Source organism: Chenopodium album, chromosome 23 (genome assembly GCF_948465745.1).
Source record: "Chenopodium album chromosome 23, dcCheAlbu1.1, whole genome shotgun sequence".
Classification (NCBI taxonomy): Eukaryota; Viridiplantae; Streptophyta; class Magnoliopsida; order Caryophyllales; family Amaranthaceae; genus Chenopodium; species Chenopodium album.
Window position 1 is genome coordinate 30475054 of NC_137856.1, and position 137856 is coordinate 30612909.

General features: G+C 35.1%; 15 protein-coding genes, 1 non-coding gene and 1 pseudogene across 23 annotated transcripts; 11 read left to right on the forward strand and 6 right to left on the reverse strand.

Annotated features, from left to right (window-relative positions):
* The first annotated feature begins 6288 nt into the window (after positions 1–6288).
* On the forward strand, positions 6289–14549 carry LOC145607351 (putative poly(ADP-ribose) glycohydrolase 2). Its single transcript, XM_081663030.1, has 6 exons — positions 6289–6771; positions 7823–7926; positions 8028–8232; positions 8364–8468; positions 12759–12877; positions 13173–14549. The coding sequence occupies exons 1-6, from the start codon at positions 6289–6291 to the stop codon at positions 13342–13344; spliced, it is 1188 nt and encodes a 395-aa protein (XP_081519156.1). The 3' UTR covers positions 13345–14549.
* Positions 14550–16257: 1708 nt separating this feature from the next.
* On the reverse strand, positions 16258–16363 carry LOC145609901 (small nucleolar RNA R71). Its single transcript, XR_014106170.1, has one exon. It is a non-coding gene; the product is annotated as a small nucleolar RNA R71 (small nucleolar RNA).
* An 11940-nt stretch (positions 16364–28303) lies between these two features.
* On the reverse strand, positions 28304–28975 carry LOC145607352 (putative mitochondrial protein AtMg00860 pseudogene; annotated as a pseudogene).
* Positions 28976–34975: 6000 nt separating this feature from the next.
* Positions 34976–36630, forward strand: LOC145607991 (putative poly(ADP-ribose) glycohydrolase 2). Its single transcript, XM_081663590.1, has 3 exons — positions 34976–35145; positions 35733–35795; positions 36083–36630. Exons 1-3 carry the CDS (start codon positions 35050–35052, stop codon positions 36299–36301), a joined length of 378 nt encoding a protein of 125 aa, XP_081519716.1. The 5' UTR covers positions 34976–35049; the 3' UTR covers positions 36302–36630.
* Positions 36631–36964: 334 nt separating this feature from the next.
* On the forward strand, positions 36965–40550 carry LOC145607990 (poly(ADP-ribose) glycohydrolase 1-like). Its single transcript, XM_081663589.1, has 9 exons — positions 36965–37540; positions 38208–38317; positions 38417–38618; positions 38700–38804; positions 38964–39082; positions 39323–39472; positions 39569–39731; positions 39914–39976; positions 40116–40550. The coding sequence occupies exons 1-9, from the start codon at positions 37091–37093 to the stop codon at positions 40281–40283; spliced, it is 1530 nt and encodes a 509-aa protein (XP_081519715.1). The 5' UTR covers positions 36965–37090; the 3' UTR covers positions 40284–40550.
* A 1232-nt stretch (positions 40551–41782) lies between these two features.
* LOC145609558 (wall-associated receptor kinase 1-like) lies at positions 41783–46499 on the forward strand. Its single transcript, XM_081665013.1, has 3 exons — positions 41783–42692; positions 44952–45122; positions 45257–46499. Exons 1-3 carry the CDS (start codon positions 41783–41785, stop codon positions 46462–46464), a joined length of 2289 nt encoding a protein of 762 aa, XP_081521139.1. The 3' UTR covers positions 46465–46499.
* Positions 46500–47395: 896 nt separating this feature from the next.
* Positions 47396–50355, forward strand: LOC145608218 (peptidyl-prolyl cis-trans isomerase FKBP16-3, chloroplastic-like). Its single transcript, XM_081663831.1, has 7 exons — positions 47396–47544; positions 47903–48183; positions 48974–49057; positions 49209–49258; positions 49416–49464; positions 49670–49744; positions 49973–50355. The coding sequence occupies exons 1-7, from the start codon at positions 47514–47516 to the stop codon at positions 50087–50089; spliced, it is 687 nt and encodes a 228-aa protein (XP_081519957.1). The 5' UTR covers positions 47396–47513; the 3' UTR covers positions 50090–50355.
* Positions 50356–50803: 448 nt separating this feature from the next.
* LOC145609352 (uncharacterized) lies at positions 50804–51640 on the reverse strand. The gene has a single exon (XM_081664852.1). The coding sequence runs from the start codon at positions 51507–51509 to the stop codon at positions 51018–51020; it is 492 nt and encodes a 163-aa protein (XP_081520978.1). The 5' UTR covers positions 51510–51640; the 3' UTR covers positions 50804–51017.
* Positions 51641–52936: 1296 nt separating this feature from the next.
* Positions 52937–55304, forward strand: LOC145608613 (uncharacterized). Its single transcript, XM_081664227.1, has 2 exons — positions 52937–53355; positions 54633–55304. The coding sequence occupies exons 1-2, from the start codon at positions 52996–52998 to the stop codon at positions 55035–55037; spliced, it is 765 nt and encodes a 254-aa protein (XP_081520353.1). The 5' UTR covers positions 52937–52995; the 3' UTR covers positions 55038–55304.
* Positions 55305–55737: 433 nt separating this feature from the next.
* On the reverse strand, positions 55738–63477 carry LOC145608473 (uncharacterized). The gene is made up of 10 exons (XM_081664088.1): positions 63283–63477; positions 62178–62334; positions 61901–62084; positions 60639–60709; positions 59133–59270; positions 58960–59051; positions 58418–58689; positions 56513–56598; positions 56222–56323; positions 55738–56089 (listed from the first exon to the last, which is right to left on the reverse strand). The coding sequence occupies exons 1-10, from the start codon at positions 63396–63398 to the stop codon at positions 55928–55930; spliced, it is 1380 nt and encodes a 459-aa protein (XP_081520214.1). The 5' UTR covers positions 63399–63477; the 3' UTR covers positions 55738–55927.
* Positions 63478–66051: 2574 nt separating this feature from the next.
* On the forward strand, positions 66052–72135 carry LOC145607957 (putative GPI-anchored protein At1g61900). Of its 3 annotated transcripts, none has more exons than XM_081663550.1 (8): positions 66052–66496; positions 67011–67143; positions 67660–68514; positions 69501–69746; positions 69844–69864; positions 70204–70344; positions 70857–70904; positions 71866–72135. In XM_081663550.1, exons 2-8 carry the CDS (start codon positions 67095–67097, stop codon positions 71937–71939), a joined length of 1434 nt encoding a protein of 477 aa, XP_081519676.1. In that variant the 5' UTR covers positions 66052–66496; positions 67011–67094; the 3' UTR covers positions 71940–72135. The 3 variants fall into 3 exon arrangements, with proteins under 3 accessions (XP_081519676.1, XP_081519678.1, XP_081519677.1); XM_081663552.1 differs by having other exon boundaries at positions 69850–69864; XM_081663551.1 differs by having other exon boundaries at positions 67663–68514.
* A 1224-nt stretch (positions 72136–73359) lies between these two features.
* On the reverse strand, positions 73360–80409 carry LOC145607977 (peroxisomal membrane protein 13-like). Of its 2 annotated transcripts, none has more exons than XM_081663579.1 (5): positions 80273–80409; positions 79321–79554; positions 78872–79197; positions 74438–74530; positions 73360–73806 (listed from the first exon to the last, which is right to left on the reverse strand). In XM_081663579.1, the coding sequence occupies exons 1-5, from the start codon at positions 80292–80294 to the stop codon at positions 73588–73590; spliced, it is 894 nt and encodes a 297-aa protein (XP_081519705.1). In that variant the 5' UTR covers positions 80295–80409; the 3' UTR covers positions 73360–73587. The 2 variants fall into 2 exon arrangements, with proteins under 2 accessions (XP_081519705.1, XP_081519704.1); XM_081663578.1 differs by having other exon boundaries at positions 79318–79554.
* Positions 80410–89072: 8663 nt separating this feature from the next.
* LOC145606703 (rab GTPase-activating protein 22-like) lies at positions 89073–101323 on the forward strand. 4 transcript variants are annotated; one of them, XM_081662525.1, is made up of 12 exons: positions 89073–89319; positions 90120–90291; positions 91798–91896; positions 93122–93225; positions 93878–94692; positions 94801–94923; positions 95056–95144; positions 95235–95435; positions 97687–98091; positions 98986–99069; positions 100051–100281; positions 101030–101323. In XM_081662525.1, the coding sequence occupies exons 2-11, from the start codon at positions 90151–90153 to the stop codon at positions 100096–100098; spliced, it is 2109 nt and encodes a 702-aa protein (XP_081518651.1). In that variant the 5' UTR covers positions 89073–89319; positions 90120–90150; the 3' UTR covers positions 100099–100281; positions 101030–101323. The 4 variants fall into 4 exon arrangements, with proteins under 4 accessions (XP_081518651.1, XP_081518652.1, XP_081518654.1 ...); XM_081662526.1 differs by having other exon boundaries at positions 90120–90279; XM_081662528.1 differs by having other exon boundaries at positions 90120–90196.
* Positions 101324–102886: 1563 nt separating this feature from the next.
* On the forward strand, positions 102887–108390 carry LOC145607353 (coatomer subunit delta-1-like). Its single transcript, XM_081663031.1, has 13 exons — positions 102887–102890; positions 103181–103250; positions 103334–103373; positions 103744–103783; positions 104056–104279; positions 104490–104732; positions 104902–105096; positions 105475–105768; positions 106574–106766; positions 106842–106995; positions 107287–107349; positions 107427–107523; positions 108169–108390. Exons 1-13 carry the CDS (start codon positions 102887–102889, stop codon positions 108256–108258), a joined length of 1707 nt encoding a protein of 568 aa, XP_081519157.1. The 3' UTR covers positions 108259–108390.
* A 779-nt stretch (positions 108391–109169) lies between these two features.
* On the reverse strand, positions 109170–112043 carry LOC145609540 (putative peroxidase 61). Its single transcript, XM_081664999.1, has 4 exons — positions 111784–112043; positions 110615–110794; positions 110100–110259; positions 109170–109809 (listed from the first exon to the last, which is right to left on the reverse strand). The coding sequence occupies exons 1-4, from the start codon at positions 112036–112038 to the stop codon at positions 109373–109375; spliced, it is 1032 nt and encodes a 343-aa protein (XP_081521125.1). The 5' UTR covers positions 112039–112043; the 3' UTR covers positions 109170–109372.
* An 8921-nt stretch (positions 112044–120964) lies between these two features.
* Positions 120965–127208, forward strand: LOC145608275 (uncharacterized). The gene is made up of 7 exons (XM_081663888.1): positions 120965–121449; positions 122427–122526; positions 123857–123916; positions 125705–125822; positions 126158–126240; positions 126531–126595; positions 126787–127208. Exons 1-7 carry the CDS (start codon positions 121244–121246, stop codon positions 126902–126904), a joined length of 750 nt encoding a protein of 249 aa, XP_081520014.1. The 5' UTR covers positions 120965–121243; the 3' UTR covers positions 126905–127208.
* Positions 127209–134064: 6856 nt separating this feature from the next.
* LOC145609051 (uncharacterized) lies at positions 134065–137548 on the forward strand. Of its 2 annotated transcripts, none has more exons than XM_081664622.1 (11): positions 134065–134224; positions 134318–134468; positions 134780–134916; positions 134992–135194; positions 135275–135595; positions 135676–135734; positions 135862–135898; positions 135993–136064; positions 136173–136323; positions 136500–136643; positions 136728–137548. In XM_081664622.1, exons 2-11 carry the CDS (start codon positions 134345–134347, stop codon positions 137133–137135), a joined length of 1656 nt encoding a protein of 551 aa, XP_081520748.1. In that variant the 5' UTR covers positions 134065–134224; positions 134318–134344; the 3' UTR covers positions 137136–137548. The 2 variants fall into 2 exon arrangements, with proteins under 2 accessions (XP_081520748.1, XP_081520747.1); XM_081664621.1 differs by having other exon boundaries at positions 134323–134468.
* Positions 137549–137856: the final 308 nt, after the last annotated feature.

Sequence of the window (137856 nt, forward strand, 5' to 3'; positions counted from 1 at the left end):
ATTCGGTTTGGTTTTCGGTTCGGTTTGGTTTTAAACCGAATTTGTTTTACCCCTACCCAAAACCAAGCAAAGTCCATTAGCATTTTTTTTCCACAGGAACATTACAGATGAAATTAAACAAGATGAGATTATATGATATTAGCATCAGAAAGCACCAAATAGGTGTATAAACACTACTCTTACTTTGCTATGTCCAAAAAAATAACACAGTAGTTAGCAGACACAGCAGAATGGCAGAACAGCAGCAGCAGAACAGAAGAGCAGCAGCAATCAGGAGCAATCAGCAGCAGAATAGAAGAGCAGCAGAAATCAGAACAACAAAGAACAGTCAGTATAATGGAAGAGCAGCATTCTTCAACACTTTCAGTCAATTTAATTCCTAATTCACTCTAATTTTCAATTCCTAAAACAATTAAACTTATATATCCTTATAAACAAAACCCCATTCTTCAACACTTTCAGTCAATTTATTCATTTATATATATAAAATCAACAACTTGGCCATCTTTTATATACTATTACTATCATCCATTCATCCCCAAATTTACATTTTCAATTGCCATGCATTACAAGAAATACAAATACAAAATACAAAAAATAAAAAAAAAAACCCCAATTCATACCAACAAAAAATATCAATTAAAATCGATGGAAACAAAAAATATCATGTGCCAATGACCATGATATATTATCGATAAGCTACTATACGGCTATACCTAAATAAATTAATGTTTGATTGCTAAGAATTGGAGTGGTTGCATGTGAATTATACAATTCTTCAATTTAATTTGTTGTATATATATATATATATATATATATATATATATATATATATATATATATATATACTTCCTCCATTAAAAATTGGTTAAATCATGTTACTAAGAATTTCAGGTATCAGCAAACAATTCTACATCCTAGCTCAGATTCTACACTACAACATCGCAAGAAGTACGAGAAAGAGAGAGTTCATACCTGAATTTGGAGATTTAGGGCAGCAACAACACCGATGAGAGAGAGGGAGATCAGGACAGCTTCAAGGTTTGGTATTCTGGCAGCTTCAAAGTCCGCCGTGAATGAATGTATGAGGGAGACGGAGAGGGAGATCTGAGAGGCGCCGTGAGCCCATGAGAATAGAGTGAGAGTGAGAGTGAAAGGAACCCGTCTGCACCGAACCGTTTACTACCCGGACTGTTTACAACCCGAACCAAATTAAAACCGTTCAAAAATAAACCGAAACCGAATCGAATCGATAACTATCTAAACCGAACCAAAACCGACCCGTGAGACAAGTAAACCGATTCCAAACCGACCTGATTTAATACCGAACCGATTTCAAACCGAACCGAAACCGAACTGTCAAACCGTTTTGACAGTGCTAGTTCTCGGATGTTTGAATAGTCAAGCTTCGATCCTTTTATTTGCTAAAAAATTATCGTAACGATAAAATTTAGGAAAATTTGTAAATTACCACCCAAAAAGGGGTCCTGTTTTGAAATTACCACCCATTAAAACTTTTATTTTAAATAACTACCCATTAAATTAAAAAACATTTCAGATTACCACCTTTTTTGGAATTTTGGTGGAAAATCCGGTTGAGGGCCCCACATAACGGCTAAAAACGGCGAATTTGACTCTTTTAAATGTTTCCCTCCTTGATTTTTTTTCTTTATAAATTATCCAACATCAATTCACAACTTTTGCCCCAAATTTCATCCAAATTTCCTCAAATTGCAGCTGGTACATGTCTGAATTTTTGGAATTAGGGTTCCTGGGGCAATAAAATTGGGGGTTTTCTGCAATTTTGGAATTAGGGTTCTTGGGGCTTTAAAATTAGGGGGTTTTTTTTACAATTAGGCTACATGTTTGAAATTGTAAAGGGTCCCAATTGCTCACCTCAAGCTCGCCATTGACATCACCATTTAACAGGAGCTTCACCTACGCGCTTTTGATCTCCAGAAAACACACCAAGATGGCGACTTCAACAGCAAATGCAAGTACAAATAGGGTCCCAATTTGCAGAAAAAAAAAATTTAGGGTTCTGATTCAACCCTTAAGGGGTAGTTGCAAAGTTAATAGAGAATTAAAGGAAGAAAAGGGGGAAAGATTGATGCTTTTGGATGAATTAATTAAAGAAATTGATGAGAGAAGATGTTTTTTTGAGTTTAATGTCTCAATCAGAAGGTTAGGTTGAGGGAAATGAAAAAAAAAGAGGGAAGTTGATAAGGTGGGGCCCTCAACCGGATTTTTCACCGGAATTCCAAAAAAGTGGTAATCTGAAATGTTTTTTAATTTAATGGGTGGTTATTTAAAATAAAAGTTTTAATAGGTGGTAATTTCAAAATAGGACCCCTTTATGAGTGGTAATTTACAAATTTTCCTAAAATTTAACAGCATATATTTGTTAGAGCCGACATTTTGTGGTAGCACAAAGGACCTCCAAAGTATTTAAGACGGCCCATCGTGAACTCATCATTTCGGAATACTATGGATCAAAGCTGTGGCCTGACCTAGCAAGTGGCAAATTCATACACAAAAGAATTCAAATTAGTACTATACTAAAAATTGACTTATTCTTGGTCAACAAGAAAAGCCACTGCCTTACGATTTTGTACTCGTCAACAATCAACAAGTCCATTTTCCTTAGCAAAATTTCCAACTACCAACAACCTAACTACACTACAAATTCTACAATTTCTTATCATCTCAACTATATTCTAATATTCTTCTAAACACATCAACCACCTCAAAGTTCTCTATATTTCAACAAATCTTGCACTTTATTTCAAGAAGAAACAATCAATGAAGACGATTATGAACAATAATTACAAGAGTTTAGTTTTGATCATGCTAGTACTCTTGCTAGCGTTTTCAAGCCTTTCTACTACTTCGGTGCATGCCATAAGGATATTGTCCGATGATGCTAATATTAATAATGGAGGAGATATCTATGATTCGGGTTATTCGAAAGCTAAATATGTGGTGGGTTACTGGCTTCAACGGCTGTCTTCAGGCCCTAGTGGTGGTGGTGCAGGACACTGATTGTATGACAACTTAGTTTATTTTGAAAAGTAATTTAAACATACACCAAGATTTTGTATATTGTAGGAAAATTCATTATTTATTTATTCGTTCAATTAATTTTATATAGAAGAGAGTCGATGCATAAAGCATAATTAATTATGGGATGTATCGAAGTATGATGTAGTGGATTTGAGAATGAAGAGAATGTAGTAGTCTGTCTCTTTTATTTTAGATTAATTGATAATGTGTAACATTTCAATGTAATTTTTATTTTTTGTTTAAGAAATTTTCATTTGTTCTTAACTCAAATTTTTTTTGAAATAACGTTATATATGTTGCTTGTATTATGATTCAAGTAACCCAATTCTAAGGATATGAATTTGTGTCATATTAACTAATTAATCAAGCCTTAATAACCCTAAAGTTTCAAAAGAATTAATATTTTGCACAATTGAGGAACATATTATGCAATTTATAAGGAAACAAGTCCTTAATTGACCTGAGCTAGCTCGTATTATGATTAAGTTATAGTGAATGTCATTCATACTTTGGCTTGAATTTTAATAATTCCTTCATACAATAAATAATACTCCGTATAACACTTGTTCTCTTCAATCATTTCAAAATGGTCGATTTCTTTTGTATGGTTCTCTAATTTATATATGGTTTCCATTGGAAATACTTTGAAAAACAAACAGATTTTGTACAACCCCTAAGTAATGTACTTCCTCATTTTTTTTATTTGTAACACAACCGCATGACTATGACACGTACGTAGTTTAGGGTAGAGATTATACAATGTAAATGAACAAAGTAATCAAAATAATTTATTTTGACATGTGAAACTTATTTACTCTTCTTTATTACAGTGTTAAAAAACAAAAGAAACTTTTTTTATTGTTATTTATTAGGAAGGTTATATTAGGTGATTCAAGTGTACTTTAATTTAGTAAACGTATGCCAACATGATATGAAAGTCTTGAATTCAAGTCTCATCCATCCTTACTTTTTGGTTGAGTTGGTCCACTAACATACTCCCTCCGTCCTACACAAAATTATTAACCTTTTTTTTCTTACTGATACACAAATACAAATATTTAATTATGGTCAAATTTATTTTTCATCAGATATGCCAATCAAACTGTTCGTTGCAAAATATAATATATATATATATATATATATATATATATATATATATATATATATATATATATATATATATATATATATATATATATATATATATATATATATATAAGAACAAAAGCATGAGGTTGAAATTTTGACAAAAGAAATACAAAATAGATTAATAAAAGTAAAAATAAAATGATAAAAGAGACTCAATTCACACATTTGCTAGGAATGGTTTAATAACTTAATCCAATAAACTCTTAACCCAAATAAATAAATAAATAAATTTTTTAAAAAAATTATTAAAAAAAAAAAAAACCAAATAAATTGTGGTAGCTAGATTACCCATTCGTCAAAACAAGTCAGCAACCGTGTCATTTCATAGAACGATCCTTGTGCCTCCCTGCTTGAACAACTGACCTCATAGCTTTGATCATACAACTACTAACAAAGTCCAAACCATAGAATATAACATTTGACTTTTTCTTGGTCAACAAGAAAAGCCGCCATCTTATGACTTTAATTAATTTTAAGTCCAATTTTATACTTTGTATCATTCAACGTTATACTATATATACTTGTGTGTTGTATATCAAGATTATCAACTACTCACTACTACTATAAATACTCTCAAGGTAACGTAACATCCATATTTCATTCACCAAACATTAATTCAAACATCCTCTTACATTCAACAACTTTGTTTCCCTACCTAAAGATAGATAGACCATATAGATATTAGTGCACAACAACAAGCCTTTATGAACATGATCATGAACAATTGTAACAAGAGGTTTGTTTTGTTCACTTTGGTTGTCTTGCTAGCGTTTTCAAGTCTTGCTTCTTCAGCACGTGCTATAAGGCTATTGTCCGAAGATAGTGGTGTCGTTGGTGACTATCATAGCCAGTTTTATGTGAGGGCAAGATCTACTATGTCTTATTGGCTTGAACGACTGTCTTCTGGTCCAAGTCTTGGTGGTGGTGGTCATTGACCGCCATGACCGGTGATGATGATACAATGGATTTCAAATTCCTTGATTCTTTAATTTTATAATTACTTTTGTTCGTAGGAGGTTCCTTTATACGTACACTTATACTTCATCCGTTTCGTATTCATCGCAACAATAGGGTTAGTTCAAGTTTTAAGAAAATTGTAATTCGTTTGATTCTTTTGTAATTTACTCATGATGAGATTAGATCAAATCTTAGTTTTAAAAAATTTAGCTATGTCCTTTAATTTGGTAGAGTGAAAATTGAACTCTACCCACAATATAAGGAAGATTGTTCAAATTTAATTATTATACATTAATTTATTATTATACTTCCTTTGTTCTTTTTTACTTGATCCGCTTTGACTTTTACACTGTTTACCACCCATCCTTCGACCATATGTTGCGAATTATGTGTAAGGAAAAACATATTCATGTGTGATCTTGTTAGAATCGTCTTAATAAATACAATCATACTACATATATTTTACTAATGGAGAATTAAAGTTATTGATGATTAAAGCTATGCATCGTCGAGTAAAAAGGAACAGAAGAAGTAGCCTATAATATTAATTTCTATCCTAACATCCCAAAAAGGCTAAAACCAAAAAAAAAAAAAAAAAAAAAACAAACACACACATGTCCTCCACGAAATAAAAATGACAAATTTTGCCATTTGATAATCAAATTTGTTTATTTATCAAATTGATAAACATGTGCTTCCTTAATTTCTAGTTCTTCACTTATAAAACATGACATTATATCATTATCAAACCCTAAACACAAAACCCTAATCATTTTTTTTTACCAATACCGACAATCTATACTTTAGTATTTAAAAACTAGAACCAAAAAACTAAGAAAGACACATGTCCCCATCCATTCTATTACACTTCTCTAACCATAGTGCCACATGTCATCTTACATTATTAATTTTTTATTACACCATTTTTTTTAATTCTTTTATTAAACTTATACTTCATCTTTCATACACACTTCATCTCTCCCCTTTAATTCAACCTTTTCCTATTCTCTCTTTAATTTTAGCCCTTCCACCTTCTATTTAAGCCTCTTTTTTAAAGTTCCAAAATTTTAATTTCTTTAATCATGTTTCCGATTACATATTATACCCTACAATAATTTAATGATATTTTCTCACTTATCTCTCAATAACACATATCTCAAATCAATCCTTCCTTTTCTCCCGCCATTAACACCCCAACAATCTGGCTCAAGCTCAAGCTCAAGCTCGCTCGCATGGCCGAACCACCAAGTCACCGATGCTCTGCAACAACTCGCGCAGGGTCCGACTCAAAGCCGGGTCAACTCAGGCGAACGCCTCTTCGCTGCAATTTCCCGGATCAGAGGTTCTCTCCCTCTTTCTTCCAAGGATCGATTGGCCAATTCTACTGCTGATGGGTTTACCAAATTCTTCAGTGAGATGCTTCCGGAAGAACAATCTCGAAGATGGTTCGAAGATGTTGTGCCCAAAATGGGGGATTTGGTTTTGCGATTGCCGGCGCTTTTGGAAGCGCATTATCGTGAATGTGATAATATTGTTTCTGGGGTTTCTGCTGGGCTTCGATTGTTGGAACCCCAGCAACCTGGAATCGTGTTTTTGGGTCAGGTATATTTGATTTTGTTCATTTCTTGTTGATTTATGGTTTTGATCACTGTATAATGTATGGATTTTGGGTTTTTTATGTGGGTAATTATGAATCTATGTTATATTTTGGAAATTGATTCGAATCTTTTGTCGTTTCATGTTCTTTAATTGGTGATTGTGGCGGATTTTTAGTTGGGTGATTTTAAATTTGGGTTGTATGATTTTAATGATAAACCTAAATATTGGGGTTTTACTGATTTTGTTCATTTCTTGTTGATTTATGGTTTTGATCACTGTATATTGTATGAATTTTGTATTTTTTTTTTTTGGGGTAATTATGGTTATATTTTGGAAATTGATCGAAATTTTTTGGAGCAATTGTTGTTCCATGTTCTATAATTGGTTATTTTGGCGGATTTTTAGTTGGATGATTTTGATTTTTGATTGTAGGATTTTACTGATAAACCTAAGTTATTGGGATTTTACTGATTTTGGTTTTGAATTCTTGTTGCAAATTTCTATCTCAATTCAGTGTTTGATATTATATGCAATGGTCTTTGGGTCGACTTCCATCCTTCGGTGTGAGAGATTAGGCATATATTTATTGTCAGTGGAACTGTGGAAGGAAGAACTTGTATAATTCCAATTGATTGCATACATTTTATAGTTTATTTGTGTCTATAGGAATTCTGATACAGTCTATTGCAACTTTAGGGGAAAATTTGTGAACATATCTGACTACACCCTTCTCTATGGTGTGTTCCTTGAAAAGGCATTAGGCCAATTAGGGTAATGGTAATTTGTGCGACGTTTTGAAATTCTTAATATTTGGAATTACCTATTTTCTTACATGTTATGTTGTCAAGAGATGGATTTTTTATGTGTTATGTCTTAAAGTGTCAAGATTTTCTCAGTAGGATTTATTGTCTTATTGCTTCTGCAGTTCTGCTCCCTCCTTTCGAGGCCATCGTGCCCCTTGCTTGTACTTTCTGCTTTAGTTTCCTCCATCAACCTTGGGCGGAACAATATATGAAATGCATTTCCTAACAATGCTATTTGTGTTTTTATGTAGGAGCTTATTGCTGCTTTGCTGTCATGCTCATTCTTTTGCTTGTTTCCGACTCTTAATAGAAAGGCCAAACGTATGAAAGCGATCAACATGGATCAAATATTTTCGTATGTTAATCACCTTTCCTACACTTTTTTTTTTTTTTTTTTTTTCTCTTTCTTTCTTCAGAAAGTTACTTCAGATGGTTCTTTTCTTTTGGTGTTCTCAGGAGTCTTCATGGTAGCTATCATGCAAAGCAAGAGAACAAATTGAAGTGCATCACACATTATTTTGAGAGGATATGTTCGTCAAGACCTTCAAATTATGTTTCCTATGAAAGGAAGGTTCTCTCTCCGGAGCAGAACCCGTCTGTTGTTCCTCTTCCTTCAACTGATTTTTGGGCGAATTCTGCGGCTCCCCTTTGTGAGTTTAAGGTAAATTTTATGTGGAATAGAATTGCATGATTTTGTTTCTAAATTTTTTTACGAGCCTATGGCTATCTTTAAAGTTCTGGACTTTCATTAAACTATGAAATACATGGCTACATTTACCCTTTTTGTCAAAGATTTTCCCTACAGGCAAGATAGAGCACCATTCTCCAGGGTCTCTGGAAGTCGATTTTGCAGATGAATATATAGGAGGACTTGTTCTGACCAAGGGGTGTGCCCAGGTAGAACCTTCCTACTTTAAATGATTACCTGTCATTAATTACTACAGCACTACAGGGGATATTCTGCATGACATTGCATATTAGATTAAGATTTAAATTTAAATTTGAGTGTTTTTTTGTTGTCTCTTGTTAGGTCTGAAGCTTTAACGTATTATACTTTTTCCTTTCTTCTTTGATTGCAATTTGGGGATTTATGTTTGCTAATGCACATTTTATAACTTTAATATCTTGCTAAGTTGTACTTATATTTTAGTAAAAATTATCAAATTTTGATATATTGAAAGTTTATTTTGATACAAATCTAACATGATCCTAAATTGACTATATTTTTTCTGACGTATAACTCACAAGAGACGATCAGAAGAGTGTGTGAATAGTCATTTATGTAAAATTCTAAACATTTTGATTAAAAAAGAACGGAGGATATATTAGTTATATATTACATGAAGGGGATATGGACAATTGTAGCCCACAAAGATCCTCCTTTGTTTAATCTGCTGAGCTATGTTACATTGACACGGGTACGGGTATCCGATATTGGTACGTATCCGAGTGTCGGATACGCCATTCTCAAAAATTTAGGACACGGGGACACCGTCTTAACATTGGACTCGGGTACGGATACGGCAATAATTTTTCTAAAAAAAAAAATAAATAGATAATTCGTGCAACAAATTTAAAAATTGATTACATAAACTGATAAACGCATAACAAAAGTTCTTCAACTAGATAAAACTGATTACATAACCTCATTAAAACTGATTAAAGCTAAATATCCCAAACAATGCCGACTAAGTAATAAAAGACCACAAGCAGAGTCATACAAAAACAATATAGATATCAAAAGATGTTCTTCAACTGTTCAACTAAATGTCTAAATCATTGGCAGCACTATGATAACTCTAAAAAACACTTCAATTCTTCTCAAATGTCATCAAATGCTATTAGATATTTTCAAATGATAACTCTAAGAACCTTCAGGGAGAGAGATGTAATCCTGCCTCTGTTTGACGCTTAAATTATGAGCCCTTTTCTTTTGTTCAGCTTCATCATTTTCCCTCTTAATCTCGCGATACACGTCATCTGCTATTGTGCAAGGTGCAACACCTTGTTTGGGAAGTTTAAGCAAATGAGCTTTCACTTTAGAATAAGAACCACTGACTTCTTTGTTGCAATACTTGCATCTCCACGTCTTGTTACCACCTCCACCAGCAGATACACGCAAAACCTCGACATGAGTCCATAATGGTGTTTCATCAAACCCTACATTCTTGGTTGGCCGAGGCATGGATGCTGGATACAAATAACAGAGTATAAAACAGAGTATAAAATTAATATTGGATTATTCAAGTAAATAACAGAGTACAAAATTATAAGACAATAACAAATCAATTAAATTATTCAAGTAAATAACAGAGTATAAAAATTTGAAGATTATCATAATAACAAAGTATAAAAATTTGAAGATTATCATAAGAAAAAGATTATCATAAGAAAAACATTATCATAGAAAATAATGCATGCGATATAATTGAAGATTATCATAAGAAAAAGAAAAAAGTTTAGAGGGAATTTGATTTGATTTACTAACATACCTTGTGATATTTGGAGATCTGATAAATTTTCTTGTAAATACTAAATTTTGTGGAGTGTTTTACTAACATCCTCTTTTTATAGGGGTTTTTGAAAACCATTCTATATGGAGAAGCGGAAGAGTTTAATTTGAAGAGTGGTAGACAGTAGTTAATGAGGGAAGAGGAAGGGTCATGGAGAATAGCTAGAGTAGTCACGGAGGAACCGAGGAAGAAGGATTGGAAAGGATATTTTTATATTACTTTATATTTTTTTTTTGAAACATTTATATTACTTTATATAATTATATCCATATCAATAGTAGTATCGATATAAGTAACACGGATACTTCATTGAGATAGCAAATAATCATACACTAATTCAATAATTTAGTTCGTTAAGTTGATTCAATACATAATTATATATTGATCAATCGTTAATACATTGATTCAATAATCTCGTTCTTATATTACGTTAACCAATAGCATTCTAATGTTATTTCAATACATAATTATTAGATATTGATCAATCGATAAATCGATAATACATTGATTCGATAATCTCGTTCTATTGGATTCTTATTATTAGGTTAACCAATAGCTTTCTAATGTTGTTTCAATACATAATAAGATATTGATCAATCGATAAATCGATAATACATTGATTCGGTAATCTGATTCTATTATTAGGTTAGCCAATAGCTTATTATAAACGATTCCTTTGTTGTTTATTGTTGTTCTTGTAATGTTGTATACATAATTAGATATTGATCAATTGATAATTCGATAATATATTGATTCGGTAATATCGTTCTATTGGATTCTTATTAGGTTAGCCAATAGCTTATTACTAATGTTATTTCAATACATAATTAGATATTGATCAATCGGTAAATTGATAATACCTTGATTCGATAATCTCGTTCTATTGGATTCTTATTAGGTTAGCCAATAGCTTATTACTAATGTTATTTCAATACATAATTAGATATTGATCAATCGGTAAATTGATAATACATTGATTCGATAATCTCGTTCTATTGGATTCTTATTAAATTATTAGGTTAACCAATAGCTTTCTAATGTTGTTTCAATACATAATTAGATATTGGTCAATCGATAAATTGATAATACATTGATTTGATAATCTCGTTCTATTGGATTCTTATTAGGTTAACCAATAGCTTTCTAATGTTGTTTCAATACATAATAAGATATTGATCAATCGATAAATTGATAATACATTGATTCGGTAATCTGACTCTATTATTAGGTTAGCCAATAGCTTATTATAAACGATTCCTTTCTTGTTTATTGTTGTTCTTGTAATGTTGTATACATAATTAGATATTGATCAATTGATAATTCGATAATATATTGATTCGGTAATATCATTATATTGGATTCTTATATTATTAGGTTAGCCAATAGCTTACTAATGTTGTTTCAATACATAATTAGATATTGATCAATCGGTAAATTGATAATACATTGATTCGGTAATCTCGTTCTATTGGATTCTTATTAGGTTAGCTAATAGCTTATTATAAACGATTCCTTTGTTGTTTAGTTTTATTTAAAACTACTACGTAAGTATAATGATGTTGATTCGATAAATTGATTCGATCATTGGTAAATATTATGATGTTGATACCGATTAGCTAGTTATAATTATTTTTATTTCACCAATTAATTATAATCTCATTTTCTAGTAAAAAATAAAAATTAGGATGTGCGTGATTTCCCAACCATTGAACTAATCAATCAAGCTTTTAAGCTTTTATATTAAAAATATATAAAAAATTTTGCGGCTACGCCGCAAATAAAAATTAATTTATTTCTTTATACACAATATTTCTTTTGAAAAATGTTTCTTTTTAAAAATGTAGCAAATATCATTTATTATAATTCATTTGTTTTTCAAATATAGACAAACTCCATCTAATTACTATTTCTAGTATCGGTTTTCTTCTTTGAAAAAATATTACAGAGTATTAGACTTCATTTGTGTAAAAATTAAATAAAAGTTATACATATACTCCATTTATTTAATAAAGTGTATCATATTATTTGTATTTAATATACTTCAGTAATTTAGTTGTAAGATTTTTCCAATACTTTTGTCCATAATATATCAAAAATAGTACTGTATATACAAACACTCAAAAGAAAAACACTCGAAACCTTGCTCGGGAAGCCAAAGTAGTGCCAACAAACTAGTAATAATCTAATACTAGTAATTTGTACCACTTTTATTGGGAAACAACAACTGCCCACAAATTAACAGCTGTAAAGTAAATATAATACAATAGCAAAATTTTGCTTCAGAGTCGGTTCATCTTCTTCAACGGTTCATCTTCTTCAACTGTAAAAATTTTACAGTCACAAAACCTCCTTGAACATCACTTTCTTCCTATCCTCATCTAATTCTTCAAACTTTCAAAGCTTCAAGTATTTCAATGGCCGTCGTAAACTCGTAACCGTGTTCATCTTCGAAATTGTTTGAGAACCGTCTTCATCTTCTTCAAAGCTTCAACTCCTTCAATGGCCGCCGTACCCGAGAGCAAAATGGAGTATCCGGAACGGATTTCATACCCGGATCGGTGTCGCGTCGTATCGACCCGGGTATGCCGGCCAAAATGCCGTGTCCAAGTAACATAGCTGCTGAGTATTGCTGTCCTGGCATATCTGTTTTGATTTTTGGTTAATTTCTTTGCAGGAGGAAATTCGTTTCATGATGAATCCTGAATTGATTGTTGCTATGCTTTTTATGCCTTCCATGTCAGAGAATGAAGCAATTGAAATGGTTGGTGCTGAAAGGTTCTCAAATTATAGAGGGTGAGTGCTGGTGGAATCTGATGTTCAATCTTTTGAGCACTGACATGCATGATTATGATGGTTCACAAATTGTATGAGCTTGTTGTTCATTGGTTCTGAGTAACCTTTCTTCCTTGAAAAGATTGACATTGTCTTTATACTTGAAAGACCTTATCAAGGTTGACCGTTACTCTTTTATTAAAGTTATACATGCATTTATTGACATTTTTTTTTGTTTTGGGTGTTGACATTGTATAATTAAATGGTCCCCATACTCATGCTTATTCCCATCTTGCATTTTTGCTATTCAATGTAGGTATAATCCTTCATTTCAATATACTGGTGATTACATAGATAGAAGGGGAGTTGATGCTTTGCGGAGACGTTTGTCAAGAGTTATTGCAATAGATGCACTGCGCAGGGCAGGAACAAAGCAGTATCAGAGTGAATTTCTCTTGAGGTTTCTTTCCTATTTGAATTTTATCTAGTAGTTGTACAAGTAACTATAATATACGAAATGTAATTTGCTGTGTCTTCTGTCATATTTTGAATTGGACACATGGTGCTAACTTATACGATTGTGGTGGCTGATAGTGGCAGTTGTGTTTCTTCTAAGAAAGGATTGAATGGTGGCACTGGATAATTTTCAAGTGTTACTGCTTTCCTAAACTTTTTATTTCTCCTTCCCCACACTTAATTACTTTTCATTCTCAATAGTGTGGTTTGGTGGGGGATTTAAGGACTTGATTTGACGCTACATCAGGTGGAAGTTACACCCAAAGGATTTTGAATGTAAGGTGGGTGTCCTTGTACTCCACTTAGGATTGTTGAAACATAAATTTTCAGTTAGTAGGTCTTTTTTCATTGGTAATTTGATACATATTAGGTGTGGTGCACAGAATGCTATGAGCCCATGACCAACTGTTTTCTCCCCCCTTTTTTTCTTAGGGCATTGGGAAAATACTACTACGTGTTTTAATTTTTTTTTTTGCTGAGGTTGGTGACATAACTCTTAATTTTGGCAGGGAGGTTAACAAGGTGATAAGTGTTTTATTTGTCCACTTACCATGGCTTTTTAAAACACAATTTTGTACTCTTTCCCCTACTTCTATCCCTTTTTCTAACTCTTTTTGTGCATACTTGCATCTTTTGGCTTCCCCGTTTCTTTTTATGTGTGTGCTCGTGTTTGTAGGTGCAATGAGATTATGGTTAAGTAGCATGAGCATGAAAACTTTCTCGAGGGAGCATTATCAGGCAGGAGCGGGCGTGCACCCTTACAGGAGCGGCCGCTCCTCATCCCAGCACCACATTCTGCCTCCCCCTGCACATATAGGAGCGGGCGTGCAGCTTTCAAGGAGCGAGCGCTCCTCCCCGATCCTCTACTTTCTGCCCCAATCTGCTGCAAGAGGAGAGGGCATGCAGAGAGCCCAGGAGCGGGCGCTCCACACCCAGGAGCGGGCGCTCCTCTTTAATGGAGCGGGCGCTCTTTCTGTTCTGAAGCCCGATTTTGACGGATTTTACGATGTAACTTTTGGGCATATAAATACGACCCTTGGCTTCAGTTTTCTGGATCTTCTTCCCCTCTTTAGTTTTCTTAGGCCCTTAGTTCTTCTCAACCCTCATTAATTAGTTTAGTTTCTCAAAAACTCAATCATTTGTAAGCATTATTGGAAGTTTGTTCCATGAATTTCAACAATTTTCCCAACTTTGAAGTTTATTAAGTAATCTCTTTCCTCTATCTCTTGCTCTTAATTTCCAATTTTAATTGCTTTGAATTGATAATTTCTCCCTTAATCTTGTTTATTTATTCTTGCATGTTTAATCCATCCTTGTTTCATCTCTTTCCTAGCTTATTTGAATTCATGAAAACCCTTACTTTAATTGTTAGATTAATTTTCACCATGTTTAGTGAGTAGTTAATTAGCTAGGGGTTGGGTGAAGACCCAACCAAGCCATAGGTTGATTGATGTTTGTGCTTGCATGTTCATTTTGGGTTGATGATTGATTGTTAAAGAGTTGGTTGATTGCATGTGTAATTGGATGGCCACTTATTGCTCATGTATTCACTTCTATGCTTGCATTGAGAGATGAAGTCTAGTTGTGAGCCTTTTCTTATATGGTTATGCTAAATTCCTCTTGATTATGGTTCCTTGTTTGAATGATGTAGTAGTCTTAGTTGCAACAATTAGGTGAGAAATCTCAATTGCTTGTGCTTTAATGCTTTTTTGGACCGATCGAAAGACAAACCCGAGTTAGTAGTCTACTTCTCATCGTTAAGACTTGGTTGGCCTATCTTGTTAGTTGAGTTTGGCTTAGGAATGCTTAGTGTTGTGGCTTCGAAAGAAGGCAACATTGAGTGTCCTCTCTATCACCCAAATTGTGTTCATGCTTGCCTTGTGTTTTGACCCATTGGTTTTGTTGGCGTCGATTCCCATTTTCCCCTGGTGTTTGTCTCCATAGTAGTTACCTAATCAAAACCCCCAATTTGTGACCGAACTAGATTGCAACCGTTTCATACTCTCGGTGTACTTACCCATTCCATGTGGATACGATCCTCTACTTACCCTAGACTTGTCTTAGGTTGGTTTAGGTAGAAATAGTGTTTGGCTTGAGGGTGATTGTCCAACGACCGACCATCCCTCTACCAAAATGGCGCCGTTGCCGGGGAATGGCGTTAAGCATTGAGTTACTTATGAGATATGTGAGACTAGTTCATTTGTATAGCTTTATTTTTCTCTGTTTTCTTTGACTAACCTACTAATCTCCTTTCTAGTCTTCTTTGTTTATGCCCAAACGCAGCAATAGGACACTTCCTCTTGTGCCGTTGAATCTCGAGCTTGAAAAAGTAGTAAGGGCAAATCGAAGAGAAAAGAGGGCGAAAGCTAGTGGTGCCACGTCAAGTGAGCCACAAGTGGTAGTTGAGTCCGATCAATCTAGTTTTAGTGAGACTAGTGGAGACGCCATTCCATTAGAGTCACCAAGGACAAATTCTCCAACTTCTCCACCTCTTCACCAATTTGAGATGGCTCTTCCAAATAAGACTTTGAGAGAATTTGGTGTTCCTCCTCCGTATCAAGAAGCAAGTGGGATTGCTACTCCCGCTATTGAAGCAAACAACTTTGAGATAAGGCCCGCCCTTATCACCTTGATAGAGGGTCATCAATTCTCCGGGGCAAAGCATGAAGATCCCATTGCACATCTCAAGCAATTCACACGGTATTGTAGCACCGTGAAGGCAAATGGGGTTACTCCGGAGTACATTCTCTTAAGCATGTTCAAATTCTCTTTAACGGGCAAGGCAAGTGATTGGCTTGATAGATTGCCTCCGAACTCATTGAACACATGGAATGAGGTGACTTCGGCATTCCTTGGGAGGTTCATTCCTCTTGGGAAAACGGCGGAGTTGAGGTCCAAGATTTCTAACTTCCAACAAGAGCCCGATGAATCCCTCTATGATGCTTGGGAGAGATTCAAGAGTTACCAACAACAATGCCCCCACCATGGAATGGAAGATTGGCTCTTGCTCCATGGGTTTTATAGAGGTCTCTTGAGATCGGACCGCATACTCTTGGATGGAGCATCGGGAGGACCTATCATGAACAAGCCACCCACAGAGGCACTAAAGATCATAGAGGATGTAGTTCAAAACTACACCGATTGGAGCCCCGATGAGAGAAGCACTTCCACGAAAGGAGGAAAGTATGAGGTAAATGCTATAAACATGATTAATTCAAAATTAGATGCTTTATCTTCTAAGTTTGATCAATTGCAATCCTCTTCTCTATCCCCTTCCCCACGCCAAAATTCACATGCATCTAGTTCATTAAATGATAACATGTCAATACAAATGATGTCTTGTGATGCTTGTGGAAGTGATGATCATGTGACTTCGGAATGCTATTTGCTAAATGATTCATGCTCCCCTTCCCCTTCCATGGAACAAGTAAATGCAATCAACAATGGTCAAACCAATCCTAGGTATGACCCTTATTCCAACACCTACAATGAGGGATGGAAACATCACCCAAACTTTGGTTGGAAAGGGGGCCAAACCCAAGGAAATGGTCAAGGTCAATATAGTGGCCAAAGGAATGTTCAAAATAATCAAGGAAACTATAGGAACCAAGGTAATGGTAACTATGTGTCAAACAACCAAGTTAATCAACAAAATGACAATAGGTATCACCAAAGAGGTCAATATTCGTCTAATCATAACCCACCCGGTTTTAATGGAGGAAATAGACCTACCCTTGCTCCTATCCCTCAACCTCCTCTCCAACTTCAAGCTCCCCCTCCTAAGTCAAGTCTAGAAACAACAATGGAAAAATTTGTTAATGCTCAAACCAAGAAAACCAATGACTTAGAGGAGTCTATCAAGCAAGTGCAAGTCCACAATAAGATGCTAGAAACTCAATTAACTCAATTAGTTAATGCACTTAAAAGTAACAATTCTAGCACCTCTTCTCCTAGTCAAGAAGAACATTGTAAGGCAATTATAACTAGATGTGGGACTAGCATAGATGAAACTCCACCCATGAGCTTGCAAAAAGAGAGTGAGAATGAGGAGGTTAGAGAAGAAAAACAATGTGAGGAGTCTAAGTCAAGTGAGGATGAGATGGTTGTCATGAGTGAGTCCACCACGGTGAGCTTAACCGAAAATTGTAGTGCAATTATCGAAAACCACTCTCCCACTAAACTAAAAGATCCCGGAAGTTTCTCTATTCCTTGCTCTATCAAGAACGTTTCCTTTGAAAATGCCCTATGTGATCTAGGAGCTAGTGTGAGTTTGATGCCTTTTTCGGTTTATGAGAAACTTGGTATAGGTGGTTTGGTACCCACTAATGTCACTCTTCAACTTGCCGATGGATCCACCAAATTCCCTAAGGGTAAGATTGAGGATGTCTCTCTCAAGGTAGGTAATTTCACCATTCCGGTTGATTTTATTGTGCTAGGAATGACGGAAGATGCCCTCACCCCTATTATCCTAGGTCGGCCTTTCTTAGCAACGGGTGGTGCAATCATTGATGTTAGGGAAGGAAAACTCACATTAAATGTGGGTGATGATGAATTTTGTCTTACTATTGACCCTAAGAGAGGATGTCCTTCCCCCATGAAAGATTGCATGACCTTAGAGGCTATTAGTGATAATGATTTGCATATGTTGAGAATGCTTTGTGCTACTAATCCTCTTTTCAATGTCCATGAGTCAAAGCAAGGTTTGGATAGGTTTGATGAGGTGATTGCCATGCTTGCTTGCCTCAAGACTATGCTTGAAGATGGTGAGTCCGACGCTCACAAGGATGAAGAAGGTGACATCAAGGCTTCCAAGAAGAAGAGGAAGGGAAAATCAAAGAGAAAAAGGAAGAAGAAGGAGGATTCAAAGAAAAATGATGGAAATGAATTTGTTGTAGGTGTTAGTCAAGTAAACAATTTAGTTTTGCCCAAGATGGCAAGTTGTAAAAATGAAAACAATGGCGACAATTTGGTTTCGAACTTTATCCCACCTTGAGGATACTTTTCGAATTTGCGTCAAGCTAGTGACGTTAAAGAAGCGCTCCCGGGAGGCAACCCGAGTTTTTTTGCTTTTACTCAAGAAAAAGAAAAAGAAAAAAAAAAAGGAGAGAGAGAGATGAAAGACCTTAAACTAACACTTAACATTTTGAATGTTTTGTTTAGTGTTTTGTTTTGATGTAGGTAATTTGCTCGGAAAAAAGAAAGGTAGATTTGGAAACTCCAGTTAGGAGCGGGCGCTCCTACCCGGGTGCACGCCCGCTCCTACTAGCAGCAAACAAGCAGGAACTCCAGCAAATTTAGGAGCGGGCGCTCCTGAAGGAGTGCGCGCTCGCTCCTGTATACACAAAACTGGGCAGGAACTTCAGAAATAGTAGGAGCGGGCGCTCCTACCTCCTTGCACGCCCGCTCCTAAGTTCAGGTTAAAAAAAAAATAAAAAATAAAAAATAAAAATTTAGTTTTGAAAAAAAAACTGGCAGAATCAAAGTGAAAAAGTAGGAGCGGGCGCTCCTAACAACCTGCACGCCCGCTCCTACTATCAAAATCAAGGCAGTAGCAGCTTCAAAGGCAGGAGCGGGCGCTCCTCCCCTGCCGTGTAAAAAAAAAAAGGATTTCCCCTTATCTCCTTTTACCCTCTTTCATCCCTCACCTCTCATTTACCCACATTCATATTCTCTCTCCTCTTTGCCAACCTCTTTCTCACTCTAAAAACCCCATTTTCTCTACCTTCTCTCATCAAAATCATCATCAATCTTTCACTTTCTTCACTCAAAATTCACAAATCCTTACTCTCCTTCAAATTCTCTTTCTAAAAATCACAAAATTTCACAAAATTGGTCAAAAAATCAAAAACCCACAAAATCTCCATTGAAGAACAAGAGCAAAAAGGTGAAAGCTTGAAGAAGGAGTAGCAAATTTGGGTAGTCTTGGAGGATTTTAGAGTATTTTCATACTCTATTTGGTATAATCCACTTCTCTACTCAACTTTCTTTTTCAAATTTTCTTAATTATTGTTTATTTCATACAAATTGTGTAGTTGATTGCATGATTGGTTGGAATTGAACAATTATTGTTGTTTATGGAGAATTGTTAGAGAAAATTGTGAATGATTTTTAGAATAGTTGAAATTGTGATTGAAAATTGCTTAAACATTGTGATTTTGTGAATGTGATTTGTGTGAAATTAGTGAAGTGCATTGTTGATTGGGATTTTGTGTGTTGGAATATATATTGTTGGTTGTGTTGTGGAACAGGTACATTTGGATTTTTAAAGGGGGTTTGAAGTTAAGGGTGTGTGTGGAGTTGTTTGTTGTTGAGTGATTTTCCTAAACAACCTTTTCCAAACTAAAAATGAAGAAATTCATTGGAGGGATTAAGAAAAGAAAAACAAGTGAACCTCAAACATCCTCATCCCTTTCACAACAAGAAAACCCTAACCCGCCACCACTTATAAAAATCGATAAACGATTTAAAAAGCCTTTCGATGACCTTTCCAAACGAAAGATTATTCCAACCCGATTCTATCATCAACAATCAATGCGACTTCTAGGGGTCGATGAGGGAATTAGAAGAGTAGCCGAAAACTTCGGTTGGCTAGATTTCTTGGACCTTGGGGAAGAAACCTTTTCTTCCCTAACTCTTGAATTCCTTTCATCGGTTTCTATGAAACGCATAAACCTTGAGGATGAGCCATTGGAATGTGAAATAAAATTTAGAATGTTCAATGTCGAAAAAACCTTAACTTTGACGAGATTGAACGAAATTTTCGAATGGCCCACCCTCAACCAAGTCTATGACCCCAATGGTACTTACTTCTCAAGCTATGAGGAGCAAGTGTGGTGGAATACCATTGCGGGGTATCCCAATTTCACAACCCGGTCTAGCCATGCTAGCCACATTATCCACCCCGTCCTTCGAATTTTTATGCGAATCATGAGCTATGCTTGTTTTTCTAAACAAGACTTAGGGAAGCTAACTAAAGAGGAGATCAAATGCCTCTTTCTAGCTTCAAGATTCGAAGGAAATGTGGAAGGGTATGTGAACATGGGATACTTGTTCATCAAAAGATGTATTGAAATAAGAGAAAGTGGAGAGATAAGATGCGGGGGGATGATTTCAATTATTGCGAGGAAGTTAGGGTTTGGGTCTTTTCTAGACCAAATGACCCCGATCCAAAGTTCTAACATGCTTGATCTTAAGGCACTTAGTGATATGAAGTTCTTTAGTGAAATTCCGGGCCGAAGACTTCGCTATAGTTGGAAGGTCAATGGGGCGCATTATTGCACTCTCCCAAATCCGGCGGTAAATGACTCGGTGGGGACCACATGACAAGTGCCAAGTGATCAACTCCCACGAGGTATGGCCGGTGGTGGCGAGAATGTACCTATACCCCGTCGTATGAGTACATCCTCCATTCCCCAATCTAGGGTAGATGGTTCCTCTTCCTCCTCTTCTCTCTTTGATGTGGAAAATGCATTCAACCAATTAAATCTAACTAATCAAAGACTTCTTGAACAAAATGAGTACCAAAGTTTTGTAGCAGAGAGAAGCTACCAACATCAAGTTGAGAGGGGAGACTTTCTCCCTTACCTCAACTATCCCAACCGTCCCCTTCAAGAAGGGCCGGTCGCGGGTTGGAATGATGGCCAACCCACCTACCCCTTTTGGCAAGGCCCGCGTAGTTCAATTGAGGAGCTTCGCTCCTTTCCCCCTTATGACTACACACAACCCGGGGGAAGTGATTATAGGGGCGACCCTAGCTATTACTATGTCCCCGAGGTTAGTGGAGATAGTTCATCTTCGGAGGTGCTCGATCCCCCCCTAAGGGGGCATTACGGGTTTCCACTCGGCTATGATGGTGGTTGGGGTGAGCAAGGTGTGCCGGACTTTGGCCATTACCGCACTTGCCCCAACTATGATCTACCTCCTTATGTAGACGCCCCGGCCACTTCTAGTGATGTAGATATTAACTACAATTATCACTATTCGTCGGGACGTCGACATAATTAAATGTTCTAGACATTCTAGTTACCGTTTCATTGCCCCTTTCACTTCTTGGGACACCGAGGACGGTGCCAATCCCAAGCTTGGGGAAGGTTACTTCATTGCCTATTTTGTTTCATTGAAACGGTGACTAAATGTCTAGCTTGGGGGAGTATTTAGGCCTTGCATAGAGTTGGGATTTGATGTTGCTAGTTTTGTGCTTAATTTGATTATGCTCCGTTTGTCTTGATTGGTTAGTTAATGGTTGAATGTTTGCATTTTGATGAGCTTGGTTTGGTTTATGTGCTTCTCTGTTGATGATGATATTTGTTGATGAGCCTCCTCTCCTTCCCAAAAATCCAAAACCCAAAAATCCAAAGCCCTTAATCCAAATTCTTTAGTTAGTTTCTCCTCTCCTCCTCTTCTCCTCCCCTCTCCTAATCTTCTTTAGCTAGTTCCTCTTCCCTTAATCCAAATTCTTTAGCTAGTACCTCTTCCTTCCTCTAAAAGAAAAAGAGAAAAAAAAAAAAGGTGTTTCCTTTAATTAGTTTAGACTTTGTATATATTATCTTTGCTTGTAGTCATTTGGCTTGATGATTCGATTAGTGTCTTTGATGGTAAAATGAATTCAAGTGAGCTTGTGATATAATTGTCTTAGTTCTGCAAATGACGATTTATTTATGAATTGTGGAATGATTGTTTATCTCTTATGTGTATGATCCACTCATAATAGTCCTTGTTTGCTTTGCTACTAATCACTACTCTTTTACCACCTTGTATATAAGAGACACTACTACATCAAGATCAATGGTAACTCCTTCCCCTCTATTCTCGTTTTTATTTTCCTCTTAGTCCCTTTAAACCTTAAAAAAAAAAAAAAAAAAAAAAAAAAAAAAAAAAAAAAAAAAATTGCTTTTAGAATAGTCCTCAATGATGATATTGGATTGCATGTGATGGATATTTGCTTTCTTTTGGTAATAAAATTTCGAGCATGGTTTAGATGCCCTTGGTTGAACATAGAATTGGCTAGTTTAGGCTAGTGTGAGAATAACCTTACCGAATCTACAAAACCAAAAGTCTAGGATTGTGGTAAGAAGGTGTCGCCCATATCAAAGGAATTTGAACCCCAAAAGGTAGTAATTGATCCCACATTGTTCCCAAAAGTGAGGTTGTAATATTTTTTCAAGCCTACTACATTTTGAATGAGTGGCAAAGATCCTCTTTGATTTAGTACCTAGATCGAGAACTTGAGTCTTAACTCCCAAGATCGCGGCCTAAACTACTCTTAGTGATTATGAAGGTTGTTATATACTGTTCATTCGCACAAAGTTAAGACATGTCATTCTTGTTTCCTTAGTTCAATCTTTAAGTTATTATAAATAATAATTTGTGATGTAAATGCCAAGTTTCCCAAAAAAAAAAAAAAAAAAAGAAAAGAAAAAAAAATAGAGAAAGAAAGAAAGAAAAGAAGTGATGAATAGCCACCACCCTAGCAATTAAACAAGCTTGGGGGTGCATTTTTTATTCAAGTTTATTCATAGTTTGTAAATTGGGTCAAAGTTAGAAACCTCTTTAGGTTTGCTCTTAGTGCTATATATCTTAGCTTGACTTTAATTGCAAAGCACTTCTAGTTTTCTCTATGCCTTAACTTTGTGCCGTAATCCTTGAGTCTTGTAATGTTAGTAGAGTAGTTGAAGCCATAGTCGGTGGAGGGAGTTGGTTCACAAGCATATGGAGAGGGTACTTATCATTGAGATGTCGAGTGTTCTAAACCTTCTTTTGTCTATTTTTCTTCCGGCTCCTTCGAGGAGTCATGAGACACTACCATTAGGGGGAATTTGAACTTTGTGTTGGGGACGCGGTAAGATTGGTTGAATGGACCAAAGTTGAGTACATTCGGGAAGGTTAGCTAGGCCTTGGCTAGTCATGACCGTGGTTGATCTTAGGCATATACCTCATGCTCGAGTTTTTATTGCTTAATGATTCTTTTATCTTTACATGTGCTTTTCTTTGAGCGGACTAATCTATTGGTTTCTTTTGCGCCAAGTGAATTGCTTAGGGACAAGCAATTGGCTAGCTTGGGGGAATTTGATAAGTGTTTTATTTGTCCACTTACCATGGCTTTTTAAAACACAATTTTGTACTCTTTCTCCTACTTCAATCCCTTTTTCTAACTCTTTTTGTGCATACTTGCATCTTTTGGCTTCCCCGTTTCTTTTTATGTGTGTGCTCGTGTTTGTAGGTGCAATGAGATTATGGTTAAGTAGCATGAGCATGAAAACTTTCTCGAGGGAGCATTATCAGGCAGGAGCGGGCGTGCACCCTTACAGGAGCGGCCGCTCCTCATCCCAGCACCACATTCTGCCTCCCCCTGCACATATAGGAGCGGGCGTGCAGCCTTCAAGGAGCGAGCGCTCCTCCCCGATCCTCTACTTTCTGCCCCAATCTGCTGCAAGAGGAGAGGGCATGCAGAGAGCCCAGGAGCGGGCGCTCCACACCCAGGAGCGGGCGCTCCTCTTTAATGGAGCGGGCGCTCTTTCTGTTCTGAAGCCCGATTTTGACGGATTTTACGATGTAACTTTTGGGCATATAAATACGACCCTTGGCTTCAGTTTTCTGGATCTTCTTCCCCTCTTTAGTTTTCTTAGGCCCTTAGTTCTTCTCAACCCTCATTAATTAGTTTAGTTTCTCAAAAACTCAATCATTTGTAAGCATTATTGGAAGTTTGTTCCATGAATTTCAACAATTTTCCCAACTTTGAAGTTTATTAAGTAATCTCTTTCCTCTATCTCTTGCTCTTAATTTCCAATTTTAATTGCTTTGAATTGATAATTTCTCCCTTAATCTTGTTTATTTATTCTTGCATGTTTAATCCATCCTTGTTTCATCTCTTTCCTAGCTTATTTGAATTCATGAAAACCCTTACTTTAATTGTTAGATTAATTTTCACCATGTTTAGTGAGTAGTTAATTAGCTAGGGGTTGGGTGAAGACCCAACCAAGCCATGGGTTGATTGATGTTTGTGCTTGCATGTTCATTTTGGGTTGATGATTGATTGTTAAAGAGTTGGTTAATTGCATGTGTAATTGGATGGCCACTTATTGCTCATGTATTCACTTCTATGCTTGCATTGAGAGATGAAGTCTAGTTGTGAGCCTTTTCTTATATGGTTATGCTAAATTCCTCTTGATTATGGTTCCTTGTTTGAATGATGTAGTAGTCTTAGTTGCAACAATTAGGTGAGAAATCTCAATTGCTTGTGCTTTAATGCTTTCTTGGACCGATCGAAAGACAAACCCGAGTTAGTAGTCTACTCCTCATCGTTAAGACTTGGTTGGCCTATCTTGTTAGTTGAGTTTGGCTTAGGAATGCTTAGTGTTGTGGCTTCGAAAGAAGGCAACATTGAGTGTCCTCTCTATCACCCAAATTGTGTTCATGCTTGCCTAGTGTTTTGACCCATTGGTTTTGTTGGCGTCGATTCCCATTTCCCCCTGGTGTTTGTCTCCATAGTAGTTACCTAATCAAAACCCCCAATTTGTGACCGAACTAGATTGCAACCGTTTCATACTCTCGGTGTACTTACCCATTCCCTGTGGATACGATCCTCTACTTACCCTAGACTTGTCTTAGGTTGGTTTAGGTAGAAATAGTGTTTGGCTTGAGGGTGATTGTCCAACGACCGACCATCCCTCTACCACAAGGCATTCTGTGGGTTCCTGGATCATTCTGAGTATCTGCAGCACCAGCAAACGGTGCCTGGATGCAATGGTGGTATTGTCACTGGAAACTGGGGTTGTGGTATTTTTGGTGGAGATCCTCAAATTAAGTCAATGATACAGTGGGTTTCTGCATCTCAGGTGAGCCTTACACCACAACACAACAATTGCTTTATAGTCAATTGAATCTGTATATGACCCAGTGTCTTCTTTCGTTTCATTCTTATTTCCTTGGTGATATGACCTAGTCATTTTCTGAGTAGACGAATAGAAAATGGAGGCTTTTGTCCCAACATAGAATTAATAATGCTTCTAGCAGGTTTTTGTAATAATATGTAACAACCTGCTTAGTGTTAGTTTGTAATAAAATTGATTTAAGCAATAAAGATCAGTTCTTGGGGAAAGTAGGCAGCTCTTTGATTGAATTCAAAAGGAAAATAACAAGCATAAGGGTAGCTTTAGGCTACTAACCTCTGGGTTAGCACCTTTAGGGCACCACTCTCTAATCCTAGGAATTACAATGATCTTGCCTACCTAGCACATCCTACCCTCCCTTTGTTATATACACATAAATTGCCAAAAAGAGAAAACAACAAAAGTTGTTGCAGCTGTCACAACTCCTCACAAATTGGAGGCTGCCCTGCTGCTAGGTGATTGCCCTGCTGTCCTTGTACTGACATTCCATTTTGCAGACCTCCCCTCCTCCTTCTTGCATAAGTAATCAGCCCATTGCCCTTGTTGATTAATGTATCTGTTAGATTCCCTCCCCCTAGAAGACTCACCTTGTCCTCAAGGTGAAAGGAAGGAAAACGTTCCTTGATGAGAGAAGCCTCCTCCCAAGTAGCCTCGAGCCTTGGTAAGCCCTCCCACTTGATCAACACTTCTGACTTCGTGGGGAAGCTGCTGGATTTCCTGACATCAAGCACCAGCTCATGCCTGGAGCTCTAGCTCTTCTGTCAACTGGGTGGGTATGGTGGGGTTCACCAGTTGGCTGCCAATTGCTCTTTTCAGTTGTGAAACGTGGAAGACATGGTGCACTCGACATGAATCAGGCAGGTCCAACTTGTAGGCCACCTTCCTTACGCGTTGCACCACCAAAAATGGACCATAAAAGCGCGGAGCAAGCTTCTCATTAGGCCTCTTAGCAAGAGATTTTTGCCTATAAGGCTGAAGCTTAAGATAGACATTATCCCCTACTTGGAACTCCTCCTCTCTTCTTCTTAAATCAGCGTTAGCTTTCATCCTTTGCTGAGCACGGAGCAAATTCATTTGCAAATCTTCGAGCACCCAACCTCTCTCTTGTAACCACACTTCCAAACTGTCAACTGGAGTTTGCCCTTTACCCACCTTAATTAGTCTTGACGGGTCTCTCCCATAGACTACCCGAAAAGGGGTGAACCCAATGGACTCATGGTGAGCGGTGTTGTAAGCATATTCCGCCCAATGCAACCATTTACCCCATGATTTAGGCTGCCCATTCACAAAGCACCTTAGATATGTCTCCAAAGTTTTATTGACAATTTCGGTTTGACCATCGGTTTGAGGGTGGTATGCGGTGCTTCTCTTCAACTTCGTGCCTTATAGTTTGAACAACTCCCGCCAGAAAATGCTCATAAAAATGTGGTCTCGGTCCGATACTATAGAGCTAGGGAACCCGTGAAGTTTGACTACCTCCTTGACAAACATGGCAGCCACAGTGGCCGCGCTATATGGGTGTTTTAGACCCACAAAGTGTGCATATTTGGAGAGCCTATCCACCACAACCAAGATAGAGTTCATCCCTAATGAGTTGGGAAGTCCTTCGATGAAGTCCATGGAGATATCCTCCCATATGGCTTCGGGGATAGGTAGGGGTTGTAGAAGACCCGCGGGTTGCAATTGTGGATGCTTTGCTTGTTGGCATATGGGGCAACATCGCACATGATCTCCAATGTCTTTTCTCATCCCAATCCAATACCATTCCGAAGCAATCCTCAAGTAAGTTTTAGTCTCTCCTTGAGGCCACTCTTCCCTTGAACAATAGCCTCCCCTCTTCCAATGTATACCCCACAAACTTCTCCTCCTTCCTTGAGGGCTGCTGCTATTTTTCCCAGCAATGAATCCGCCTCAATTTCACTTTCTAACTCATCCCATTTGATTCCTTGAGTGAATGTCATGGCAGCCAACTCATGCTCCGATGCGCCTCTCCTAGAGAGTGCATTCGCCACTCTATTACTAGCCCCCGGTTTGAATTGAATTTCGAAGTCAAACCCCAACAATTTGCGCACCCATTTTTGATAGTCCCCTCCCACTTCGCGTTGCTCCATCAAGTATTTCAAACTTTGTTGATCCGTCCTTACTACAAAGTGACGACCCAACAAATAATGTCGCCACTTGACAATGGCAAGACAAATTGCCATCAATTCTTTCTCATAAGTGGCTTTTGCTTGTGATTTGGGCCCTAACAACTTGCTGAAAAATGCTATGGGTTTCGAGCAATGATGCACGGATTCGTCAGATGGTAGCCGTCTCCCGTATCGGAAACGTTTCGGGGACGGGTACGGTACGGGTACGGCTTGGAAACGTCCCCAAGGCGTCCCCTTCGAAAGTGGTACGGCAAGCCAATTTGGGGACGGCTAGCCTCTTGCTCGGATACGTATCGGGGACGGCGTGGCTCATTTTCTGACGTTTCCTTAGGATTTCAGCCCAAATTTTCAGAAAAAACCCCAAATTAGTGAATTACTAACCTAATTTTCGATTTCCCCCAAATCTCAAAAACCCTAACAATTGCGAACAGGGATTCCCTTAGAGGTGCGACTTAATTCAATCCTCTACGGTGACCGGAACTGGCGAGTGGCGACTACTCCGACAACGGCGAACGAGGCTTCGATTTGTTACTGTTCCTCTTTCTTCTCTCTCTGTTCTGCACTTCTGCTTCTAGCTCTCTTTTTTCTCTTTCTTCGCACCTTCTGTTTTCTTTTTTTCTTATTTCTTTTTTTATTTTTTATTTATTTACGTGAATAATGTGATTAATATTGGTTAGTAGTCTAGTACGGAATATCTTACAAACAGTACAACATCATGTGATTCTTTTTATTTTTTATTTGAAGTCACTATAGATGTCAGTGGTGTAGAAATCAATTACTTGTATTTTTCTTTTTTTTACCTTTTTCCGTTTTAAATGGTACTCCGTACTATAATTTGTGTTTGTATAGATTATTTTTTATTTTATTTTATATTTCATGGATTTATATTTTGCTCATTTTTTGTCGTATCCAAGCCGTACCCGTTTTTCAAAATTTTGATTTTGCCGTATCCCGTCCCCGTATCCGTACCCGTTTTTGTCCCCGTATCCGTTTCCGTGCAACTTAGGTTTCGAGTCTTGCATCAACACCGCACCTAGGCCATAGCCCGAGGCATCGGCCTCAACCACGAAGAGCTTGCTGAAATTGGGCATTACCAACACCGGGGCAGCCACCATGGAAGCCTTGAGCTGCTCCAAGGCTTTAGTAGCTTCGGGTGTCCACCCAAAACTATCTCTCTTCAATTGCTCGGTCAAGGATCTAGCTATTTGGGCATACCCTTTGATGAATTTGCAGTAGTAACCCGTTAGCCCCAAGAATCCTCGCAACTCCTTCAAATTTTTAGGCGTAGGCCATTCAACCATAGCCTTGACTTTCTCCATATCCATGGCTACCCCATTCTTGGACACCGTGTGACCCAAGTAAGCTACTTGCGGTTGCCCGAACTCACACTTCTTGAAGTTGACCACCAAACTATGCTCCTTGAGCACGGCCAATACTATTCTCATGTGCTCTCGGTGACTCTCCAAATTGGGGCTATAAATCAAGATGTCATCGAAGAAGACTAGCACAAACTTCCGTAAATATGGTCTAAAAACCTCATTCATCAAGGAAGGTGGCGGGGGCATTAGTGAGCCCAAAAGGCATCACCAAAAACTCGTAGTGACCCTCATGGGTTCGGAAGGCCGTCTTGTGGGTGTCCTCCTCCCTCACTAGTATTTGGTGATATCCGGATTTGAGGTCGAGTTTAGAGAAAATGGCCGCCCCATGGAGTTCATCTAAGAGCTCATTTATGATAGGAATGGGATATTTATCGGGAATTGTCTCTCGGTTCAAGGCACGATAATCAACACAAAAGCGCCACGACCCGTCCTTCTTCCTCACTAACAAGACCGGGCTAGAAAAAGAGCTAATCGATGGTTTAATTATGCCGGCCGCCAACATCTCCTTTATCATCTTCTCAATTTCATCTTTTTGGAATTGGGGGTATCGGTATGGTCTTACGCTCACCGGATTACTCCCTTCCTTTAAGATGATCGCGTGCTCGTGGCCCCTCTTGGGTGGTAGTCCCTTGGGTTCGGTAAAGACTTCCAGAAACTGCCCCATTACCTCCTCTAACCAACCTGGCAGCACGGTGGTGGGGGTGTTCCTTTCACTCACACTTGACTTAGCTTCGACTTGGTTGATTTCAACCCAAAGCCCTCCACCTTCATGCTGCAGTGCACGAATCATTGCTCGGAGAGACACCTTAGTGCGCTCCAAGGCCGGGTTACCCACCAAGGTCACCCTCTGCTCTCCCACCGTGAAACTCATGACATGGGTTTTCCAGTTATGTGTGACTGATCCCAGCTTCTCCAGCCACTCTATGCCTAGAATCAAATCGGCACTTCCAAGCTTGAGAGGTAGAAATTATCCACCACCACAAACCCACCCTTAAGGACCACCCTAACCCCCTTACACTGTCCCTTGCCCACGATTACATCTCCGTTTCCCAAGGAAACCCCAAATTCTTGCTCACCCTCCACCGGAACTCCCACCTCCGCCACTAGGACGTCGGAGATAAAATTATGGGTGGCTCCTGGGTCCACCAAAATCACCACCGATTTCGGCCCCACCTTGCCCTCCAACTTCATGGTGCGTGGGCTTGATAGACCCACCAGCGAGCAGAAGGTGGCTTCAGCCGCCACCTCCTCGTCACTCGAGTCGAGCTATGGTGGTTTGGACGGCCCAGCATCCGCGTCTTCAAATTCTCCGAGCAAGAGCACGCTCATCTCCTTGTTTCTGCAGCGGTGGCCGACGCTCCATCGCTCGTCGCACCGGAAACAAAGCCCCTTGGCTTTGCGTTCTTGGTGTTCAAACTCCGTGAGCCGCCGTGGTTCGCCGGACTTGGTGGTTGAAGATGCGGTGGGTCTGGGAAAATTCACCGATGCTTGGGATTTGTTGGGAGCCTTGGGCCACCCCTTGAAGGTCGATGCTTGCTGAGAGGGGGTTCCGTACGTTTGGGCCAAACCCATACTGGTTGGGGGTTTGGATCCTGAGGATCCGGATCCGCTTGCGATTGATTTGCCCGCCCCGAAGTATGTAGGTGCCCATTTAAACGCTCCGACCCGATTTCTCTCTTCAACCCGACCCGCGACCTCCATAGCCTGTTCTAGGTTAAAGGGGTTCATTAGCCTCACGTCAGCTTTAATCTCCTCCTTAAGCCCATTTATAAAATGAGCAATCATTATCGTCTCGGGTACATCCTCTAGTGGTGCTGAGAGATCGATGAACCTCTTGCGATAGTCCATCACGGTGGTTTCTTGTCGCGCCGCCCGCCATTGTTCGTGGTGGCTACTGGCGTGGGTTGGCCGAAACTGCCGCAGAACACGCGCCTTCATACTCTCCCAGCTAAGTATCGGCCGCCTCCTATTTTCCCACTGAAACCACCGCAGGGCGTCCCCCTCTAGGGCCTACACCGCCGCCTGGAGCTTCTGATCTTCCGTAAGGTGGTAGTGGTGGAAGTACTTCTCCCCCTTGAGGATCCAGCCATCGGGGTCCGCTCCTTCAAAAAGAGGCATATCTAGCTTGCGCGGCTTCCAATGGTGGTCTCCACCGCCGTTCCAGTTGCGTGTGCCCGGAGTATACCCCTGCCCCTGTTCCTGGTTCCTCTGATTCACCAGGTTTCTGAGCTCCTCGAAGAACTGGGCTTGTGTAGTCGTGTTCACCGCCGTTTGGGTCTCCTGCTGCTGCCGGAGAAGCTCAAACTGGTTGTCCATCTTCTGAATGGCCTCCTCCATTCAAAGATTTCTTGAGGGTTTCTTCTTGCGTTTTCATCGTCGCTTTTAAGGTGGCTAACTGGTTTTGCACCCCTGCCATTTGTTCATCCAAGGTGTCGCACCTCTGTGATGCTGAGATAACCATTTCTTCTCTCTCTTTTTTTTTTGAAAACAGAGAGTGGTGTGGTGGTTTCCGGTACCGGCAGGTGCAGGACCGCCGCTCTGATACCACTTGTAACAACCTGCTTAGTGTTACTCCCTCCGTCCCAAATTACTTGCAACGGTTTGACTTTTTGCACTATTCACACATCTCCCTTTGACCATCTTTTTTAACTATTATATGAAAGTCAACGTAATCATGTAAGATGTTGTTGGGTCTATTTTAATGTATAGTTTCTTAATATAGAATTTTTATAACTTATATAAATATATAATAAAAGATATCAATGGTCAAACATGTGCATCGGCAAGCGTGTCCAGTCAAAATGTTGCAAGTAAACCGGGACAGAGGGAGTAGTTTGTAATAAAATTGATTTAAGCAATAAAGATCAGTTCTTGGGGAAAGTAGGCAGCTCTTTGATTGAATTCAAAAGGGAAATAACAAGCATAAGGGTAGCTTTAGGCTACTAATCTCTGGGTTAGCACCTTTAGGGCACCACTCTCTAATCCTAGGAATTACAATTGTTGGGTTTGAGAGTGTGGAGAACGGTTCAAGAAGGCAAAGGGGGGTGCATAGCTTAGGAGTTTAAGCTATGGGCTATTGCTTGGTGTTAAGCAATGGTGGATGACAAAGGGTTGACTTAAATTGACCATATCTCAAGATCTAGAAGTGATATTGAGATGATTCAAGTTGGAGGTGATAGCTCGTCTCAAGAGCTTTCCAACGACTGGTCATAAGCTTAATTTGGCCAAGAAACGAGGAAGATATGGCTGTTTTACGAGAAGCTGTTTTGCAGGGGAAATCGGAGCGGCCGCTCCTCTTGTTGGAGCGCCCGCTCCTCTCTATGGGAGCGCCCGCTCCATAGAGGCTCGTTTTGCCTTTTCTTCCAGTTTAATGGTGCGGCCGCTCCTGTCCATTGGAGCGCCCGCTCCACTGGGTTTCTCGGGGCTCTGTTTTTGCGTTTGAGCCTCGGTTTTACGGTCTTGATTTCTCCTTTGCTAGTTACTTATAATCTTAGCCGTTGGATTATATTTAGCACTATATATACTCTTGTATTGTCATTGTAGAGAATCAAGAAGATGAGGGGAAAGATGTAGAGATAGAAAGCCTCATGTAAACCCAAACACTTAGGGTTTGAGTGTTTGAGAGGGTGAGTTTGGGGTGGGAGCTTTAATGGTGTTTAAAGCTTGTAGTCTACATTAATCTTCATCAAATTGTTACTCCATAGTGGATTGGTGGGTTTTTCTCCCGGTTCTCGGGTTTCCCACGGTAATTCTCCTTTGTCTCGTTTATTACTTGTTTTTCCGTCTTCATTGTTGTTAATTGTCGTTAATCGCAAACTTAGCTAGCACATTCGTTAATCCTTTCAATTGGTATCAGAGCCAAGGTTGTTTTGGCGGTTTTTTAGGGTTTAGATTGTGTGGTATGCTTGTTGTTTGTGATTGGAAAGTCCAAAGATTGAATTTTTGGTGTTAAATTTTCAATTTTGGTGTTGTGGGTGTTCAAAATTTGAGTCTTTGGTATGGATTTCAATTGGTTGTTATTGAAATTGAAAAGTCTTGAATTTTGTGTTTGATTAACAATGGAAGACGGAGTAGGAGGATTGGAAACTATGGAGTGTTGATGTTGGAGTTGAAGGATTTCAAGAATTTCCCCATATTGATATCCGGTAGTAAACTCAACATCATTAGTGGCTATATGGTGTGTGTGAGGGAGGGCCATGGAGAAATTGTTGAGGGAACTCGGTTGAAGTTCATGGGACAATGGAGTGGTGCCTTGTAACCTTGGGAAACACATGGGTAGTCATGAGGGGTGTGTTCTTTGCGGAGGCATGGCTTGGTCGGATTGCCATTGAGGAAGAGCCATGGTTTTGGTGTTTCAATGGTGGAAGATGGCCGGGGAAAGCATGTCAAGTGAAGGGGTCTCACATGAGTGTTGTGAGGTTATGTGAATCTTTGCGGTAGGCATTGTTGGTTGGATTGTCATTGGAGAGAAGCCGTGGTGTTCGGTGTTTCAATGATAGAAGAAGACCGGGAAAGACGTGCCAAGTGAAGGTGTATCATGAAGGCTCACATGGTGGTTGTGAGTGGTGAATGCACATGTGGTTTAGCATGTGTGAAAGGCAAGTATGGGTGCTTGTTGAGGTGGGAGCATGGTAGGAGTGTTCCATCAACAAAAGAAAAATGCCCAAAGGCTTGTGTTTGTCACGGAGGGTGAGTTTGTGTGGAGTGCGGTTGGAGTGCTCGGAGAACTTGGAAAATCCCTTGGATAACGTGATGTTTATCAAAGTTGGTGTAGACTTTGATGTTTGCTTCCTCGGTTGAGAGGAGGTGTCATTTCCTTGGTGTAGAGGAAATGGGTGTGTTGTTGAGGTTGGTTGAGATCTCAATGTTTGCATTACCTTCTTGGTGCGTAGAAGGTAGTGTGTTGGAGTTGGTGTAGACTCCGGTTTGCTTCCTTGGTGTAGAGGAAGTGGTGCTTTCTTGGTGGAGAGAAAGTGGTTTATCAAGATTGGTGTTGATCTTGATGTTTGGTCTCCTTGGTGTAGAGGAGATGTTGTTTCCTTGTTGAATAGGAAATGGTTGTGTCGAAGTTGGTGTAGACTTCGGTGGTGTTCCTTGGTGAAGAGGACATGTGTTGCACACATGGGTATTGTGTGTGGAAAAGCAAGTGGAGCAAAGGATGTTTTGTTCGGGTGGGAGCATGGTGAGTTGTTCCGGGAGCATTGTTGAATTCCTTTGGCTTGTGTGTTGCTTTGGAGGGTGTGTTCGGCTTAGAGCACGGTGAAGTGCTTGGAGAACATGGCAAAGTCCCTTGGTTATGTGATGAGTTTGTCAAGGTTGGTGAAGACCTTGATGTCACTTCCTTGGTTAAGAGGAAGTGGGTTTGTTTTCTTGGTGTAGAGAAAACGGATCTTTGCTATGGTGATTAGCAAAGATGTTGATGACGATGGTTGGCTTATTGTGTTGTTGTGATCTCGTGATTATAAGCAAATTTCCGGGTTGGGAGATTGTGAGGCTTATGGAGAGATGTTGAAGCACAATGGAGAAGCCATGAGAGTATATGTGTAGTGTGTTTGTTCTCACACTTGAACCGATCTCCAGGTGGGAGATTGTTGGGTTTGAGAGTGTGGAGAACGGTTCAAGAAGGCAAAGAGGGGTGCATAGCTTAGGAGTTTAAGCTATGGGCTATTGCTTGGTGTTAAGCAATGGTGGACGACAAAGGGTTGACTTCAATTGACCATATCTCAAGATCTAAAAGTGATATTGAGATGATTCAAGTTGGAGGTGATAGCTCGTCTCAAGAGCTTTCCAACGACTGGTCATAAGCTAAATTTGGCCAAGAAACGAGGAAGATATGGCTGTTTTACGAGAAGCTGTTTTGCAGGGGAAAGCGGAGCGGCCGCTCCTCTTGTGGGAGCGCCCGCTCCTCTCTATGGGAGCGCCCGCTCCATAGAGGCTCGTTTTGCCTTTTCTTCCAGTTTAATGGTGCGACCGCTCCTGTCCATTGGAGCGCCCGCTCTGTCTCTTGGAGCGCCCGCTCCATTGGGTTTCTCGGGGCTCTGTTTTCGCGTTTGAGCCTCGGTTTTTACGGTCTTGATTTCTCCTTTGCTAGTTACTTATAATCTTAGCCCTTGGATTATTAGCACTATATATACTCATGATTTGTCATTGTAAGTGAGTAAGAAGATGAGGAGAAAGATGTAGAGAGAGAGAGAGCCTCATGTAAACCCAAACACTTAGGGTTTGAGTGTTTGAGAGGGTGAGTTGGGGTGGGAGCTTTAATGGTAATTAAAGCTTCTAATCTACATTGTTCTTCATCAAATTGTTACTCCATAGTGGATTGGTGGGTTTTTCTCCCGGTTCTCGGGTTTCCCACGGTAAATTCTCCTTGTCTCGTTTATTGCTTGTTTTCCGTCTTCGTTGTTGTTAATTGTCGTTAATCGCAAACTTAGCTAGCACATTTGTTAATCCCTTTCAACAATGATCTTGCCTACCTAGCACATCCTACCCTCCCTTTGTTATATACACATAAACTGTCAAAAAGAGAAAACAACAAAAGTTGTTGCAGCTGTCACAGCTCCTCACAAATTGGAGGCTGCCCTGCTGCTAGGTGATTGCCCTGCTGTCCTTGTACTGACATTCCATTTTGCTGACCTCCCCTCCTCCTTCTTGCATAAGTAATCAGCCCATTGCCCTTGTTGATTAATGTATCTGTTACATAATACGTAAATTTTGATGGGTTGGAACATGTGCTGAATGAGATGTAGATACACCTATTTCAGTGGATTTTGCTACGCAGAAGAGCTAAAGTATGAGTCAGTCCTTGTAGCCTGGATACTATGTTGTGAAAGACCCTGTTTAATGAGAATAGTTGTTTAGTTGGTTGGGTTAATCCTTTAGGGGCGTTTCTGTTTTCTCTTTTTGATGAATTCTAATGTTTTATTGCCAAATTTCGACTTCACAGGCTTCCAGACCTTTTGTCTCATACTATACATTTGGATTGGATAAAGTGAAAAATTTGGATCAGGTATCCGTTTCTCTTCTCTGGGTTCTTTCTTGGAGAGTCGATGCCTGCGTACCATTAACTTTACGTAATAGATGTTCTTTCTAACTATTATAGAGATTGATATCATGTCCCTTCTTGGATTTATGCAAAAAAAATTAAATCTATTTTCAATTTCGGTGTTCTTTATCATCTAATCTTGTTACTTCTCCTGTACCAATGCATTTGCTTATTATTTGTATACAAATATTAGAATATTACTACAGTTCTAATGGCTATGATGTATCCTATGATATGTCAATGTGATGCAGGTGGTTGAATGGATTGTGTCTCAAAAATGGACTGTTGGAGACTTATGGAACAAGCTGGTCGAGTATGGTGTTCAGCGGGAAAGTATAAAGAAGATTGGTTTCTTTTCTTTTCTGCTTCCTTCTCTAAAGGAAGAGTCTGCCAGCTCGTCCAAACACCGTCGTGGCAGTGATGCTGAAGGGGCTTCTCGTGGCCGTGGCCGAGGCCGATTCAGGAAATGAACAGTGACAGTGGACTGTTGGTCTGATGGAAATTGGCAAATAATTCAGTATATAATTCATACAGTATATGAATACGTATTTCCATTGTAGGTGCTACTTTTTTTTTTTTTTTTTTTTTTTTTTGTCGTAAATAATTCATATCAACTGAATAGATTGGCCTAGGAGTAAATTTAGCTGTTAACTGCAAAAAATGTGTTTGTAGTTGATGTTTCTATTCGAAGTGAAAATTTGAATAGAATTGATTTGTCGTAAATTTGACTTTGATCTGAGAAGGTAAATAGATTTGGAATAAAATTACAAATTGAGCTGAGATTTGAGACCAAAAATTGAAACTTTGAAAGGAGTTGAAGGCTCTGCTAGATATGCCAAGAAAATACAAGTTTCTCAACCTATTAAAAGGGCATGCTGGTCTTTTCCTGTAAAAAAGATGGGCTATTTATGTAATTTCATCGGTTTAGTATGAGATTGGGTTTGATTTTTTTTTTTTTTTTTTAGACAGTGGGAAAATAGAACAAAAGACTAATATCCGTTTATCCTGGTCTTCCTGGCTAAGTTATGTGCTGCTTCCACCCAGCTTCTCTGAACCTTCACGCATACCACGAAGTCACGTTTATTAGCCTTTGATTTCTAGAACAAGTTAATGGTTTGTACTTTTTAATTGACTCGGCAACTTTTCTTTGTTGGAGAATATTGATTTATTCTCAATTTCTCATTTCTATTGATTGATGCTTATATACACACCACCTTGGCACCTTGACTTTGTTACTAAAATTAAAAGCAAAACCATTAATGGAAAATCGTCTCGATTTCAATTCAATTCTACCATTTCTACCGCCAATAACAACCAAACTATCAGGCCATTTAGCATGGCCATATCAACCCTTCATTGATGCACTCAAATTGGTCTCTCAAGGGCCGAGTCTAAGTCAAGTTAACTCGGGTGCACGACTATTTACTACAATTTCAAAACTCAGGGACTCTCTTCCTTTCTCCTCTGATCAAGATCGTTTAGCAACATTTACTAGTAATGGGTTCAAGCGATTTTTTGATAAGTTGTTACCTAAGGACATAGCCATGAAATGGTTTGGTGAAGTTGTACCTGTAATGGCTGATTTGGTAGTGAGATTACCATCACTTCTTGAAATGCATTATCAAAATTGTGGTGATATTGTACCTGGAGTATCAACTGGTCTTCGGTTATTGGAGCCACAACAACCGGGCATTGTTTTTCTCAATCAGGTGTGTTACATTAACTTATACTCGTTTCTTGATGTAATTGTATGGTTTTTGGGTACTTATCGTGTTTAACTTGAAAGGATTGCAATTACGTTGTACTCCTTCTGTTCCTATTTGTTCTTTTCATTTCCTTTCGACACATTTGGTTGTTGATGATTTCATGAGTCAATAATGAATTATGGGTTTGTAATTCTGTGTTCATGATATGGAAAAAAAATGTGGCTTACTTGTGTATGTGTCTATATGTTTGTTGGCGGCAATGTAAATTATGATATAATATTCCATATTTTAAGAGTAGTTTGATTTGGTTAGACTACACTAAAAGGATTATTAGGATGTCAGCAAGTGAAAAGTTTGAACAAGTCCACATAAAACTTTGAGCAATTCCACATAATATATGATTGACTCACCTCTGGAGTCTGGACTGATCTGTGAGCCTGTGAGGTGGTTACGGTCTCTCACCCACCAACCTACCTCGCCTTTCAGCTCATCTCACAAGCCGAGGCCATGTCTTATGTCTAGAGTGGATCCTTCCATTGTAAAGGTTGATTGTACTTACTATTCATGTAGTCAAAGGTGTGTATTAGAGACCAAGTTGAGGAAACGAGGGTGTACAAAGTCTTGTAAAAAAAAATGGATTTTCTAATGACAAGGCGGTGTTTTCATGTAGGAGCTTATTGCTGCTCTGCTGTCATGTTCGTTCTTCTGCTTGTTTCCAACGGTGATTGTTGATAGATACGCCAATGTTATGCAGGCATTCAACATGGATCGAATGTTTGCGTATGCTTATCACTTATGCCTTAGTCACTCACTCTTTTGTTGACATTACTTAGTTTCTAACTACTTACATTGGATGAATCTTTATTTCGGTGTTCTCAGGAGTGTTCATGATAGGTACCCTGAACAAGAAAACAGAATCATGTGCATCATACATTACTTTGAGAGAGTATGTACATCAACACCTTCAAACTTTGTTTCATTTGAACGGAAAGTTCTTTCGCTTGAGCAAAATCCATCTGTTGTTCCTCTTCCACTTCCAGAACTCTGGGCCAAATCTGTGGTTCCCCTCTGCAAGTTTAAGGTAACTACTATCTGTAACATAGGTGCTTCGTCGATTTGAACCATTGGGATATTTGGATGATGTTCTGATTTTCTTTGTAAGGTTTTTCCTACGGGTATGATAGAGGACCATCCTCCAGGGTCTCTTGAAGTTGACTTTGCAGACGAGTATATAGGAGGACTTTCTCTGACTGATGGATGTCTTCAGGTTGTAACTGAACTTGCTGCTAAATATTTTAAGGCACATTTTGTATGAAATAATTAACAATTTGACATTGCATATGTATGTATTTAGCTTATTGTAGAATTCTTGTCTCCTTTACATTCTTGTCCTGAAAAATCTAACTAATCTGGTGGGGGTGCACAGGAGGAAATCCGGTTCATGATCAATCCGGAACTGATTGCTGCCATGCTCTTCTTGCCGGCCATGTCAGCAAATGAGGCTATAGAAATTGTTGGTGCTGAAAGGTTCTCAAATTATAAAGGGTGAGAGCTAATGAAATTTAATTCATTAAACTTTAAACACTTGGATACTTGATTATAACGGTCCTAGTTAGCTTCTAAGAACTTATATACTAGTCGAACTTGATATATACATAGATTATATGCTAGCAATTGATGACAAGTTTTTTTTTCTCATTTTTGGACTAGCCAGAATTCTCCTTATTACATGAAGCAACAGGTATGCAGGCTGCAATAATCTCGAATCCTTTGACTTTTGTGTAGGTATGATGCTAGTTTTCAATACGATGGGGATCATGTGGACAACAAGGGGATAGATTCAATGGGAAGACGTATGTCAAAAGTTATTGCAATAGATGCATTACGCTTGGGCAGGGGAGGAGCTGTGCAGTATAAGCATAAAAATCTCTTGAGGTTTGACATCGATCTTGTTTATTGTAACTACTACGAATAATTCATAACAGAGTTTGCTATGTCTTCTGCTAACAAATTGTAACTTTGATTTTGCAGAGAGGTTAACAAGGCATTTTGTGGCTTCCTGGATCATTCCAAACATCAGCAGCAGCAGGCGCCTGATACTGATGAGGGGATTGTGACCGGTAACTGGGGTTGTGGTGTTTTCGGAGGAGATCCTGAAATTAAGTCGATCATACAATGGGTTGCTGCATCTCAGGTGAGTGTACACATGACATAAGACATAAAAATTTTGTGATAGCTTGTATGACATCTGATTCTGTTTCAGTTGGTTAGAGGGTTGCTCGAATATTTACATAACGAGCCTCATTTAGAGATGAAGACTTTGTAGTAAAATAGTTTATCATGAACTCTAATGATTTACTTCTAATATATACACAGGCCTCAAGATCATTTGTGTCATACTATACATTTGAATTGGAAAAACTGCGAAATTTGGATCAGGTACTTTTTTTTCTTTTTAACAGATCAACCAAATTAGACTGCTGAATACTGATATTGTTAGACCGAAACCTGAAGCACAACTTAACATTTCTGTTGGCCTCGATCTCATGTATCCTGTAATCTGATATATATTATGCAGGTGGTTGAATTGATTGTGTCCCGGGATTGGAATGTTGGAGAACTATGGAACGAGCTATCTGATTATTGTAGCAAGCGGGCGAATGGAGAAACAAAGCTTGGCTTCTTTTCTTATCTGATTCCTTCTCTACAACAAGATTCTGGTAGCAGTTCCAATTGTAGTCGCTGAGCTATTTAAGGACCGAGTGCTTTATTACAAGAGCAACCTATTTTTATTTAGTTACTTACAATAAGTCTTTTGTAAGGCGAGCTTACGTTAATTTTATGTTAAGACGCTTGATTCAAGGGTAACGTAAACAATTTTTATGGCAACTTTAATCCCTTTAGAGGTAACTTTTAATTTGTATTGAGCTTAATTGAATTTTAATGTGTAATTTACAATGGATACATGCTATGAAGGTTGTTATGATTAATCAAATACTACATTATTATAAGTGTTTTTTTTTTTTTTTTTTTGAGGGAATTATAAGTGTTTTTAAGGGTAAAAAAATATATGTTCGGAAAATGATACATTTGGTTGTATATAAGGATAAATTTAACCTGTCGTACAATACTTAATTTAATGAAAGTCCACCTTGATTAAGAATTTGTGATTCCCATACGTGCAAAAAAAAGAAAATAAATAATAATTTAAAAAAAATTACTATATGTGATTAAAGATGAGTTGTTTTACTTTATGACTTTATGTAACGTTAATCTTAAAAAGTTAAATGATATGTGTAATGTGTAACATTGAATAAACAGTTAAATGAAATGTGTATTGTGTAACATTGAAGATGATCAAGTTGTTTTATTTTATTATGTAAAGTTAATTTGACTAATGTTATCATTATTAATATACATTATTGACTTATTATGACACTATAAATATTTGAATTGTCTCATCGATCAGTATATTCAACCTTGTCCGACCTATACTCTCTATTTCGTAACTCTATCATTTACAAATGGTGTCGAATCATTTGAATTAAGGGCAAGTAATTTGGAATAGCTCATATTCAAAGTGCACCGTGCAGTGTAACTGTGGAGCTCATCATGCATGAGCTGCAAGCTAAAGGACTAGCTTTTAAAATAGGAGTAATAAATAAATATTTTTAAATGTTGTCCTTTCTACCATGGCAAAGGCCAAACTGGCTGAAATTCTTTTAATTTTAAATTGTATCAAATTGTATAAACTACTAGCTGAAATTCTTTTAATTTTACTACTCGTATCAACTTTTTTAAAAAATAAAATAAATTCAGTCAGCAAACAATTCAAAATCATTTAATTTGACCAACGAAAGTACTATTGCTTAACTTCCAAAATCAAACAAAATTTATGGTATAATCTAATCTAATCACAACATGGTTTATAATAATAATAATCATTTTATACTTTATACTTTAATTGTGGGACTTTTTATAAAAATATTAGTAATAATTTCAACAAAAACAACTATAGCTCGCTGTGCCTACAAACATTGTTTTTGTAGTAGGTGAGCTTTTGAATATTTGTCCTAATTTTTTTCTAAAAAATAATTATGAAGTATATATACTTCGTAATATATTAATTTTCCAAATATTTAATAATTTTGTTCAAATAAATAGCTTAATTTAATCAAGAAGTATATACATATGTATACACTTTTGACCTTTAGTTTTTGGGTCAGAACAAAAAAACCTTAAGCCATGAGCTATCCAACTCATGTTCATCTTACAATAATTTTCTTGTTTTGGGTGGTACTACAATATGTGGCACAAGGCGTAAATGCATCACCGCCGCCACCACGACCGCAAGTCCTGGCTCCGCATTGTCCCGATAAGTGTGGAAACGTTAGCGTTCCGTATCCCTTCGGGTTGGAAGATGGTTGCTACTACGAAGACCCTCACAACAATTTCAAGATATCGTGTGATCGTACCATGACACCACCAACGGCCTATTTTGGTACAAGTTTTGCGGTATTCAACACGTCCGTACTTACGGGTGAAATATGCATTAGACGTGACATATCGTACGATTGTTACGATAAAAATCAATCCAACAGTAATTACACGGCCTTAGTCAACATACGAGGGTTCACGATCTCTAGTACTAATAACTTGTTAATTGCCATGGGGTGCGACACTTATGTTTGGTTCACCGGGGTACGGCATGGTAAGCCGTACCAAACCGGTTGCATGACTAAGTGTGGCACCCTAGACGAAGTCTCCAATGAGGCGTGTAACGGGGTTGGATGTTGTATAGCATCGCTCCCGGATGAAGTGACCAACATATCGACGACAATTGGTAGTTATTCGAACCATAGTAGCGTGCCGTTCAGCCCGTGTAGCGTTGCATACCCGGCCGCGGTGAACGAGTACAGGTACAGTAAAATGGATTTAACTAGGGACTTGAAATTCTTTAGAGAAAATAGAGTTCAGATTCCTGTGGTTTTTAATTGGGCAATTGGATCACAAAATTGTTCAATTGCACAAAAAGATGGGAGTTTTTTGTGTAAAAGTAACACATTATGTGTTGATCCACCTAACCAAGAAGGGTATCATTGCAATTGTAAGGATGGATTTATAGGGAATCCTTATCTTCCTCAAGGTTGTGCAGGTATGATTTCTTTACATCTTAATTAAGTTTTCTGAAGTTCTTGGTTTCATTTCAAATTAATTTTAAGTATTATTCCTTTAATTTATTTTCATTGACTGTTACTTGAAGAGGAGATGATAATTTCAAAGATATTTCTACTTTATGATAATAATAACCCAATACCCAAAATTACCCGGCCCGATGAACCCAACTGAAAGTCGACCCCATACCCGAAATGATCCGATCGGGAGTTGACCCGATCTAATTTTAACCCGAATTGTTTGACCCGAACAAACTCGATACCCGAAATGTCCCGAACTTATAATGCCTGGTGCAATAAATAACTCAATTGTTTCACTCCAACCGTACTGAACTCATAAACCAAATAAAATTATCGATTTGAGCTTGATCTACAATAATCAACATAATATGAACGACCCGAACATACTCAACCCATCTCAAACATACTTGATCCGAACTCAACCCAAAACCTAAATTGATCCGACTTGAATGACCCATTTTCCAGGTCTTAAATATATCTGTTACGGATTACTCCGTATGAATATATAAGACTATATTTTTCTCACCCACTAGGGCTAAAAATAAAAACTTCACTTTTCACTCATTTTCGTCTTAAAATAATTGCATGGATAAATTTCAATCTCAATCTAATATGGTCATGAATATGATTCATTGAATATCAAATGTAGGCAAGCAATGTAGCTGCGTAGAGGCCACATGACATGGCTACTTTGTGGTATACGATTTTTAAATACCCAATTGCCCACTTGGTTTACAAAATTAGCAATCATACGTAACGTAGTGTGGCTTAGCTTAGCACAATAGCACCCACATGAATGCTATTTTAGTTAATATTATCTTCTCTACCTATATAGCTCAATTACTATTTAAAGTAAAATTAATTAATTAACTTCAAAATTCAAATAGATCGAAGTTCGTTGCATTGTAAAACTGAATACGGAGTATATAGTATAATTTTTTAAACATAAGTCGGAATGTACTATGAAATTATTAGAGTAAGAATAGACTATAATAAAATATATATATATATAATTTAGTATGGTATAACAAAATAATGGGTAAGATGTCTTAAAAAAATTATAAATTTTATTCTTATTTGTATACTATCTATGTATTTTTAGTTTTGCCTAGGAAATTCATTATATAATAATAATAATAATTTTTTGAAGATTATATTTATAATTGATCATTTTGTGTTATAATTATCTAAAAACTTCTATATTAAAATCATTAATAATTGAAAAAATCGAGCATGATTTAAGAATTATCTAGCTCTCTATACCATGCTAAATAATATTGAATTTAGCATTTGCCACTTAAACTTTGGACAGTAGCTAATAAGCTATCATGCTACTTGATAGTCTATTTTATTTCTACTTGTAATATTTGATTTTAAAATTGTTTAAACTAAAACCAATCCGTACATATGAGGTCACATTTTGTTTTCTATGGGCTCACCCTTCCAATTTTATTCATTGTTTTGGTTAAAATATGTTTTCTACATTCAACTAATCTCTCTATTATATTCTACGAAGTAATAAAAAATATTGTGAATCATGTAAGGTAGATAATTAGATTTTTTTTTTTGAAGAGAAATAGCCCAAGGGCTGTAGATAATTAGATTTTAGATATGCCTAGATGTGTAATGTGTTATTATTCTTTTTTTTTTTATTACTAACACCAAATTGCAAGCTTCTTTTTACTCCATTTATTTGTATCCTTTACAATTCTTTTTATGTTAAAATTGGTAATAATTTTTTTACATTAACAAATCTACCTTTTTCTACCCCATACAACCACCATACAATCACACATGCTAAATTACTACTAGTGATTAATTGGCTCAATTCATGTTTCTATCCAAAACAAACTATTTTCAACAGATCCGCAAAAAATAAAATAAAATAAAAAAAAATAAGAACTATTTCTGTTAGAGGACCAATTCAACCAAAAGCTTAAACTAATGGTTGAGGCCCAGGAATATGTTTTATGGGGTGGATGAAATTCGAACCCGTGACCTTTGTGTCACGCTGACTCTTGATACCATGTTAGAGGATCAATTCAACCAAAAGCTTAAACGGATAGTTGAGGCCCAGGAATATGTTTTATACTCTATCAATTTTCAATAGATATTGTATGGTAGTGTACTATTTTGACCATTAAAAAAATATTGAATGCTTAATAAAATTATTGGCAATTTAAATAGCTTCATGAATATTAAATTTCTTATATTTTCAGATATTGATGAATGCAAGGAATCTAATGATTGTGAGAAGCCAGAGTATTGTGTCAACCAAATTGGAAGTTATGATTGCAAATGCCCAAAGGGTTTCCACGGGAAGGGGACTAAAGCCCAACCTTGCAGTTCTGATAAAAAATCTTGGATCATACCCGTTGCGGCCACAGCAGGTAATAAAGAACTAACTTCTTATTTTAAGTGTCGTTATCTCGTGACATGTAATAATATTTATGTTTTAAATAAAAGTAACTGAGTGTATTTTTCTAATTTATTTGTTGATTTTATGATTTTGGCACACTCGTAGGCATTGCGGGTGCTATGATAATTCTACTCGTAGTTGGTTTTATTCTGTATTGGAAAAACGGAAAAATTAAAAACCAACAAATGCGGGAAAAGTTTTTCCGGCAAAATGGAGGTTTACTTCTACATCAGAAACTCTCGGGTCGTAAGATTGACGGGTTAAAGGTTTTTACGGCACAAGATCTTGAAATAGCGACGAACAATTATAGTGAAAAATATGTGATTGGAAGAGGAGGTTTCGGCATTGTTTACAAAGGAATTTTAACCAATAATAATCAACATATCGCGATCAAAAGATCACTCAAGGTGGATCCACGCCAAGTTGAGCAGTTCATCAACGAAGTTCTTGTTTTATCACAAATCAACAACAGAAATGTGGTCAAGTTACTAGGTTGTTGTCTTGAGACCGAAGTACCACTATTGGTGTACGAGTTTATTACCAATGGTACCTTATATGACCACTTAGTCGATGCAGTGAAGGCATCGATTTTAACGTGGAACACACGTCTAAAGATAGCTTTGGAGGTTGCTAACGTGTTGTCGTATTTGCACACCACAATCTCAACACCGATTATTCATAGAGATATGAAGTCGATGAACATACTCTTAGATGATAATTACACGGCTAAGGTAGCCGACTTTGGAGCCTCAAGGTTGGTTCCGGAGGACAAAGGTCAAATAGCCACAATGGTACAAGGAACATGGGGGTACTTGGATCCCGAGTATATGCAAACGAGGAAACTAACTGAAAAGAGCGATGTTTATAGCTTTGGTGTTGTGTTAGCAGAACTAATAACTCGAAAAAGGGCAATATGTTATGATAGGGCCGATGATGAGACAAGTCTTGCTATGCACCTAATCATTCAAATGAAAGAAGGTCAATTGTTGAGTATTCTTGACAAAACAATAGTAAGTGAGGGTACAATCGAGCAAATACAACAAATGGCTAATCTAGCTACGTGGTGCTTAATGGTCAAGGCCGAAGACAGGCCGAGCATGAAGGAGGTTGCCATAGAGCTCGAGACGATAAAGAGACTACGTTCACAGCCGTCGTGGAGTAGTAAGGATGGATCATTTCAAGAAGACAGTGTTAGTGAAACATTGCTCGAAGGATATCCAAGATCGGGTACTACTACTAGTGGTTGTAGTAGTAGTATGGAGGTTGACTTGTATAATCCACGTTTAGATTCAATTTTAGCTGATGGAAGGTAATTAATTATCATGTATTAATATGTAACTAGTGAATATCCTGGGCGATGCTCCCAATTAACTTTTTGTAATCTATATATGTCTAATGTTCAGTGAGAAATTTTTTTACTTCGTGACATTATAAGTAATTGTTTGATAATATAATGCATTTTACTTAAGGTTTTTGTTTTAATTTTGATTTTAATTTTACTTTTGTTGTTCTTCGTTTGATTTTATAATTTAAGGTTAATTTTTACGCTTTAGAAGGTAAGGTTTCTACTCTTGAATTTGTTCCTCATCAATCAAATACTCAGGTATGTAAAGTCGTCAATAATTCAATTTATATTTGGCTTAAAGCTAGATAAAAAAAAATGAAACGTACCAATCGAATGAAAAAACTAATACTCTGTAATTATTAATGACACAGAAATCACCTGATATCAACCTAATAATAAGATAAAAACTTAATAATTTTTTCTAAAATAAAAACTCATAATTACTATAGTTTAAAAAATGATCTTAATTGAATATTGAATTTGGTCCACCCAACTAATAAGATAAACACCAAAAGGATCTAGTCGGAATCGACCTAATACTGAATCAACCTTGTCTTAATCAAACTGAAATTAGTTGGACCAAAATCATTTGAACCAGTATTAACCCGACCCAAAGTCATTCGACCTGAAACAAAATCAATTAAACCCGTTTTGAAACAGATTTAAATTTGACCCGACCCGGACTCGATAGGTCATGACACGAAATTAACTCGATTTGAAGTGACTTAATCTGACCCAAAAGCGGATAAAAAGGCTTTTTTTTTTTTAACCGGAACATACCCAACTCGTCGTGGGTCAACCCAAACTCCATTCGGTTATCCAAAATTCTTAATTAACACCTCTACTTATGGTGTTGCAGCTCTCCCAAAAAAAAAAAAAAAAAAAAATTACAAAGAAAATTGACTGTTCCGTTAAATCGGTTAAATACGTCTTTCTCAACCTCAGAAACATTATCCATTCAATCAAAGTAGCAACACTACACAGGATTAGCTTACAGAAGCTTTCACTTTGACAACTATGGCTGCTTCTGCTCTGCTTTCCCCTCTCGGTATACCCCTCTCTCTCCTCTATTGCTTTATAATCAATTTCTTTACATTAATGTCAAATTCCCCTCTTTTTTCTCATTTTTCTTATCAATTTAATTTATTCCTGCTCTTTGATTTGCTTTTGGGTTCACTATTATAGGGAACTTTTAAATATAAAAATTTTAAAAACCCCGTCTGTTCGGAAATAATGTATACAAATATCGTCGAATTTGGGATTTAGGGGATTTCTTGGATGTCTGTAAACCTATAATTGATCTTTTATTAAACTGCATTTTGCTAGTTGAGACAATTTATTTGTTTGAACAGCTTGATAAATTCATGTATGTATTTTACCATTCACTAATTTGGGTGGTTTTGTAGCTTTTAGTGGTTCGACCAATTATTATACAAACAAGGCAAAACAGAATAACACACAATGTGTTGTTATTCGATGTTCGAATTTGAGACATGCTCCACTTGAAATGTCATCTATGGAAGGCTCTAGATTGAATCTATATTATCGTCGGAATGTTGTTGGATTGCTTCTTGGACTTTCTTGTCTCAGAATAGGCTCCAATGAGGCGATCGCGAATGCTGCAGGCTTGCCTCCAGAGGATAAGCCTAAACTATGTGATGAAGCCTGTGAGAAGGAGCTTGAAAATGTAGGTGAGATTGCTTACACCTTTTACTAAGACTACTCTTTATAACTAGAATAACTTACATTGTAACTTTGTTTTGCAAAATAGCCCAATTACACATTCAAAAAACTGTAGCATCAATATTATGTACTTCATGTCATCTTGCATTTATATTTCTATGCAATTGATAAAGAAAGCAAAGGGCTTTCAGTTTATAATAACCCAAGCGGGCTACTCCTTCTATTGCCAGTTGGTTTTAGGATGGAACCTCGCTGTGAGCTCTGGTTTGTTGCCTCTCTCCCTTGTGTTCTCCACCATCTGTTATAACAAACACGAAACTAAAAGGGTGAGGACTTGCCAATATAGTTGTGGATAATGCCTGTATCCATTGCTACATCACTATATATATCCTTGTTAAATCCTGTGCTCTTACGCTGATATTAAAAGCTGGAAAGGGGTCAAACAACTTATGAGAGACTATGAGATGCATTGACAAGAATAAACTTTCTTTACAATTGATTCATGAGGCAGCTAATAAAATAGGGCCAATCTTTTCTGTTAATTCACAGTTTTTTTCTTTGAGTTTACAAGACTTTTAACCATGATGTGCCAAACCTTTGAGGTTGAGGTATCAAACCCCTTTTTGCCTCGAAAGCTCTCCAAACTATTTTGTATCTAAACAAACAACTGGTGGTTGCATTAGAATTTTGATAGATATTGAGGTTTATGGGCATAGTAAGTTTTAATTTGCAAATGGATCTTCCTTTATGTTCTATACGACGTACTAATTTTTAAAGTTTCCTCTTCTTTAAAGGTACCTATGGTAACAACAGAATCTGGATTGCAGTACAAAGACATTAAGATCGGTGATGGTCCGAGTCCACCAATTGGTTTTCAGGTATATATGTAAGATATGTTCAGAGAGTGAGAAACTGTTTTTATAGTTTGAAATCAACTAACGACTCTACTTAAAACTATTTATTTCATCAGAAATGCTTGTTATTGCAGACAACTTTCATGTTGGTTTCATGTAGCTTGTTTGACTGCAGGTTGCTGCAAACTATGTTGCAATGGTTCCTTCCGGACAGATTTTTGACAGGTAATAACTATGATTTACTTATCAGATTACTTTGCATCATTTTATCACATAGCATCATTTTATCTTTGTCAAATTAAGGGGTCAATTCGAACTATTTTGTAAAAGTATTTACAAAATTTTAAGCATCAGTAGTTTATTACTGAACCTGTTGCTGCAGTTCTCTTGAGAAGAATCAGCTTTACATCTTTCGAGTTGGCTCAGGCCAGGTAAATACCTTGCTTTATACTTCTCGTGATTTAAAATGTATTTGATACTAACAATCAAGAATCTTCAATGGATATATGTTCATATATAGAACTAAAGCAGATAATTAGGACAGGAGAGTCCTTAGATGTAATATATACTTTTGAGTAGTTGTTTTTGATGCATTAATTCTCGAATTACTGCTAATATTGTTAATTGCTAGAACAGGTGATTAAGGGACTTGACGAAGGACTCCTTACCATGAAAGCTGGTGGTAAACGGAGACTTTACATTCCAGGACCAGTGAGCATTTTCGCCTTATCTTTTCCTCCCTCTTGCTTTTCAAAATTTTCTCGGGTTTGATTTCATATCTGCTCAAACAACAAATGTTCTAACTTAATACTAATTTTTATGTATAAAAAAATAACATACAGCAGGCCATCTGCAGCCTTGTAATCTTATTCGAAGTACTTAGCTGTTGTCTGCTATTTAGCTTAAGAAAAGCTTACATTTTTCCGTTTTGTTGAGCAGTTGGCATTTCCAAAAGGCCTGACCTCAGCTCCTGGAAGGCCTCGTGTTGCACCCAATAGTCCGGTTATCTTTGATGTAAGCTTGGAGTACATACCAGGTCTTGAGACAGAGGAATAGAAAGCTGATGAACACGCCAACTCCTCCTTTGTTTTGTACTACTTATTCTTGTGATTCGAGGTGGAAGCTAAACTATGCAAGCTAGCTAGCTCTTCTCCAATTGCGACTCTTTGTACATCTTACTACATGCTCTTAAATAATGTACAAAATCAGCTTATTCTTGAATTGGCTTTGCATATTTACAAAATACAATGTCATTTTTGCTAATATAGAGATAATTCATCTTCCAGCAGTTAGTTTTCTGATTATGATCTGCATTTCCAGAATTTTTCCTGTGTTTGTTTTATAAAGGCATTGCTTTAGTTCTATATCATTATTATGTTGGTAAAAAGTGGTCAATTGAAAGAGAAATATAAATGTCTATTGTCTTCCAAGCTTAAGCCGTCTTTGGAATATCTTACGGAGAGACTAGTAAAGAAACATAAGCCGTTTTAAGCTATGCTAGTTGGACTCTTCATTGAATATTTAAAGTACCCGTATTGAATTAGTGCTAACTCACAGATTGTATTGCTTCAGATGAAAATTTTTATAAAGGCGATCGTTGATCGAATCTGCAATGTAACTAGTTCTAAGGTGAATTGTATTTGTATTGGAATTTTAGATTTCCTCATAATTGTTTGTAAGTGCCGTTAGGCTATCTTTCATTAATGAAATCCTTTTCTTCTTATCAAAAAATAAAAACATTTGCTTCTAATAATTAACCGAGTCAAAACATCGAAGCAACAAAGATTTGATGATAATCAAAAATAAAGATCGTGACAAATCTACAATGACAACAAAAATTTACATTTAAAAAGAACTAATTGTTTAAATTACAATATTCAACAAATTTGGGTGCATTCTTTTCACCAAAACCAACCAACCTTTATTAGTCCTTTTTTTTTTAAATCAGGTGAATAGAACGCATTCTTGATCTAATTAACTCGGTCTAACCCAATCCAAGATAAGCCGAAGTAGCAACCCCGAGCGCGTAAACCCCAATCAAAGAACCAACCAAACCACCACCAGCTCTCCCAACCAAACCAACCCCAGCAATCACAGCAACTCCAACACAAACCTTACTCGCCACCGCCTTCGAGGCATTCGAAACAACAGCGTCAGTAAACACAACAACAGCAAACTCTCTAAACTCGTCGGAACCTAGGGTTTCCTCCGGCGGAGAACTCCGGCGAATTGATCGGTACGCGCCGTCGATTTGCGCGCGTGAAGGAGGGGAAGGACACCACGTGGCAATCAGAGGGGAGGAGAGAGAATTGTGGAGACGGAGAGTGGCGTCGGAAAGTTGATAAGCGAAGATTTTGCCCGGAGAAGTGTGGTGAGTTAGGGTTTGGAGATCGGAGAAGATGGTGTTGCAGGAAGAGGTGAATTCTGGGGAGGAGCGAAAATGGTGGCTTACTTTCTTCGATGGTGATATCCCCATTGATGACAATTGACAATCGATTGTGTGGTGAATTGACTTTATTGATTTTAGAGATATTCTAATTTTTAAGCCTTATAATTGAAATATAAAGATTTTTAATTTTGTTTTAAGAAATTGAAGAACAACCATATACATTTTTTTTTTAAGGATTCTATGATATCCTAACCTTGATGTGTCAAGGTTAGGATATGTTGTGAGTAGGGTTTAGAAATGTTATAATACGGGCCTGTCTCATTGACTGAACTGAAATCAACGTATAAGAAAAGGCTCTACGTACTCTAATCTATTTTTATTTCGTTTCAAAAAAAAAAAAAAAAAAAATTATGTAATCGCCTTATTCGAACTTCAACACATGAACCTAATTACATTATAAATTTGTGTAACATATCAAATCAATTCCACTAGTAATTATTTTAAACCAACAATTTGGAAGGTGTATAAATACCACTTATATGTACAAAACTCAAATACGTCAAAGAAAACTCGGTCTAGTCTTCAAAAAAATAAAGAAAACTCGGTTTGACCAAAACGGATGTGAACATAAGAAACCAATCCAATCTAAATGGTTCTTAATTTAAAACAACGTTTGATAGGTGTATGAATATCACCCAAACATACGGAAACTTAATCACGTCAATGAAAACCCAGTCTGAACCAAAATCAATATGTACATGACAAACAATGTCAATCCGACTGATACTTAATTCAAATCAACAGTTTAATAGGTGTATGAATACACTAACATATACAAAAACTCAATCACATCAAAGAAAGCCCGGGATGAACCAAACCATTTACATCGATTTTGGATCATCTCGATTCTTTTTAAGGTTAAAATGAAATAATAAAACGTCTAAAATAATTCCCTTAAAAAAAATTGAATAATCAGTTTCATTTTAAAAAGTCCATATTATTATATGAAATAATAAAGCTAAGAAAAATTGTATAAAACCGATCAAAACCAACTTTATTTAGACTAGATCGACAATATCAATTCACTCCAGTTTTGATCCCTTTATAAAACTTGGTTGATTTCAAAATACCACGAATTATGTTTCACATTTTTAAATTCAGTCCAATTCAATTTAACCCAATTCAACATAGTCTTGAGTCGATGAACAACCCTAAACCTTTCACACCTAGGAATTACTTATTCTTTGGGCATGTTCTAATTTACTAAACTGAGTTGAACTAAACTGAACTAAACTAAATATTTTATGAGATGTGAAAATTATGAACTAAATTGAACTGAAGTAGAAGGGTCGGTTCTCCTATGTTGAAATTCAGTTCAGTTCAGTTCAGCTTCTAATTTCCTTCTCTTATAAAATATTCAGTTCACTTCAACTCAATTCAATCGATGAGAATAGCCGAATAGGCCCTTAGTATTTACTTGTAGAGTTTTTGGCCAAAAGAGAAACCACCAAATTCCTGTCTCATCTCCTAAATTCCCCACTTCTCTCTCACACACTTTGAACTTTTGAATGAAATGAACACTCTGAAACTCCAATTCACCCAATTGAACATCCCTCAAAAACACCCTTCAAATCACACCCAAACCCACCAATTTCCCAGCATTCTACATCTGGGTTTCTCAACTTTCTCAACAAGAACAAAAACAAGAACAATTACTTGTGGTTTGAGAAAAATTGGACCCAAAAAACCATTATGGAGGTCAAGCTTTCTTTCCACTGAAGCCATTCAAGCTGTTCATGCCCTTAAACTTGCCAAATCTCCTGATAAATTGCAGCATGTAATTCATACCAGACTTACTCGTTTATTAAAGGCTGATTTGTTGGATACTTTGACTGAACTTCAGAGACAGAATCACTTGGATTTAGCTCTTCAGGTCATTTCTTTCTCTCTTTTTAATTCAAAGTTTTAATCTTTTCTTTGTTTCTCCTTCGGTCCGGAATTAATAGTCGTGTTGATAGTGTAATTTGAACTAGTAATGCGACAACTGAATTCGAAATGGTGCTATCAATGATAATCGTAACTTGGGTTGAAATGGTTATATTATTGATAATTGTTTATGCCTTTATGGGTTTGGGTGGTGTAATTGGTGGATAAATTATTAGATTAAGTGGGGGAAAAAATTGGCCTGTTTTATACTTGAATGTTAGACTGTTTAGGCAATTGTTTGAATATAATTATCTGGTTAAATTAGTAATTGAAATAGCTGAAACCTATACAAGAATTCAATTAGATGGTTTTTTTTTTTTTTTTTTTTAAAAAAAAAAAAAAAAAAAAAAAAAAAAAAAAAAATAATTACTCCTTATTAGCAAAAGTTTTGGAGAAGGGGAAATTCTTCAACTATCAGCTGGTTGGAATTTATTTAATCTACAGTAGATGAAATAGCTTGTCATTTTAGATAGCATTACAGTTCAAAAAAAAAAAAAAAAGAAAATGGATTACTGAAAACTTCTACTCTACTAGTTTACCATTTGAATTACTTCACTTGAATTTGAATGCCAATTGTCAAATAGTTCCTTGATTTAGTAATTGGCTCCTTCGACCAACTAGAGGACCGAAAATCTTGTTCTTGAGACTAGTTGAAACATACGTTTCTAGTTATGCATGTATGCAGATCTGTCTGTATAGTGAAAAAGCTGCAGTTACTCTTCATTGTGTCTTGTCTGATCTTAGACAATAGAAGTGTATTCAAAGGTTGCTTCGGGTGCTTAAGTTTACTATCAGACTCGTCCATTATGTCTAGGAAGCAGTAAGAGAATTTCTATCTGAGATGGACTTTCAGTGCTTGGAGTTTGTCTTTTGTTGAGTTTTCATAAGATTTCCATGTTTGAGGTTTATAGTTTTGATTATTTTCAAGATTTCATACTTATAAGGGACAACTTGATGCTGCTTCAATATTTTCTTTGATGATGCATAGCAAATCTAAAATAGCCGAGGCATGATATTTGCAGAATTGGCATCTGATTGTCCCTTTTTCTTTTCTGTTTAACTTTCATGTCCCTGCCCGAAATCATTTCTTCATAACCCTAAGAAAGCACATCATGGTTTTGTAATCCCTTTTCTCCTTTTCATCATCAATACGTATATGTTAAGAACTTCTTCCGGTACAGTTTGCTGTTGTGTATCTCATCTGATTTGAAATCAGGACTCTAGGTGTTCGACTTTGTGAAGAAGGAATACAAGCCAGATCTCCCCCTATACTACGACATGATTCTACTGCTGGGAAAGAACAAGCTGATTCATAAGGCTGAAGAGCTTTTTGATGAACTGAAAAAAGAGGGTTTACAACCTGATGTAAGAGCATATACTGAATTGATCGGTGCTTATTTCCAAGTAGACATGGTGGAAAAGGCGGTGGAAACCTATAATGAGATGAAAGCTTCTGGTTGTATACCTGATAAGCTAACATTGATGATTATGGTAAGAAATCTAGAAAAAGCTGGCAAAGAAGAGCTAGCAGCGTCAGTGAAAAGAGACTTTGAAGAATATGTCGATGAACCAGAAAAATTTCTTGAAGAAGTAGAAAAAAAATATGGAAGAGATCTTAGCATCGTCTGATTTCATATTATGGTTTTACATGTGGTAGGACTGTGCAGAGACAGCAGACTGTGTATAGTTTTAGCCTTGTAGAAGAAAGGAAAATTCAAAGAAATTCTATAGTTGTCTGCATTTGAGCTGTAATAGTGTAAATTTGTTTTATCTTCAACTTCGGCTCTACTGAAGTCACTCATACGTGGTATATTTCTGTTTCTACAAATATCTGGTCCGCTGTTACAGACATTTCTTTGATGTTACCTTGAAATGCAAGTGTTTTTCTAAGAATTAGCTGAGCTAAGAAGTGATTGCTCTTGGTTCAGACTTCAGAGACATCAACCCGAGGAGGGAAGAAAAGTTGTGCTCTATAATCCCTGCTATGAACTGTCTAGTGTGTACTGTTTTATGTTACCAGACATTATCCTTTGCTTTGGTAGTACTAGTGGAGTAAAATTCTGTGTAACATTGGTGATACTGCAAGACCTTCCTATTGAAAAAGAAAAAAGAGAAGAACTTCTAGGTTACTTTTGTTGGATCAAGACATTTTCAAACTGTCTAGAACTTAACAAAAGGGAATTGGGTATAGGATAATAGAAACAAATGTTTGATTCACAAGGTTCTTTGAAGTACTTACGACGAAAAATATGATATTTTGCCAAGTAGAATCATACTCTCATCTGTATTTCCCTCATCTATTGAATTGAAATCGAATTACAATCACAAGTATTGAAAAAGTAAGGTACTTTGATTAGATGAAACATGCCATTGATTACATATCATGAAGAATCATGTAATCTAACACAAATGGTACAGGGCCAAATTATCAACAGTGTGATCTGATCTTTACCACTAGATGAACACAATAGGGAACATACAGGACTAAACATGTCAAAATATATATTTTGCCGCATTGACTAGCTAGCTAAATGGCTCGGAGAACTGTTGAACATGGTATGCCACATATAAGCTCTTGAAAGCACCATCTCCAATTCTTGATCTTGCCAATTGAGAGTTGGGAGGTGCTGAAGGAACATCACCATCTCCTGGAAATCAAGCTTGTGGATCTTATCGGACCACTGTGAAATACATGGACCAAAGTTAAGAGTCTTCCAAACGCTAAGCATGTATGATGTATCATAGATCAACTAAAACAATTGGCAAAACTTGTACTCTTATTCTTGGAAGATAAACCAGTAAAGTCAACTTACAGTTAATAGAAAACTGGCTGCTATGTACACAAGAAAATCAGGGAGTGCATCACCTTCTGCAAGATATGTATCCCAAAGGCGATTGACGAGGGAAAATGGAATCTAACAAAAAAAATATTTATTCTGTCAATTCACACAGGAAAGCTAGTCCAGTGTCAACGTTAAGGTCTGACGACTTAGATAGCATAATATATTATTGATATCTGTCTTATTTGATATGCAGCTCTTCCTTTTTCTCTTAAATCCAATCCAGAAAAATTTTAGCAAACATTAGAAGATGAGAGCACAAACCTCACGTATTAGAAGACAATTGAACCACCGAAACGCAAACTGGAGGAACTCAAGACCGTGCTCTTCCATATGTTTTGAAACAGGTTCTGATTGGTAAAATAAGAAATGAATGAGACAATTTTTGAGAAAGAGAGAGAGAGAGAGAGACGTAATGAATGTATGATAGCAACCCCACAGAATATGTTGTTTTTCTTGAATTTGGTTCCCTTTGCATTGTATGAGGGAAAAAAACCTGTTAAACTTCCTCTGAGTCTCTTTTCCTTTCTCTTTTATTTTTTTTTTTGGGGGGGGGGGGGGGGGGTGTTGTTGTTAAACACACTAAATCAGTCTTCCTCGTGAAAGAAGGCCACTCGAAGCACAGAAAAGAGGGGGTAAGAGGGGGGGGGGGTGGTTGCTGGGATTTGAGTAATTGACAAAGAGCCTCCCCCTCCACAACTTAATTACAATTAGGATGAAACAACATGTTCTAAAACACGGCCAAGAAGGCCTGTACAAAACGTTTTTATGAAGATTTCCATACATTTATTTTGTTAGTAACAAAAAGGAACTTCACCAAAACATAGATATATCATACATGTAATCCTATTTTCTTCTTTGTATTAATTATGTATATGTTCCAACTTCATAACCCGTCAAGAAATATAATGAGGAACTTTGAACATTGAAATTGCAGACACCACATAAAAATTTATTATGTATGAAAAAAGAAATGTGAAATAGCTTTTTTTGCGTGCATAGTGGAAGAACAATGTTGGAATGCAACTCCAAACAAATGCAGAATCAACTGTTTTCTAAATTCTAAGTATATTATGACATCTTCGCAAACTTAGCTACTCACATAGTAGTTAGTAACCATTTACCAATTACCTATTGGTGGCAACTAAAGATTAAGCTAGCTGCTAAGTAAAACTTTACATAACTGGACATGAATCAAATATTCATAGCAAAAGGGTGTAAACGTGACAAATTGTAAGTGAGTACAAAAACAATAATACACTAATGCTCTAATCCCCAAAAGGTACTTGCATTAGCCTCCCATAGAGATTGACCATAATATTAAATGATTAATGTCTATCCTTGATGCTTTGTTTGGATAGCAAAGAAGGAAGGAAAGGAAAGGGAGGGAAGAGAAAGGAAGGGGAAAGGTGAGCTCCAATTTCCCTTCAACTCGCTCCAATTTTGGAGAGAATGTTGCTTTTTAAAGAGGGGGATTTTGGACCCCCTCCCTCTCCTCCCCCTTCCCCCAATCCTTTACCCAAACAAGAGAAATTGCCCTTTTCCCTTCTCTTCTCTTCTTTTCCTTTCATTTCCTACTATCTAAACGAAGTGTTAATTCTAATTAGAGTAAAATGGAAACCTATGTTACTCAGACTCTTTCATTTACCTCACGTGTCCGGACACCGACACTTGGACACTTTGTTTTTAACTAAAAACACAACTTTTTTCAAGAAAATGGGCGAGTCCGATACTTAGACACCCATGTCTAATTTGACACTTCATCCGAGTCCAAGTAACATAGATGGAAACCACTCTTATGAATGTTAGTGCCTGAAGGAGCCTAGCGGTGTGTTTGGATTGAAGGAAAGGAAGGGAAGGGAAATGAAGGGATTGATTATCTTTCATTTGGATACAAATGAGAAAGGAAGGGAATTGGAGAGGAGAGAAATGGAGGGATTGAATTTTTATAGCAATGGAGAGATTAAAACTCATCTTTTTTCCCTCCCCTTCCCTTCCCCTCCCTTTCCCTCCCTCCCTTTCTTTTCCTTCCCTTTTTAATATCCAAACACACTGTAATGGTGAGCAGTGTAATGATTTTAAAGATGCACGGGAGAAAAAACATACAAGCATAATGAGAATGAAAAAAAAATGGCAAAAAAAAGTAGGGAACTAATGACAAAGACATACCATCAATCCTCCGAACCAGTTCTCTTAGTTTAAAAACAAGTCTCTGGATTCCTGGTTGGGCAAATGTGTAATGGTCTTGCATACCATCTAGCAATTTTGAGAGGCACCAATAGCAGTCAGCCTCAACATCAGCAATTTTATCTTTGGATAGGTCCAAAGATGACCAAGTGTCAATGCTTCCTTCTAAGTGTTCGGACAAGAATACAACCAGAAATGGTGTCACAAGATCATTTATTCCTTGAACATATCCACTAGCAGGATGACGGATGGCCCTGGTGAGACAATTTATCATGCTGAAATGAGCATAAGAACACTAGAGGATATTGAAACATATCAACAACCAAGAACAGAATGTAGATTAAAGAAAATTATTGATTATACAATGCTCGCAAAGCCCTCATTTAACACGTCAACAATGAATACAAAGTACTGTTTTTTTTCTGTAAAATAGGTCACATGTATCTCAAAAAATATTCAGCACTCAGACATAAGATCTTGCCAAGTCAATAGATGAAATAGAGGAAATAGAAATTACTACAGACCAACTGTAGAGTATCCGCTCCAAAGACTTCTGGACAGCAGGTTGCTGAAAGAAAGTTACATCAGGTACCGTTCTGGGACAGTCAACTTGAATCTGTCAACAACAAAGCAAGCCCATGAGAAAGCAGAATTAATCACGACTCTAGAAAGAACATGAAAAAAGAATAGAACAAACCTGGCGAAGCATGTTGATTTCATCATCTGAACGTTCGCTATCTGGGATATCATAATACTGTGCCACACAGTCAAGATACTCGAGACGTTTCCTTCTCAGAACTCCTTCCCTTCTATCTGAATTAGGTGGTGCATATCCCTGTTGTCAGTTCATGCTCAAACTTATAACCAATTAAAATACATCCATTAATTCGTTTTACAACTGAATAAATATGCAAGCAGAAACAAAAAATTAAAACATATTTCAGGATTTGTGCTGTGCAATTAACAACTTGAGCCCTCACCATTAGAAAAAAAAAACAAAATCAGAAGATATTGCTTTATAGTTTATATTTACCAAATAATAAAAGATATCCTTTTAAAATTTGTAGAGTACAAAAATGTGAGACATCATGACTACTTGTGAATGCAATAATGCATGGTTCTCTCAACGCACACAAAGACATTGACTACTTTTGAATTCTTGTTACATGCAAGAATTAATTTACAAAAAACTACGTTATATGTCATAGCTTGGGACATAATGCAGTATGTTATAAGTCCCAGTAAATGCACTCTACCTCAAATAGAAAATTACCAATACTTTCGAGTTTCAACTAGTAAAGACTCTGATTACAAAATTAGGTGGGAGTATCACCTAGAAACATTGGAGAAATGGAAAACTAGAATGCAAGGTAGTAAGGAACTGAGATCACTTGCACTAGAAGGATTTGGTAGGAACAAATGCTTGAAGCTTACGTGCTTATCCTTTCAATCTTGTATCATTGACTAAGTAAAGATAGTGCAAAGTGTTTACAGCTTCAAAAAAAAAAAAAAAAAAAAAAAAAAAAAAAAAAAAAAAAAAAGAGGTCACCGATTGGCCCTGAGAATAAGCATTGACAGACAAAATATGCAGACAAGATACTCATGACTCTAAGCCTCTATGGCACCAACAATTCTCACTTGTCCGAGAATTATCAATGAACAAGAAAAACTAGGGGAAATGATTAAGCAGATGAAGTGAGCACATATATTGCCTTTTCTTTGCCTTGAAGTTGCTCTTTTTCCTCACAACACAACTCTGTAAGTAATTCAACTTACAACCCAAGAAGAAACTATGGTTAACAATTTTACATACGGAGAAAACACAAATATTTCTCTTTCTTTGCCTCAAAGTTGCTTTTTACCTACAACACAACTCTGTAAATACTACAACTTACAACCCAGATCTTCAAATTTTCTAGGGTATTAACCAGCTTTATGCATACCCACATCGGCTACACGTTCTACAAACTCAACTTGCATATATGATGTTCCTTTAAAAAAAAATTAAAAAAAAAAAAAAAAAAAAGACCTTGCATATATGATGAAGTTGCTAAATGTGTTCTGACTTCTTATGCCTCCCAAATTTCAATATCTTATTGCTGCTAAAAGCTAAAAGAAGGGTCAGAACCTGGGCCATACATGTGAAGGAATGTGCCACTGAGTTCTTAACAATGAAACAGATAATCATATAGTATAATCTTACCAAAAGAAGTCTCCAGACAACAGGCCGCATGTAAGATGGCACGCCATTCCAAGCTAGTGCCCGTAGTTTATCTGCAAAATGGAAAACAATTAGAAGGAAATTCTATGAGTTGATAGTTCATATTCAGAGCTCAAAATATCAATTGAGTAAAGCAAGAAAGAGCTATTGGAGATTCCTAAATCAGATACTAGAACCATAAGCAGACTATATATGTAATATAATGAAATTTACAAATTCGTAGACAGGCATTCAGAAGTAAGACAGCTTGAGATATATCAAACACTCACTTCAGACATCAACACGTAATAATAATCAATCCCCACCAAACAAATTAGGAACATGCAAAGGAGCACCTGACAGATCATCCATTTGAAATTATAGATATTAAAAGACAATGTATTTGATTCAGGCAAAGATGTTTTAGTAATCCAGGACAATGAAATCCTCTACCCATCCCAAGAGTACATTTTTCAAATTGCATTTGCCCCTGCTCCTAAACCTAGTATCTATGACAACCAATAACAGAGCTCGTAGAGAAGTTTAGTAGGAGCTGTGTCACAAAAGAAGCTCCATAATAAAAGAAAATAATTAATTAGTTATTTGAGACACAAAAGCCTCCATAAAAAAATCAGCTATTTACAACTTTACAGGAATTTGGAAAAACGCATTTATATCAAGCAAGTTAAGTCAAAATCCCACTTACAAGAGAAAAGGACCAAACACAAGTTAGTTCAACCAGTGATGATCTAACCTAACAAAAGATTAACCTACAATGAGGTAGCATGAGCTAAAAAACATGTGACACAATGAGCCCAACATTAATTTTATAATGTTTATGCTTCAAAACAATGCATATACTATTACTTCAAAGCATATTCTTGCTGTAGCCAGAGGAGCATGTAACAAAAGCCTGCAAGTATAGGCAGCTCCCTAGAGGTCCCACACAAAGACCAATTACTACAGAGAAAAGACTCTCCCTTTAGCCTTCAAGGTGAGCCACAGACTTGTACTGGCTAGCCAACAGTTCAAACAAGAAGTAATCTACAGCAGCAACCTTAGGCAGCTTCCTATTCAATAATTTTTGACTAAGAACTGGAGTTACACTATCTAAAATTCTAAATAGGGGTTAAAACAATAAAACCTACTACAAGGTTATTTTATTCACGGGTGCATATCTAAATAACACGTATAGCTCTATACTCTTGTCTGACAAATAATAAGCAACCAACATTCTAGTATGACACTATGAATTGTTATCGTACCTAAAGTAACTGTTGGTGCCGAAAGCTCCTTTTTAAACTTCATAACCCTTGCAGTATCTGTAGCTCTTGCGCTCAACAAAGTCTTCTGGGACTCTTTGGATGAATTGACAGGAGACGGTGAAGGTTTTGACTTACTGAGAGCAGAGTCATTAGACTCATTACTATCAGCACTTGGAGACTGTTCCTGCATCCAAAATCATATATTTAAAATTGGTTCAATAATACCATAAGCCACAAACAAATGAAAGTGCACAAGGAGAGATTCCATTCATCTTGCCTCAACAAATTTATCCTCCTGTTCACTTGGTCCAGCATCATTTTGAGAGTAACTCCTTTCGTATCCCCGGGGAGAGCCATGTATGCTAGAGGTGTCAAAAGGTTCTGTTCGGCGACTCAGCAATACTTTACCAGGAAAACTACGTCCTTTAAGAAGCCTGTAATGAACCATATCAGAAGTAAGAGAATGCACAGCATAAAACCAGTTCTAAACCATGTCTTTACATACTTAAGTTAAAGGCAATAAGCTCGATACTCTGATTCTAGGGCAATACAAATAGCAATTTAAGAACATAAAAGTGATGCAACATTTATAATGAAGTAAAAAAGCCAAGTCTCATACATTCATACTAATACTATTTTGCAAACAGAAGATGCAGTCCAAGTTTCCATCAAGTATGAATAAGCATCTCTATGCAAACAATCAAATTCCAATCATTTTTACCTCACTTTCAATCTACAATAATCAATCAATGTACTTACCAAATGACAATAAAATTCTACATCAAAATATCAGATTTCAGATGGTTAAAGACCCCCCATAACATTCGAATAGCTGAATTCGGATCAGACGGCAAGAGAGTACATTATAAAGTAGAATCCTTTCTTAATGTACAATGAACCGCACAAATTCCATAAAGCATAGTTGCCCTAGTATAGTGATTTTTTATTTTTTTTATATGTTATAAAAAATAACAATGAAAAGGAACAAATGCGTGTATCTGGAGAAACCCAGAAATCCAGTTAACTAAGCCTACTTGTGAATTGTGAATTAACCAAAACATTGAACTTAAACAATATAGATAAAAATGAAAGATCAGTCGATGAACAAAGGGAAATTTGCTCATAATTCTAACCACAATTTTCACATAAATCAAGAACACCCAAAAAGCAACAACACCCATCTAATCTCACACAGAATCAAAAGAGATCTGAGAACTTTTCCCAAATGGGTATTCAAAAAATTACAAGAAAAACTCAAAAAAAATCATGCAAATTATCAAAAATTATGAATTTATAAAGACAGATCAAATCTAATGAACAAGGGTGTTCAAAAAATCAAATCTTAGCAACAAATATAAAAAGATGAGAGAAATTAAAAGTACCCTTGAACACTTTTGAGGGTTTGGTTGAAGCGTGAATCGAGAGTAGCAACAGGGTCTTTGTTGGTATCATTATCATCAGCTGGGTCGTTGTTGATGTTGTTGACAGTGTTCTTCATTTTTGTTACACTTCTCTGTAACGAGTAACGACCATTTTTATATATATCTGCCTTTATTTTTCTTGTATTTTAAGGCTTTTGTTTCATTTTTTTTTACTTGCAAAAGGCCAAAAAGTATCACCCATTTTAGCTCCTGGCATTAAATCATCTTGTTTAGGTGTAATTACAACTTCCAACATTAATACAGGTGTAGTGGTGTGTTTTTCTTTCCTTAAATTAGTTTTTTTTAAGAAAAAAATGTTGTCAATTACTCAATTTAATCTTTGATATGAGGTACGTTGTAGTATAAAGTTGTTCGTCAATGTTACATGTTATATTGGCATACCACTAAGATTATGTAACTTGTGCAATAGATCATATTATGTAGGTGCTCTAAATTGATATGTAATGTTGCAAATGTATAATAAAACAAATTTTAAAGAGATTATTTTAAGAAAGGTATCCAATAATTCGGTTTACTGTATTATCATTCCTGCAAGAATTGTTGATATTGATATCCTATAATTCGGTTTACTGTATTATCATTGTCACTCTTGCTTGTATTGCTTCAACATCATCGACTACTCGTTCTCAACTTCTCATAACAAGGCGTGTGCAACGATGTTGAGTGTAAACAAGGAGGGCTTTTGAGCATGAGCAAGGAGTCTTGTGGTCACAATTTCCTTGATGCTATAGCGGCTATATAAGGCATCTTCCCATGCTTGTATGTGTACGTACTTATATTTATGCACGTGCTTTGGTGCAAAATTGCATCATTGGGTGTTATTTCCTAACATTAACTATATTTAATACTTGTTGCACATATGAAAAGAAAAGGCTTATTTAGATCAAGCGTTCATAATTCAGGATTTGCTTGTAATTGACACTTGTCCTACGACAAAAGTTATCAAAGTCACGGCAACATTATTTTGGGGCATGATTTTTTGTTAAGACTCGTTTAATTTTTAAGCACTTTTCCATTTTTGTTCAACACGCTACTTTGACACACACTTTAAAGATGATCCATATTAGGTGAATGGATAAATTTGGTGGAATATTTTGTTAACTTATTACAAATTTAAATTATAGGTTAATTCGTCCAAGTTGTTAAGTGATTTACCTTTTTCTAATAATTTACTCAAATAGTGTGGAAGAAAGTGTGTGGCCTCCAAAGGGAAAGTATAAGAATATTGGCATTGCCTTTGGTTGGTTGCATTGTAGTGATTTTCCTTTGGAGACATCAGTTTTACTTAGCGGATAATGAGCAATTAAGCACGACTTGTATGAGTTAGAGAGGCAAATGTGATATCACATACTTCTAGGCAATTTATCAAATGAAGCTAATTTAAGTCTATGTTCTCCTTTTGTTTAAGTCAAAATAGTTCAAATAAAATAAGCTTAGACAGAATAAGCTCTAATAATCTCATACACACTCAAAATTCAAATAGATTTAATAAGATCCAAATAATACCGTATATAGAAAAAAAATGATAAGGATACACCATAAAATACATATGAAATGTAAATTAGGTACTCCGTAATTCATTAGCCTTGTAACATCTAGTTGCAAACTATATATGATTCGGTTAAAACAAACTTTTTTTTGATGCACACTGAAAAAAAAAAGTAACTATGGTTATTTAAAATCAAGTCTCTTATTGCTTCACAAAAACATAAAATAAAATAGTGTTGCTGATATCAAGTCCCCAACATGAAACGTGACACAATGACATTATAATCAAACAATTAAATATATTTAAGGACTTTAAAGATCTAGAAGTTGAAATCTCTTAGGTATTACTTGCACAACGCTATCAATAAATGAATTATTTTTAACACTTAAAGCTCTTTTGAGCTCCTAGGCAGAGTAGAGCAAATTTTAGCATCACAGAGCATAGCAGGTGGCAGCATATCATATATAGCAAATTAGATTGAGTCGGCAGAGCAGGGCTTAATAGACTAGAGCATATTTCAACAAAGCATTGTAAAATTTTAGCCGTATAGAGCAACTCTAAAGAACAAGGCCTTAATTAGCATTATCCATCTATCCAATTAATTAAGGTATCACAATTACTTGTACTCCCTCCGTCCCAATAAGAACGACCTTTTTGGGTTGATTACGCGGGTATTAAGGAAATTAAGTAAAAAGAAGTAAAAGTATATTGGAAAGATAAATTTACATGACGTTTGTAAAAAAATAGAGAGCGAAAGTAATAAAATAACATGGAAAATCAAATTTTTATATGGGGAAGCTAATTTTGAACAATTATTGTATGAAATTGGTGGGTGTTTTAATGCAAATGGGTCATTCTTTTTTAGACAAAGTTTTGGCCAAATAGGTCGTTCTTTTTGGGACGGAAGGAGTACTAAGTTAACATTTATAGATTTTTAATTTTTATACAACCATAAACCATAAACCATGAAGAATTGTTATGCTACAATAAAAAAAAAAAATTAAAAAAAAAAAAAGTAGATTAAAACCAATTATAATCCAACATCACATGATGTAACATGCTGTTAAAGAAATCAAATTATTTTATCTTAATGGACCCACTTGAGCAGTAAAAATTAGACCAACAAATGCCAGAATCCAATGGCTCACAATCTCATCATCTTCCTTAATCCAACCCCCAAAAACCAGGTTTCAGTAACCTTAATCAAATGACCCAAAAGATTTGGGATACTATTACCAAAATATTTGGGGTACCCTTTTTCAGTTTTTCTCTCTAAAAGAGGAAAGTAAACTTTCTCTCTCTTCCCCACAAAACCATCTTTCTAGAGAGAGAAAAAGGCAAGCACTATTCTGCAACAGAGACTGCTACTACTGATAATAACACTTTCTCTCTCTTACCCGCCAATAATTATGACTAGAATTTTTTAGGGTTCATAGATTTGTAGCAAAATTTTTGGTTTCTGGGTTGATTGTGAAATCAAGAAATCAATTTGGGGTTTTTTTTGGGTAAAACCCTAAAAATAAAGAACTTCCCTTTTTACATTATATTAAAGTTAAAAGGAATAGTTTGCATTGACAGAGGAATCTTCTGGAATCAGCCGTTAACAAATCATCATTCACATTTGGGGTTCCCTTTTTCTGGGTTTGTTGCCTTTTCTCATTTGAGGTATGTTTCTCTATGTTTAATGCAATATTTAGCTCTTCTTCAATTAGATTTTTGTATTTTTTTTTGCTGTTTTTATATCTTGTTTTAGATGTTTGACATGATTTTTTTTTTCTTGGTTTTTGTGATTTTCTTAGTTTGGGGAAATTTTTGATTTGGATTTGATTTGATAATCTGGGTAATCTAGTTGGTTTGATAAAAAGGGTCTTTTTTGTTTTTGTTTTTTTCTTATCTGGGAAAATGGTAAAATTTATCAGTTTCAGAAGTTAATTTGATTAGTCCTTGAGCTAAACTAGTGATTTTTAAGTTTGAATTGTAAATTTTACCATGCCCAGTTTATGTCAGATTAGGTGTTGGTAAAAAAAAAATGTAATTTATGTACTTGATTGATATTTGAGCAACCAAGTAACAATATTTTATGGTTTAATATGGTATTTTTGTAGTTTAGATTGTATTTCTGTAATTTTTAAGTTCATGTACTAGCCAAAGCTCAACTTCATTGTTCTACTATGGACAGGCTTTGTCTTATGGCTCGGATAAGTCATTGGACCGTCGAATTTATATCTTGAAGGTGTGTCTTCGAGGATCTCGATGTTGCCTAATGGTTAGTGGCACTATGGACTGTAGAAGGACGGTGGATCGTCTCAAGGGTAAAGAGATCTTCTGATTTTGCTGACTTGCTGTAGCTGTTTTATGTTTTGTCTGTGGTGATCATGATTTGTCTATAATTTGCTGCCATTCAAACCACAGTAGTGTCTAACTTCTTAAGTCCGTATTAAATGATATAATGCTTTGCTTGAGATTTTGATCTTGTTGTTTATGTTTTTTGCTATAGACTATGTGGAAATTGTTGTAGATGATGTCTCAAAATTGGTTGATGATTTTGCTGGATTGTGAGTGGAGACTATTCATCAAATACATGTATTGCTATTTTCGTTTTGTGAATATCCTTGTTGAGGATCCATATCTTAGCTTACTATATCCTGCTTGTTGTTGCTAGATTTTACATAGCTTACTATATCCTGCTTGTTGTTGCTAGATTTTACATAACTTATGTTGTTGTTCTGCTTTGTATATTATAGCTTCTTGTTCTAAATATGCATGTCTCTGTATATTTCATCTCACTAAATCATCATCTCTTGTCAATGCATTCTTAATTTTCATAGCAGGTACTTTATGCCAGAGGTTATTGTTATTTACTATCTGGTTTTCCACGCTCGAAGATGCGGTGTTTTTAAAAGTGCTAGCTGAACAGCATCATCTTCCTTCTCATCATAAGCTTGATAAGTTGCCGACCACAGGAGCTTTTCAACCTATTCAGATATCACCATCTGTCATTCCTCATGATCCAATTCCCGATGAATCTAATCCTCCAATGTATCCTAGATTTCCAATGATATACAAGCCTGTATTGACGGGGAAATGTCCTGTAAACTTCTCCGCCATATCAGACGTCATTGAGAGAACTGCTCTTGATTGTTCTCAACCGTTAGCATCCTATGTTGGAAATGTCATATGCTGTCCCCAATTTAGTAGTCTGCTCCGTATTTTCCAGGGTTACCACAGCACAATTTCCGATAAGTTGGTTTTTCAAGATGCTACTGCTGATGATTGTTTCTCAGACATTATTAGCATTCTTGCTAGCAAAGGGGCAAATAGCTCCATTTCACGGCTCTGTTCTGTTAAACCATCAAATATTACGGGGGGATCCTGTCCTGTGAAAGATGTAAATTCGTTTGAAAAAATTGTGAACACAAGTCTGTTGTTAGATTCCTGCAGCACAGTTGACCTTCTAAAGGAGTGCTGTAGACCTGTTTGCCAACCTGCAATTACAGATGCTGCACTTCAGCTCTCAGGACAACTAGCAGCCAGTGATGGAAAAAATGCGGCAGGAGGAGCTATAAATATTGACACTCTTAATGATTGTAGAGGAGTTGTGTTTTCATGGCTTTCAAGGAAACTTTCAGCAGATGCCGCAAATACTGCTTTCAGGATAGTTTCTAGTTGTAAAGTCAATAAAGGTACAGTATTTGATGTTTGTATTACTGATGTGTTGAGCATAATACTGCCATTAGATGTAGTATCTTGAGTCTGCTTTTTGACTTCTTTTGCTCTTTTTTTGGTTATAATGTCTTTATACTAGATGGGTTTCTTTATCTTTGTTTTGCATTATATCAAGGTAATACTGAGAAGAAAAAAAATCTCCTTTATCGTCCCTTAGGATAATATTGATTATTTGCGAAAAGGTATAGGGGTTCAGAGGAAATAGAAGTGCTCTGAACATCCATCTATTGTCACTTTCCCAGTGTTAATTGAAGGCAAAGGTTTTCTCTGCGTTAATTAAGATTGTCTTGAGAGCTCCTTTCTTCTCAATTTTCTCCTTTTTCATGTTTTACCTGCTTTTAATAGGGATTCCAAGAACTTTTTATTTTCTTACTGACATATTTTATTGGCTTCAAGCTGAATCATCGTCATAACACTTTGAGTTAATCTATCAATAATAGTCTCTCTGATGTTGCTGCCTGTTTTATGATCTCACTTTTCAAGGATAACAACTTATGCATGTTGTAAATTCAAATAATATAAATCCATATGAGTAACAACTTTTTGAATTTGCTGATATATTAGTTTAGGGCTTTATTATTTTCATGTGCCAGTATATAGTAGCAAATAAGCCCGTCTTTGATTTAGCTCTTCCCTGTGTCACTATAGAGACATGATTGTATCTCAGGTACTTGCATACTGAAATTGATGACTGATTAGTGATGCCTGCTGAGCAGCTGGAGGCAAATAAGGATATGATAGATTATGTACATATTACACTCCATGGATTATTAACTTTTATTGCATTATATTAACAAAGAGTACGGCCGAAAGGTCATTGTTATTGTTTAGACTTGAGAGTTTAGTTTGGCGACTTTACAAACTGGGCTATTGATCTTTTGAGAGATATAATTTCTTGCTGAATTGAATTATTTAGCATCTAATTAGTGGTTTCTTTATGTAGTTTGTCCGTTGCAGTTCAGACATCCATTAGAAGTAGTTGAGCAATGCCGTAACACAGCTGCTCCTGGTCCTTCCTGTTGTAGCTCTTTAAATAGCTATATTAATGGGGTTCAGAAGCAAATGCTGATTACAAATAAGCAAGCTATCATTTGTTCAACTATGTTTGCATCAATGTTACAGAAGGCCGGAGTTATGGCAAATGTTTATGAACTTTGTGATGTGGACTTGAAAGATTTTTCTATCCAAGGTACAAAGATAACTCTATTTTTGATTTATTTAGCTGTATTGCTTCTTTTTATATCAGTCTGACTTTATAATTTTCCTTGCATGGATCTATGACGCAGTAACAGCATATGGGCAGCAAGGTCTGTACTTTTTCTTCTCTGAGATATGTGTATTTTAATGATACTCCCTCCGTCCCTAAAATAAAAGCCTCTTTCTCTTTATTATGTGAGTAATAAATGCCAGAAAGAGGCTTTGTATTAAGGGACGGAGGGAGTAATATTTATTGACTATGATGTCTATGGATTTTCCCATGGAGTTTCAATGAGCTCCATCAATGAATTTTTGAAACTTGCGTCTTTTTCCCCTTTTGTCAGAAACTGTCTGTCTGTCCTTGTTATTTTGCGCTTTGACTTTGCTCTTTTTTTTTTTGCCCCCTTTTGTTCTTTTGACACCTGGTTCTCACTCTTCTGGAAATGCAGGTTGTCTACTCCGAAGTCAGCCAGCAGATATTGTGTATGACAATGTAACAGGCTATAGTTTCACTTGTGACTTAAATGACAATATCGGAGCTCCCTGGCCTTCATCATCTTCTATGTCATCCTTTTCCCTGTGTGCTCCAGGTAAATTGGAAAAAAAACTCTCTAGTTCTAGTTTTGTTTGTTACTATGTTATGGGTCAACCAATATCATTGTCATCCTTCCCTCTCTTTTTGCAAGGGTCAGATAAGTGCTCTATCCTTCATCCAGAGGCTTTATTGGCAATGGGCATTAGTACTGATAGATGAAGAAAACTTAACCTACCATATTCCACTCCAAAACATGCCATAACAATATGCATTCGAAGAATTTCACAAAACCATTTGATTGACCTTTGTTTGGGGATGAATCATCTAAGCATATCAAATCATCTAAGCATTCTAAGAATTTCACGAAACCATATTCCACTCCAAAACATGTCAAATCAAATTATACCACATACTTCCAACTTAATTTGGGATGTATTATTCGGAAATGGTAGAGCTAGTGATTAGATGCCCCTATCTATCTGAAGTGTGCTCCTTTTTTAAGTTGGGCTCACTACTACTGTGTAAATATGACAATATCACCTAATTTATTTTGTGCTGTATATGCAGAAATGTCATTACCTGCTCTTCCAAAGTCAAAGCATTCAGGAAGTCACGGTATGTCTATAACCTAACACCATTTATACTGCAGCTTTATTTTATAGTGTTTACATATTATTTTTGGCTGTTAGTTTTCACATTTCTGTCCAAAGCCCTTAACTAGTGAAGAGTGCTTTGTTTGTGAAGTTGAATTACTAATAACAACTAAGTATGCCCTTATCTAAGAGAGTCAAATGCTAATGTTTGTTTGGAGAATATAATGATTAATTTTCATTTCTTGTTATGGTAGTTGTATGTCGCTGTCTATGAATGTTTTCAGTTTGTGCGAGCTCCAGTGACACAGCAATGGGTGTTGAAAATGATATGCTTACACATAGTGATGGCATGTTGTTATTGCAATGCTGAGCCTATGTTCAAATTTTGTGTGGAATGGTTTTAGCAATCACTTGAACTAGATCACAAAAGCATCAAACAACTTACACATCCACAGTTGTGCAATTTGGTGTGTTGTTCACTTGTACTTTACATTATAGGCTTAAGAAGATCTTCGATGTCTATTTTTTAAAATGTAGCAATTAGTTCATGAGTATTTTATTAAATCTATCAATACAGTAATAAAATAGTGACACTTTTTATTATTAACCATTTATAAAACCAAGCTGAAATTTTGAAAATTGTAACCTTGATTCCGGGAAAAGAAGAGGGGGGGGGGGGGTGGAGAATAGTCTTTTCAAAGTCTTGGATTCCACCCAACTTTGATTACGACCCTTCACTGGAGTTCAGTTTAAATGTATATTCAAGAGCCCTTCTACGGAGACACGGAGTACTAATTGAAATTGGAAACTGACTGGGATTATTGTTTGTGATTATTGTTTTATTTATTGTGCTACCTTGTCTTTTATGTCTGAAGTCGATTAAGGCTTCTGATCAATTGCCTGAAATTTAAGCCATACTTTACTAGCCTTTTAATATCATATGCTAATTGGCTGACATGCATGTGCTACGGTTAATTTTGCAGGCTATCATCGTGGTGGACGGGAGCTCAGTATACCCATTTTCCTAGTTTTTGTAATCAGTGTAATTTTGTACTGAGTATATTTTGTCGCGAGAGGGAGGAATGTAGGCGAGTTTGTATCTGGTCGAGAAGGGCATATGGGGAGTGTAGTTTGTTGCTAGGATTTGATGTATATTGTTAGATAAAACTTTTTCATGTATAGTAGCTGCTGTTTTTTTCCACAAATGTTCTATTATTTCTTTTTCTTTCCTTAATGTTGCTCTATCTTGTCTATGTTTTCTTGTTGTATCCTTAATACAGCTGGGTTTGACTTATCTAGTTTGCATTAGGTAGATGAATTAATAATGGAATGACAGGAATCAACAAGTTAGCTGTGGAATGTGGAGAATGTTTGAGGGACAGGTTGTCCTTAAAGAAGTGCCCTTCATTTCAATCAAAAAGGTCATCTCATTCTTATAGGTGGTTGGATCCCTGTTTTCTAGTCGCGAATTCTGTAAAATTAAGCATAATTGTGATGGTGACTTGGCAACTAATTAGCAAATGTAAAAGTTGAGGAAGCTAACATGGAAACTTTGTATTGGGAGTTTTGTATTGGGAGATTGGGTTCTAGATAGATGTAATAGAACCCATCCTGTTGAGACTTGAGAACGTTTGCTTCTCCCTCTTTCTTAGATAGCCGGTGCCAAGTATACAGGCTTGGCACCGGGAGTTTGAGTTTGACGAGTGTTGGATTTTGACCTGAAATGATCTCGAATTTACAAAATTTAATAATTGATACAATTGCCAATATTTGAAATTTTTTTATATATATACTCTGTTATTAAAAGTCTAAAACTATTCAAGCGTCACATATAAATGCACAATAGTTTTAAGGTTTAAAGATTCCTATTCTTAGCTGCCACTCTTATCTTGATCATTATCTGTGAAAATGATGGTATAGCCATTGTTTACGTGAAAAAGAGTCAACTTTTCAGAAACAGATAGCATTATAAAATTCTATATTAATATAAAATTATGTATCCTATATTCCTATGGCTTTGTATACTTTGTTATTTGAATAGTACAAGTACTAGAAAAAAAAAATAGTACAAGTATTCAATAATTGCCATAAAACAAATTATGACACTTGTCTTATGCATGTCAACTATTTACTTAATTGGTTTTCCAAAAAAAAAAAAAAAAAAAAAAATACTTATTAAAGCTTTAGAGGTGATACCAAAACAAAGGATTTGATCCCGTCTATATCACTTGCCTAAGAAAAATCTGTCAACACTAGTCGCATACAATCCTATAGTTTAATCTACTAATTGGTCTTGTGATTTACTAACTTTAATATTTTAGCTTGAAGAATTTAATAGATTGAGAAGTACAACCAAAAAAAAAAAAAAAAAGAAATTTAGGATCATTTAGGGTAGAACTATACTATTTAACTATGCTTTTTTTTTTTTTTTTCCTTATCCAAGAGTACAACTTTATTCATCATACTTCAGACTCCCATTACAGAGTAGTAGCATAAAGCATTTATAGCACATTTTTCTTGTTAATAATACATCAAATGAGATATAGAGAAATGAACACGCTATTATACATTACATACAATACTGCAGAAATAATGGTACCAAAATCTAACTCATTCCCTTCACAAATGTAGGAGAGAGGCTTTTTTCGCTCTCTAAGCATCCTGCAGAGTTCATATTGAGATCTCAGCGCAAAAAAAGTCTTGTGTTATCTTCTAGCATCATTGCCCCATACGTTATCCCATCCACCAGCAGGTGCAGATTTTGGTCCCTCTAGGAGTCTCTGATCATTCTGCATGTCTGGTCCTGGCAATGGAAGGCCATTTGGGCCTGCAGGGCCAATCTTCTTCGACTTTCTTCTTAACCCCAAAATTCTAAATACAAATCTGGCCAGTTCGCCATATAGCATACCACCTCGATCGAAGAGCTGCATAAATGATAAGACTCGTCAAAATACTAGCATACTACACGAAGAAAAAAGAATGTTCTAATATTGGAGTTTTGGACGCATATGCAGCAGGAGACAATTTTTATTTACTTTTTAAAAACAGGTGCTATATTCTTATTAGGTGAGCTGAACTAATATTTTAACTTCACTATCTGGTTATACTATAAGGAACAGAAAAGACAGCCCACTCGCACAGCCAAAGTAAAGAAGTGACACAATTCATACAAACCAAAATTCTAAGTCCCAATTGCTTAGCTTATATGCACTAAGATCACAGACTTCTTATGTATCAAACACAACAACAATAGAAGTTTTGCCAAGTGAGCTACTAAAGTATAGGTCCACCATTTTAGTCTCCAACACCCTAATATCCGTATAATGAAGTAGGTGTGCACACACATCCATTACAGCTTAAAAATTTGAACACACTAAATCATATAGACACAAGATAGTGACTAAAAGCCTTTTCTTTCTTCTTTTGGTCCACAATATCAAACAAATCATACTGTACGTGTTATGGTCCACAGCCTAATTTTCCAAAGTTTTGATGCATACTAATGCTATGATCAGAATAGCTACAAAGGTTTAATCAGTGAAATAAGCTGCATACCTGTAAGAGTGCAGACATGAAAAAATGAACAGCTTGTGTGTTCTGATCCACAAGAAGAGATATCCGTCCAAAAAAATTTACCACTCCTTCCATCTGACATCAATGTAAATACATGAAGAGTCAGCAATGATATTTTAAAATTCACCATCAATAGGACATTGTGCTCCCAGGACTAAACAAACATAGTACTCCATCCATTCCATTTCTAAGGTTAAGTTTGAATTTTTTTTTTTTTTTTTTTCATGGGTATTTAGAAAAATGCTTTGGGAGTAGGTAAAATGTGATTATTTATTTTGAAAGTAGGTAAACATTTTGGCACATGGGAATATTTGCTTTAAGAGTAGGTAAATATTTTTAGTAAATGGGAATAATTGCTTTGGGATTATGTAAATATTTTGGTAAATGGGAATAGCTGCTTTGGGATTATGTAAATATGAGGGTGTGGGTAAAAATATTACTACCTTCGTTTCATATTATTTGCAACGATTTGACATAAAGTAGAGAGGAAAAATGTCTCATCGTTGCAAATAATATGATACGGAGGTAGTATTATAAATAGAAACATAACCAAAGAAAGGGAATGTCCAAAACAGAAACATAACCATAGAAAAGGCACAGAGGGAGTACTAAAACTGACACAATCACTACAAGAAAGTAACATAAAGTAGCATGACATTTAGGCGCCTAGCAAAAAAAAATTGACAATAAAAATAATAATTTCAAAAGGAATCTCTTCTGTTCATCATGTGCTCAATTAATTAAAAATCAAATTTCAGATAAGAGTTCCAAGACTTGCTCAGCGAATGAACTTTGAGAGCAGAGGTGATACAAGGAAAGCACAGTAAAAAGGAGTACTTCAACAACGATTCAAAGGTCACCCTTCCTTTGCAACCTTTCCAAAAATCACATCTGTCTCTTAGATGATTAATGTTTAATTATGTCCAAGAAACTCACTGAGAACTTGTATTTGTTTTGAGACTTGGACAAGAGACTCGTGTGACTTGGTGGTACATTATTTTTTGAGGCAACTTTGTGGTAAATTACAATAGCTTTTTCTTTAGTTTGCCAATATTGTATTGACACACCACATTAGTTGCTTATTTTTCAACTTATATAAAGTGCAAAAATTCCACACTGTTGAAAGTAACCAATAAATAATCATTGTGTAGAGGAAAGCCAAGTTTTGACAGGCCACGTCAAGATTGGCTATAGCTGCCAAAAGGTAGAAACAGACCCTCCTCAACTTAAAAGAGTAAAACTGATAAGCATCCAAAGAATCAGGGCGGCCTTAAAATATCTCAGAAAGTACTCTTGTTTGCATTGCACTGGACTCTCAATAAAGCTCAAGGATCTGCCATCCATTAGTTACAATATGTTTGACGTGTATTTCATTCTCTTTTCTAAGAGATATTCCAACTTCCAAGCACCCTCAGTACTGGAACAGATTATAGACAACCAACTATCATCCCCATATTAGTGTAAAGCCTTAAGCTAAATTCCAAGATTGTCCAAGATTCCAATAAGTGAAAAGACAGAAGCAAAGATCATAAGATGATGGAACAAAATTAATAGGAATAGGCTCATTGACACTGATTCTTTTAAGTGGCTGAAACTTGTCAGTGGATACATTTAGAAGTGTCAAGAATGCAAAAGGTTCCAACGATTAAAGTTTGCATGGAAAAAAGGTAGAGAGCGGTAAAGAAACAATGGACACATTTAGAAGTGTCAAGAGCGTTAAAAGTTTCAAGAATTGTATTCACCAACACGAATGGGAGAGAGGGAAAAGAAGGTGTCATAGAGGGGCTGGACAAGGCTTAAGCTTACATTGCTTCCCCAAGCAAGGGTGATGTGTTCGTACTTTGTAGATACTACGCTAAGGATTTGGTGTTTTTGTCACGTCTCAAATGGAGGTAAACAAAAACATTGCTAAACTTCGGAATCAAATGGATCCAAATGATAGCTCATTCCACCAAACGGGATAAATGTGAAACAAGCTCAAAACGTAAGCTTGCTGTAAAGGAAATTCAAAGAGCTCTAAAAAATATCTTACTTCATGGTGTGAACCTGTTACCTCAAAAGTCATTATATAGCTCTCCCTTTACAGTTAGCTTTTTTTTTTTAATATTTAAAAAAAAAATAACTTTCCTCAGACTACGAGAAACCTAATATTTCCTCTGTCCCTAAATTCTCGCCCTATTTTCCTCTTTAGTTTGCCCCTTTAACTTCGTCCCATACTACTTTTGGTTGTGGAGACCACACTTTACTCTCACAACCACTACATATAACTCCACTTTTCTCTCCAATCAACTCATTTCAACCAACAATCAAAGAAGTAACTCCACCCCTTCGAGGGAGTAACTCCACCCCATGTTACTAATGAAAAGTAAAAATTTTGCCAACATAAAAACGAAGCATAATTGAAAAAATAGAAATTTACTTCCAACCTAAGTCCACTGTCTTGCCAACATCGGCCCATTGGAAACTAAACACAGGTCCAATCCTGCTGACCTTCCAAAGCTCCCACATCAGAGCGTAACCCCATTAATTCATCACCTAATCACATGGTTACCATTCAATTACATGTCACCCGGCATGTAGGGTCCGTCAAGGATATCCACTAAAACCATATATCTTCATATTTGCGCATATTAGTTCTATCAGGTACGGTGATGCGAATGTAATGGGAGAATACCATCAAGGTAGCAAAGTAGGCCCACATCATTTCACATATCTTCATTGATGATGACTAAGCCTTTTTTCCTAGAAGCAAACCTCCTATCCATGAAACACTAGAAGGATACCCTGAATACTTGGAGCGTGTTTCAACGAAAAATCATGCTCTAAAAATGTGGTAAATTGGTGATGATGCAACTGTGAAAACCAAGTACCACCATGGCTATAAATGGGAAGTCAAACTCCACTAATGAACAATAGAAACTCCTATGAAGAAGACAGACCACATAATAAACGGGTGTTTAATAGTCTGATTTCAAGAAATGGAACATGGAGCCAAAACATAGTTTGTACCTTCGAAGCCTATTAAGTATTAACGGACAACTAGGTGAAAAGAATTCTCAGCATCACAACCCTTCATAGATTAAAGACACAATAACTGAACCAATGATGGAAACTACTCATAATAATTGGATATAGATGCCTCTACGAAGAGTTCACATTACTATGACGATGACTGCAAATTATCAATGGAAGATTTTTCTATTACAGATAATATGCTCTTCCATTAGGATATCATCAGAAGATGGGAGACAGCTGCTTCATAAATCTATGACCACATCTTCAGATATGGTGCAGTAATTAACCATATATAGAAGGGGTGCCACCTAGCCATCAGCTAGGGGTTAGATAATATAATTCTTATAAACTAGTGAATTAACAATCAAGTCCAATATCTGAAATAATAACAAGTTCTAACTTCCAACTAAACATATAGTTCAGAGCTACACTTTGGTCAAGTGCTCAATTTGGGTCTGGAAATATACAGTGATAATGGAAAATCCCCAAAACAGCTGGAACACTAGCAAAAGTGGAAGCATCATATGACACAACCATCAAGAGTTAGCAAGATAAAAGCATAAGAGTAGTGATGTCTCAATATGGCAACCAAAAAATGCCTATCTAGGATTCCTTTCTAATTAGATAAGATCCAAATTGCGCTCCAATTAACGTGTTTTTAAGGTATTAGGTATGGAACAAGGTAGGACTAGGCTGGATTGAGCAAGGAACTAACAAATGAGCAGTGAAGGGTTGGGCTTTGAGCATTCTCAATGCAAGCCTAGGGGCATTGTATCGAGTCCTGCAGTGATTGCAACAAAACATGACAAAGGAGTGAGCAAGGATTGAACTGTAAAAATCCCAAAGGTTGAAAGAACCATCATGGACTCCAAAATAATCTCATAATTATCAAGAGCTCACTGTAAGACTATCTTATGCTATAAAATTAGTTTGTTGCAATCACTGAACTATAAAATTAGTTTTTTCCCCACCCCGCGACCAAAAGCAGCCAAGAGATTAGCCAAGGCAACGAAGCAACAATAAAAGAATGTAACCAAACTTGGACTGTCTTATTATCCAAATACGAGAGCCAAGGTAGCACACAATTGAGCCAAAGAAAATGCATTAGGATCACAGCATCACAAACAAATATACATCCTAAGCAACAGGTTGGAGCACAAAGAAATGATTAACAGATAGATCAAATCTAACAACTTAAGCATTGCTAAACACAGTGAATGAGAAATAGGAACTAAAATAACCAAGTCAAATAGAAATCAAACGACTTCCACAAATGACATCAAGAAGAAAAGAAAAAAGTCATCTAATCACATTCAGATGTCCACAAGATTAGGTCTAATATAGAAGCAGAAATTCTATAGATTATTAAAAAAGAAAAAATACAAAGAAGTTAATGCTTACCACACGAAGAAAAGAAATCCAAAACCCAGGTGGGGATGGAGGAGGATTATTTGGATCTTGGGGTCCGAAGGGACCGCCCATCCCCATTCCCATTCCCATTCCATAACCACCCATGCTTCCTCCCAAGCCACTATTGTACATCCCTCCTCCACCATACATTCCAGAACCATAAAGTCCGCCACCATATCCTCCACCAATGCCCCCTCCAATTCCCCCTCTATACATGCTACTACCATACATACCCCCGCTCATTCCTCCATATCCCCCACCAATTGAATTATACATCCCTGATCCATATCCAGAGTTCGTCATGCCAGAATTGTATCCTGCAAATAACAGTTTATCAAACGGTTCAGAAGCATAGTAGCAGCATCATAACTCCAGTGATTCTAACAAAGCTCTTGTTCTGATATACTCCTATATGTCTCAATGAATCAAAATACAACTACCTCCGTAACTGCTGTTTCCGATATTATTCTCCCAAGGCCTTGTCGGAAGAGGCCTTCCAACTGCATTTGTGTTAACAGTATTAATTCGATCAGAAGTTGAAACGATTTCTCCAGGCTTTGCAGTCCCAGAAGCTTCTACAACATCACTTGTAGCACCAGCTGAAGGGGGTCTAAATGGCGCTGGACCAGATGACGATCCAGATCTTTCCCAAGGTTTCGGTGGAGGGCCACTAGCTGCAAAAAGAAACAACATGCCTCGTTAGTGAAATAACACCGTATTAACTCGAATAAGGGAAAAATGTTCCCCTTGCTGAATTAAACCCACAAACAGAGTAGGTAGATAATTCAACAGCAAATTAGTCAATCCTGAGTCAACCCCAATACCTTGCAAAACCCGACTTATGATCCGTACATACTTTCATTATGTAAATATTAATCTCAGCAGTTATTCAGCACAAGCTGTCGAAAACTCGATAAAATACCAAAATATAGAAAGAATACAATTTTACACCTTCTAACAGCAACCTTAATTTGTAAATTTCCTAAATTTCTCTTTCTTTTCCTTCAATTTTTACAACGGAGATATTTCCAGATCAAGCTAAATCTTCAATTCTACCCGAACCACTAATCTCAGGAAATTGGCATGCAATACAGAATAATTCCAAAAACCAAGATCAACACCCCAAATTAATCAATCTTGCCAAGACTACCCAAATTACTCAACTCAATTGCAGGGTTACAGAAAAATCGCAATTAAAACCAAAAACCCTAATCAATTCAATCAATCACATCGATAATTCCGACATGAAAAAGGTAAAAATTCGAAATCAAACACAAAATATCCACAAAAACCCTAAAATCAACGGAAATCAGAAACCAAAACAGAGCAAAAATTAATACAATTAAACAGTGAAATTGATAGAAAATGGAGAATTGGAGAAGGGAAAAGTACCTCCTTGTGTTGTCGTCGCCATTGGCGATTCTCAAGAAGATTGAGAGAAAGCGCCAAGAAAAGAGGAGAAGAGAGAGAAAGAAAGAAGAGATAGAAACAGCTAGTCGTACAACAACAACATACTCGTTATAATTAATTAGATAAATTCTCCTATTAATTACGGACTATCATATTATAAACAACGACCGTCAAAGATTACGTTTTTCAACCGATGAGGTTTTCTTTCTTTTGGATGGTTTGGCACTTCGGGTCGAGTTGGAAACACTATACGCTCAGGCATGCTTGATCGAACACACAGTCCTCCTCACCAAGTGTAACCTCAATCACCCAGCAATAATAATAGGAAAAGACTTAGATCTAGCCACTTAGAATTGAGATCAGAACTCGAATTAGCTCAAAGGGTGAAACACTAAAAAAAAAAAATCTAGTCCGAATGAGTTAAAAACCAATTCAACTAAGAGATTAATTTTTTCTTTATTGTGTTTATGTTATAAGCCTTTTTAAGTGAGAAACAGTTTTATATGAAACTAGTTTTGTGCCCGTATGTGAAATATCTGGGTAATTTATTGAATTTTAAGATGAAATTTTTCATTTAAAATATACTTCTACGTTACTTGAATTTTTACTCGTGGAAATCACTTGATAATCATACTTGTAAAATAATAAAAAAAAATATATACTCATGGAGTATATAGTACTATTGCTCATTAAGATATGAGTGATTTTAGGAAAAAGTTTGGGTTAGCGAAATATACTTTATACATATGAAATGTTTTTTTCACTTAATACACCCATTACATAATTGATACACGTATTAGTCTTTTAGAGTCGTTTTTTAAGTGTTACACATCTTTTTTTTTTTTTACAACTTTCTCCGTTTATATATAAGAAAGTCTTACACACTTTGCACCTTAATTTTCATGCAACTTGGCTCTTTAATATGTAATATGTGGTATCTATAACTACTATTAGCATTTAAAAGTTATAGAAACTTAAAACCATGTATATTTGACACGATTGAGGTATTCATTCATTCATTTTAATAAATACACGCATTATAGGAAAGGAAAGAGCATAGCATGCCCAATTTAGCTATTTTCAAGCAACTTGACTCTTAAATTTCCTTAATGTGGTTATGTAAGGATTTTACAGTGTTAGAAATTTAAAACCTAGAAAATACGGCATGAATGAGGTGTTTATTCATTCATTTCAATGAATACATGTATTATAGGAAAGGAAAGAGCATAACATGCCCAATTTAGCTTTTTTCATGAAACTTGACTTATTTCCTTAATGTGGTTTTTATAAGGATTTTAAAGTATTATAAACTTAAAACCTTGAAAATATGACATGAATACAGTGTTTAATATGAAAATGTAAGATACATGCCATGTGTGTTCATTTTCCACTACTTTCAAGTTACGTGATGAAGATCATTGTTGTGTGACTTTATTTTTCCAAATCGTCCAAACTTGTTGCAGGAAATTTTCCAGAAGAAAATGGATAAATCAAGTAGTCAAGGTGTGGCCGCCGCGACCCTAATCGGGTGTACTTTAAGACTGTTGTGGGCCGAAACAGGTGAAAGGTTTGGGCAAGAGTGATCACTTATACTTTGACACTCCTCAAGGACGACATGGAGCCTCGCAGATGTACACACCATCCATTGTGTATCAGTTACACACACAGTTTGAGAAAAGGGTGCAAGCTATGCAATCTCAGTTCCAAGCAGAGTTCCAGACACAAGTGAATGACGAGGTAGAGGCACGAGTTCAGGCACAAGTCAAGGCACAAGTTAAGGCACAAGTGGAGCAGGCTTTGGCCACCGAGAGAGCCAATATAGAGAAGAGACAACAAGCTTGGTTCGAGGAAATTAAAAAAAAGGAATGTTGCAGTACGGGCCAAATCCGTTTGACTCCTCATCATTTTTCAGTTCCACTCCCGATAGTGACTCGGACGACAATGGTGCTTCAGGGGTTGCATGTGTTTAGGCCTATGTTATTTGCCTTGACCTGCAAACTAATTATTAGTCTATCTTTAGCTTCTTACATAGATTAGGATGGTTCATATATTAGTATGTACTTTTAACTTTGATACTTACTTCCTCCGTTTTCTTTTACTTGCAACACTTCCCTAAAAAGGAAATGTCACAATACTTGCAACACACTATAAAAGGAAAGTTACTTTAAGGAAAAATTATACTATATCCCTTATTTAAAGCACATGACCCACTAAATTACACTCCTAACAACCACTCATCCTATTTTAAAGTTTATTATATTATGTAAATCCCACCTTTCTTAATTACCGTGCTAAAGGGTGTGTTGCATCTAAAAGAAAACGGAGGAAGTATTATTACACTATGGCGGTTGAATAATTGAAGTATGTGAACTTAATCAATGTGGATGTGCTAGTTTGACTGCAATGCAGGATATGACTTGGATTAAAACAGGTTATTAGTTGGATTATAACCTGTTATGAAATGGTATTTGGTGGGGAACGAAAATAACTGTGGTTGAATAAAATCATAATACTGATTGCCATCGGTAATTGTTTACTAGTACTGTTTTAATCATTCTGATTTGCCGTTCACGATGGATTTAAACCAATGGTATGTCTATATTACCGATGGCTTGAAGCCATCCGAAAATCAATAAAGTACCGATGGCTTACACCGTCGGTAATATTAATATTTTCGATGGCCTTAAACCATCGGTAATAATGTTATACCGATGGTGTTTAGCCATCGTTAATATTTTCCGATGGTTAATTTCATCGGTATCTTTCGAAAATGGTGATGCATATATTCATCAAATACCGATGGAAAAACCATCGGTAAATTAAATACCAATGGCATTTCCATTGGTATTTGTGGATATTCCGACGAATTGACCACCAACTGCTTTTTACCAATGGTAGCCATCAGTAAATTGTTTACCGATGGTTTTTCCATAGAATTACAACGGATTTTGGCCATCAATAATTAGCTGAAATCTTGCAGTGGAATCTAGACCACAAGAAGATGAAATTTGTATTCCCCATCATTTTTTACTTGTAACATGGGTCATTTGCATAATATTTTATACAAGTATAGTTTTTTTTTTTTGGTGTTTTGAGAGCCACAACGACGAGGGTGAGAATCGATCGCTGGATTTCTTGAAATCGGGTGGAACGAAAGCTCTATCCACTTGAGCTATTCCTCACTCTCGATCTCATGCAAATAGTATTATGAAAGTGAAAAAAAATGAATGTTGAGTAAGGAACCCAATTGAATAAAATAATAAAAGAGGAGAATGTTTCTTATAACAAAGGAGCAAGTAAGTTGGGACACTCCGAAAAGGAAAATGGGACAAAGATAATAATAGCTCATTTGTATTTTCAATGGAAAAAAAAAAAAAGAAGATTTAAAAATGTTTTGGCTACAGAATTAACAAATAGATAGTACAATGCAGATATAAAAGTCATTAAGGAATAATGTGAACATTAGTTAATCCTGTACAAATCATCATTAACCAATATGTGTTAATATAATTATTAATTAATCATATAGTGTATCAAAGTACTAATTAATAAATCGCTATATTTTTGTCATATCTTGATTTGAATTATGAAAGTATAAAATTGTATTTGTATTTTATTTCACCCAAATTATATTACATACATTCGATTCATCCATGGATGTAGATGAAGGTAAATTAATTAGGTGATGGATGGGTTGGGTGATAAATGGATCATTGTTGGATGGAGATGGACGATGAAGCATCACTCGACCCACTTCCGATACATTACCATCCATACTCTCAATATTGTGCAACCATCTTATCCTCCGTTTGTATGATGTCGTTGCCCTTCCTTGAAGCCCCCTATCGCTCTTACCCTTTCTCCTAGCATGTTGTCACTGCATCTGATCCCCTTTTTTTACCTTCTTATTTTTGTTCCATCACTACCATTGAAGCTAAAATTTAAGGTTTTAATGGTCACATTTGAATATGAAAATGGTCAAATTTGGGTTTTTAATGCAGTTGTTGATTAGAAAATGTAGTTTCTCATTATTTTCTCCTTCTTTCTTCAATTTTTTTTTTTATAGTTTTAGGTTTTTCCATAGTTGTTGATTGTTTTTTGTTGGAAGGGTATGGTTTTCAAGGTGATGATGAATTTTCACGGGGGGTGGGGGTGCTTTTGAAAGGATAGGGATGATTACGGCCACAGAGTGATTTTAATTAGGTGGTGGTATTGGCGGTGCTTGTAAGTTAATGATGACAATTATTGTTAATGATAGGGTACGGTGTTGGCGATGAGTTGGGTATGGTTGTGTGGTGGTGTTTGGATGGCTTAAGAAAGAGAAAGGAAAATGTCATGGGGGTGGGGAATCATGGTAGCAGAAAGTGAGGCCACGGGAAAATAAGAAGAAAAAGACTTTAAATAATGAACTTTTTTTTTTAATAAAATAATATACTAAATAAACAACAACTAAGAGAATCAAACTAATTCATTTCCTTAACCTTTCTTAATAATGACCCCATAAACCCTAAAAAAAAAAATATTAAATTAGCAATGACATGTGCTATCTTTTGTGTGTCATTATGTATATATTTTAGAATAACTAATTTTATGTTTTATTTATTTATTTACTAGTTTTTTGCCCGAGCAAACGCTCGGATATTCAAAAGAATTTTATTTATTTATTTATTTTTGTTTTTTTATAAATTATACGTAGTATCTATTTATATTATCATATTTATATAGATTAAATGCATTAATGTAAAGTACTTATTTCTAATTTAAGTTTGCTGACATGTTATGAATTTGAAATTGAGTGAAAATCCTTTTTTTAAGTAAAAAAAAACAAACAATACATAGATTAAAGGGAATATATAATGCATTTTATAGATTAACGATTAAATTTATTTATTTATTTATCTAAGTTGTTATTGTTGTTCTATTTTTTAGGTTGTTTATTAGGTTGTATATTCTCTTTTTATTTATTTATTAGCTATCTCATTATTTTGAAAAAAAAAGAAAAAAAGGATTTTTGGCGGAAAATTTTTTAATGTGAGTGTGACACGTGTAATTTGGGGATAATGCTGGTGATTACTTTAATATATATATACTAGTTCTTTGCCCGAGCAACGCTCGGATATCCACAAGGAAAAATTATTTTTATAAATTGCTATAAGTTTGTATTTGTATATAGATTGTGTATACGATTCAAAAAATATTTTATTTATTTGAAATAGTTTTTATTGTTCTAATTTTTAGGCGGCATATTCTCTTAATTTTTTTTTTAAAAAAAAAAAAATCAATTATCTTATTATTTTTTAAGGGAAAAAACAAAAGAAAAAAAAAGTTTTGGCGGGAAAATTTTAATTGTGGCCGCGACATGTGTATTTTTGGAATAGTTCTGGTAATTAGTTTAGTATATAGTATTGATTGATTGATTTATTTTTTATTTTTTTACGGAGTTGTTTAAAGATAATTATTAGTCTTTATCAAGTGTATAAATGAGAAATAATGTCGTACCTATTTCAGATTTATATGCAATTAGCTAATATGGAAAGATAATACTTTTTAGAAAATGTAATCTTGTTGATTTTTATTTATATTAAGAATATAATCTCAATTACTTGACAAGATCTACGTGTAAAAGTTTATTTGTATCTTCTACTATAAACTATATTACTACATAACATATAATTCAATTTTTCAGCTAGAATAATTATACTCTTCTTACTTTTACAAAAATATAATTTAATTTCTATAACTAATAACAAATATAATAGAGGATCAATATAAATGAGTTTTATCGGTAAGATTGTATCTCGGCTCCCCACCAATTTCTTGTAAATTGATTGACTATGTAGGTTTTTTTATAATAATAATAATAATAATAATAATAATAATAATAATAATAATAATAATAATAATAATAATAATAATAACAACTACTAGAGGGAATGACGGGGCTCTTCGACCAGCAGATGTGTTGCTTTATTCTTGGGATAGAGGCCTTGATGTATGTGTTGACTTGACGGGATCTTCATCTTTGACACTATCGGGGTTGTCTGACTTTGTTCTTGGTCGTGTTGTGTCTACGGCGGCTCAGCGGAAGCGGGACAAGTATGGGGCGCGTTGCAGGGCTATTGGCTACGGTTTTCTTCCTTTCTCCTTTTCTTCGTTGGGGGAACTAGAGAAGGATGTTATTGCGTTGCTGAAGCGGGTTCAGGTGTTCGCTAAGACTCAGGATATTGGTGCTCGTGCAGCTGCTCATATCTTCAGCAGGATCGGGTTCGCTATAGCTAGAGGGGTGGGGGCTCAGATTGTATCTCGGCTTCCCACTAATTTCTTGTAAATTGATTGACTTTGTAGGTTTTTTTTGATATTTTTATAATAATAATAATAATAATAATAATAATAATAGACATTGGGGCACGTGTTACTGCCCATATCTTCAATTCACTAGGATAGACTTGCTATACAGAAAAGAGTGAAGGTCAAAAAAGAGTGAGGGTCAAGATTATATCTCAGCTTCCTAGTAATTTTTTTATAAGTTGTATGACTTTGTCCGTTTTTGTGTTTATAATAATAATAATAATTTTAATTAGTTTTGTAAAATGAAATAATTTTTATTGAACTTAAATTATCAAATTACTAAAATTAAATTATTTTGTTGAACTTAAATTATCACTAGTAGACTTAAATTATATTAATTTTTATTGATTCTCTATTCACAAATTCTTATACGTGTCTGGCCACATGGTGTGGTCACATCATAAGAGTTATATCATTAGTGTTAATATGAATTACTCGATCAGTGTTATAGGGGATAATTCGTCAGTGTTATAGGGGTTAATTCGTCAGTGTTATAGGGGTTATTCGGTCAATATTACAAGAGTTGCTCGGTCAATATTACAAAGGTTACTCGATCGGTGTTATAGGGGTTACTTGTTTTTTTATAAGTGATATGACTAACCGCACACAAGACAAGCTGTTTTCTGTGATATATATACGAAGTATTTATTTTGAACAAACTTATTTTCAAAAACTAAACTTATTTTTCTTGAATGAAATGTTTTTTTGTTGGAATTAACTCTTGTTTCTTTCTTTTTTTTTTATTTTTTTTTTTATACAAAAGCAATATTTTCAAATTATTTTCACTATTATTGTTTTAACGTGATTATTAAAGTATGTAGTTGTTTGCAAAATTGAAAAGGTAAGTAAAGTATATAGTTGTTTGCAAAATTCAAAAGGTAGTTGTTCGCAAAAGTTGAAACCTAATAGATATCGCGTGGATATTTATTGAATACCTATAACAATTTAACTTCGACATCATTCATATACTACTATTAACTTTGATTATCTAATTTTTTTATATTATGTAAAAATCAACTATGTTATGTAATATGTGTTTTTAATTAGTCATAGTGTATATTTTCATAATTATTTTTAATGCAAAATGCATAATTGTAAAGTATACACATTAAAAGTCAAAATTATGCGTTGACATATGTGTCGATCAAATTGTTACGAAATATATAAGTTTGAAGGGATTAGTTGTTGACAAAAAACCCTTAAAGTTACAATGCTATATTTGTTTTCTTGATAGGATAAAGTTACAATACTTTAGTTAGAATGTGAACACAATATAATTATGGTAAGAAATCATGTTTGATATATGAAAATAAAAAATTTTACAAACAAAATTAAGAAATATATCCAAATGGATCAACAATAATTCCTATATCCATTAGAGTACTCTCATTTTCTAAAATAAATAAAATACTTATAGTTAAAGTATTACAATGTGAACACGTTATATAAATATATAATACAAGTATATGGCAAGAAATCATTTTTGATATATGAAAATAAAAAAATTTACAAATAAAATTAGGAAATATATCCAAATGGATCAACATCAATTCCTTTTTAAATTTTTTTTTTAAAAATTTTTTTTTTAAGGAAATCAACAACAATTCCTATATCCACTAAGGGTCTGTTCACTTCAGCTTAATTTCAGGTTCAGTTCAGCTCAACTCAGCTCCAATCAGTTCAGTTCACTTCTGTTCAGCTCCTAATTTTATTCTCTCATAAAATTTTCATTTAAGCTCTATTCAGTCCGGTTCAATTCAGTTCAACTCCAATTAGTTCAGTCTAGTTCAGTTCAACTCAGCTCAACTCAGTTCAGTAAATGTGAATAGATCCTAAGTACTCTCATTTTATTTAAAATTATAATAATTAAAGTACTCGTTTTTTTATTGATTATAAATCATCTTAAACGCGAATGTCATTAGTAAATTTGTTAGCTTTCAATTACATATATCTATAAAAAATCTAGGTTATGTCCCCTCAAAAATTTTGCAACGATTTTAATTGTATATGTTTATAAAACTAGTTTCTCTAGAAAAAAAAAATCAAAATTTACTTTTTACGTAATGTAAGATATGCATGATTAAATAAAATATACTTCGTATTAAAAAGTCAAATCAAACCAACATTATAGGTTTGAAATTAGCATGCTTCATATTACGCACCATTAACGTACTTACCCGTTACCCCTATGATTTTTACGTTATAATTTATGTAATCATATAGATCTTTTAAATCTATTATATATTTTTTAAAATAAATATTAATAGCCAAAATGCTAAACCCATCATTAAACTATGACAAAATTTGATTAAATTTAATTACATCCGACGTAAATTTCCTTAATAAAAAAAAAAAATAACATCATCATACAATCTTCATACCTATATAAATTGGTCTCCAATTCACATTACAAGAACATCCATCATACTTCATTTCCCCATTTTTTTTTGAAAGAAAATTCATACCCCCATTTGTCAAACCATCTTATATTTTACAAAAATAAAATAAAATCCTAAAAGAAAAACCCCCTAAAACATGACTTAAAAAAACAATAAAAAATTCAGGTGTTTAGAGAGAGAAACGGTCTGAGGGTGTTCTTGTAGGTGTGTTGTGTGTAGATGGCGACGGAGCTCGTCAACCGATCTCCGTTATTCTTTTCAATCTTCGCCAGCTTTTCTCAGGTTAATTCTTCTCCATTTTACTCTCAATTTTTTATTTTTTTTTGTTGAGATTTAATATTTTTTTTGTGTTGTTAGTTTACTGTTTTTAGATTGATGTGATTGATATGATCATCAAATGGTGATTTTGCAATGCAGTTTTTTAGAACCCATTTATCAAAATTTCGTTAATTTTTATGGGTTGTGTTTTGATTTGTAAGAAATTGGTGATTTTTGAGGGAATTGGGTAGTTTTTATGGTATAAAATGTAAAAAAAATGTTAATTTTGACTGATTATAGCACAATTCCATCCCGTTAAAGGAGTGGGATAGCGTGTTTTCTCTGTATAAAATTAATTAGGATGATGAGCTTGTATGGTGTACAAATTATTTTGGTGATTTTTTTAAAAAAATTTTAGTAGAAAATAATTATTATTGGAGTATAATTATTACTCCGTATTATTATTGGAATATTATTATTATTATTATTATTATTATTATTATTATTGGAATATTCTTATTTGCGGAGTATTAAAAAAAAAAATTATCGAGGAAGATGACCATTTAATAATTATATTGGTGGATTTTTTAATTTTAATTTTAATTTTTATAAATGGGTATGCTTAGATGGAAAATGATAGGAGTATCTTGCTAAAGTAACAGATGATCAAGAAATTAGGTTGGCATTTAAGAGTTGGCGCTATATAATCTATTTTGGGTTAAATTTTCTGTTTTGCCTTATGTCTGCTAACATTTTTGTACTGGCAGTTTTGTTGTTAATTTATCTAATTGAGTTGTATATGTTTAATCTTGTCAAACATGTAGGTGGAGAGAAGTTGAGAAGTGTAATTAGGTGATGTCTGTTGATAGCCTTGTCAAGCAATGGGGTTGTGGAAAACCAGGTGCGAATCATCAGAGAATGGGTTCTATCACTTCTATCGTTTGCGACATAGGGGATCCTTGCCTTCATCATTCGCCTATCAAGGTTATGGTGACTGTAAGACATTTTTTAGGAGTTGTCGTCACCCCCTCCCCCTTTGCTCATTGAAACCTTTTTATTAAAACTTGCACCACACGCTAAGTTCCTGAATTAGGGAATGAGTTCTGTCTTGCGAATCTCATTAAGCTTTGTTGTTTGTACTATACCATACCGCACCTTACCATCTGCATTTCTTTCCAGGATGCTTCTGCCTATGGTATGTTCTAGGATCAGATTTATGTTACCTTACCATGTCAGTTTAAAGTATATGTTTTGTCATTGGAGGATTATCCTTGACTTGCTGCTTTTTATTACGATTTGTATGTATTAACTGTAAATTACATACCATCCATATCTCGCTGCGTGGATTTCATGTGGCTACCAGGCTCTTACTTCATAACAAACACGATTTTATAGTGGATTTATGCTTCTATGGATAACTTAAGGGATTTGTCTTTGGAGAAGCATGGTAGAATATATTGGAATTTAGTTCTCTAGGTGTCTCCAATTCCTTTTCTAGCTGTGTCCTTACTAGTTTTCAAAATGGTTGTAGTTTTAGTTTCTTCCTTATTGGTTTTCTAGTCCTGCCCTTTCCCATCTTTTGTTTATTGTTCCTGTTTAAAAAAGTGTTTTTTCTTATAAGACAGCCTATACTTCTGATTGGCTATTTGGGCTCTTGTCCTGAGAATGGGGCTTCAAAAAATTTGGAATGTACTTTGAACCTGTTCATTCATCTTTAAATCTATTTTATAGTTGTGATTTGGCATGGTACCCTGAAAGAAAACATAAATTTTTGGATGAATTTGATCCAGATGCCAGTAGAAAGGCATGCATAGAATCATGGTCGGAGAGTGAGGAAGAAATGGATTGGGATCACTGTTCCAATTTTTTCGGATTTGTTTGATGTATGTTTTGCTAACTCATTGAGGCAAGAGATAAAGGGATTGTAGTAGAGTAAAAGGTTGTAAACATCATGGCAAGTTATGATATTTATGAACACTTCACTCAAATAATCTTTAAAGCGATATCATACCACTTCTAGTGACACTCCCCTAACACCCCCCAATGGGCGGATTACATCTAGACTACCCTAGACCTCTTCCATTGATAAAATTCATAGTAGGTTGTTATTGTTAATTTTTGTGTGCTTGGTGATTGACCCTACAGAAGCTGATGTGCACATTTTTATTATGTACTTGCTTGTCTAGTTGGATAGGCTTGGTTTTCTCTCTCTCTCTCTCTCTCTGCATTGACAAAGAAAGAGGACACTGTGATTTTCTTACTACGTATATTCTGTATAAATTATTTTAAATGATTATTTGATATTTTTAGGTTACGTGGGGATGGATGAGAAATATATATATCTTAGTCCTGGTCAATTATATATGTATCACAATTGAAATTCTGTTAGCTTTCCTGAAATTAGCTTTCCTGAAATTGTGGATTTATTGCTGGTTGATTTGATGGTACTCTTATTACTGAAATATGAAGATGCTCACTCTTTTTGTTTTTCTGACATTGCAGGTAAACAAAATGCTGAAGCCTGATAAGTGGCAGGCAGTTTTTGATAGCGAAGGCAAGGCTCTAGGTTTTCAAAAAGCTTTGAAGTTGATTATCTTAGGGGTGGGTTTTACTACTGTTTTAAGTTTTCCATACTTTTGAGAAGGTTCATTCAGCATGTCAATACCAGATTAGCATTCTGCAATTATGGAATTTGTTTATTATATAATATATGTATGTAGTTCCTCCAATTTACTGACGGTCCTACTTACTGTTTTGATCTATATACTATTGATTTCTTAATTATTCATCATCTTTTTAAGCATTTAATGTGCAAATCCACCAATATTCTTACATCCTCAATTTTTGCTTCTTATTATGGAAAGTCTGGCTTTTTGATGATACATGTATGGATGTTTTCAATGATATGTACTCTATTTATTATTCGTTAACTATAGTCTAAATCTTTACTAGTACACAGGTTCTCGATAAATGTAGGTGATAAAAAGCTCTTTATTTATGTTGGCAATTTAGAACATCTGCGTAATTGACGTATTTGTTTAAGTGGACATTGAACAACACATACTAAAATAAAGTAGGTACAAAATTTTAGGAAGGTTAGATGTTATAGTAATTATTAGTAATCATTTTAGTGCTTCTTCACATAATTATGCTGTCACTAGGGAAAGTCTTAGTGACCACACGGCCAAGTTATGGATGAAGTCATAGAATTCAATATATCACTTGTAACTTCTCTCATTGCTTTTAATCTACTGATATCATAATCTGGACCTTATTAGGGAGACACATAGCTTGGGGTCTACAAAAAAATGATTACAAATCTTAGTCTGTCAAACATAACTTTTGTAGCTCTTACAAGGGCACGCAACAGCTTTCAACCTTTTCAGTCTGTATTGAACACCCTGTATCTAATTTTTGTAAATTTCTAAGGCTTTGTTACTAGCTTTATGAACTCGCTTGTTACCAACAAAGACAAATTTTGTTCACATTATGTCTACATTGAAAAATATTGCTCTTTGACTTCTTGCGTATCGGCTCTGAAAGAGAGGTCTTCATGAGATGAGTAGTTATCACTCATTAATCAATAACTCAATAATCCATTACTATAAAGTCAGCCTACAAATTTTGGTCCCCTCCATCAATTTTAATTCTACTGTTCAGCATAGTCATTTTGTCACTAATTTTCACTGTTTTTGTTTGCCCAGTGTGCGTTTTGAGCAAAGTTTCTGTACTCTGTCTGGGGCAATTGTTATAATTGTTGATATGTTTTCTTCTTTTCTTAAGTAAAGTTCAAATTATATGGTTAACGTATTGGCTTTCATTGTAGGGTGTGGATCCATCTATAAGGTCAGAAGTATGGGAATTTCTTCTTGGTTGTTATGCACTGGGCAGTACCAGAGAGTACCGTAATCTGCTGAGAGCAGCCAGAAGGTGCATTTCTTTTCACCTTTACTAGCATTCAAATTTTCTTTTAATGATTATTGCTCGCCTTTTTTTGGCCTACGCTAGGTCGCTAGGCGATTTCAGTTAGGGGCAGCTTGAGGTGCACAACTTTAGTTTTGTTGTTATTTTTTTTTCCCCCCAATTTTTTTTGTTAAGTGCACCTCACCATATACATCAATCTCAATGACATTTCAATGAGGCACACTAAGGCATGCCTAAGGCGTTGGGAAATTTCCATCACCTTGGTGCGCCTTGGATGCAAACGTTGATTATTTGGACATCCGAACTAAGACATTGCATGTGCCTATTGAACCATGAGTAGTCAGTCAGTGATTGAAATGTCATTGAATTGATGTATATGGTGGTTGGGGCTTACTAGGAACATTTTAAATATTGGTGCATGTCGCTCAAATGATATGTGCGATGATGAGGATGCAAGTTTATGCTCTTCTTTTTTCCTTCCTTTTATTAATGTGAAGGGCGTGTTTCTCAAATTTATTGGTTGGACTTTGGACAGTGAAGTAAATGTTTAGACAAATATTCGGTATATTGTTAAGAAGCTCTTTTGACTGCTTACTGAGTTACTTGCATAGGAAAAATAATCCTTGGCTTGCTTTGGTTCCTATAATCTGTCATGCAGGGAGCGATATGAAGAACTTGTAAGACAATGTCAAAAAATGCATTCAAGCATAGGAACGGGCTCACTTGCTTATGTTGTTGGCTCGAAAATTATGGATGTGAGGGCATATTCTAAGGATGATGTGAAAAAAGAAGCTGAATCTGAAGAAAGACATGCTTCCGGAGATGATACTAACAAACTTAACGCTTACTGTGATAGGAATAATAACTGTACAGATACAACATATACATGCCAAAGGGCAAGCTCTAGCGATTCTTCTGATGTTGCCAGTGTGAGAGAAAGCTTTGATAGTGCTGCTTATGATTCATCTTGCCTTGTTCCCAGCCCTGTAAAATTCAATTGCAGTTCCTTGAGACCTAGGAGGCAAGCTAATGAATCTCAATTTCCAGTTGATGAATATTATGCTTTTCCTGCCTTACCGGTCACAGATTTATTTGAGAAGAGTGATGAAAGTGATCAAGCAAATGAATCACATGATGATGGACATTCTACACCATGGAAAAGAGTTGGCAATCAAAGCATGCACAGTTTTCAGATTGATAATAATGATGAATTAGTTATTGAATCAAATGGCTCACGATCTGATAGTGTGCGACAGTCTATCAGTTCCGAAATTGAGATGGCTGATGGCCACTGTGATACTCCTCACGAGCAAGTGTTGAGACAGGATATTCAAAAGTACAAAAATAAAGTGCTGAACAAATTGAGAATATCTGATGTGCCAGAAACAGCAGAGCTTTATTCAAGCAAATGTGAAGAAGCTGAACCTAGTGAAGATAAAGTATCTGAATGGCTCTGGACTCTGCATAGAATAGGTAATGGATTTTTTTTTTTTTGCTAAATGTTTTCTTTCACTCTTTCTTTGAAGTGCTCATTCATGCTTTCTTAATGTGCTTTAATCACTGGAGCATGTTTGTTGACAGTGGTAGATGTGGTTAGAACTGATAGTCATCTTGAGTTCTACGAGGATCCAAAAAATTTGGCCAGGATGTCCGACATTCTTGCTGTTTACGCATGGGTTGATCCTGAGACAGGATACTGCCAAGGTTAAGGGCTTTCCTCAGTATTTGTGCTGATGCTCTTTTTTCTGACCTTTTGCTGAGAAATGTAAAGGTGTGTTATGGTTCATATTTTTTATAAAAAGATGTTTGATGTTTTGATGTATGGTGTTGGTACAGGGATGAGTGATTTACTGTCTCCATTTGTCGTTCTTTTTGAAAATGACGCGGATGCATTTTGGTGCTTTGAGATGCTTCTTCGACGAACGGTCTGACTTATTTTCTTTGTTCTCATTTGGATAATCAATTGGATTGTATTTTGTCTAATTTGTGTTTACTCTATGTCTTTACCTCTTCAGAGAGAAAATTTTCGAATGGAAGGACAAACTGGAGTAATGAAGCAGTTGCAAACACTTTGGCAAATCTTAAAACTGACTGACAGAGAAATGTTCTCACATTTAACTCAAATAGGTGCGGAAAGCCTTCATTTTGCCTTCCGTATGCTGCTGGTGCTTTTCCGAAGAGAATTATCATTTACTGAAGCCCTTTGTATGTGGGAGGTTTGTTCTCTTTATTTCCTGACAATCACCCTTGCTGGTACATAATTTTTTATTCCATGAAATTAAGAATTTCCAGGAGACTCAAGTTGTTAAAAAAATATTATTAAAGTGATGTTTTAAGTTTATTTCCTTGTAATCTGAGAACAAATGGTAGTGTTTAACTGTTTATATCAGAACTATCTCTCTCAGTTTAACCGAATGACTCCAATTTCACTCTTTAATGCAGATAATTTAAAGTTAATAAGATGACCTCAAGCATGTATTTATGCTGTCAATGAATGATCTTAGCCATATTGCTAAGTTGGCTGATGATAGTTGATTTGCTTGCTATATTTTGGTTTTTGTTGTTGAATTAGTAAATGTTCAAAATTATAGATCAAAGAGCTGTATGTGTTTATATCTGTGCATATGAAACAACTCAATAAGTGCTTAAACTTCTATTATAATGTCAATTAAAGTATCTTCCCCTAGTATTGTATGATTTATCATTGACAGGAATTGAGTCATTGTGGCTTGAATTGTTTTCTGCAGTCCAATAAGTAACAAATTTAGCTATTGCTACTAAGAGTCAGAATTTAAGACTTTAATAGTTTAAGACTGTTATAAATTATTTTAAACTGCAATGATAGGTATTATGGAAAAGGGATACTCCTTGCAAAATGTGGCGACCTTCGATTTTTCAAATTTTAGGATGGCCTAAGAATGTCAAGGTACCTTTTTAGATATTTGTAGAAAAATGAAAAGATTCCGAGAGCCGACAATATTAAGGAGATAGGTTTTGTTAGCGATTAGGGATTGTCTTTTTGTAAAATCCATAATATGGTGTCGAAAAATCAAGTGATGATAGGAGATCCATTCCAAAGTCACATAATGTTATTCACTTGTTTGGAACCAATATAACCATTACCTAATCACATAATGTCCCGTGGTGGCCTTGAGTTGATGAAAAGAGCCATGTACATAACCAGCTAAATTGACAGTTTAAACTTTAAAGGGAAAGTGCATGGTTCTAACTACCCAAGTGGTTTCCTAGGAGTCTATGGGGTTCATGGGAAGAACTTTGACTGCAGAATTTGTTACTTATCGTTGACAGAGTGTGGCTTGAACTGCAGTGATTTGCTATCAGAGTGTGCAATCGCCTGTAAACTGTCATGGAAGTTAAGGGATAGAAAGACTGACCTCTGGCGTATGCAATCAATTCTTTGACATGTGTTTAGTTGCAACTTGCAAGTCAATTTTCTCCTAATGCTGTTTAATGCCCTTTTTAATTTTGATGGAGTTGAATGTATCTTGGCTGGACTGATTTCTTATAACAAATTTATAAGCACCTAGTGTGTTTCATTATACGCTTTATAGTCTTTACCATGGAAAAAAAACTTGGCCGTTCCGTTGTATAACGGCCGCTTTGTAACGGGTTTCAGAGTTGCCGATCCGAAAAAGGCCGTTATATAACGCCGAATTGAAATTCACACCCAAATCGCCGAGTTGGCCGTTACGTAACGGTAGAACGCCGTTCTGTAACCGTTACATTCGCGAGTAATTGTTTTGGGCATGCTGAGATGCTCGGAATTCTCTGTGAACCAGTGTTGCCATGGCTATGGAGAAGTCAGAATTTTTTTTTTTTGACGGGAGGTTGAAGAAGGAAGTACAAAAAGAAACTGAAAGTAATAAAAGTCACATGATGCTTTACAGCTGTCTCCCTTTTCCCCCTTTTACTGGTTCTTTTTTTTAAATCCTTTTTATTTTAACAGTTGTGTCCCATCACTTTTTTACCCCTTTAACTTATCCTTTGTGGTAACTGGTAAGTTACTAACTTACTTATTAAGTAGTCATCTTTACCCTTTTTCTTTTTTAAAAAAAAAACCCAAATTAGTAAGAAATCAAAACCAAATAAATAAGTGCTTCAAAAAAAAAATTAATACTTCGTGTAATTGTCATAGCTTTAGCATAATATGGTATAAATAATTAGTAAACAAGCTAAAATTCTACTTATGTGTTTTTTTAAAAAAAATTCACACCGCGAAATCCGCGATCCGTTCTATTTAACCGTTACAAGCCGTTTCCGCGACAACGCGACCGTTACCGCAAACGCGACCGCGACCGAGTTTTTTTTCCATGGTCTTTACCCTTTTAATTTTATTTTTTAATCTTTCGTGTACATTTATATTTTTTCGATACTCTTTGATTTTCTAAAGCTAGAAGCTCTATTTTGTATGTTTCCTTGTCATTTAGAAATTGACCATTCATGCAGATGATGTGGGCTGCTGATTTTGATGAACCCCTTGCTTGGAATCTTGCTCAAAACTGTCTTGAACCATTGGTGCTGCAACTGCCGGATGATGTGGGCACTGAGAGCGGAGAGGAAAGGAAAGAAACGGACGAGAGCAGTTCAAAGTCTGGCCCACTTGCAAAAAATGAAAATAGTGAACATGCTAGTTCTGAGGATGCGGCGATGAAGTCCTTAGCATCTAATCATTCCTTTTGTGGCTTAACTAGGACCTTCTGGTCTCGGAGTGATCGCACACATGAACGCACTGTATTCTCAGCAACAAGGAATGGGGAAGATGACCTACCTGTGTTTTGTGTGGCGGCAATTTTAATTTTAAACCGTCACAAAGTCATTAAAGAAACTCGTTCAATTGATGATCTAATCAAGGTGACTGATCTTACCTGCTCTTTTCTCTGCAATGTGGCTTTTGCTATATATTTGTTCATGCCTGTTACATTTTTAAGTCTCAGATCTTTAAATTTTTTATGCTCAGTGCTCTCTATTGAACTAGTAACTATAGTTTGATTTTCTTTTCCCTTGAACTAAAATTTTGAATAGCAAAGCTATGCTGAGATTAAGCCACTAAAATTTGAGTTTTTGACCCTCAAAAAGTCATTTTAAGACCTTTCCTTTAAGGAGTTTCTTTTTGTGATTTTTGATATGAATATAAAGTAGATAAAGTGAGAAATGGACTAAAAAAACCGTTGCTCACTATATGAGCGTTATTTACAGAAGACAGGGGTCACTTAAATTATATCATCAGTTTTGTCAAAGGGGTCTTTGCTTTATTTTCCTTCTATTTCAGCCTTTAATGTTGCACTCTGCTCAAGCAGGGTATACTTCACTTCAGTTGCTTAATTGACATTGTGCTAAAGTATTATTAACTCATTGCATGTTGTTCCGTTTCTTAATTTTTGAATTTATTGTAATTGATGCCAACTTTTCTTAATATTGGCCTTACGATATTTGTTTTTCATTCTGTAGCACTACATTATTTTTGATTATGTATTTATATTATGTCTTTCTTCCCATGGAGGAGTGGTCTTTGAAAATTATGTTTCAAATTATCTGGCATCACCGGTAAATTGCAATGGTGACTTAAGGTTGGGGTAGGGGAGGGAAGGTGTTCTTACTATGTATTTTGTGAATTATCCTACCCAATTTCTATTTTCATAGTGAACTTACTAGTTACTGTGTATGTGTTTGTTATTGTTATATTTATTTATTGTCTCTGAAAAATATAAGTGATATCAGTCTATGCTTATAAATTTTATTTTGCAGATTTGTAATGATAATGTGCTGAAGATAAGAGTCAAAAGATGCATACGGACAGCAATCAAGCTCCGGAAAAAATATTTCTACAAGGTGCGTTTTCATCTTAGCTAACTTCGAGTGTTTCATGTTAATTGATGTGCCATCAACTGCCTCATAAGGCATTTGTCATCTATTCAGAAGAACTAATTATGTTAGCTGATCCATTGGGTGCAAAGCTAAATTTTCTGGCTTGAGCTCTGACATATCAATAGTTACAGAACTAAAAAAAAATCTAGTGAATCACCGTTGGTGGATCTTTGAAAGAGTATAACGTGGGCACAAGTTCGTTGGAGAAAACCTAAAATGACTCTAGATAAGTCACTTATCAGTTATCACAGGCATTTCTGGGCTGTTGAGGATTCTTCCTTCATGCTTCCTCCAGACTTAGAAAATATAGCAAGCAAAGCAGACTTTAATAGAACCGTCTTCTTTTTAAAAAGTGAGCCAGAATAAATCTTACTTTTACGATAATCAGCGTATGTGGAGGTCCAAATGTACCTCACCTACGTACAGGGCCTCAATATCTTGGGGGGCCCAAATGGCTCAATGTTAAATGAGCATGCTGCATACTAATACTGTAATGGATTTGTGGGAGAAAAGAGCTATTCTCATTAATTATCCTCTCATTTCTACCTTCCATCTTACTTCTCCATTTGCAACCTTTCATTTTCTTTATTTTCACATTATGTTTTCCCATTGATTTATAATTGCAGAAAGACCTCATGATACATTACTTTTATCCTCGTTTACTACGCTCTCCTGACTTCCTCAAGTCTTTCCCTCTGAGTCTCCAACTATTTCTTTCAATCAGTATTTTGTAGCAGACCTGCAGACGTGGGATAGTATTTACTTGTTTGACTCTGTCAATTCAAACCATTTTTTGGTGTAGGAATACTTGGTGTTGCAAAAATCAATTATTCATTCTTTGTAGTTGGTTATGTTGAAGGATTAAATATATCTCAACTGTACCCATTGTGTGTCACAATGTTTGATCATATATTTATTTTCCTATGTGTTTCTTGTCTTCAACAGATGATAAAGTATAGTAATCCGTCGCCTCAGAAAGACCCCCCAAATTAACCTGGTGATGCGCATTCATGTAGGAAGACTGAGCCATTGCATTTGAATCCTTGCTGCTTGATCGTGCAAAGCTTCTTGTAGATCTTCATGTGATTCTTTTGTGCTGTAGTTTTGAGGTCTTTTGTATTTTCTATTGGCTCATCCTGTGATGTTAATTGCAACAAATTCTGCCTTTCTGATGAGGTACGTGGTTTTCCTTTTACCTTCTGTTTTCTTTTTTTAAGAATTCATAACTTTCTGTTAGGCCAAGTCTGGGATGTGTGGCTCAAAATTATTGCTGTTCATTGTTGGCTTTCTTGCACAAATTACAGTTAAATGATGAAAATTAGATCCCAGCTGTATAAAGTGAACACGGGGCTAGGTTGGGTGAAGCTTTGTATCTTAATACTTTGGCTACCAGTAAAGGGTAAACTCAAGTTATATTGATCAATCAAAGCATTTTCCTACCATCAAACTGCTTTGGCCCATCCGTTGACTCTTCTTTCGAACTTCTGTTTACCTTTTTTGGCCAACAAATAGCTGTTTCCTCCACTCTCTTTCTTCATTTGCGGAATTTGCTCTCCTCTCATCCAATTGGTTGGTTACTGACCCTAAAACGGAGGTTTGCATTAGGTAGCTGATCTAGATCTAGCTAAGGCAATTTTTCATTTAAGCAAACCCACCAAGCAGGTATGGTCTTGGTAGGCGCTTTGTCTGGTTCATATAATGAGAATTGTGGCTAACAAGGTTGCTCTTGTCACAAACCTGGTGGTTAATTGTTCACCATCTTAAGTTGGTATCTAATGCATTAAATGGTTTATTCTATTGATGTGAATGAATTATGTCGGTAATAGTTCCAGTTGTTGCTCAATTTTTTTGGTGGGGTAACAACTACCCGGTATTATATGGCTTGATCTTATTCTGATTATTATCGCTAATTTGTATGTAACAGTTGATGGAATGAAGGCTTTCAAGACGTACACAGATGGATCACAAATGACGTGGCTCTAAGAGTTTGATCTACATGTCACTCTATCAGGAGGGAAAATTAAAATAAAATTTGATAGCACAGTTTTGTAGCTGGTACACCCCAATTCTTTGACACAAAATATATCAAAAATCAATATAATGTTGTCTCAGTTAGCTGTTGTTCCTTACTTTCAATGCACAAATAGGTGGTTTTACACCTTAATATGTGAACAAAATTGATTTCAGAAAGTTTTAAAGGAAAGTAGATTAATCTCTATATGAGCTAAATTTAAAGATATGCCTTTTTATTTTTTCTAATACGAGTACTTTATTTTGGTATAGACAGGATATATTCTGAAGTTTTTTGCTAGCGGATTTACCAGTGTTCAAAACTTTAATCAACTGTGCTAATTGATATCCTTAAGATTTTAATATATGTAATATGTGGTTGTGTTGAGTGAAATTACTGCCCATAAATTAGCGCCCGTTTCACATTATTCACGGAATCAAGAGTAATAGAGAGAGCACATAACATTCAAAGCTTGTAAAAGTATATGTTGAACATCAAGTTTCTTTTAAATACTTGCCCATTTTTCAAAAGACGTGTCTTGATATATACTTTTACAATATCAAACATAAACTGAGAATTCAACATACATCAACCTTTAAACAAGGTAGTTATCAGATTAATCAAATTGTAGGGTATCTATAATGGCCTCAAAAATGGAAATCTAGCAAATTAATAGAAAATGATATTGTAACAGATGAGTTTTGAGTTTTAAAAATTCTTGCCGTGTTATTTTGGAAGGAATGAGCTAAACAAAACTAAATCGAACCTTGGTTCGCAAACATTAATGAAAAGTTGTTCAAGTTTGGCTCATTTTAAAGAAAATTCCATATCTCTTGTACATGTATGTTCATATACTTAACAAACAAGCTTTGACTATGGAATAGTTTGTTGACGCATTGTCTCATTGCAAAACAATTGGACGGGATTCATAGTTTTATTTAGCCATACGTCGAATAAGGTAGGTTTGTTATTGCCTAGGATGCATGGACAAACTATCCAACAAGCATATGGTGTACGTGACACATAATATTGAACACATATACAACTAGGAGTCTAGGACAAGTGAACATATATATTTGACCTCTAAAATCAAACGTCCAATTTATTTTCAGAATTTTGGTTTGGTCAAACCAAAATTCTTTAGTACGTACGTGCAATGTTACACATTCTATTTTTTTTTTTTTTTTGAAGACTGCAATGTTACACATTCTAAACAAATAATCCGTATAAGACACATGTTCATTGTTTTCCGGCTTTTTTCAAGTTTTACATGTCCGTATCTGGTCCGGACCTTTTGTGCAACTTAAGTATGTTACATACTTACATTGTTACTATGTTAGTCCTCGTTACCTTATTAGACCCCCTATTCAGCCGTTTCAATTTGGTAATTGGAATACTACGTGTTTATGTAAACTGGGATCACTCTTTTCCAAAAATACACTTATTACTTATATTCAAATGAAATGTATGTATACTTTCCTCCTATTCTCTTGACATTTGATGAAAGACACAATACTATCTGCCTCTCATAATTCTCTTCAGGTTCGTGCAATCTTAATAACCCAGATTCTAATTTATGATTGTGTTATAAATTAGTACTAATTTTTTTGAATGTTTGCCAATTATGTAACGTTTTGCATTATACCCATCAAATTTGATGTGTAATGGCATAATGTCATAGTTTATTCGGAATAAAGACTCCATTTTTCCGTCGATTTGTTTGTAATTCTTACTCGGTAATATTCTTAAATTTGCAAACTTTTTTATCTAATGGGTGATTAAGAGATTTGTTTAGTATTTTGATGAAATTTTTAAAATTGTTAATATAATGTTATGTTAACCTATAGTCATTAGTTCATTACTTGATTTATATGAGTAATATGTATTTGAATTGATGATGTATTTATGTAAGAAATTTTTTATCATTAGCTATTGATATGGTGTTATTATAATCTTTATTGTACAGAATTGTTGATGAATCTGCTTAATGCGTAATTTCAAGCAAAATTCTGTTTGAGGTTGAACTTTGGTTTGTCTAATGAAATTTTTCTGTGCTTTTTGCAGGGTCATACTGTTTAAAGAAAAAGATTTTCAGTCTGTTGGTTACCTTGGATCATTTCAGGGCTAAAAGATGGTAAATGTGTTACTTGATCTCTTTATTGTGTATATAAACAAATTGATGCCTACTTATTTTAAGCATGTTTCGTTTCCTGATAGTGACATGTCTCAGTACGCGTTAGGCCTTATCGCTTTTGTTGTAGACTTGTAGTATATATCTGATGCCATTGGGAGACTGATCATATAATCAAAGGAAACAAGAATACCTTACTTCGTTCTTGGAAGAACTTGTATTTTTGGTGGTCATTGTGGGATGAATATAGTTTATTAGAGAATATTTTTGTATTATTTGTGGTTGCTACATATTTGCATTATGCCTACTGAGCTGTTTTTCCACAAGTGACAACATTCTTTTTATGGAGGAGGCGGTAGGCAGGTAGCTTTTTCCTGTAGTCACCTGTCGTGCTGCTAGGATTCAAAATTGCGTAGAAATGCTAATTCATTAAACTCTTTCAATGAAAATAATAATCCTTTTTGTGCACTGAACGAACTTCACCTTCCTACTGCAGGTTGTCCTTGCAGCTTCCATTACAAGTAAATCTGGAAAAGGTACGTTGTTTATATATACTGATCACGGAAAGAAATAATAAAATAAATGCCTCCTGTCATCGAAGGGTGATGGGCCTAAGACCACCCTTGCCTTGTATTGATGTAGTCATGTAGGAGCTCCTATAGATGCCTGAGTACTGTTGGTGTTGGGGTGTGTGTGCGTGAATGTATTTTCCATCTAAGTTTTCTCATAAAATCTATCTTAAATGACATATTTCCAAATTCCTTTTTGAGATTATACCTTTTATAACCTTTTTTGTTGGTTTTCTCAGCACTTTTATCAAGACAGTCTGTAAACATAAGTCAGATAAGAGTTGAAGGACTCCTGGCAGCTTTCCCAAAATTGATTGGAACGGGAAAGCAGCACACCTACGTTGAGACTGATGATGTTCGCTATGTCTATCAGCCAATAGAAACCATTTATTTGATTCTCTTGACAAGTAAGCTGAGCAACATATTAGAAGATTTGGAGACTTTGAGGATGCTTTCAAAGCTTGTATCCTTTCCTGTACTCTTTGGTAACAGATGAATTCATTAGAATCTGTATGTAGCAGGTTTAGTTTGTTTTATTTCTCTAGAAGACCTTACACCTTAGCTGCACCCTTTCTTTTTGTTAGGGGGGTGGGGATTAGAATTACTAACTCTTAGATTACGGTAAATGCATGCTGGGATGAACTAGTTTGTTAATTCCTTATATCACATCTAGATACCTGAATTTGCATTTTCATTAGACGAAGAAGGGATTTGCAAGATGGCTTTTGAGCTAATTTTTGCATTCGATGAAGTCATATCGTTGGGGCACAGAGAAAATGTCACAGTCACACAGGTTAAGCAATTTTGTGAGATGGAAAGTGAGGAAGAGAAAGTGCACAAAATAGTGTTGCAGAACAAAATAAAAGAAACAAAAGAAATCATGAAGCGCAAAGCAATTGACATCGATAAGAGCAAGGTATGTTGCCTGGGAGAGAAGCTCCATCTGATTTTTTTTTTTTTTTTTCTTTTCCCTGTTATTTTTTCCCAGTTTTGTGCTGTAATGTGCTTGTGTTTGCCAAATGTCTACATGCTTCACTGTTCTAAAGGTCTCTCTATCCAAGTAACTCTTATACGGTACTCTGCAGGCTGAGAGTAACAAAGGTGGGAAAGGAGGCTTCATGTCTCTACAATCAATGGGTTCTGTATTAATCGAACGTTCTTTGGATGATCTCAGCATATCAAGTAGCAACAGTGGATCTGGAAATGCCTCTGGGCTTTCAGCTTTTGGATCATGTACTGATCTGGACTCCTACTCCAACCAGCCCAAAGGTTTGTATTGTGTGATTTGTCATCTGCTTCATTTGTTATGGGATCCATCTGCAGGTGACAGAAGAAATTTTCTTGTGTGATCATTCTAAACATATGGTTTGAATCAGAGTTGCCAGAATTTGCACACCACAGAGCAAACTCAAAATTGGGTCATTCCTCTCGAAACATTGGCAAAGCTGTAATCAGCATTAAATCAGTCATATATAGCTTGTTCTTTGCTAATCATCCTTCTTCATCCCTTTATGCATCCTTATAGTCCATAATCTCTTTGTTTTGGTGCTTAAATCTATGTTAATGCGTAGCACTATGGATAACATCAATTTCTGCATATCACTTTATTGTGTCCTGGAACTTTTATCTCTTTTAAAGACTTTTTAACCATCTGGTAGCTTTGGAATGCAGCTACATTTAAGGGTCAAGGAATGCAGCTTGGTAAAAACCAAAGAACAAATCAGTTCTTGCAGTCCTTGAAAGCCGAAGGTGAAGAAATTATTGAGGACTTGCAGCCAAGTCTGATTAAATCTAGGGCTGTTGTTCCACCACCCTCTGATCCAATTACACTAGTTGTTGAGGAGAAGCTTTTTGTGACGCTCAAAAGAGATGGTGGGCTTGCTAACTTTGATGTTCAAGGGACTTTGTCACTTCAAATTCTTGAGGAGAAAGATGCTTATCTCCATGTTCAGGTGCTCACTTCTTCGCTATTATACAGTTCATGGTCAAAGGAAACTTGCTATATTGCCTCTCAACATCTAATTCGTACTTTGTAATTGCTCTTCAAGTTTATATGGCGAAAGTAACCATTATCTGATAAATGCCAATGAATTAAGGGGGTTACTAAGATTATTACTTTATCAGTTTTACTAGTGTTATAAGATGAGCAATGACAGAATCATTAAAACACTTGCTACTGCATTTTAATGGACCTTATTGATGGTCAGATTCACAGATTGCATGTAAGTATACTACTTTTTGAAGGATCCGCTTCCACATCAGCTTTCTTATCCAACTTAGAAAACAAGAAATCTGTCATTTGATTTTTAATTTCTTTGACTAAGGACACTGCTAGGAAGAGTAAGAAAGATTTCCATACTAAAGATTGGCTACATATTGACTGATTGAAAGTCACTGTTACTGTTGTAATATCCAATCTTGCATTGGAATTTGCTTGTAGTCGAATGGAGGAAGTGTATCCTGAATTGTCAATGTCCTGAGGACATTTTTCCCCTTTATACTAGATTTAGTGCTTCATATCCATACTTTCATGTAAATTAATCTTAAGAAATGGCTATATAAGTTGAAAGTCATCGGTCCTATGCAATTGTCATTCTTTCCCTTTTCTCGAAGTTAGCTGGTTGCAAATATGAGAGCAAGGAAGGAACATTTGTAATTTCTGTGACTTTATTGATTTCTGATGATCATTTATTGAAGCTCTATGATCATCAACTGATTACATACCTAACTTGTTGTTTGCACTGTCATCTCACGTAGGTTGAGTCTGGAAAGAAGCCAAGCATACTATTCAAAACACATCCTAACATCAACAAAGAATTGTTCTCCAATGAAAGTGTTTTAGGGCTCAAAGATCCTAATAGGCCTTTTCCTACTGGCCAATCCGTGGATGGCGTTGGCCTTTTGAAATGGAGGATGCAGAGTTTGGATGAGTCAGCTATCCCATTAACAAGTGAGTTTACTTTTGCAATATGTCTCTCTCATGAATTATCAGCACTATACTTATACACTTATATATCCTTTGTAGTCAGTTGTTGGCCTAGTGTCTCTGGGAATGTAACTGATGTTAGCATCGAGTATGAAGCATCATCCAACTTTGACCTTCAAAATGTTATCATATCAGTGCCTCTTCCATCACTCAAAGAGGCCCCAAATGTGAGGCAGATTGATGGTGAATGGAGGTGAGTTGTATTTCTCAATATTTTGCTGGGAATTTTTCGACATTGCTGAAAACATTTTGCTAATAAAAATTGTTCGACTTTTTCAAATGCCATTAGTTTAACCGTTTAGGAGAGAACATACATAATACATATTCCTTGTCATAGTCACTATTTTTCTTTGAATTTTATGTCATTTATCTGTTGCATTGCTCCTCTATGCTTCTATCATGCCTTTATGAAACTTGCACAACTCTTGCATAGTTGCATCTGTACAAAATGCATGTTCATTGACAATTTCTTGTTTAATGACAGGTATGACTCCAAGAATTCAGTGTTCGAATGGTCCATATTATTAATTGATAACTCTAACCGTAGGTGAGATTCTCAATCAGAATAACTCACAAACTCACTCTCTGATCTTTTGTCTAACATAAGCTGTGATCTTCTGCCAGTGGATCAGTGGAGTTTGCTGTTCCTGCCGCAGATTCATCAGCCTTTTTCCCTATCTCTGTGCAGTTTTCCGCTATGAATACATTCAGTGGATTGAAGGTCTGTTGCACATTTTCTGATGCTTTGTTTTTCCAAACCTACAGAAAACCTTACTATTGTCCTGCTTCCTCTCACAGACAGGGCTGGTGTATGATATATGCAAAACAACCTGTTTATATTGCATGCTTAACAGTTTACAATTCAATAAGATGGAAAAAGCATTGAATTGAACTATTGAACCACTATTATTATTAGATTTATTCGCCTGATTTATCTGAATTTATATGCACTCAGATTATAACTTAATTCAGTTATTTGAATTGATTAAACCTTATGTTAGTTGTAAATTGAATTTAGGGGTAGTAGAACCATTATCTTTCCTGAACTGAACATAACTGAATTTATCTTAACCAAACTTATTTTCCTGTACTCAACTTCTATCTTGAACACTTTTCTAACAAAAGAAAATCCAAAGGCAAAAAAGACTGATATTGTCACAATGCTGAGCCTGCTGGCTACTTGGTTTAACAATCTTGAGCTTCTTAGAGAGTTGAAGTCCTTACAGAATTGCTGCTTTTGGCTAATATCGATAAATCATATCTGATATATGTGGCTTTAATATTAAGTATTAACTCATTTTATAGCTAGTATTTAACTAATGTAAGTATCTCTTTTACCTTACTCTTTCTTGATATTGCATCACAGGTTGTTAACGTCATGCCACTAAAAGGCGGTTTACCACCCAAATTTGTTCAGAGAGCCATGCTTTATGCAGAGAATTACACTGTGGTCTGATCAGGCAAGGTAGTCTTACATATATGTGACTCTGCAGCTATTTTTTCGACAGATGATTATCGCGGGGCTAATTTGCAGCTTGAGCACGAATTTGTTCTTGTTCCTTAAGAGTTGATCATCGACTGCAACCCAGTATGAACTTCCATCCTAAAAATGACTTCTTTTTTCAGTACAAGTTTTGGAATGCAGCAATTGACTTTTGAATTGCAAAATATTTTGGTCAACGAAATTTCTTCCTTAAGCTAAAATTAGTTGGATTTTTGTTCGTCAAAGTTAAATAACTTGACAATGTATAAAAAGTTCCTTTTGCGGTGTTTTGGAACTTTTTAAATAGTACTCGTACTTCCACTAAATATTTTGTGTCCCATATTTTGTGTCCTTTAAAATATTACGAGTATTGTAGTTTGAAAGTAAGATTGCTCCGTAGCAAGAAATTTTTTACTTAGAAGAACAAATATAGTGTTTAAACCAAATATCTTAAAAACAACTCAATAAAAAGTGACCTATTATTTAAATACAAAATTTATAAGGCATGATAATATTTAATTCGAAGTTCGTTCTTCAAGTTGTACCTCGTATTCCAATATATGCTGATGTTTGGACAAGATTTTTAATTCATGAAATTTTCTCATTTGTCAAAGAATATTTTTTTCTTAATCGTTGTTTAGCTGTTGTCATTAACGCTATACATCGTATTATGTTAACACATGAAAATATTAATGCACCCTAATTGGATGCCTAGTACCTTGGTTATGTCACGTGGCCATTCTGGCCAAGATTATTGTTACAGTAACTTGCATTTATAAATTGCTACTTGACTTATAATATACGGTACAAATATTTTAGAAATTTCTTAGATAGATTTTAAAATTAAAATTAATTAAAAAAAAAATAAGTTTAATAAATTTGTAGAGATCAATGCAATTTTGATTGTTACATTCGACAAAAATTGATTTAACTTATTGTATCATACAAATTAGTATACAGATTTGTCCTCATTTATTTTATTGGCTTTCAAAAGCACAAATTCAAACACAATAAATTACAAGAATTAACACAAGAAAAATAACTAAATACTTCAAGATTATCCCTAGCTAATACTTTAGGTTTGGGATTAATAACTATTACGTCTGTGACAGTTCTTCCTGATTTCTCCCTGTTGTCCCGTTAAAGCCTTGTAGATACCCAATCGATTCATCGACAACGCGAACGCCCTCCGGAAGTCTTCAAGCCCATAGCCAGGGTGAGCAAATTGATCACTAAGTTGTTGAGTTTCATTCCCATACAAGAGGTCTTGATCAATTCTAAGCACAGCTTTGTTTGCCATGATGTTTTTGTAGTAGTCGTTTGTGAACCTATAGGCTCCATCTGAGCCCTTGTTTAGGGCAATCAGTCCTTCATGTTCGCCTCTTTGGTACTTTTGTGGACATTGCTTCCTTAAGTCCTCTAGACTTGAAGTGTCTAGGGTTGGATCCGGCTTTCCGGTGCCTTGAAAATTGTATAGGCGATCATAAATGTAACGACATCTTGTCCTCCCAGTCGAATGTGCTCCTATAAATCATAACAACATATACATGAATTTGACATTCTAAAAAAATTATGTCTATACGAGTAGGGTTCGGGTTTAAAACCAAAATTTTTTGTAATCTAAAATATTTGATTGATTAAAATAGGGTGATATAGTTATTGAGCTAGTAAAATTCATTAATGTGTGTCTAAGTTGCTCCTTGTTCGTACATCAATTACATTATCAATCGAACCATTTATCTCAGAATCTTTAATATGAGAGTAAAAATATATAAAGTAGGGGGCGAAATAATAGGCTTTATCGAAGATGTTACCTAAGAGTGTTGTGAAATCTTGAATATCAAGGCCTCTAGCTTTGAAATATGCAAATCCTTCCTCCCATGAGATATTTGGTGAAGGGAGGTCCACAGATGAAGCCTTTGAAGTGTACCCATCCTTTCTTCCTGTAAGAATTGGGTATGATGGAGCACCAGACTGGAATTTTTCCAAAAAAATATATATATTACATAATTACAAATATTATTACTAATATTCAACTTCAAAAAAAAAATAAAATAAAATAAAATAAAATTACGAGTATGATTCAATAGACAAGTAATTGTGAGATTTCATTTTTAATTTAATAATACAGAGTACTTCCTAGATCTCAACGTCAAATGTTATTTTTTATTATTATTGAATCACTTCTTATACTTTTCGTAAATTTATTATAGAGATGAAGGGAAATAAATTAAATACGAAGTACTCCCTATTTATATACCATAAGGAATAATTTTAATTTGAATAAAATGTGACTATAAATAATGGTGCATAAGAAAATAGAAATTACCAAGTAAGCAGCATCTCTAGTAGCAAGTTGAAGGATATCAGCACAAGAGACAACTCCAGGACATCTTTCTTCAAGGACTTCCTTGATTTTGTCAATGAATGCAAATCCTCCAAGTCCGGTATTTTGTGGTGCCGTTTGCTCTGAGTCTGGTCCGTCTAAGAGAATCGAGGCATCACATCCCTGAATCACGTTACAAACAAGTTTTTAAGGAATATGACAATTTTATATAAACAATATCACCTAATATTGTATCAGATACTCTTATGATCACTCTTACAATGGTTTGAGAATCGAATCCTGTGAAAAAAGACATCTAACAATAGGCCAATCTTGATTCTCATAAATGAAAAATGTAAATAGTACGGTATTAAGGTACGATCAGTTCACCACGCTACACTACTGCTACTAACGAGGTACTTTCCCAAAAGGAAAACCAAAGCACGTGACTTACGTTGCAAACAAAAATTCATGAAGGCATCTTTAACTAACACTACTTTAGGCTTTGTACTAAAAAAAAAATTTCAAATAAAATTTAATAGCTCATATGGTTAAAGCTTCCTTTCTGATTCTTGGAGATCTAAGATAGATTCTCATTACCTGCCCTTGTGGGTTGTGGCTTTCTAAACCCCCAATAAAAACATTTCCTGCATTGTAGACTAGATCTAGCAGTCAATGCAAAATTGAAAAACAAATAATAACCATTAACTTTTTAAATAAGCAAATTTTATGGTTTATAATTTAGAAATTTTGGCGGATTTGTAAACTTAGACTCTTATGCTACGTTCCCCGGCCCCCTAGCTTATTTCCCTACTAATTTGAACTATTGAAATGTGAAAGGTTGCAAATGAGCAACAAAAAGTTGTTTAACGACTAATTCATCAATAAGTACAACGAGAACATATAAATGGTAAATTAAAACAATTAATCACAAGAGACCTCCATCTAGCCCGTTTTAACATAAACCAGCACGACACAACTCATGCCTACATAATTTACACATTCATTGTGCCAAACATTATAACAGCATATTATCCCTCAACCCTTTTGCACAAAACACGGGCAGACCGCCTAGTTATTGCGAGCACGACTCAATGTCAGCTTTAATAGTAACATAGACATACTAAATCTTAAGAAAAAAAAAAGTTGTTTAAAGGTAAAAATAATATTACCGTGACCATACAATCTGAGTAGACCAACCGAAGAAGTTTAGGAGTAATGCTCTTATCTTGATCCCAAAACTCTTTCACAAGGTGCTTCACATATGCCTCAGCATGATAACAAGTGTTAGTCTTCTTGTAATAACTTCGGGTCAAGGTGTATCGAGGCACTGTAGTCGCCCCTTCGACATCTCCGATCATCAAAAAACCCACAACAAGGGCAAGAAGAGCCACTAGAGGAAAGTACAATTGCTTGCCTTCCTCCATTTTACTCTCTTTACCCGAAAAAAAAGGCTAAAAACTTCTCTTTAGTGGTGTTCTAAGTCTTATAATTTAGATTTCTAAGCTTAACTGATTTTGAAATTAGTGTTATTGGTAAAGGATTTATATAGAGTATAATATGCCAGCTTAGTTGAGTAAATTACACTCCAATTAGTGTAACTATTTAATAGGTTTTGGTATATTTTAATGTTGTACGTAAGTATTTTGCTTCATTTTTCATGCAATATTAGTTGTTAAGCTTGTTTATGCTACAATTTTCCTTGTATTGCGAAAGTCGGCTTTCAAGCATTGACTAGCTAGCTAGGGAAGCTAGCTCTCTTATTCTTAAAAATGATTTATTCTCTTTATTACAAAATTTATTATTTTTTGGATACAAATTAAAAATATTCTATAACTTTGTAATTATGCTACCATGGCCATTTGAATAATGCAAAGTTGTTCCTAGCTAGAAACTTCCCTTAAATCTTTCACGTAATTTCATGCAATCACAAAGATAATACACTTTTGTACACTTTGTACTTTGTAGCTAGTATAGTTCAATTTATTTATTTTAATTATAAAATTGATTCATATGTAAAAAGAAATTTGATAGTATATAAGTTAGTAATTAATTAAAGTTATTGTCAAAAAAAAAAAAAATTATCCTTATTCAATAATTTGTGTTATGTAACCACGCTTAAACTACTAAAATTGATACTGCATGTAGGTATACAAGTAGATACATTATATTATATAAATGATTTAGGGCCTGTTCTCATATGTTTATCTTCAGTTCGGTTTAGTTCAGTTCTAATAAGTTCAGTTTAGTTCTTATCTTAATTTCCTTCTTTCATAAAATATTCAGTTCAGTTCAGTATAGTTTAGTCCAGTTTAATCAGTTTAGCTCTAATATGTTCAACTCAGCTCAATTCAGTCAATAAGAACAGACCCTTAGGGTATATTATTTTATCCCCCTTGTTTTTAATTATTTGAATTTTTCTTAACTTATTTGAGCTTACTATAGCTTATTTTAATTCTAAATTGAAGTTGAGTAATCCTTATTAATCTTAATCGATCTAAACTTATTGGAATTTATGTTCCTTGAATAAGTGAAATTTATTTATGCGAACAAATAAGAGTACAATAGAGCATACATGATCTTAATTATCCACGTATATTATTCCTAATTATATATGGAGTACAACTTTTTTACTGATCGGAAACTAATTATACTTAGTATATCCAAAGATCCAATCATATAAGGCCTAACAAAAAAACAAAATTTCAGTTAGTGGAACAATAAGTTTTATAAAAAGTGGTACTTAAGGATCCAGCTTGGTGTCTCCTATATGCCATATTTTTTTTTAGAGTTTGTAAGATCCTATTTGCCATCTTTACGCAGTACATCTATTATTAGATTTATACAAGTTATTTATTTATTTATTTTCATAAAAATGTGAACATAATTATTGTTATTGTTCCTTAATTAATTACACCAAGTATATATATTAGTATTGGAACTTGGAGAAATGTGAGATTATTTGTACGAAAGGTATTCACATTGGCCACTGTGTTTTTAACACTCTCCTGAGACGCCATGCATGTTCAGCTAACGTAAGTAGCACGGGCAATTCACATGAAATTATAATTACTTGTATTTTCATTAAATTAATTATGCATTTAATTCTATTTTTATTTTTGGGATTTGTTATTCTAGTAGTTTTGTTTGCTTGGCCTTAAATTCCATGATATATATGTACAATTTGTACATATTTGTCATATACTAGTATACAATAACACGGTTGCTTGGCTATATAAAGGTAGTGGGAAACGAACAATTATATTACTTGTCATTTGTTTTTCTTTTTTTCCCTTTTCTTCTATGAATTATTAGCCAAGAAAGTGATGTGGTGACTCGATAATTTAATATTAAGCCAAAGTAAAAAGGCAGGTTTTATATATCGGAGTAAATTTTACAAAAACTCAAATGGATAGTAAATAATGCGATTTCAATGGAGTAGGGTTGAGAACAGAGTAATTGTTCATTAACATGCGTGAAATTACGTATACACGCGAGTGTAAAATGGGATTGCACATGGCTGATATGAGCAAGTGAGATTTTTAAGATAATTATAACCTACACTTCTTGTATGTATAATGAAAATTAAAGTGTATTAGTACTATATAACTTGTGAGCTGAGTCAATTAGCATGTAGCAAGCCAACATTCTTATGTCATCATATAAATGCATGCCTAACAAATGAAAACAAAAATTACAGATTACATGTTTTAAGAATCTATGCATGACAATAACTAGAGATTTCAAAAAAACAATTGTGTGTCCAATATAAGACATAAGATTTACATGGTCCAATAATTCAAATATTCCCACAATCTTCTACCTAGAAAATCTGTTTACATTGTTAACTAATTAATCAGAAAATATTAATCTCTTTCTAATCTATTTCATTGATCAGTTTCTTAAAGCTCAAAATATTTCCTACAACTTGCCCACCGTCGTTATTAGACTTACATTAAAGAACCAAAAAAGGTGTAAAATAACTTGTGTTATAAAGAAATTAAGTTTCAAGCTACGAGTACATGTCTAAGTAAAGCTTAATATGCCTCAACATGCCTTATTTTTTTCCCTTATTACTAAGTCAAAATGGAAATCTAGTATCTCCCATGACGAGTCATAGACAACTAGATTTTGATCAAAAAGTGGATATAAAATGAGCATAAGTAAAAAATTGTGTATAATGAGGGTATTGCACGCATTGTTCCACACGTTTTATTTTTTTGGTAGATAAGGAGAAGGTGCCCTATTGAACCGATGTTTCAAACTGATTAATCCCCTTGAATGTGAGTTAAAGGTAGGGTAGTAAGGGAGTCCCCACCACAAACTATCAGCCTATATAGAGTAATAGACAGGTCTAGCTAGTGGGGATTGCAATAATATGCATGCATGTCTTTACGTATTTCGTATATTAGAGATTATTATTCACATATACATGCATGTTATTACAAAGAACAATCTAACTATAACTAAATTTGTTTTTACACTACAATTCATCCGTTTTATACAAAACATACCAAATAAAGAGACACCAAGAGGTTTCCAATGTACAAAATCCACCTCTAAACTACGCAGCATAGTTTGCTTACCATGCACAATCCCTGTTTGCTAGCTTAGTTGTTATGCAATAATACTTTGACCAATTGGTTGGCAAAAAAAAATAAGTTTGACCAATAATTTTATATATATCTTTATTATCAATTCATGAACGCAAGAAAAAGTCGTCTTTGTCTTAAATTTTAGCAGAAAATTTTCACCTGATTTTTATTTGGTCTCTGAATTTTAGAGTAAATGAGGGAATCATATATTGTACACGTAGTGAACTAGCAATAATATCATCATAGTTGATCTTTAAAGAAAGAATAATTCTTTGTATGAGCTAATTTTCTTACAAAAATATAATACTCCCTCCGTCCCGAAAGAACGACTCATTTGGGTTGATTACGCGGGTATTAAGAAAGTTAAATAAAAAGAGATAAAAGTAAATTAAAAAGTTAAATTTACATAGTTTTGTAAAAAAAATAGAGAGAGAAAGTAATAAAATTGCATGGAAAATCAAATTTTTATATGGAAAAGCTAATTTTGCACAAATATTGTTGCAAATTGGTGGATGTTTTAATGCAAATGGGTCATTCTTTTTGAGACTAAAATTAGGCCAAATGGGTCGTTCTTTCAGGGACAAAGGGAGTAGTTTCTTTTTCCCTAAAATTTAACAAACTTTTGTCAGCGTAATTTATAGTAGCGCATAGCGGTAAAATACATGACGTGGTCAACTTTGCACACATGCCAATACACTAGTTTGACTTTAATTTTATATAATTAAATATTAATGAAAATTATATTATGAAACTTTATATTAATATCTATCTAACAACATATATTATGATAAAATATGTTTTTTATCATGTTAGTAAAACATGACGGTCAAAGCTAATGCATGATAGTGAAAAAAGTTCAACGCTTTATGCATTCTGGGATAGAGGGAGTAAGGGCCTGTTCACATTTACTTAATTTCAGTTCAGTTCAGTTCAGTTCAGCTCCAATCAGTTTAGTTCAGTTCCAATCAGTTCAGTTCAGTTCAGTTCAGCTCTTAATTTCCCTCTCACATAAAATATTTGTTTCAGCTCAATTCAGTTTAGTTCAGTTCAGTTCCAAGCAGTTCAGTTCAGCTCCAATCAGTTCAGTTCAGCTCAGTTCAGTAAATATGAACAGGCCCTAAATCGAGCAAAAATTTGTTAATATTCTATATCAACAAAACTACTTTATATGACCAAAATTTATCACTCCTCCCTTCTCATGGACACCACTACCCTCTCTCCAGTCATTAGTTTACCGTTACATAGTTTGGTAAAAATACTTTCAGTTCATTAGAAATAATTTAAGTGCAATAAAAAAAATATCAAGTTAATAATAACATAAATATTTATTTACAAATTTACAAATAAAACTATAAAAGTACACTGTTAGGTTATATAAATAAGCGATATGATATGTATGTTTAAATATTTTACATTATAAAAACGAGTTATATGCGTACTTAACATTCAAGCTTAAAAGTTTGACAATTTGGGCATCACTTGGGCACAAAACTTGTCCATATATGAAACAAAGTACTTTAGCATGTGGATATATTGTTAATTTAACTCAAATGTAATTTATCATATTATTAACTTTTTTAATTTTTACTTATACACCATCAAAGATATAATGATATATTAATGGTAAACAATTGGGTTGAAAATTCAGGAACATAGGGACTTAGGGATCGGAGTATGAGTGTATGCATTCATACATCAGTAGTTATTATTTTTTACAAATTCTTAAATGGACCTGGTTCACACTAATTTATTGTGAACCACTAACATTAGAGACAATATGATTGTTTTGTTAATAAAAAAAAAGGTTACTATATTAAAATAAAGGTTATTATGTTGAAATAAAAGTTAGTGTGACATTAAAAGCTATAAGAGGTTATTTTTTAAATAAATTTTTTAATATAATGGTCAATATGAATAATAAAGATCACTATGTTAAAATTAGATAACTATTCAACATAATTTCGTACTGTAAGTTCATGATAATATTAATGGTCACACTAGTTTTAAAAAAGGTTACTATGTTAGAAATAAAGTTATTATATTAAAATTAGGGGTCACTATGTTAAATATAATGTCAGTTACGTGTGTATAAACCTTAGGTCCACAATAATATTATTGTGAACCAGGTCCACGCAAGATTTATACATTATTTTTATAGTTTGCCTTTTATTAAAGTTTGCCGAATTTTTAGGATATTATTGTTAGTTTTCATGAATTCTATCTTTTATGTTGTTATTATCTTAAGATAGAGTTTTATCAAGTAGGATAGAATTATAACTAGGCTAGGAGATTTGCCTTAAAAAAAAATAGAGATCTTTTAAGATTTTATTAGATTATCTATATTCCAAATACTAAGTTAGTTTTGGCTTCTTGAAATTCATTGTTAATTTGTTATTAGCTTATTGAGATAGTCCTTTACTAGTAATTAGTTTTATTCATTGATGATGATTAATAAAAAAAAAAAAATTAAATAAATTTTTGACCCAATACGAAAAATTGGGCACTATACTATGGAAGATTGGAAAGTGATTAGGTAAAATTTTTGGTAGAAGGTTGGCCACTTGGGATTTTCAAGCCCTAGGCCCAAAGATGGGCAGATGGCTAATTGGCTACGTATGAATCATGATGAAAACTACAATGTACGGGCTGAAGTTCATTTTACATAGATAGTAATATGATTAAAATAAGACAATATATAAATAAGCTATGTTTTTTTTTTCTTTGAACGAAAAAAAAAAAAAAAAGATTAAAAGGAGATGTTAATTTTACATAATCTGATCTGATTTGATATTTGACTAAAAGTTGACCTAATTTATACACTAATTCGTATAAAATAAGACAATTAATAGATGAGATGTCATTAATTTCGTGTTATTAATATGTAATCAAATATGAAATTTTCATAATAGTTTTAGGTTACGAAAAAGGAGATGGTCAACTACACAAAGTTTCTTAAGTGGCTGGTCATACCCGTGTGACTGGGGTTACTTATTAAGAGGTAACCCCTACTCCTAACTGATCGAGTAACCCATGACCGACCGAGTAACCCCTAACCGATCTAGTATCCCTTAACCCTTGACGGACCGAGTAACCCCTGAATAAATAATCCTGGCCACACGGTATGGCTAGCCACATAGAAAACATGCTGATTCAACTATTATTTAAGGTAAATTAGATGTGAATCTTGTTAGATTGATTATCTTATGTGTAATTTAATTTTAAAATTTCAATTTTTTGTGTAGTTTTATTTACAAATAATTAGAGATATTTGCATATGAATTATTGACAAACGTGATAAAAGAAATGTGTCATCTAATTTGAAACAAACAAAATATGATTTAGTGGAAATTTTGGCTTCTTCTCTAGTTCATTTTTAAAAAAGTTAACTTTAGTAGCAATAAGTTTTGAATTTTAAAAATATTTAATAACACTAAAGAACAAATATAGTATCAAATTTGTTTAACGATAATTTAATTTTAGTCAAATAATCATAATTTAATTTTAGTTTTAATTATAAAGTGAAAAGAACAAGACCAATGAACTTGAGTGGAGAAAATATTATTTGACATTAATAAGAATTAAAAAGCTATTTTAATGAATTTTTCCTCCATTTACATTTAGTAAACCCCGAAGAAGGTGATAATAAGAGTGAGTGAGTGAAAATGTGTAGATATTTTAGAATAAAGATGGAATAAGACAATAAAATTTATTTTCAATCCATACCTTTAAAAAATTATGAGAAAACACTTATGAATAGTGTGAGAACAATTTTATCCTTAAAAAAATATTTGTTCACCTATATGCCCATATTGATATGATGTTAATTGTCTCTAAACATAATGGTTAGCGCATGGTAGTCACACTAGTTAAAAACAAAAAAAAAAAAGAAACATAAAATATCATAATACGAAGTGGGTTAAAAAATAGTGGCATCAGAGTTGTTGAATCCATGAACAACCCTACATGTTTATGCAATAGCACGACACTTGATGAAAAGCTGAAATGTCAAGTATTACCATCTCGTGGTCTGACTAAAAAACTTGATCAATTAAAGATATCGGAATTATTGTTTGGGTGTAGAAGGTCGAAGAAAAGTAAACGTCAATATTTTATATTATAAGGCATTTTGGATTGAAAGGAAAGTAATCAAAATCCTGATATATAGTACCCTGATACCATACCATATATGTTACCAAATTTTAAATATTATTGGTTCAATATGATTAATTGATTTTTTTTTTGGAAAAAAAAAGGATTTACATCTGGAATGAAAAGTAACCAGACTTGAATTCTTGATTTCATACCATATAGATTATAGAGTATAATAATATATGAAAAAAGTGTCAACAAAACTACTATACAACCTAGCTAATAGCTTTAGTAAGACCCTATTAGGGCCTGTTCTCATTGACTGAACTCAGCTGAAGTGAACTGAACTGAAATGAATATTTTATAAGAGAAGGAAATTAGGAGCTGAACTGAACTGAATTGAAATGAATATTCTATAAGAGAAGGAAATTAGGAGCTGAACTGAACTGAACTGAAATGAATATATTATAAGAGAAGGAAATTAGGAGCTCAACCGTACTGAACTGAATTGAAATGAATATTTTATAAGAGAAGGAAATTAGGAGCTGAACTAAACTGAACTGAATTTCAACGTATGAGAACAGACCCTTATCTTCATCTTACAAAAATATTCAGTACTAATAATTTCAACATAGTATGAATAAGTTCGGTTAAGTAAAAATAAGTTTAATCCATTAAAATCAGTAGTATTATTAAAGAAACATAATAAATAATCAATAAAACAATTTTGGTTCATGAAAATTAATTCCATTCCATTAAAATTAATTTCAATTAGTGAATTAAGTTATCTTTAAAAAAAAAAGTAGTTTATATAATTTAAGTTTAGCAAAAATAATTCTAATTCAGTAAAAATAAGGTAGACAGAATATCCTAACACCAATGTATGTATTTATATTACTCATTCATCCCAAAATAATTGGCACGTTTAACTTTTTGTTCACTATTCATATGCTATCGTTGGCCGTGATTTTGTAAAAAAATCATACTCCATAATAGAAAACAAATTTGATAGTCATGAAATTTGGTGTTAAATATCTTTGAATATAACAATACAACATATATATTTTTTTACACATATTTAATAATAATATGTCAAGTTTGAATATTATTTGTCGAACTAGTGCATTGACCTATCTCATATGTGTCAAGTTTAAATATTATTATTGTCAAATAAAATCACATATTCCATTAACTTTTCCAATATACGGAGTATTTATTTTTCTAAGAAACCCTAATATTCAGAATTTTTTTTCGTGGCACGGATTATATTAGCACGGGTAACTTAATATCGGAGTCGAGTTCGAAGTAGAGTAGGATAGCTAAAATTCAGGTATCTTCCATCCATCCCAATATCCCATGATTCCCATCCGCTAGTTAGCCAGCAATTCCAGGTTAACTAAAACACACAAAAATCAATCATATAATCTCGTTAAAAAACAAAAGAATCTTTTTTAATATGAGTTTGATTTTGATTCCAACCAAATCACTCTCTTCTACATCTGTTTTTATTTGCCCCTTTTCCTTAATCACAACAATTATATTAACAAAAAACCTTTGATTTATGTTATTTTAATTTAATTATTTTCATTTAACAAAAACAAAAAAACAAAAAACAAAAACAAATCCCAAATGAATTGAAATTCTTTCTTCTACTATTTCCTCCTTTTCTTCTTCTTCCTCTTTCTTCCGTACAATCCCTTAATTTTCTACTCTCTTTTCTCATTCTCTCTCCTCCAAAAACTTTGTGAATTTCCCTCACTTTTTCCAACCCTTTTCAATTTTCTCCCAAATTCATCGATTTTTCCTGCAAAATTGCAAAACCCCATTTGAAGAAATCAAGAAATTTGACATTTTTATCATCTGGGTATTCGATTTTATGGCGGGAAATCGAGTTTTTGGGTGATTATAAAGTGGGAATTTGTTGAAATTTGTCTCGAATTTGGTGGGAATGGCAGCAAGTGCAAACCCATCTGGGAATCACCACCAAGAACAATCCTCTTTCAATGGTGGTGGTCCCGCTGCATCCACAAGTAATGGGAATTCGGGTCCGGGTCATGATAATTCGGGTACGGGTTCAGCTATGAAGCATAATCCTGGAATTGCTACAGATTGGACTGCTCAGGAGCAAACAATCTTGGAAAATGGACTCAACCAGTTAGTTATTTTTTTTAATTTTTTGTTTTAATTTTAATTAATTATAAATTTTTAATGAATTTATTTGGTTGAATTATTATTCTTGGTTGTGAGAATCTTTGAAAGGCTATAATTTGAAATTGGTGCTTAAATTTTTAGTGTGTTTTTAGTAAAGATTCTGAATTGAGTTGGGGAATTTTGGTGCCACTTAGATTCTTTTAGTCTTGAGTTCTTGGTGGAATTTTTTGTTTTTGTTTTTGATGAATTTAATTATAATTTGCTATAGATTCGGATTTGGGTTGAGATTTTTTTTATCATCTTTTTGGGTGTCCTTTGGTTTAAGAATTTGAGTGCCACTAATGAACAAATATTTTCTAATGAGCATACTGTTTTGTAATGTAGTAAAGAATTAGCTCCTTAGCTGTGTTTTTTATGATATTTGAGTTGGGGTTTAAAGGCGGAATTGTAACAAATGTTTAGTTTGCTGAGTAGTGATTCGAATTCGCAGCAGCAATGTGTTGGAACCTAGTTTCTTGGTGGAATTTTAATTTAGTGTGTTAGACTTGCAATGCATAGTCTATAGGGTGGAAATAACTTGTCTTTGGAGCTAGTCATGATGAAAAGGAGGATGGTTGGTTGTCTGGTAACTTTCCGAGGTTGTTCAATTGGTCTGTTTTCGTACGATTGTGAAGCTAATTTGCAATCATTAGTGAATTTTCCGTGTTTCTTGTACCGGTAGTAATGCTTCTGATGAACTATGAAAATTTGATATTTGTTAAGCATTTGTCTCTTTTTTGATTTTTGAAGTTTAGTTTCTTGTACCGGTGGTAATGCTTCTGTGGAGGAACTATGAAAATTTGATATATGTTAAGCATTTGTATCATTTTTAAAGTGTAGAGGCTGTATATCCCTTATGCGTATTTTTTTTAACTTTAGGTACGGTGCACAAACTTGCTTCTCTATATGATATCAAATCCTCCTTTGCTTGATGTGTGCAGATATGCTTCATTATCAAGCATTATTCGCTATGCTAAGGTTGCTATGGAACTTCCAAATAAGACAGTCCGTGATGTGGCACTACGCGCTAGATGGATGAATGTAAGCCCTTGACATCTGTTTTAAAGGGAGATGGTAGATCTTATAAGTTGATTTTGTCTTGATATTTACAGCTTTTAGATAGTTGGTAGTTTCTATCTGCTCTTGATGCTGATATGAGCTTTCAGTATTATTGTTTGAGGAAGGATGACCTGTTTATTGATATTGTCTGGATCAATTTCAATTGGTAGTGGGGATAAGTATACATACTTACTTACTGAGGCATCATCACTTTCCAATTAACACCCTGCTGCTGCCTTTGTCCCACTGTTTAATCATGATTAAAATAGTACCTATCTATAATAGTATGGTGGGTTGGATTTGTGTTTTTCAAACCTAGATCTGCAGATTTGGCACTACAAGAAATATCAAAAGAGCTTGGATTGAATAGGTTTCCAATAGGATCTTCTTGTAATCCGGTGGCAACAGGGTGGAAACAGCTATTTTTTTTGTAGATGTCTACAGGACCGGTATTTGATTATAGTGGATTAATGATCAGCCATTTTGTTTTAGTAAGTTTGGTAAGAGACCATAATATATGATGGGGGGCAGGGAGCTAATTGTTACCTTACTGAATGAAGTATCACTTGTTGCCTTATTGGTTCTTTTATATTTGTAGAGAAAAGTTACATGTTTATACCCCCCTATTATTTAAGATTCAGTGAATCACACAACTTTAATCGCTTTATATCAACTGTGAAGATTTTTTTATCATGAGTTGATTCAACTCTATGCTTCCTCATTGTCGCCTATTTAGTGAAGGATATTTAATCTATCTCTAAAGCTTGAATTTGTTTGTATGATTTATTTCTGTAGTCTTGAAAAACCTAAGGGAATGCTAACCTAATATAAACAGTAGGAAGATATGAACAACTGACTGGCATCAATACTCCCTCCCCACCCCCTTTTCTGCATATGTATAGGAATTTGTGAATGTGTGTATCATGAATTTGAGTTTGGGGGGGGGGGGGGGGGGGGCTAATTCTTAGTCTCCAAGGATTGTGTGAGTGACTTGATATCCTGTAGACAATGCTTTGATATGGCTTGGACTTCTCATTTTTTCATTGTGGATTTGTCCCATATTCCTTTGTTGCAAGTGATAATATTATTATATCTTTCTAGTTAATGTGAGATGATGTCACAAAAATTATTGAAAAAAGCAAGATATTGGTTATCAGATCAATGCCATTGAAGTACACAATCTTAAGAAGTAGATTCCATCTGGGAAAGAGGTTTGACCGTTTGAGGGAGGGAGGGTTATGGATTAAGTTATCTGTATCAATGGTGACTTCACTTTTCATGCTGACTTGACTTTTTTTCAATTGATGTCCAGAAAAAGGAGATGAGCAAGAGAAGAAAAGATGATCATTCGAGGAAAAACAAAGATAAAAGGGTATGTTAGTTTCGATCTTGTTCTAATCAATAACTAATGATCCACAATTTTTGCTGCATGCTCATACATTCCGTGCTTTCTTTTAGTCTTAAACTCCGTATTAGTTTTTTCTTCTCTTCTACGTAGTATTAATTTTATTTTCAATTTTTTGGTGCTATAACTCCTTTTATGTTAAAGTTGAGTGCTGTGCATAGTGCTCCGCCATTCACAAGGGAACATGGCACTGGCATTGTTCTTCCGCTTGCAGTTATTCATTTAAAGTGTAAAATAAGATTTAAAATCTAAACCAAATCCTGAATATTTCCAATGAGACATCGCCGTTCAGTATCTTTTACTTGTAGAATATACTCTTCTCATAAAGGAGAAATAATAGTTACTGAAAGTTTTGACTAAGAAATTTTGAGAGAGCTGTTTGAACATAATGGCATTGCAGTTGTGTACTTTTGTTGCAGCCTTGCAGGGTGAAGGTGAGGCTGAGTAATTTTTTGATTTACGTGGGGCTTGCCTTGGGTGGGAGTTAAACTAGTTTGATGTCTATTTTATTCTGAATGTTCCACATTGAAGTGCTGGAGCTTCCTATTTCTCTATTGTTATATATGCCAAGATATAGAAAGAATAATAGATAGGCACCCATGTGATGAGGAGAGTGATAGAGCAAAAGTATGTGCAAATAGGGAAATGTTGCAATATTTGTAGAATTTCGTAAAACAGTTATTGTTGCAATATTTGGCGATCGGATAAAGTATCTTTTTAGGTATCTTTACCTACCTTGTTTGTTTGCTAGTATAATTAGGACTCTCATTATAATCTTATAAATAGTATTCAATGTAAATCACTCTATCAGGGAGATTTACACAATCTTACATAGTATCATTCTCAAACTTTATCTAAAAACACAATTTTTATAATATAGCGTTCGCAATAACATGTTGCTTGCTGCCTTAGTTAACAACAAATCTGATATGTGGGGAATGGCTTTTCCTTTACCTTCCTTCTGTTGGGTTGATTACTACCACCCCCCCTCCCCCCCTTTTAATTTATTTATTTTTTTAACGGGAAGTAAGAATATCATTAAATAATAGCCATATGGTATCTTGTTGCATTTCCTGAGCTGTAGAGTGCTATTAACCTTCGTCATGAGCTATTTTTGAATTGTCAGAAGCTCTTAATGGTGCTATTTTTGTCTTCATTGATAATGAAACTCCTTATGTCTTGTTTATTGTTTGCAACTTCCACCTTCTTGGTGGCTTGTTGGATATTTGGATTATTTTTTCTTATAAGTGGCTCATTTAGAGTCTTAGACTGCAATCTACTTGGTACTGTTTGTATTTATTTTCTTTATGTTCATGTTTCTCTTACTTTATTAGTTGATTATATTCTATGAGTGATGCTACTTGATTTTTATGCTTTTAACTGTTTTCCCTTTCCCTTGTGTTTCATTTTGACTGAACTATGTTTTGCACTTTTCTCTGGTTCCATTGCATTTTTCTGAGTTAATTTGCACTTTCAGTGCTATGCAATTTGGTAGGAAAAAAATCTTGCATACAAGTATGAAGAAAGTCTATTGACCAAATAATTGGTTTATGATATTTTCATCGCATGGTTGCCAATTTGTTTTTTAACATGTCTCGAAAAAAATACTGTTTTCTCTATATCCTGTCTGTACATGATCGCCTTGTCCTGCTCTTCTGCTTTTGCAATTTTCCTTTCCCATCAATTTACGCTTTGAAATATGCATGACCTGTTTTGTCTATACTATAACTTGGATGAGTATTACCTTATATCCAGGAAAAAGTCACTGAATCTTCGTCAAAGTCATCTCAGTTGCATGCTTCAAGGCCTGGTGGTCATACTTATCCTGTGCCTGCAGTTCCATTAGATGATGAAGATGGTATATCTTACAAAGGTAAGTTATCTATTTTGGCCTCTACACGCATTGCTTACTGATAAATGTATTATTCAGAAAACTATACATTACTCGTCTCCTCTATATTTTCTAGTATCTATGCGATATAGGCATACTGGTAACATATATCTTCTTTATGCAAAAGATATGAGTATCGTGGGATGATTTTTATGTAAAGCTTTTTGTTCTAACTTGAGTTTATTATGATGCTGAGCTAGGGCTTTTTTATGGACTTATTTCCTTCTACTAGTCAATCTCCATGCTTATGGCATGGACATTGGGCTAACTAAGATTATTTTCCTTTTAACTCTAATTTATGTGGCCGATCCTTGCAGCAATTGGTGGCCATGTTGGGGAGCTACTTGAGCAAAATAAACAGTTCTTCCAACAAATATCTGCCAACTTTTCATCGTTTCAGGTACATGTTTAACAATAAATGCTTTATATTAGGATAACCTTTACATGTTTACACTTATGAAGGCTATTAATCTCATTTATGGCTTAGATAAATCTCTTATACAGGATGCAAGTTATTGTATTTAAACCCTCAAGTTTTAGGTTGGCATTATGGTTGTAAATTTTGTATACTGATGTGTGATGTTTATGTTATTTTCTTAAGAAGAACAACGCTTAAATAACCACCCGTTACACATTATGCTGTTGGTGGCTATGCTTGACTTTATCTTCCTTGTGCCTTTTCTGTCTCAGATACAGGAGAACATCAGCCTCTTTCGCCAGGCGTATGACAATATAAAAAAGCTCCTGAATAATAAGTAAGGCTTCAACCTAATTTTTTTTGCTTCTGCAGCTACTTACTTTTGTTTGTATTATGCAGTAAACTTTCTTGCACTTTGTTTTAAACTGCTGGAGTTATGGTCAAATAATTGAAAGTAGTATTACGAGTATTTCATTCTTTACTCGGATGTCGGATCTGATCAACTCATATGTGCCTTTTTGAATTTAGTGGCAACATGGACGACACTCCTGAAATAATGAGACAAATGCCTCAGTTGCCGGTGAAGTTGAATGAAGAACTTACAATGGCCATCATCCCTTCTTCGAATCACTCAAAGCATTCATGATTGTTTATCAGCTCGCCAAAAGTAGCCAGTTAAACCAGTTAGCAGATTACATCGTCTTCCAGCCCCAATGACGGGGAAATAGGAAGCAAGCTAGCAAATCAAGTAGATGCTTTCTTCTGTTCATTACAATTTTACAAATGTGAAAATTTATAAGATTTTTAGTTTTTTTTTTTTTTTTCTTTACAACTTTCATTCTCAGTTTACATAGTTTGTGTAGTTCCAATAGTAATATTATTGGATATTCTTGGAAGTTAGAAACTAGTAAAATAATAAAGTATCATGTAGGTCAATTTTTAGCCTATTATGTAATGTTTATTTTAATTTTTTTTTGGTAATTGTCTATTTGAAATGTTAATAAGTGCATTAATTTTCAGTCCTTTTGTAAGTCCTGTTTTGTAAAGAAACATAGAATTTGCTGGTGCATTCATCTTGTTGTTATGAGTGATCTTGATGCGAGTTCGTGTAGTGAAAAATAAGAATCTATGACTTCCCTTTTCTTTGATCGATCTTTTCTTCAGTTCTGTTCTCATACTAATAGGTACGACTTTGAGTTCGAAGAGCTTCCATGAACGGTGGCTAGTAAGTAGTAACAACAGAATTCTTGGATATGGTGTTTAAGTCTTGCTGTTTTTCCCAAGATTTGTATGGTAATTTTATCACGAGTGTTGATGCTCTTACTAGTAACTTATTTTCACTCTCCCTTGAATATATTATGATTGTTTTCCTAACAAAGTTAGCCCTTTTATTCACATTTAGTTGCAAGAAGGGGTGTAGGTTGAACAAGCTATATACCTATGTTGGAAATTTAGATTTTTTTAAAGGAATTGTTTATAAGTGTTGTTTGACTATACTTTATTAATAAAATTATTTTTCTTCTTGTCACATGTGAGATTGTGTTAAATTTGTGTTTTTAATTGATCAGTTAGGGGTTACTCAGTTACGGGTTACTCGGTCAAGAGATACTCAATCAGGGGTTACTTGATCAAGGGTTACTCGGTCAAGGGTTATTTGATCGATTAGGAGTAACCTGATCGAGAGTTATCAGTGTGTTAGCTGGTTACACGGTGTGGCACTGTGATTTGTTAATACTTTAATTAATTTTAAAAATACTTCGTTTTAATTGAGATTTTTGTATTAACCTGTATAGTATTTAGATATTTTCCAACTTGAAAAGGTATCTTTATAAGTATGAAAAGCAAGAAACGTTTTTTGGGCAATCAAGTGGCTATTGGCCCAAGGGGAGTTGGAACAATTTAGGCCACCGATTTGCTACAAACCGTGGTACAAGTTGAGTTTTCAACAACGGATCTTTGAAGTCGTTCTCAAAAGATTGTTATTATGAAGCCCGTAAACAAATACTTTTCTGTTTTATTAGTTGACACGCTTTTTGTATCACATTTGTTAATGCATAATTCACTCATTTTAATGATCAACTAGTGTGTGTTTCAGGTGATGCCCTGAATTGCTAGTTTGTACTTTATACTTCCTCCGTTTTTAAATACTTGCTCCACTTTTCATTTGCGGCAGTTTTTAAATACTTGCTCTATTTCCTTATTTGAAAAGCTTTTATAATATTTAATTCATTTTTCTCAACTACTGGGACACAATTTATTACTTTTAGGTTATCTCTCCTCTAATTTACTTTCCACTAACCCCAATACCTATATTTTATTTCTTTCTCCAAAATCTCCTAAAACTCCGCGCATGGAGAAATGGAACAAATATTTAAAAACGGAGGGAGTACTTCTTTAATTTGATGATTATGTTTAACTGTTTGTATAGCTAGTGTGTGATCCGGGCGTTGTCTCGGATGTTACAATTTTTTTTACCTCATATGTATTTATTTTCTAATCTTGTGAAGAATAAATAAATTATATAACCTCTAATTTGAAAGGAATATATAATGTAATTATCTGAAATTCAAAGCACTAATAAAAGTTGGTTGATATGGTAAGTGTATAACTTTTATTTGTTAGAGGTTGCGGTTTTGAATTTAGATCAACCATAATTTATTTATATTGTTTAAATGAAGTTGCAAGCTTACGTGTCACATGTACTTTAAATAGTGACGTGGCATAGTGAATGGTGTCATACTGTCATATAAGTTGAAGTGTAACACGTGGCACCGTTCCTTTACAAGAAAAGCCGAGTAGCATAGATATCTCTAATTAATAAATAGTACGATTAAAATTATGAAAAGTTGACATCATGGAGTATTAAAATATACATTTAGTCCTTAATACACTCACACACCATAAGAGCACTTACTACACTGAAAGTAGGTAGTTTATTCAAACTAATAACAAAAAATGAAGAGAAATCGTTTCTTTCAAATAGTTATGGTTTTTGTGTTTTCAAACTAATATTATATGGGTATTTGATTTAAGCATATGCTAAATATGGAGTAGTTTTATCTTTCTTGATGTTTTCGATGTACACTTTTGAGTAACACTACTATTTGTAATTACATACAATTTGTAACGGGTTATGGAGTAATATTTCAAAATTACTACATGTTAGGATTAATGTAACAAGATCGCAGATAAGTAAGGCATATTAGTTATTCTATATACATTTATGAATGCTCGTGAACAAACTTTAATTTCATTTAAATTTAACATGTCATTCCACCAAAAACTATTTTTTCAAGCATGTACTTGTACCATTTGATCACATAAGTGCAAGAAATAACTTTATTAAGGTTTCTTCAAAAAAAAAAAAAAAAAAAAGGTACAACTAGTTATACAATAAAGATTATCGACCAAGGGGGATTGTAAGTGAAAATTGGTTAAATAAAGGTATTGGGAAAAAAAGGCCTAAAATAGGATTTCTAGAAATATAGTAAAGTAGTCAACTCATTATCTTATTCTCTCCTAGAACATCCCACAAATATAGGATTAACTAGATTTAAGATTTATCCCCTACAAAATATCCATTGATGAAATAGCAAAATATACCTCAAAATTCTTCTAATTGTGTGCCGAAAAAATTGGTAATTCACTTGATCTTTAAGACATTGTTCTAGGAAATTATTATAACTAATGGATTTAATTTATTTTATTTGATAATAACAAATAAAGTAAATAACAATAATAAGGAATAAACACACCCAAAAAAAAAAAAAATGTTGAAAACAAAGAAAAATGTTAAAATTTTGTTTATGGTAGCAATAATGTTGATAATGATTGGCATTGTTGCGGCTAAATGCAAAAATGAGGGTGATGTTTGTTTCTTTGCTCATGGATGTTGTCATCCCTACAAATGTAACAGTGTTATTGCTGGATTATGCCTTGAAGAAGGTAAACGAGATCCTGGAGCTTTTAATTAAACACTATCATTTATGTTCATGTCAAAAAACATAAATAAAATGTATTTAAATTTGTAGTTAAATATTTGTTTTCTACTATTTTGTATGATGAGATATACAAAATAAAAGCACACTACTTTTTAAAAGTGTATGTGTTACCTATATTTTTTTTTTTTTTTTTTGACGGGATGTGTTACCTATATTATTATATTGTGTATAAAATATCGATTATACAATAGGAAAGATATCATTATACAGGGTTGGTAAGACATGGTTGAATCGACAATCAAGCTAAGTTTAATTTTTTCTAGTGAGAAAGATTATACCTTCCACCCTGAAGTTGGAAATTCAATCCCTATTAAAGACACTTTGAGGGTGGGATCCTTTACCCTCCCTCAACTCTCAAAGTGTCTAATCCGCAAATTGAACCAAAAAACCGTAAGGGTTGAGGTTTGGTCAGAATCCTTCTCCTTACCTTAAAAAAATATTTTTTAACAGCTTGAACATGTCCACCCCTGCTTGATGAACGTGACAAATTAACCCTATAACTCTAATTAATTTTCCATCATTATTGTTTTCGATAGATTAGGTGTTTTTTTCATGAGAAGGGTCTTCTAATATTTTATTTTTTATTTATTATTATTATTTTTTTTTCATGTGCACCCAACTACACATTAGTCTCTAATCTCTCTATATAACTCCGGATCCAATTGTTGATTTACTGGCTTAATTCCATCGAGAATATACATTGGATTACAAGATCACCATGACTTATGCACTAAAGCACAAAATGAGATTCAACTTTGATGTGTTTATTGCGTTCATTGATTAATTTACAACAAAAACAAGTGGTAGAAATATTGTGACAGATGCTTGGACATCTAATTTAACTTCGCAACAAATGGAACGAACCATGATGTTTTCGCAAAGAGAAAATAAGCCATATTATGCCTAAAAAAAATAAGGAAAATTTCACACCAATAATCCAACCTTTCACTCATTCTCCCAAAATAATCCAACATTTCGATTAACCTTGAATAATCCTAAGTTTACCTATTATTCTCTCCTAGCAACCCTAGCAGGTCACCTTACCCATTATGACCGGTTACCATCCACGTGACACTTCTTAATTGGCCAATTTTTTTTTTAATTAAAAAAATATAAAAAATAATTGAAATTAAAAAAAAAAAAAAAAATTCTTTCTCCTTTCCCCTTGCTGCCCATTTCTCTCTCCTCTCCCTTCCTCCATTATCACCACCTAAACTACTCACCGTCTCACCACCACCTACAACCACCTCAACCACCTAAACCATTTAAGCCACTCACCACCACCTACAACCACCACGGACTACGGTACAACCACCTCAACACCACCAAAATCACCACTCAACACAACATCCATCAACTACCAAGTATCAACCCACAATTCAACCGCAAACGACGCCCACAACATCAACAATGTACGTCCACGGTCCACAACCCAATTCAGCCCCAAATTAAATTGAGAAATAGAGAGAAGAGAAGGACAATGGTGCGGGTTGGGGTTTCGCGCGATCGATTTTTGGGTAGGTTGGGTTGGGGTTTCGGGTTTTGGGTGGGAAAAGTTTCGGGTTTAGTGGAGGAAAGGTTTCGGGTCTGGGTTTGGTTGTGGTGGGGTAAGTGGTGGCGGAGGTTGTGATGGATGCGGGGAAAGGGAGTGGTGTGTCACTGGTGGCTGGTGGTGGGAGTGGCGGCAAACCAGGGAGGGTTAGGGAGTGGCTGGGGGGAGGTTGTTGGGTGGTGGTGGTGTTTAAAGGATGGTGGGTATCCATCATCCATTGATGTCACTATGTCAGGTCTTGGAACTAAGGAGGAAGAAGGAGGATAGAATAGGAGGAAAAAAAAGGGGAAAAAAAAAAAATCTAATTTAGACTTATTCAGCCGGTTGTAGGTAAAACAGGTTTGTTAGGAGAGAATAATAGGTAAACTTAGGATTATTCAAGGTTAATTTAAAGGTTGGATTATTTTGGGAGAACCATCGAAAGGTTGGATTATTCTTGTGAAATTTTCCAAAAAATAATTGGTCACAATTGGTTGTTTATTTGAGCAAAAGAATTTAGATCTGAACAATCGAAGATAGCATAACATGTGGTAGTAAGCCGGAAAATTTTATAATATTGTAACACTTTAAGTGGCGAATATTGAATTAAAGAGTATGCAAGGAAGGGAAGGAAAGCTTCAAACCTTCGACTTCTACTAACAAATATAACTACTTTAGACTTAACTATTGTAATAGTTTTTTTTATACTTCGTATCTATTTTTTAAATAAAACAACCTAATAGTTGGTCTAGACTTTAACAACACCCGATTAATGGGGTTCATGCTAAATTTAACCGAGAGATAGTTATCTTTGACTAGGTTCACACTTCTCACAAAAAAAAAAGAAAAGAAAAATAAACATTTTAGGTTAGTTTTTGACTTAACGAGCAAGAAAATAGACAAAATTATCAATTATCATACTTGTAATTAGCCCTTAATGTTAGCTGCACTTTTTGACAAACCTCAAAAGTAATACCCAATTTCCATTTAAATACATAAAGTGTTATCCAAAGAAAAATACCCGTAAGACATAATAATTGTCTATGTTAGTCCCCTTTATGTATTAAGTGTTCTCATAAATCCAAACATATACAAGTATCAACCCCAATTAATTGAATATTTAGGTAATCTTACTAGATATAGAAGTTAATAATCTATCTCGTGTTAATTTATTGTGATATATATTCCAATGTAACCCCAAAAAATTAACAAGTCATCTTTAATCTTGAGTATTAAAACATAATTTTTCGAATTGGTTGATCAATAGCAACAGGTTAATGTAAAGATTTTTCCATAAATATAAATTTCACCAATATACATAAGAAAAGAAAATCTTTAAAGTATTGAAAATAACAAATTAAACGCGTTATCTTTAATTATCATCTATAATTTCCTTACACTAATTAATAAAGTTCTTTGAAATGAGCAATCGACCTTATAGCACAAGGTACAAGTCTTACTTTATTATGATAACTAGATATTCCATTCCTATAATCCTATTACAAGTGTAATAATTAGTGGTAATATTTGACAAAAGCTTGCTAAAGTAATCATAGCCCTAATAATCAAAGTATGACTCGGAAGGCTTTGCTTTAGGAGTCCTTTTCACAGCCAAAAGATTAATCACACTTACACATTAATTATACATAATTAACTATTAACAATTACACTTATACTACATCACAAATTAAAGTGTTGTAGTTGAGTCCAAAACCCTCACCTATTGCTTTTTTTTTTTGTTTTCATACATAATTGCACCTAGCTTCAAATCCGATAAAACTTTTTTTTTTTTTGGTTGAAAACTCGAGATTGGATTAGTCTTAAGTGTACTTTCGTATTAACTTTCTGCTAATAATCTTTCGAATTAGTAAAAACTAATCAAATTTAGAAGATAATTTCTGCCTACCTTAACTCTTAAGGTAAATTTAAATTAATCTACATGCTTTTCTTGATTTTAGACATCTTTTTCACCCTTTTTACTTTAACTTTTTTTATTTTTTTAAATGTAATAATTGTTTGGTCAATTAGTGGGGAAATTAGATGAGATGGAAACAAAATATTTGTGCTTTACTTGTCCAGAAGTCATTCTCTGCACTTGATGATTCACTCTTCTTTTCTTCAATTCCCTTTTGTTTTGGGTGGGGAAGAAGGTGTCCTTTATTTTTTGGGATCCTCTAGTTTAAGAACTAGTATGTAGATTAAGCTAAGGAAGAGCTTTTTCTGGTGAAACCGCGCTTTTTACGACGAGTTTAGATAAAAGGCCAACATTCCTTTCTCTTTGAACTAACACTGCTGCTACTTCTTTAAAAAAAAAGTTCCCTTGTTTCTATCTATGCCTTTATAAATCTTGTGTGTAACTTCTGATCATCCTCAAGTACTCTACTCTCTGTTTGTCTCTCTTTCTCTCTGCAGGATTGGCGAACCACGAAAGTTGGTGAGTTTCATCTCTGTATGTACTTGAATAGTTTCATATCTGTATGTACTTGAATAGGTCATCTGAATAAATTGGTGTGCACGATGTTTTAAGGGCAGGTTGACAATCTAGAGGGGGAAGATGGGTACAGCGCAGATGCAGCTTCTGCAAACGAGCTGGGTTGTGTTTGCAATTCTTGCATTGATCAGCAGCTCGAAGTTGGGTGTTTCTGAAGCTCAACTCTTATCGAACAGTAATGAACCAGGTACATGTTGCAGAAATTTTTGCCTTCTATTACTGAAATAACCTGCTGAGAATAATACTTCCACATTAATAAAGAATATGCAAAACATGATATTACAATTTACATGTGTATTTTTTTTTTCTCAAATTCAATCAGCAATAGTATAGAGGAAACAAAAGTAGGAGGCATTGTTTTGTAACAAACATTGTAATAATCAACTGATAGTCATACAATATACAATGGCGCCCCATGCGCCATGGCGGTACTCAAGGGGTGTACATGGTTAGTAATTGATATACTAATTGTTGACCATGATTTACGACTTCACGCAGGAAGTACCTCGGTGCCAACGCTAGATCCCTTCAGCCGTACCACATACAAACCAAAAGATATAGTACGGGTAGATCCACTGGAACAATTCAGCAACTACAGAGGCGGCTATAACATCACAAACATCCATTATTGGAGTGTAAGCCCACCATCTAATAAACTATGTTCATCTATTATAATTATAATATATGTCTAACATAAACTTGTTTTGCAGTCGACTTTATTTACTGGGATATATGGATATGCAATCGGACTGTTATGGCTTATCGCAGGCATTGTGTATGCCATATATCTACTCACAGCTTCTTGCTGTAGAAGTACAAGCAAGAATCAACAGCTGAAAAACAGAACACCATGTCGCAAGCCGTGTTATCTCTTCCCTCTCATTTTCACCACATTTTTTGCTATCCTAGCAATGTAAGCCCTAAAAACATATCCAAATGCATATAATAAGTACATTCCTATGTTGTGTTAATGATATAGAAATATAATTTCAGAATTGCATCTGGGGTGGCTCTAGAAGGAAACATGAGATTTCATTCTGAAGCAAACACAATAATGAGAGTTATAATCCACACTGCAGATCAGGCATCCAATACCATATACAATGCCACAGGACCTATGAGAAAGATTGGTGCAAACTTACAGCAACAAGCAATGGATAGCATTGATGGTGTGGATGGGGCTGAAACTACAGATATGGCTGCTGCAGCTAGCTTCTTGGCTTCAACATCCGACAAGCTCGATTATGCAGCAACTGGCATAAAAAGACAAGCTCAGAAAAACAGGCTCTTAGTAAAGAAGGGTCTGACAATATTGTATGTAATATATTCCTTTGTTTTCTTTAACACAGTCCCTCTCTCGCTCAGTTTTCTTATCCACATGAGCTTGATTGCAGGTATATCCTGACCATCGTCACCATATCCATAAACCTAGCTGCTGTGATAGCTCTTACAGGTAACTGCTTCAGATCAAATAAATACGTAGTTTACAGAAAATAACAGTGTAGAGTCACACTTCGCCGGAAATAGTGTCAAACTTTATTCTTCTAATCATCTGACAATAACTTGTCTTCAATTTGCAGTTTTTGGTATCCTGAGATTTCGACGAAAACTATACATGTAACTACATCAAACCTCTAGAACAACCCATGGTGTTGAAACAACATATTTTGCAATACTAGAAAGTGCTTACTGGTTCCTTAAATTTCTGCAGGCTAGTTGTATTCTGCTGGATTCTTACAGCCCTCTGCTGGCTATTCTTTGGGGCATATTTCTTCCTTGAAAAGTAATTTCCACTCTTCTATTTGATTCTCAAATCTCAATGCCTGTAAGTAAGTGAAGATCCCATATATGTTTAATCTTAAGCAGAGTCAATAATTAAATAACTATTCAGGTTTTCCTCCGACACATGCCAAGCTCTTCAAGACTTCCAACAAAATCCAGACAACAGTAGCTTAAGCTCAATCCTTCCTTGCGATGAATTTCTTTCAGCAAGAACCGCATTCTCCGATGTTGGCATCGGAGTCTATGAAATTGTTGACCAGGTAATACATAATTTACTGAGATGAAACTATAAAATCATTGATGCTCATCACCATTGCATCAAAAAAAAAAATGATGCTCATCACCTTTTTCATAAAATCGAGTAGCACCTGCAATGCCAACTTACCTGTTAAAAATTCAGCTAGACACCATTAATCCTGTGCATATTATATGACAGGTGAACACAAATATCTCTCTTATGAGGAGTTCTTCATTCCCAAGTCTCCAATACATATGCAACCCTTTCTCTGGACCACCTGATTTTACGTATCAACCAGGAAACTGTGCAGCTGACACAATTAAGATAGGAGATATTCCACAGGTATGCCAAGAACTATTAACACCACTCCACAAGAATGCAAATACTTCATTAATTGGTGGGCTAAAATAAACCTTATTTTTGCAGGTGCTGAAGATGTTTACTTGTTCAGACACCAGCGGGACAAGTTGTCAGGGAGGAATCATAACTGGCAGTGTTTACAATGTCATAGAAGCTTACTCAACTTCAATACAAAATCTGCTAAATGCATACCCAGATATGGAGAATCTAGTAGATTGCCAACTCGTAAAACATGCATCCTCAAGGATCCTAGTCAAACACTGCAAGCCATTGAAGAGCTACGCACAGACAACCTGGGTTGCGATGTTGGTACTTTCAGTGGTGATGGTGATCTTGGTCCCAATATGGGCAACTACTGGTTATCATGAACGAAAACATCATTTTGCAGATGGTTCTATACAGCCAAATACCACAGATGCAAGTAATTTGGATCCTGAAGCAGCTAAAGCAACTATTGAACACCAAATCCAGTAGTCTAATTGAGATTCAGCCATTAAGCAAGAACTTCTTAGCAAAGCAAGAGAATTAAGGCTCTGCAATAATATAAGAGTACGAATACAGTAGGGATGCCTGGAAGCAGAAAGCAATACAGGAACTCCTACACATCTTAGACAGGCTAGAAAAACTGGAAAAGTAACCCAGCAGCACCAAAATCTCCAAATAATTATAGACTTATAGTGTTGGAGAGAACTAAAATATACTCCTTACGTCCTTAGCATAGCCTGACAACCAACATTTTTGTTCACGAGAAATGCGCAACAATATTTTTTATAATGATTGTTGATAGATTACAATATGATAATGTACATATAATACTGGGACCAACCCCATGAAAGGAACACAATGTGTTGTAATTGTATTTTGTAACACTATTCAAGAAGCTACACGACTTTTATAGTGAAAATAGTCTGTCAAAGAAGAAAAACAGGAAATTTAAGATAGGCTGTTTTGGGGTGAAGGGGGGGGTAAAGGATAGAAGCCACATCACAATGCATAGTCTGGCGGCAAGAAAAATTAACCCAATTAACTGTGTGGTGCAGTAACGTATGAGGATTAACTATAAAACAACAAAAGGTAAGTAAGAAAGACAGTTTACGGAAGCACAGAAAGAGAAATTGCATTAAAGTGGCTCCAAAGAACATAGCTTATCAGCGACACAAGGACTGTAGAATTATGAGCGCAGAACGAAGCACAC

What these genes read in the sequence shown, in the direction of transcription:
- LOC145609540 (XM_081664999.1), bottom strand. Translation starts at nt 112,038, where the DNA reads ATGGAGGAAGGCAAGCAATTGTACTTTCCTCTAGTGGCTCTTCTTGCC. An exon ending in CTAGAGATGCTGCTTACTTG is followed by an intron (nt 110,260 to 110,614) that starts GTAATTTCTATT and finishes GAAAAATTCCAG; the next exon opens with TCTGGTGCTCCATCATACCC. An exon ending in AGATTTCACAACACTCTTAG is followed by an intron (nt 109,810 to 110,099) that starts GTAACATCTTCG and finishes TATGATTTATAG; the next exon opens with GAGCACATTCGACTGGGAGG.
- LOC145607991 (XM_081663590.1), top strand. Translation starts at nt 35,050, where the DNA reads ATGGTAATTAAAGCTTCTAATCTACATTGTTCTTCATCAAATTGTTAC. An exon ending in CGGTTCTCGGGTTTCCCACG is followed by an intron (nt 35,146 to 35,732) that starts GTAAATTCTCCT and finishes TCGACTTCACAG; the next exon opens with GCTTCCAGACCTTTTGTCTC. An exon ending in AAGTGAAAAATTTGGATCAG is followed by an intron (nt 35,796 to 36,082) that starts GTATCCGTTTCT and finishes AATGTGATGCAG; the next exon opens with GTGGTTGAATGGATTGTGTC.
- LOC145607957 (XM_081663550.1), top strand. Translation starts at nt 67,095, where the DNA reads ATGGTTAGTGGCACTATGGACTGTAGAAGGACGGTGGATCGTCTCAAG. An exon ending in GACGGTGGATCGTCTCAAGG is followed by an intron (nt 67,144 to 67,659) that starts GTAAAGAGATCT and finishes TAATTTTCATAG; the next exon opens with CAGGTACTTTATGCCAGAGG. An exon ending in AACAGCATATGGGCAGCAAG is followed by an intron (nt 69,865 to 70,203) that starts GTCTGTACTTTT and finishes CTGGAAATGCAG; the next exon opens with GTTGTCTACTCCGAAGTCAG.
- LOC145608473 (XM_081664088.1), bottom strand. Translation starts at nt 63,398, where the DNA reads ATGAAGAACACTGTCAACAACATCAACAACGACCCAGCTGATGATAAT. An exon ending in AGGAGGATAAATTTGTTGAG is followed by an intron (nt 62,085 to 62,177) that starts GCAAGATGAATG and finishes TTTTGGATGCAG; the next exon opens with GAACAGTCTCCAAGTGCTGA. An exon ending in TTGTCTGGAGACTTCTTTTG is followed by an intron (nt 59,271 to 60,638) that starts GTAAGATTATAC and finishes AACTGACAACAG; the next exon opens with GGATATGCACCACCTAATTC.
- LOC145607990 (XM_081663589.1), top strand. Translation starts at nt 37,091, where the DNA reads ATGGAAAATCGTCTCGATTTCAATTCAATTCTACCATTTCTACCGCCA. An exon ending in GCATTGTTTTTCTCAATCAG is followed by an intron (nt 37,541 to 38,207) that starts GTGTGTTACATT and finishes GTTTTCATGTAG; the next exon opens with GAGCTTATTGCTGCTCTGCT. An exon ending in AGGTTCTCAAATTATAAAGG is followed by an intron (nt 39,083 to 39,322) that starts GTGAGAGCTAAT and finishes ACTTTTGTGTAG; the next exon opens with GTATGATGCTAGTTTTCAAT.
- LOC145608613 (XM_081664227.1), top strand. Translation starts at nt 52,996, where the DNA reads ATGAACACTCTGAAACTCCAATTCACCCAATTGAACATCCCTCAAAAA. An exon ending in ACTTGGATTTAGCTCTTCAG is followed by an intron (nt 53,356 to 54,632) that starts GTCATTTCTTTC and finishes TCAGGACTCTAG; the next exon opens with GTGTTCGACTTTGTGAAGAA.
- LOC145608218 (XM_081663831.1), top strand. Translation starts at nt 47,514, where the DNA reads ATGGCTGCTTCTGCTCTGCTTTCCCCTCTCG. An exon ending in TTCGAGTTGGCTCAGGCCAG is followed by an intron (nt 49,465 to 49,669) that starts GTAAATACCTTG and finishes TTGCTAGAACAG; the next exon opens with GTGATTAAGGGACTTGACGA. An exon ending in GACTTTACATTCCAGGACCA is followed by an intron (nt 49,745 to 49,972) that starts GTGAGCATTTTC and finishes TTTGTTGAGCAG; the next exon opens with TTGGCATTTCCAAAAGGCCT.
- LOC145607353 (XM_081663031.1), top strand. An exon ending in TAGGCCTTATCGCTTTTGTT is followed by an intron (nt 103,374 to 103,743) that starts GTAGACTTGTAG and finishes TTCCTACTGCAG; the next exon opens with GTTGTCCTTGCAGCTTCCAT. An exon ending in CAGATTGATGGTGAATGGAG is followed by an intron (nt 106,996 to 107,286) that starts GTGAGTTGTATT and finishes GTTTAATGACAG; the next exon opens with GTATGACTCCAAGAATTCAG.
- LOC145609352 (XM_081664852.1), bottom strand. Translation starts at nt 51,509, where the DNA reads ATGGGGATATCACCATCGAAGAAAGTAAGCCACCATTTTCGCTCCTCC.
- LOC145609558 (XM_081665013.1), top strand. Translation starts at nt 41,783, where the DNA reads ATGAGCTATCCAACTCATGTTCATCTTACAATAATTTTCTTGTTTTGG. An exon ending in TCTTCCTCAAGGTTGTGCAG is followed by an intron (nt 42,693 to 44,951) that starts GTATGATTTCTT and finishes TTATATTTTCAG; the next exon opens with ATATTGATGAATGCAAGGAA. An exon ending in ACCCGTTGCGGCCACAGCAG is followed by an intron (nt 45,123 to 45,256) that starts GTAATAAAGAAC and finishes GCACACTCGTAG; the next exon opens with GCATTGCGGGTGCTATGATA.
- LOC145607977 (XM_081663578.1), bottom strand. Translation starts at nt 80,294, where the DNA reads ATGGCGACGACAACACAAGGAG. An exon ending in GGCGACGACAACACAAGGAG is followed by an intron (nt 79,555 to 80,272) that starts GTACTTTTCCCT and finishes TTCTTTTTGCAG; the next exon opens with CTAGTGGCCCTCCACCGAAA. An exon ending in AAACAGCAGTTACGGAGGTA is followed by an intron (nt 79,198 to 79,317) that starts GTTGTATTTTGA and finishes TGTTATTTGCAG; the next exon opens with GATACAATTCTGGCATGACG.
- LOC145606703 (XM_081662525.1), top strand. Translation starts at nt 90,151, where the DNA reads ATGTCTGTTGATAGCCTTGTCAAGCAATGGGGTTGTGGAAAACCAGGT. An exon ending in TGAGACAGGATACTGCCAAG is followed by an intron (nt 94,924 to 95,055) that starts GTTAAGGGCTTT and finishes GTGTTGGTACAG; the next exon opens with GGATGAGTGATTTACTGTCT. An exon ending in GGAAAAAATATTTCTACAAG is followed by an intron (nt 99,070 to 100,050) that starts GTGCGTTTTCAT and finishes TGTCTTCAACAG; the next exon opens with ATGATAAAGTATAGTAATCC.
- LOC145607351 (XM_081663030.1), top strand. Translation starts at nt 6,289, where the DNA reads ATGATATTTTCTCACTTATCTCTCAATAACACATATCTCAAATCAATC. An exon ending in GAATCGTGTTTTTGGGTCAG is followed by an intron (nt 6,772 to 7,822) that starts GTATATTTGATT and finishes GTTTTTATGTAG; the next exon opens with GAGCTTATTGCTGCTTTGCT. An exon ending in CTCCCCTTTGTGAGTTTAAG is followed by an intron (nt 8,233 to 8,363) that starts GTAAATTTTATG and finishes TTTTTGTCAAAG; the next exon opens with ATTTTCCCTACAGGCAAGAT.
- LOC145609051 (XM_081664622.1), top strand. Translation starts at nt 134,345, where the DNA reads ATGGGTACAGCGCAGATGCAGCTTCTGCAAACGAGCTGGGTTGTGTTT. An exon ending in AAGAAGGGTCTGACAATATT is followed by an intron (nt 135,596 to 135,675) that starts GTATGTAATATA and finishes GCTTGATTGCAG; the next exon opens with GTATATCCTGACCATCGTCA. An exon ending in TGCTGTGATAGCTCTTACAG is followed by an intron (nt 135,735 to 135,861) that starts GTAACTGCTTCA and finishes TTCAATTTGCAG; the next exon opens with TTTTTGGTATCCTGAGATTT.
- LOC145608275 (XM_081663888.1), top strand. Translation starts at nt 121,244, where the DNA reads ATGGCAGCAAGTGCAAACCCATCTGGGAATCACCACCAAGAACAATCC. An exon ending in GGAAAAACAAAGATAAAAGG is followed by an intron (nt 123,917 to 125,704) that starts GTATGTTAGTTT and finishes CCTTATATCCAG; the next exon opens with GAAAAAGTCACTGAATCTTC. An exon ending in AGATGGTATATCTTACAAAG is followed by an intron (nt 125,823 to 126,157) that starts GTAAGTTATCTA and finishes CGATCCTTGCAG; the next exon opens with CAATTGGTGGCCATGTTGGG.